Here is a 144,179-nt window from a genome sequence, read left to right on the forward strand (position 1 = left end):
CATATCATCAAGGTCATGGACACGTTTTGAACTAGGTAAGATACTGCAGCAATGAATAACTCCAAACAATAAAAAGTGAACATCGTCATGAACCTTTAAAAGTAATATCCACAAAATACTGCTTTGAGTTTACTTTGGCATCGCTAATATGTTTAACCGACTTCAAAGTAAACACCAACTGTCGAAACTATCAACTGTTAAGTGAACATGTATATTACAGGTCCAAATGGTCAAGAACAGCCTTCCATATCAGTTTATCCACCTGCTGGTGTCGCTTGGTTACAGGTGTTGGCTCCGGTATAAGAGTTAAAACGTTGTCCACCTCGTACCACAGGACATCCTCCAATCCTGGCCAAAAGAACCGGTTATCCCCGATTCGGTGCATGACTTTAACTTCTACCTCTGAATCAGATGAGTCTTGTATAATACCTGGATAAGGCTGGTCATCATATTTCACAATACAGTACTTTCCATGGAGATCAGATGTGATGTCATCAATTAGCACCAAATGTCCTTGTTGTTCATCTCGGACAGGTGTTGTGGAATGATTTGTAATAACTGCAGTTCCTGGGAAATTTACTGTTGTTGAAGGGAAGCAATGTGAACAAAAACAGCCGAGTACTGAGTGTGTTATTTCGTGTGTTTTTTGTAGTTGTCAACTGGTGAATTTTCATTGTCCAAGGAATAGGTGCCAGAGATGTGGATAAATATTGTTCCTCATCTTTTATGTCATCTGCAGTGACAGTACATCTGCACTGAAGTGTGATTCTGCAGACTTTCAAACAAACATTTGGCGTCAGGTATATCATTACCATTTGAAATCAGTCGATCTGCTGTCCTCTTTATAACAGCAACAATGCCATCAGCCGGTCCCTTGCCATGACCAGCAGCAAGGAAATTCCAAGTGGCTCTCACAAAGCCATAGGGGGGCACGGGTAGCTCAGTCGTCTAAGGCGCCGCGATTCACTGTGCAGAGTTGCGTCCCTTGGGCACGCCAGAAACCTATGATTGTGGGTTCGAATCCCGGTTCGCCCCAATTATGTTTCTAGGTTTGTCAGCACCACACCCGTGCTCGTGGGTTTCACCAAATGGAAAACAGATCTGCATCACTTCAGGCTTTCCTCCCACATTAAGCTGACACGCCGTGATATCACTGGAATACTGTAAAAAGCGGTGTTAAACACAACTCACTCACTCACTCTCTCTCCTAAACAAGTATCCCAGGAAATGCACGTGAGCTACAGATCCTTTTAGCTCTTTTGTGTTGCAAGTGAACATGGGACACTAATTCTAATGTTGAAGTCGTTTAGTTCAGAAAAAAAATTGTGAAAGACAAAAAAAAGTAAGTATGTTATCTGAAAGAAAGGAGGACTGTTGATGAACCTGATAGATAAATGGATTGGTAAATGATAAATAAGCAAAACTTTTAATAAGTTTTTGAACATGTTGAAACAGGTGCCACAATAGTAACAAGGATGGGTCCATCATGAACAAGATCTGAGTATCTATTACATAGAATTTCCATCTTGTACACAGCCACATTCAGTTGCAGGATACATTACTTACAGCTCTAATTTCTGAATATACAGATATAGAAATTCCTCTTTTAAGGGGATTTCTCATTTCTTTCAAGAAATTAAGACTTCAAAAAAAGGAATTTTAGGTTTCACATCATTCTTTTGTCCGACTATGTTTGTTCTTCTGCTGCCGAGTTCAGGTGGTGTATTTAGTCCCCATCAAGTGAATGTTCCTCCTGTAGTAATATGCTGTGAAGAGGCAGCGACACAAAAGTCCCCCTTCCCAATTTTATTATATATTTTCAGCCAAGCCTGCTACACCGAGCATGTTTCTAATGGATAAGAAGTTTGAGAGGGTTAGGTTATCCCAAACTGTAGACATTCCAAGATGTAATAGTTCAATCCCTTAGAGATGCCAGGATTCCGATGTGAGAAAAATGAGTATTTCATACAGTGATATAGAATGATTGTATATCTGGATTTTGTGAAGTAATTTTTTTTGTCTACACTTTCCAAGATTATTATTGCCTTCATTTTGGATTCTCTACTATATTGCTAAAATGAAATACAAGTTTGTTGTTTTCGAATACTTTTTGCTTTATTTCCTGTATGTCAATTTGAAAGTTAGGATATATTTATTGCTGTTATGATGTAACAGATGCCATTCCAAATAAATATATTTATATAATCAACGTGTTCTTAACTGTGTCCTGTGTGAGTATTGTTGATGCGGCCATCTTCCCGAGGCAAGGGAAGACTACAAAAGTCCAGTTTCCAACCTTGCTGAACTAGGCTGGAATTTCCAGGCATGATTCATTGAGCCATTTGTTTCAACAAAATGGCGACAACCAGTGAAGACGAATCGAGATCTATATTATAAAAATGGGTCTAACCACACAAAGTGCATCAAATCACTTGAGGACCTTGATTATGAACATGAAAATATTTGTCGAAGCCCAGTTGGCAGTACTCATTCTTTGCAAATCCTGCAGTCTACCAAAATCTGCACGTTAAAATCCATGTTGTCTACAAATGGAGGTCTACTTCATTAGTGTCTTCTGCACAGGATAGTGCTGACTACAACATACATTTACAAACGCTCATCTGTGCAATGGTTGCAAAACAAGATCCAACACAAATATTTCAAATTGTTCACTTTACTGGTCATGGTTGACAAAAAACAAGAGCTTAATTATGCTCAAATCTGAGGATATGATAAATAGTTCATTTCATTGATTACATACACTTTCCTTGCTCAACATGCTCAATGAGTGGGTTCATGTTACACAAGATGACAGAGGAGAACAATTTATTCAGCTGAACAGGTATTGATCAGGGAGTCCAAGGCAAATGATTAATAGAAGCTACAAGACATCACGCAATTATGTAGATGTGCCTGACCCTATCAGTTGTCCACAAGAATGCCACTCATCAGAGTCTCTACAGTCTCACAGAGAGCTTTACCTCATCAGTTGGCCACAAGAGTGAGTGAGTGAGTGAGTGAGTATGGTTTTACGCCGCTTTTAGCAATATTCCAGCAATATCACGGCGGGGGACACCAGAAATGGGCTTCACACATTGTACCCATGTCGGGAATCGAACCCGGGTCTTCGGCGTGACGAGCGAACGCTTTAACCACTAGGCTACCCGACCGCCCCGGCCACAAGAGTGCCCCTCATCAGAGTCGCTACAGTCTCACAGAGAGCTTAACCTCATCAGTTGGCCACAAGAGTGCCCCTCATCAGAGTCGCTACAGTCTCACACAGAGAGCTTAACCTCATCAGTTGGCCACAAGAGTGCCCCTCATCAGAGTCGCTACAGTCTCACAGAGAGCTTAACCTCATCAGTTGGCCACAAGAGTGCCCCTCATCAGAGTCGCTACAGTCTCACAGAGAGCTTAACCTCATCAGTTGGCCACAAGAGTGCCCCTCATCAGAGTCGCTACAGTCTCACAGAGAGCTTAACCTCATCAGTTGGCCACAAGAGTGCCCCTCATCAGAGTCTCTACAGTCTCACAGAAAGCTTAACCTCATCAGTTGGCCACAAGAGTGCCCCTCATCAGAGTCGCTACAGTCTCACAGAGAGCTTAACCTCATCAGTTGGCCACAAGAGTGCCCCTCATCAGAGTCTCTACAGTCTCACAGAAAGCTTAACCTCATCAGTTGGCCACAAGAGTGCCCCTCATCAGAGTCTCTACAGTCTCACAGAGAGCTTAACCTCATCAGTTGGCCACAAGAGTGCCCCTCATCAGAGTCTCTACAGTCTCACAGAGAGCTTAACCTCATCAGTTGGCCACAAGAGTGCCCCTCATCAGAGTCGCAGAGAGGGCTGAACCTCATCAGTTGGCCACAAGAGTGCTGGTGTTTCTACACACTACTGGATAGCCCCACTCATGAGTGCCTCCGTGTCATCGTAGGTTGTGTGCTTCACCTCCATCAGGATCCGTATCATCATCTCCGGCAGCAGCACCTTCAGGAGGTAGTCCATGTACTGCAACAAGAGGGAGGCATGCAGTGTGTGGAGCTCTCTCACCATTACAGCTATGATATCTAATGACGGCACATGGCCAAACATGGTGAGGAGCTCTTACATGCAGTTTCTAATGTATACTACTCAAAAGAAGTTAAGGATCACCTGATTCTTTCATATTACAATAGTTAAACTCTCATGCCATGACAGATTAACATTACCAATATGAAAGAATTGGGTGATCCCTAACTTCTTTTGAGTAGTATATTACAGAAGACACTGTAAACAAAACAATGAAATTGTAGAACAAGAGTTAAATGAGCTCAAAACATCCATCTACAAACTTCCTATTGTTACCACTTAGATCTGAACAGGGTACTGGGACATGTACAAGGACAATAACCTCCTGACAAGAACTGCCACTTTGCAACAATTGATTGGTAATTACAGTGCTAAAAGAGTTCAAATCAGTGTATGGAGAGGAATCTGAAGCCAGGCATTAAAATGAGGTTGTTTACTCCGATACTATACCTCCCTGCATGACAATCTGACAACGCCTCCATAGCACAATGTAAGAGGTCGCGTCGGGTAAAAACATGTACAGTCCAGTCTTGAGCCTCGTTTTGTAAATTTCAGTCCCTACCATCCAAAGCAATATTATAGTATGGCTATATTTGTTTGCATTCAGAAATCCCTGATAATAACCATTTCCATGATGCAGAAATCAGATATGCTTGTCTGAATGCTTTCCTCGCTCATACCAAGAATGTAAAAGCCTTAACGCTGATTAGAAAGTTCATCTGATGTGACCTCTTCATGCAGAAAGTATCGTACTCGAGGAAAGATCTGATTTTATGAGATTGTACCTATATATATTTGTCTGACCTGGGCACTATTAATAAAGGAGTTTTAAGTGGGTTGTTTGCATATGACTATACAAATCATTCTGGCGTATATACCTTATGATGGCGTTTACAAAATATTGCCATTAGAGTTTCCATGACAGCATCCTGCTGAGGCTCAGAGAACATCCCGAGGTTTACCTGATAGTTGAGGTTCACTGGAACAAAACATGACACAATATATGATTACTGGAACATTGCCATGACTATCAGAACAAAGCCACCACAAACAGAACATTGCCACCACTACTGGAGTCAGTGAGTGAGTATGGTTTTAAACCGCTTTTAGCAATATTCCAGCAATATCACAGCGGGGGACACCAGAAACGGGCTTAACACATTGTACCCATGTCGGGAATCGAACTCGGGTCTTCGGCGTGACGAGCGAACGCTTTAACCACTAGGCTACCTGACCGCCCACCACTACTGGAACAATGCAACCACTACCGGAACAATGCCACCACTACCGGAACATTGCCACCACTACCAGAACATTGCCACCACTACCGGAACATTGCCACCACTACCAGAACATTGCCACCACTACCACAACATTGCCACCACTACCACAACATTGCCACCACTACCAGAACAATGCCACCACTACCCGAACAATGCCACCACTACCACAACATTGCCACATACTACCAGAACAATGTCACCACTACCACAACATTGCCACCACTACCACAACATTGCCACCACTACCACAACATTGCCACCACTACCACAACATTGCCACCACTACCAGAACATTGCCACCACTACAAGAACAAAGTCACCACTACCACAACAAACATTGCCACCACTACCGGAACATTGCCACCACTACCGGAACATTGCCACCACTACCACAACATTGCCACCACTACCACAACATTGCCACCACTATTGCCCCTATATTTGACCTGTAATATTGGATCCATGTTCCATCTTGTCAGGAAGTAGCATCAAGCAGCAAGCACTTACTATTGATGGGTTGGTTGAACTTTAAACCCCTTTGAACTGTCATATAACAACATGTCAGTGTGCCAGTGTAGGTTGACAATTTCTTCTTTGATAGGCATTTAGAAGTTGGAGTACTAAGTATAAGAATTTATGGATGAACAACTTCTTTATTACTAAGGTTGACAATGTTTTTCACTTTGGTGAACTTAGGAGAACAGGTTTTTAGCTGACAGATGAAACATAACTAGGGCAAACCTGGGATTTAAACAAACGACCAACAGATCCTGGCACAGCTAAGGGATACAACTCTGCCCAGCAAATTGTCTACCTCAAGGGAATATTTACATCTGGCTACATGTCTCGTGTACTTACACCTGGCTATTCCACCTCTCTTGTAGTCTTCATGTCTTCGGCACTGAATCTGCAAGCAAGAGACATATGTCAATACAAATTCCACCCCAGGGTCTTCAGAGACTGGAATGCATTTTTATCAAGTGCCATGTTGCACTCACAAAGATGTTTACGTGTGAAGTGTGCCACTGGGCACTCACAAAGATGTTTACATGTGAAGTGTGCCACAGGGCACTCACAAGGATGTTTACGTGTAAGTGTGTCACAGGGCACTCACAAAGATGTTTACGTGTGAAGTGTGCCACAGGGCACTCACAAAGATGTTTACATGTGAAGTGTGCCACAGGGCACTCACAAGGTTGTTTACGTGTAAGTGTGCCACAGGGCACTCACAAAGATGTTTACATGTGAAGTGTGCCACAGGGCACTCACAAGGTTGTTTACGTGTAAGTGTGCCACAGGGCACTCACAAAGATATTTACGTGTGAAGTGTACCACAGGGCACTCACACAGATGTCTATATGTGCCCTTTGTACTGAAGTTTGCCAACATGAGGAAATGCTTTTGTACCTCTTCATGTTCATTGAATTTTATTTCAGGATGAGCTAGATAGTTAAGAAAGTGTGCCGCCTCCTTCAACAATAATTATTGATAACACCCATTTCACAGTACCCATGTATTCAGCCTCGACACCTCACAGGAAAATGATCATCACCTGGCCTGTGAAGATGGATCGGAGATAGCCCTCGCTGGCAAACACCATCATCTGAATGTGGGACTCTCTCAGCTCCGACTCGGTCCTGAAACCAACAGGTGCAACATGGAACAGACTGTGAGGAACACATAACTGTTGGTATCTGTGCATTGAACATGGAACAGACTGTGAGGAACACATAACTATTGGTATCTGTGCATTGAACATGGAACAGACTGTGAGGAACACATAACTATAGGTATCTGTACATTGAACATGGAACAGACTGTGAGGAACACATAACTATAGGTATCTGTACATGGAACATGGAACAGACTGTGAGGAACACATTACTGTTGATATCTGTGCATTGAACATGGAACAGACTGTGAGGAACACATTACTGTTGATATCTGTGCATTGAACATGGAACAGACTGCGAGGAACACATAACTATTGGTATCTGTGCATTGAACATGGAACAGACTGTGAGGAACACATAACGGTTGGTATCTGTGCATTGAACATGGAGGAACACATAACTATAGGTATCTGTGCATTGAACATGGAACAGACTGTGAGGAACACATAACTATAGGTATCTGTGCATTGAACATGGAACAGACTGTGAGGAACACATAACTATAGGTATCTGTACATTGAACATGGAACAGACTGTGAGGAACACATTACTGTTGATATCTGTGCATTGAACATGGAACAGACTGTGAGGAACACATTACTGTTGATATCTGTGCATTGAACATGGAACAGACTGCGAGGAACACATAACTATTGGTATCTGTGCATTGAACATGGAACAGACTGTGAGGAACACATAACTATTGGTATCTGTGCATGGAACATGGAACAGACTGCGAGGAACACATAACTATTGGTATCTGTGCATTGAACATGGAACAGACTGCGAGGAACACATAACTATTGGTATCTGTGCATTGAACATGGAACAGACTGGTATATGTATGTGGAGCAAGGAGGGAAGCACGCTTTGTACCTGACTCGAACAGACTGTGAGGAACACATAACGGTTGGTATCTGTGCATTGAACATGGAGGAACACATAACTATAGGTATCTGTGCATTGAACATGGAACAGACTGTGAGGAACACATAACTGTTGGTATCTGTGCATTGAACATGGAACAGACTGTGAGGAACACATAACTATAGGTATCTGTGCATGGAACATCGAACAGACTGTAAGGAACACATAACTATAGGTATCTGTGCATGGAACATGGAACAGACTGCGAGGAACACATAACTATTGGTATCTGTGCATTGAACATGGAACAGACTGCGAGGAACACATAACTATAGGTATCTGAGCACGGAACCTGGAACAGACTGCGAGAAACACATAACTGTTGGTATCTGTGCATTGAACATGGAACAGACTGTGAGGAACACATAACCATTGGTATCTGAGCATGGAACCTGGAACAGACTGGTATATGTATGTGGAGCAAGGAGGGAAGCACGCTTTGTACCTGACTCGACTCAGCTCCTGTCTCAGGTCCTCTGTGAGGATCATGGGATGCCTTGGGAGTTCCTCCAGCACCTCGATCAGATCACAGTCGATGGTATCACAGTCAATCACTTCCTTCTCAACTTCTTGGGGACTGTCCTTCTCTTTCATCAACAGCGCCAAGGATTTTCTCCAGCTTCGGTCTCGCTTCTTCAAAGTTATCTGCGGCAAGACTTCACAATCTATTTTATCGGACACAGTACCCTCCATTTCCACGTTTCTGTTTCTCTTGGTACAGCCTTCATCACCATTTCCTTCTGCCACCACTCTTCCTGACTTCACATCGGGAGTATCGGGGTCAAACTCATGTATAAAACTTGCTGATGGTAAGGTCTCATTCGAGCCTACAGTAAGCCTTCTTTGAATGAAATCCATTCTCAAATGTTTAAACCCTGAACCTTTAAATATAGGTTCAGATCTTGAGTGAGGAATGTGATCTGTAACAGACACTTGAACTTGTTCACTCTGTAAAGAAATCTCTGGCATCATACAACAATCACTACCCTCCGAGTCATATGTTACGTCATATTGTGGACGTGGTGGACTACACACAGGCTTACAGATTGCAGAGTCCATCTTCTCCTTTGCAGTATGATATTCAGATTCAGCTTTCTTCAGTTCAGTGATGTTTACTTCATCCTCTGTTTCTTCATCACAGTGTTCCATAAACATGTCCTCCGAGCCATATGATCGGTTACCATGGTTACTTGAATTGATCTGAACATTGTCGTTGTCACCACACACAGATGTCACTTTGCATTTCTTATGGGAATCTTCTGAAAACAAATCCAGGTTTTTGTAACTTTCTGATCTTGTACACATTTCTATTTCTGAGCAGTCTTTTGGTTCTGTAGCGTTTGCTTTAATTCTGTCAATAATTTCACGTCTTGGATCTGGTTGAGTATTATTATCATCCACAGTTGGACAATCTGCTTCAGGTAAATCTCCGAAGAATGACATTCTGCTGAATTCACTGTCACCTGTAACATTGTCCTCCAGACTACCTCCAGCACACTCTAAAGGGATTCCTGGCTTCAAAATGTCTTTCAGCGTCTTCATTTTCTTAGCTTTCTTCGACAATTTGGGTCCGCTTCGCTTGATTCTGGAAAGAGCAAAAACTATATATATATATATATATATATATATATATATATATATATATATATATATATATATATCACAAAGAAATCAGCCAAGGGACAAAGTATGAAAGGGCCATTATGTGTAAAACAGAATCTGCAGGATTTAAAGAATGAGTAGACTGTAGCAATAGTAATGTTTGTTTGTTGTTTAATGCCTCAATCAGCTAACATTCCAGCTATATGATGGCGACTGTAATTGAGTCTGGACCAGACAATCTAGTGATTGACATCATGAGCACTGATCGACACAATTGGGATTGATGACATGCATCAACCAAATCAGCAAGCCTGACCACCCGATCCCGCAAGTCGGCTTTTACGACAAGCATAGTCGCCTTTTACGGCAAGCATGGGTTGCTGAAAACCTATTCTACCCCGGATCTTCACGGGTCAGCAATAGTAGTGAATGAGAATTTGATGCTGTAATTCCACACATTTTAGTCCCCAAATTTCAACATTGAATAACAATAAGTTAATGCCCGAGAATATTAACTGATCCGGAAGCCTGCACCCATTCCTCAGTTCTCATTGCTCCCCATCAGTCAGCATTCTGGGGAGACTAGGTCTCCAGCAAATTGTCATATGAGTCAGATATTGACATATTGCTTAGGTTCGTTGACCTTGTGTCATTGTATCCCAATGGTGTTGGATGTTGCTAATAGCATTAGTCACTGGATTGTCTGGTCATGACTATTTTTATACCCAAATATTGCTGAGTGTGGCATTACCAACAACCCACGTTTATGACAAGCACGAGATCCTGGGAATCTATATTGACCCTAGAGGGTTTATTCCCTTAATTAAAACGATGAAAATAACACAACCTTTCAACCCAGTTTTCTAAAGATCACCCACTGACTAATCCTCAACCCTGATTCTTCCTAACATGCAGTAGCATACATGCTTTTTAGTTTTCTCTTGCGTGTGTCGGAGGGCAGGGCTGTTGCCACATCATCCTGGCCTGTGGTGCATGCTGGGGGGGACCTAGGGCCACCTGGTGTTGAAGCACTGGACTGTGATGACTTGGCTGGTGTGCCGCCAGGGGGGACAACTCTGTGGAAGTAGCTGCTGATGCTGACTTTCTGTGGCTGTTGACTGCTGCTGCTGCTGCACTCCGTCGACATCGCAGACAGGATCTGAACAAACCACATCTCACTTAAACAAGGGGCTCCAGGTCACAACTGAATATGGATTAATCCACATGGTCAGTTCAAGTGATCCAATGTTAAAGAAAACATTTGAGTAGTCCAAATCAAAGGCATTAATTGTTCCTGATGCACAAAACTCGGTCCTGAGTGAAACATCCCCCCCACCCCCCACCCCCCACCATGCCATGAGCCATGCTGTAACTGACCTGGGCCATGCTGTAACTGACCCTGGGCCATGCTGTGACTGACCTGGGCCATGCTGTGACTGACCTGGGCCATGCTGTAACTGACCTGGGCCATGCTGTAACTGACCTGGGCCATGCTGTAACTGACCTAGGCCATGCTGTGACTGACCCTGGGCCATGCTGTAACTGACCTAGGCCATGCTGTGACTGACCCTGGGCCATGCTGTAACTGACCTGGGCCATGCTGCTCTAACTGACCTGGGCCATGCTGTAACTGACCTGGGCCATGCTGTGACTGACCCTGGGCCATGCTGTAACTGACCTGGGCCATGCTGCTCTAACTGACCTGGGCCATGCTGCTCTAACTGACCTGGGCCATGCTGTAACTGACCTAGGCAATGCTGTGACTGACCCTGGGCCATGCTGTTACTGACCTGGGCCATGCTGCTCTAACTGACCTGGGCCATGCTGCTCTAACTGACCTGGGCCATGCTGTAACTGACCTAGGCCATGCTGCTCTAACTGACCTGGGCCATGCTGTAACTGACCTGGGCCATGCTGTAACTGACCTGGGCCATGCTGTAACTGACCTGGGCCATGCTGCTGTGACTGGACTTCTCCTTCAGTAGACAGCTGTACACAACCAGCTTCTCATGGTGCAGACTGAGGCTGCGGTATCCGGACGTCCAAGCTGCAGTCAAAAGAAACACGGGTGTGTGACAGGGCTATGTCTGTATGACCAGGGTGTGACAGGTATATGTCTGTATGACCGGATGTGACAGGGATATGTCTGTATGACCACAGTGTGACAGGGCTATGTCTGTATGGCCAGGGTGTGACAGGGCTATGTCTGTACGACCAGGGTGTGACAGGGCTATGTCTGTATGACCGGGGTGTGACAGGGATATGTCTGTATGACCAGGTTGTGACAGGGATATGTTTGTATGACCAGGGTGTGAGAGGGCTATGTTTGTATGACCGGGCTATGTCTGTATGACCAGGTTGTGACAGGGATATGTCTGTATGACCGTGGTGTGACAGGGATATGTCTGTATGACCAGGGTGTGACAGGGATATGTTTGTATGACCAGGGTGTGACAGGGCTATGTCTGTATGACCAGGGTGTGACAGGGCTATGTCTGTATGACCAGGGTGTGACAGGGCTATGTCTGTATGACTGGGGTGTGACAGGTATATGTCTGTATGACTGTTGTGACAGGGCTATGTCTGTATGACCAGGGTGTGACAGGGATATGTTTGTATGACCAGGGTGTGACAGGGCTATGTCTGTATGACCAGGGTGTGACAGGGCTATGTCTGTATGACCAGGGTGTGACAGGGCTATGTCTGTATGCCCGGCATGTGACAGGGCTATGTCTGTATGACCACGAGTGACAGGGCTATGTCTGTATGACCACGGTGTGACAGGGCTATGTCTGTATGCCCGGCGTGTGACAGGGCTATGTCTGTATGACCAGGGTGTGACAGGGCTATGTCTGTATGACCACGGTGTGACAGGGCTATGTCTGTATGCCCGGCGTGTGACAGGGCTATGTCTGTATGACCAGGGTGTGACAGGGCTATGTCTGTATGACCAGGGTGTGACAGGGCTATGTCTGTATGACCGGCGTGTGACAGGGCTATGTCTGTATGACCGGGGTGTGACAGGGATATGTCTGTATGACCAGGGTGTGACAGGGCTATGTCTGTATGACAGGGGTGTGACAGGGCTATGTTTGTATGACCAGGGTGTGACAGGGCTATGTCTGTATGACCAGGGTGTGACAGGGCTATGTCTGTATGACCGGCGTGTGACAGGGCTATGTCTGTATGACCGGGGTGTGACAGGGCTATGTCTGTATGACCAGGGTGTGACAGGGCTATGTTTGTATGACCAGGGTGTGACAGGGCTATGTCTGTATGACCAGGGTGTGACAGGGCTATGTCTGTATGACAGGGGTGTGACAGGGCTATGTCTGTATGACCAGGGTGTGACAGGGCTATGTCTGTTTGACCAGGGTGTGACAGGGCTATGTTTGTATGACCAGGGTGTGACAGGGCTATGTCTGTATGACCAGGATGTGACAGGGCTATGTCTGTATGACCAGGGTGTGACAGGGCTATGTTTGTATGACTAGGGTGTGACAGGGATATGTCTGTATGACCGGGGTGTGACAGGGATATAATTGTATGACCAGGGTGTGACAGGGCTATGTCTGTATGACCAGGGTGTGACAGGGCTATTTCTGTATGACCGGGGTGTGACAGGGCTATGTCTGTATGACCGGGGTGTGACAGGGCTATGTCTGTATGACCAGGGTGTGACAGGGATATGTCTGTATGACCGGGGTATGACAGGGCTATGTCTGTATGACAGGGGTGTGACAGGTATATGTCTGTATGACCAGGGTGTGACAGGGCTATGTCTGTGTGACCACGGTGTGACAGGGCTATGTCTGTATGCCCAGGGTGTGACAGGGATATGTTTGTATGCCCAGGGTGTGACAGGGATATGTTTGTATGACCGGGGTGTGACAGGGCTATGTCTGTATGACCAGGGTGTGACAGGGCTATGTCTGTATGACAGGGATGTGACAGGGCTATGTCTGTATGACCAGGGTGTGACAGGGCTATGTCTGTATGACCAGGGTGTGACAGGGATATGTTTGTATGACCGGGGTGTGACAGGGCTATGTCTGTATGACCAGGGTGTGACAGGGCTATGTTTGTATGCCCAGGGTGTGACAGGGATATGTTTGTATGACCGGGGTGTGACAGGGCTATGTTTGTATGCCCAGGGTGTGACAGGGATATGTTTGTATGACCGGGGTGTGACAGGGCTATGTCTGTATGACCAGGGTGTGGGACGGGTGTATAATGGGTGTGTTGTGGGTGTACTACGGGTGTGTCATGGGTGTAAGACATGTGTGTCATGGGTATGACGGGTTTGTGACGGGTGTGTGACGGGTGTGTGACAGGTGTGTGACGGGTGTGTGACAGGTGTGTGACAGTGTATGACAGGTGTGTGACGGATGTATGACAGGTGTGTGACGGGTGTGTGACAGGTGTGACACAGTGTATGACAGGTGTGTGACGGATGTATGACAGGTGTGTGATGGGTGTGTGACAGGTGTGTGACAGTGTATGACAGGTGTGTGACGGGTGTGTGACAGGTGTATGATGGGTGTGTGACAGGTGTATGATGGGTGTGTTGTGGGTGTATGACGGGTGTGTGATGGGTGTATGATTGGTGTGTGATGGTGAACAACAGGTGTATGACGGGTGTGTGACGGGTTATGAGGGGTGTGTGACGTGTGTGTGATTAGTGTACGACAGGTGTATGAAGGGTGTATGACAGGTGTGTGATGGGTGTACGACGGGTACGTGATGGGTGTACGACGGGTGTGTCATGGGTGTACGACAGGTGTATGATGGGTGTGTGACGGGTGTACGACAGATGTGTGATGGGCAGGGGTCCGGAAACCGTCATATGAGCCGGACATGTCCGACTGGGAATCTCAAATGTCCAGTTTAAAATATTGCTTACTGAACAAATTTTGACCGGACATGATCAACAGTTAGGACTGAGCAGTTTCTGTCTGCAGTTGTAACACAATAAAGATTATCTACACTGACAAGCTTTGTTTTTTTTTATTGCTGTAAATACATCGTACCTACATGATAGTCCAATCGGTCAATCACTGTAATAGGCAATAAACTGAGTTGACACTGATTAATCGAGGATTAATTACTGAGAACATCTTGTTAATTTGAGTGAAAGGTGTCTACAACTGTACAAATACCTTGCTTCATCGATGTACCTCATTATCCTCACAATGCTACGATATGTAACCTCAGACAAGAAGCGACAGCGTGACGACAGCCAGTCACCGATGCAGATCAGTCGAGCGGATCTGCCAAACCCTCAAAGTCTGGACGATCATTTTGTAAGTCGTGGCTAACGACTTTCACTTGGTTGACATACAATGAGGATTTGCAGATTTTATTGTTTTCAGTAGCTAGTCGTATATTGAATCTTGATTGACCGCCATTTTGCTTTCTGTGACGATCATATTTTTTTATGGTCAATAATTAAGTACAGATGAAAAACGTATTCAAATAACTATTGCTATCAACGATATTTTAGCATTTGTGATTAAATTTTTACAAACTTGTAGAGGTTATGAATTCTCTGATGATATCCTCCTTGAGGCACTTATTGCATTTTCCAGGCTGCAGAAAATCTACATGACATGTTGTAACTATTTTGTTCCTAATAAAATATTACCACACTAAAAAACAAGTTCGGTAGGCGAATACTGACTCTGTCCTGGTGAAAGATGGTCAGCTCGGGATCGGCGGACATTGCGTGAATGCGTCAAGGAACGCCGCCTTCCAGCTCAACAGACGATAGATCCCGAAAGGAAGGACCGGACAGCCAATCAACGATTGACAAGTCCCAAGGGGGACTGATCCGCCAGACAGTCGGTCGGATCCTGTCCACACCTGCTAGAAAGCGCTGCACTAAAGGGTGCGCACCCAGAAGTGCCCCGTTGATAGGTACGTGAAAGGCTGCAATAGCCGTGGAGTACCCCCTGACTGTCGATGCGGCCAAGCCGTCATCCAGTCGCGACTGGAGGAACTCCAGGACAGCTACTAGATCTGCAGAAAAGGGATCTGCAACCCCCCTATCGACACACCATCGCGCATAGCAGGCCCATCTATCCTCATACTGAACATTTGTCGAATCCTTCCGCGAAGCCAGTATTGTGTCTGGAGGCGATTCCTGACAGTGGCCAAGCCACCCACTGAATCCTGGAATTCGGGTGGAGGGCCCCGTTCTGGGATAGGAGGTCTGGTCGTAAAGGTAATAGAACAGGAGGCTGAGCCAGAAACCTGAGAATTACGGGAAACCAACTCTGCGCCGACCAAAGAGGTGCAAGTAGCACAAGTAGTCACGCAGGCTGAGTGCCTAGCTGAGATGGGACCCTGGAAATCAGAGGAACTGGTGGGAAGGCCCACAGAACTCCGTCCGTCCAATCTAGCTGGAAGGCGTCCGGTGCCACCAACCTCGGGTCGGGGACTCGGAAGCAGAACGTTGGTATCTGGTGGTTCCCCAGACGCAAACAGATCCACCTGGAATGACCTGTACAACCAGGAGATAACCCCGAATATCCCCGGGTCGAGCCTCCACTTGTGAGGAGCGACGATCCGGCGAGACAGAGCGTCCGCGTGGACGTTGTCTACCCCCGGGAGATAAACAGGTATCACCCTGATGTCGTGAGTATCGCACCACAGGAGGAACTGCCACGTCTCTTGGAGGAGTGACGTAGCCACCGTTCCCCCCCTGCTTCTGGATGTAAGTCATCGCCGTTTGGTTGTCCATCTCTAGACGAACCACATGGCTCCGAAGCATATCCTAGAAGCGTTGGAACACCTACCTGACCGCTCTCAGTTCCAGCACATTGATGTGCAGTGAGATCACTTGCTGGGACCATAGTCCCGATGCAGTGTGGTCGTTCAGAACGCCTCCCCAGCCGGAGAGTGACGCATCTGTTTGAACGGTGAGAGACGAAGTGTCGGGGGGGGGGGCCCTGGGACAGATTCCCGTCCTCGGTCCACAACTGAAGGTGTGTAATGAGCCATGTCGGGGTCTCGAGTATCGTCTCGAGGTCCTCCGAGCTTGCCAATATCTGGCGCAACGCTTGTTGAATGGGTCAATTTCTTAAGCGCGCTTGCCAAACCACATCCACTGTCGCCGCCATGTTGCCTAGCAACTGGAGCCAAGTACGAGCAGTGTGCCTGTTGGAGATAAGGAACTGTAAGGTTACGCTCCTGACCTTGGCAATGCGGTCTTGAGTTAGGGAGACAATCCCTCTCTCTGTGTTGAAATTCGCCCCCAAGAAAGTCAGATTCTGAGCTGGGGTCAGATCCGACTTCTTTAAGTTGACTATGCACCCGAGCGTAATCAGAATGTCTAACACCTCTTGTGTAGCAATGTGGCTCATGTGGTGAGATAGTGCACGTAGTAACCAGTCGTCGAGGTACGGGTGACATAATGCCCTTTCGATCTGGCCACTTGGGCAGGAATCAACATCAGCTTGGTGAACACCCTCGGGGCCGTAGAAATCCCGAAGGGTAGAACCCGGAACTGATAACACCTCCCGTCGAAAGAAAACCTTAGGTATTTCTTGAACTCGGGGTGTATGGGTACGTGGAGGTAGGCATCTTTGAGGTCTATTGACGTCAGCCATTACCCTGTCTCTACAGCGGAGATCACTGCGCGCAGTGTCTCCATCTTGAAGGCTGGTACCTCTATTATTTTGTTCAGCCGTCTCAAGTTGAGAATGGGCCTGAACCCTCCGCCTTTTTTGGTGACAAGGAAATACGCCGAGTAAAAACCCTCGTTTTCCTGTCCCAAGGGTACTGGTTCTATAGCTGCCTTCTGTAGAAGCGCTACGACCTCGGCCCTTAGTATTTCTGCCTTCTCTGGGATGACCGTTTGCGGGGCTTACTAGGCACTTCCAACAAGGCTTTTGAATCCTTGATGGAGGCGTAGAGCTCCGCGGCCTCCCGAACTACCTGCTGCGCCCCTGGGAAAAGGGTAGAACCCAAGGGGAGCGCCAGTAGCTCTTTGCGTGTGGATGCTGAATACTTAGATACAGACATCCATAGCCTGCACATGCCCATAATTGCGCACATCATTTGGGAGGCACAACTACATAGAGTGTCCATCGCCAAATGACTGTGGACCTCAGTGAGTTGCCTGGCTAACTCCGATGAGTCGCCCTGGCCCTCCCCCACCAGCTCCCTCTGCACCGCAGAAAGGTACGCTGAGTGGACCGTAATCCGAAGCTGTTGGCCGGCGTTACAGAACTGCTCCTCGAAGCAGACGTAAGCCGCCTTCAGCTCGGTGCCACAGAATGGGAAGAGAGGCAATCGCCGGCCCTGCTTGGCCTTAGCCAAAGTGGGGGTCGAAGACCCCCCCAGGGTCTCTGAGGTCCAGACGCATTCGTCGACCGAAGGCACCTCGAAATCCCAGGCCTCTGCCATAGGGTTACGTTTACTAAGTTCGGGGAAGTCGTACTTTTTTCGGTTACCCGACAACAGAGGATCGATGACCTCATGCGCCAACGATGACAGAATACTGAGTCGCACCTGGGGCAGCTTGCAAGGCGCAACTCGGAAGGCGGAACTCAGACGAGTCCGACTCGGAAGCAGGGGCAGCCTACTGCGGCAGTACCTGGACAATTTTGTCCCGTACGTGTCGCAGAGAGGAAGCGAAGGAAAACCCTGCAGGGGTCTCCGAGCCTTCCTCTCCCTCCTACATCGACTCCTCATCCCTAGTCTCCGAGCCGAAGGTTAACTCCGACTCCTCGACCAGGGAGGAAGTAGACGGTATCGGGAGCGGACGCTCGAAGGCCTGCGACCTCCGTTCCCCTGGCTGTCCCCGGCCTGAAGCCAAATCCCGGTCCCGAGGTGCTGGGGGTTCGAAAGAACCCACCTGACCACTGAGCACGGAACCACAGGTTGAAGCCTCGGCCTCCGAGAAGGCCTCTGGCTCCGCCTGGGAAACAGGCGCGGAGGAAGTGAACGGGCCGGCGCCCGCTACCCCTCCGCTGGAGAGCGATCTCAATCCCGAGCCCAAGCCCGGTCTCGAGTCGTCCCCGAGGCCAAGCGGCCTGCCACGGCCGACGCCGGGCATTCCACAAGGCCCCGAGGCCACGTCCGACACCCGATATTCGGGAAGCCCCACCCTTAACTCCTCGCGGAGCTGGGACTTGACCTCCTCTAACATGGATGTCATCTGCGCCCTCAAGGGGAAAGAAATATCAGCCAGATTGACAGAAGGTGCAGGTGTGGGTGACTGATCTACAGGAACCCTACTAGCCTGATACCCCAACTTTTTAGGCTCCTTATTACTGGAGACCGAAGATGAAGACACGGGACCGTTGCCCTTATTACCCTTACCCTCCTTACCCCCTTTACTTTTGGAAGGGGGGGGGGGACTGACTTATCCCTTATATCTGCCCCCACCTCAAGTAGTGCAACAAGTCCGCATGGCGATTCTTGGACGCCTTGGGGGTGAAGCTTAGGCAGATGGGGCAAGCTTGGTCATCATGACCTAGTTCCGCCAGACAACGAATACACTTGTCGTGATTGTCCTGTGTGGGGATACTGGCTTCACAGCCTGAACACAATTTGAAGGCCTGTAAGAGACCGTAATTTATTTGAGCTGGTGTGCATGTATGTTTCATGTATAAGTGCAAGAGATATAACAGAAACATACATTAAGGTTCTACTACACCAAATCAGTACCAGTTTGGAGAGTGCGGTTTTCGTAGGGAGCCTTCAGTGCAGATCGAGAGATTTCTGCAGGCTGTGATTGGAGGATATTCTGTAAGATTTTTATGTCTTTCAAATGTACATCCATCCAGTTATTAAAACTGACCATGTTTTTCTATATTTAGTACTGTCTTTTTCAACATGATGACTTATGCTGAATGTGACCACAGCTATTTTCAAGTAGGTGACATTTGGTGCGAAACTGGGGGTGGTGTGTTTAGCTTACGGTACTCGGAAAAGGAGCTGGCTAAGCTAGTCATTTTTATTTTTTTTATTGCTGCTCTAAGGCCAAACTGTGCACACACGTACAGGTAATAGCTGTTGAATGCTTAGTTATTTAAAAAAAAATCATAACGTTACTATAGAAGTCTATGGGAAAACATTTGGTTGTGTGTAACCTGTAGGGTGAGTGCACATTTCAGTAATTCATACTTTACATGCTTTTCTGTTTATATTTCACCATGGATACACCATGGAGGCAAATTTAAAAATAATGACAGTAAAGTTGGGGGCATTTTGGGTTGAATGGAGCATTTGGATGGGCTGGAAATGAATGTTGCTTCGTATTGTGGTCGAACTCAGCACGAACCCCCCAGGGTACCTCTGTCCAACAAGCCCTCCTCCTGCCTTCTGAATTTGACAACAAATTAGGATAAAGTCACCACTGCCACAACAATTTCTGCCTTGTGTCAATCGCTTGCCAGTCAAGTTACGCGATGCCGTTATCTTGAGTATGAAGCATGTACACTGCTGACAGCAGAATATGTCAAACATCCCCTTATTTATAGTAAACAATGTAACATACCAATATGTCTTTCTGTTAGGTGCTCTTGTGTGAATGAATGATGCTATTTTTCTATTAAGTTTCTTAAAACAGACTTATTTTTCACTCATATGACTTTCAAATAATTATTTTGTCCCCTCAAGAACTGACTCCTGGCTGTTATATCCAAACTGGTTTGCCATTTGATACTGTCTGAACATTTTTTTTCTGCTTTTCACATGCCTGATGTTGACTGGGGAGGTATATGTGCACTCATGCAGAAGAAGTAGGAGTTTCGACATCAAATTTGGCATTTGGAGAAGCTGATCCGAAGTCCGGTGTTGGCAGTGTGTGATCGACAACCCTTGTTTTGCCTCGCTGCGCTTTATTACCTTGTAGAAGTTGTGGAACTTGGACATGTAGGTACAGTAAGTACATTTAAGAACCCCAGTCCACTTGAGGCCCCTCTGTTGCTCACTATCAAGTGCCATAATAAGATCACCCTCATGCACTAGACATTTCTGACAGTGCTCCCTTAATGCCTCACTGTGCAGTTTTTTAGTTTGCAAACATGAAGTAAGGGCTATACACCAGTCCCAGAACCTGCTTAGATGAAAATAATATCCACTGGCTCTTTTGGAATGTAACATTATGGTTCTGAAATCATCTGTAAAGAATGTGATAGTGTTCGACAAAACTAAATTATCTCCCGTTTAGTAAAATGCATTGTATCTTTCAATCCCCTATAAACCCATAAATTATTGGAGAGAAACACTATTTTAAGCTGGTATTGCATGACACTGTTAATTGTGAATAAAAAGAATTACATTTATGTCAGGATAAGCTGTACATTTTAAAAATTATATGGAATTTTAACTTTGTTTCATTGAAACTGGCAAATAACTGAAATAAGCAAGTTTAGCCACCTTGAAACATTAAACAGTAAGAATGTTTGATGTCCTGTGAGTATTTTAAAGTCTTAACTAAATAAATCAATAGAGTTAAGTGTAATTTCCTTCCATGTTGTGGTTTCAAAAAGCTTTTTTCTACTTGAGGGTCCATTTCAATTTCTCGGCTTTAATAGGCGGTATGGTTCACTGGTCAGTGTTTGAGATTGCTGTTAACAATGCACCCCTTTACTTCCTATTTTCTGGTAAAGTTCATTATCCAGCCTTACATATATGATGACTTTAAAGCTGCTTAATGTGTCCCTTGCTTATTGTTGGCCTGAATTCCATGCTCTCTGTCCAATTTTGAGATTTTGTTCTGATTCCTTTCCATGTGTACTTATGTCACCAGCCTATATCATAGATGATTATACTTTTGATTTTTGGAGTATATGAAAGCACAAACATTTGTGATAGCCCCTCCATAGATGATTTACCAAATGCTGACAGCCATTTGAGTGTTTAATTATATAAACAATGGATGGTGTAAGTTCGAGCAATCTCAAACAATATCAATCGCATCATGTCATGAGTGTCAAAACCATATTCCATGAATGTAGCAGACTCTGCTATGTTCTGATGATGTCAGCAAAGGAAGGCAAACAACAGACCACTACTCAATTTTTAATATATATTGTAACTGGTTTTGAGGTTTAAGGATTTGTTCAATTTTTTTAGTCGAAAAAATATTTTAGGGTGATATGATCTATGCAGCCTCAATCATTTATAGAATTGACCCCTGACCACCATCTTTTATGAAATATAAATGAACTTCCATGGTCAGTGCATGAAGGTAAAAACTTCTTTATTAATACAGAAATACCTTTTGTAAAACATTGATGAAGTGTACATCATTAAACTCTCACAACTCTTTCTGTGCATCAAAACTATGTATTCTGGTGCCATATAGACATGCTGGATAGGAACAAGTAGTGAAGTTTAATCCAATTTCCATTTCTTTTCTGAGAAGCTACATATATATATACAATATATAAATCACAGATTTGACAAGTGCAAATATATTCTGATTTGTCTACAGGTTCTACTACACCAAATCAGTACCAGTTTGGAGAGTGCGGTTTTCGTAGGGAGCCTTCAGTGCAGATCGAGAGATATCTGCAGGCTGTGATTGGAGGATATTCTGTAAGATTTTTATGTCTTTCAAATGTACATCCATCCAGTTATTAAAACTGACCATGTTTTTCTATATTTAGTACTGTCTTTTTCAACATGATGACTTATGCTGAATGTGACCACAGCTATTTTCAAGTAGGTGACATTTGGTGCGAAACTGGGGGTGGTGTGTTTAGCTTCCGGTACTCGGAAAAGGAGCTGGCTAAGCTAGTCATTTTTATTTTTTTTATTGCTGCTCTAAGGCCAAACTGTGCACACTCGTACAGGTAATAGCTGTTGAATGCTTAGTTATTTAAAAAAAAATCATAACGTTACTATAGAAGTCTATGGGAAAACATTTGGTTGTGTGTAACCTTAAGGCGTAATTTAATATACGATATAATATATATACATTATTAAGGAGCTAGTAAGTTCTTTTATAAAATACAAGCCTCGACGGAGAAAGCCTGAGTTAAAAAAAAATTTATTGAGACGTTAAAGGTCTCTTATAATTTAGAACTTCAGGTCATAATAGGAAATATGTAGTTTACAATGTAATGATAATGAACAACCATGTCATTTTTATAAACGATCATGAGTTAAAGTATCAATAACGATGATGACTACCAAGCGGCGGCCATTACGATTGAATGGACGTGCCACGTACGCAGGGACGACGAATTTACTACATCAAACTTAAAGGAAATGCGAGGTGTTACGCCTTTGCAAAAGAAAAGGGAATTTACCACACATACAGTTTGTTCAGCCATGTCTTCAACTCTTGTGATTGTTCAATCGATTGGTTGACAGAAAAAATTATCTGAGCTCTCTCATGTACGTCTTGACTTGACAGATGACATGTGGAAAGTGATTTTGGTGTGAGTTGCTCCCCTTGGCGTGTGGCGCCAAATAGGGTGAGGCCCTGTTTGGGTGGTCGTACATCATACACAAAAAACATTGTTTTTTTAGTGTGGTAATATTTTATTAGGAACAAAATAGTAGATTTTCTGCAGCCTGGAAAATGCAATAAGTGCCCCAAGGAGGATTTAATCAGAAAGAGAATATCTGTCTTGTTTTTAAATAATCTTTAGTTAAAAAAAACACTTATCCCGTGAGGTCACGTGATAACCAAATATGGGATAATAGTCTCGATCCAAATGTTACAACGCGTACACTTGAGCAGATATAATTCATGAATATTAATTAGACCTTTCACTACGTTAACAGATCGTTATTATAACAGAAACAAACGTATGTTTTCCATGTATATCTAAAATGATATTATTTGTTATTAATTGTTCGGTGAATTAAACAATTTAAATTGAAATAATTCATCATATTATGAATATGTAACAACTTGTAATGTGTGTCAAAAGTCATACTAAAATACGCTATTTGAAGGGGGTGTGGCCTAAATGCAAATGTCCAATTGGGATTTTAAATTTTCCGGAACCAGGGTATGACAGGGCTATGTCTGAATGACCAGGGTGTGACAGGGCTATGTCTGTATGACCGGGGTGTGACAGGGCTATGTCTGTATGACCGGGGTGTGACAGGGCTATGTCTGTATGACCAGGGTGTGACAGGGATATGTTTGTATGACCACGGTGTGACAGGGCTATGTCTGTATGACCGGGGTGTGACAGGGCTATGTCTGTATGACCGGGGTGTGACAGGGATATGTTTGTATGACCACAGTGTGACAGGGCTATGTCTGTATGACCGGGCTGTGACAGGGCTATGTCTGTATGACCGGGGTGTGACAGGGCTATGTCTGTATGACCAGGGTGTGACAGGGCTATGTCTGTATGACCACGGTGTGACAGGGCTATGTCTGTATGCCTGGGGTGTGACAGGGATATGTCTGTATGACCACGGTGTGACAGGGCTATGTCTGTATGACCAGGGTGTGACAGGGCTATGTCTGTATGACCAGGGTGTGACTGGGATATGTCTGTATGACCAGGGTGTGACAGGGCTATGTCTGTATGACCGGGTCGTGACAGGGATACGTCTGTATGACCAGGGTGTGACAGGGCTATGTCTGTATGACCAGGGTGTGACAGGGCTATGTCTGTATGACCAGGGTGTGACAGGGCTATGTCTGTATGACCGGGGTGTGACAGGGATACGTCTGTATGACCAGGGTGTGACAGGGCTATGTCTGTATAACCAGGGTGTGACAGGGCTATGTCTGTATGACCAGGGTGTGACAGGGATATGTCTGTATGACCGCGGTGTGACAGGGCTATGTCTGTATGACCAGGGTGTGACAGGGATATGTCTGTATGACCAGGGTGTGACAGGGATATGTCTGTATGACCAGGGTGTGACAGGGCTATGTCTGTATGACCAGGGTGTGACAGGACTATGTCTGTATGACAGGGATGTGACAGGGCCATGTCTGTATGACAGGGGTGTGACAGGGATATGTCTGTATGACCAGGGTGTGACAGGGCTATGTCTGTATGACCAGGGTGTGACAGGGCTATGTCTGTATGACAGGGGTGTGACAGGTATATGTCTGTATGACCAGGGTGTGACAGGGCTATGTCTGTGTGACCACGGTGTGACAGGGCTATGTCTGTATGCCCAGGATGTGACAGGGATATGTTTGTATGCCCAGGGTGTGACAGGGATATGTTTGTATGCCTGGGGTGTGACAGGGCTATGTCTGTATGACAGGGATGTGACAGGGCTATGTCTGTATGACCAGGGTGTGACAGGGCTATGTCTGTATGCCCAGGGTGTGACAGGGATATGTTTGTATGACCGGGGTGTGACAGGGCTATGTCTGTATGACCAGGGTGTGGGACGGGGATATGTCTGTATGCCCAGGGTGTGACAGGGATATGTTTGTATGCCCAGGGTGTGACAGGGATATGTTTGTATGCCTGGGGTGTGACAGGGCTATGTCTGTATGACAGGGATGTGACAGGGCTATGTCTGTATGACCAGGGTGTGACAGGGCTATGTCTGTATGCCCAGGGTGTGACAGGGCTATGTCTGTATGACCGGGGTGTGACAGGGCTATGTCTGTATGACCGGGGTGTGACAGGGCTATGTCTGTATGACCGGGGTGTGACAGGGCTATGTTTGTATGCCCAGGGTGTGACAGGGATATGTTTGTATGACCGGGGTGTGACAGGGCTATGTTTGTATGCCCAGGGTGTGACAGGGATATGTTTGTATGACCGGGGTGTGACAGGGCTATGTCTGTATGACCAGGGTGTGACAGGGCTATGTCTGTATGACCGGGGTGTGACAGGGCTATGTCTGTATGACCGGGGTGTGACAGGGCTATGTCTGTATGACCGGGGTGTGACAGGGCTATGTTTGTATGCCCAGGGTGTGACAGGGATATGTTTGTATGACCGGGGTGTGACAGGGCTATGTTTGTATGCCCAGGGTGTGACAGGGATATGTTTGTATGACCGGGGTGTGACAGGGATATGTCTGTATGACCAGGGTGTGACAGGGATATGTTTGTATGACCAGGGTGTGACAGGGATATGTTTGTATGACCAGGGTGTGACAGGGATATGTTTGTATGACCAGGGTGTGACAGGGCTATGTCTGTATGACCGGGGTGTGACAGGGCTATGTCTGTATGACCAGGGTGTGGGACGGGTGTATAATGGGTGTGTTGTGGGTGTACTACGGGTGTGTCATGGGTGTAAGACATGTGTGTCATGGGTATGACGGGTGTGTGACGGGTGTGTGACGGGTGTGTGACAGGTGTGTGACGGGTGTGTGTCATGGGTATGACGGGTGTGTGACGGGTGTGTGACGGGTGTGTGATATATGTATGACGGGTGTGTGACGGGTGTGTGACAGGTGTATGACAGGTGTGTGACAGTGTATGACAGGTGTGTGACGGATGTATGACGGGTGTGTGACAGTTTATGACGGGTGTGTGACGGATGTACGACGGGTGTTTGACAATGTCATACTGACCCTGCTGCTCTTCCTCACTATCGCTGGTGTAAAGTGGCTGAGATATCGGCAGAAGGCAGGTCTCATATTCCGGCTTAGCTCGAAAATCATATCCAAGGCGGACTGTAGGCCCTAACAGCAGGAACATGGATAAATCATCATCATCATTACAAGGTGGACATTGGTGGAAAACTCAGTTAACTCCCTTTCCCTGGGCTGATGTTTGGTATATAGTCAGCTGTCTACTTTTATACTCAACTATGTTGTTATGATTTGGTTTGGTTTGTTGTTTTATGCCGCACTCAGCAATATTCCAGCTATATGACAGTGGTCTGTAAATAATCAAATCTGGACCAGACAATCCAGTGATCGATATCATGAGCATCGGTCCACGCAATTGGGATTGATGACATGCATCAACCAAGTCAGCAACCCTGACCACCCGATCCCGTTAGTCGCCTTTTACGGCAAGCATGGGTTGCTGAAGACCTATTTTAACCCGGATCTTCACGGGTCATGTTGTTATGAAGCTATGCACAGAGTACCTGCCATGCCCGTCATGTAAAGCACCAGTCAATCACTAACTCATGTACAGTAGTAAAGAGAGGACAGCATATGTTGTGGTGTCACATCATTTGATAAAAATGCAATCTGACAATTATATCCTTAAGACCACCACTTTACCCTTGGGTCAATATCTGGCAGTAATTTCGGAGAAGAAAAGGCCATTTACACTGAAAGCATAGAGTGGGTATAACTTAACCTTTACCAATTCACAAAACTCTCAGCTGTTCCAGTAAACATAACAGTCCCATTTCCTATGAGAAGGGTGAGTGAGTGAGTGAGTGAGTTGGGTTTAACGCCACTTTTAACAGTATTCCAGTTACATTGCGGCGTTAATGAGAAGGGAGTTAGCATTTCATGCAAAGACAGAAGTAGTCCATTTCCCACTATTTCTGAAATCCTTCCACCAGCAATAGGTATCCTGAACCATTTGGACTTCAAATTGTTGCCGTGGCAACTGCATCGGCTTTCACTCTGCCAAATTGTAAGCATGCTGGATGTGACAATGGTATGACAACAGACACCTCAGCCTACCTGTCATGATATTCGACTTGACCATGTCTTTTTTTATTTCATGTTTTTTCAACTTCACTCTTTCAAAAATTGGTCCCCGCAACAACTGCAAAATCTCCTGAAACATGCAATTATGACATTTTGTAAGGGGTATAAAAATTACTTACAATTCAGTGTTTGAAATCAAAGAGGGGCACGGACGCCTGGAGCTTTACTGCTGTTATCATGGTAATATTTGAACCTAGATACATGTACAATATTCATTTGCTATTACTAAAAATTTCATCTTGTACTGACCTTACTAGGTATTTGCTAAACATGCTAAAGCATTGACTGTTTAATACTGTGTGTTTGTGTGCATGTGAGCATGTGTGTGCGTGTTTGCATGCATGTGAAACTGCTTCAAGACACAGAAGAAGAAGATGAACAATTACATTTCTTTTTCACAATTGTTAAGTGGAAGAAAATTTATTATCCCAGTATTATCTCGGAAGGATATATTGTTTTTCAAAATATGCTAGCCTGCCCCACAAAGGGTATCAGCTCTCACATCAACAAATAAGCATGGAATTTCTTAAACATGTTAAACAAATTATGAAATGAAAATCAAACTCCAATGAAAACAATGAAACTGAACTGCCCCACCTGGAAATGTCTGTCTTCAAAGTGCCAGGACAAGTCGGTATTCTCCGAGGACATCGGGTGTACCTCCACCTGTAGAGCTTTCCATTTCTGCACCTGTTTCCAAAACATGCACAGCTCATTTCACAGTGAGTGAATCAAGTTTGAATCAACACATAATGTGCAACTTTCACATGCTTCAGGAGTTTAAAAACAAGATTTTAACAAATGTCGAACAGAATACCATTAATCAACATGGTGAGATGCGATGAAATGGGGTTTGATGTCGCGTTCAAGATTGTTGCACTTATATAGCGACATATATGCATGTGTGTGTGTTTGTGGCTGCTTGTACTAGCCGATTTTATGGTGTTTTATAGTGTAGTTTATCATGCCGCAGTATAACATGAATACCCCACACAGGGTTCAGATGGCCGTTGGTCACCGGTCATAGACCGGTAACATTTCTATTTGACCGATGGCTTGTTTAAGTTTCCGGACTTTTGAGTTTTGACCAATAGATATGCTAAGCAAGGTGTCACATGTGTCATAATTTCATGATTAAAAAATAAATAGTAAGGATTATTCCTACTTACGGTATTGATTTTAATGACCAATGAAAATTGAAATGCTCTCAAAGTTTCGTGTCAATCGAGAGAATGTACAGCACACATATTGTCATGTTTTCAATCAGAGCTTTCAGCATCATATATGCCTTTATTATTCATGACACAATACTATTATCGTCGGATCATAGGTTTTCGAACATCATAGGTTTTTGGACTTAATACGTTTTCTATCCTGAATACTTGCACTATCACGAGGGGTGAGCGTCACACAGAAATTGTAAATAGTAAGATTGCTTGTTTAAGATAAAATTGTCTTTTATAAGTGAATGAGATGTTCATGTGATTGGCGAGAAAACTATGATCGTAAAGAGGTGTTGAATTGCTAAGGATTGTCATGCAGTATTTCTTGCCCATTCCAGTGTGGATATGATATGGATATCTATAGATTAGGCCCTATATTCTGGAAAGGACTAATTTGGGGTATTCTTTACATATTTCTCATCATGAATAGATAATAGATAGTTTGTTTGTTGCTATATATGATGTTTGCCTGTAATTAATCTGGGCCAGAAAACCCAGTGATCGATATTGCAAATAATGTGTACGGTTCACATCGTCCAGATACGATGACACGTAGCCAAGACACTCGATTGGGTCCTAGAGTCAAGGTCCTGTCTCGACTGTAGGACCCCCATCGTGGCTCTCTGCTGGATGACATGGAATCAACCAAGTTGACGAGCCTAAACACCAGGGAGCCATTGTACAACTGGGTGGATTGACGCTCATGATATCAATCACTGGATTGTCTGGACCAGACTCGATTATTTACACAGACCACTGTCATATAGCTGGAATATTGCCGAGTGCGGCGTTAAACAACAAACAAACAAAGCGATCTTAGTGCTAAGATGATCGTAACTCAGATACCTTAACATAGACTTACGACAGTCGTAGCGCTAAGCGGTTTCGTACAACGGCACCCGGAACAACTTCTTACGACTAGGATAGATTGATAGGGACACCCGGAATCCACATGTGGAATAGATAGACAGAGTCCATTTGTTCTTTTCCATGTGACTTTAGAACGGGGGGGGGGGGGGGGGGGGGAATATATGCTGCACATTCTTCAATGTGCACGTGACGGCGCTTGTAGTGTCACCAGCTGGTAATGACGGTGCACAATCAGCTATGGTAAGAACGTTACTGTAGGGGGATTCGTTTTCACAAATGTACAGGAAAAAATCTCCCTTTTCCGTAGAGTAAGCCTACCCTGACATAAGTTGTGAAATATCGCTGTCGTCGCACCGACATTGTTGTCTGTGTGCTTGAGTTTGTAACGTGACTTGTTCCCGCGAGAACGCGATCCGGAAGTAGCCGCCTCGGATGTGATAAACCGGACACAGTCGTAAAATTATTAAACCGGTGCCGATGTTATTTAACTACCTGTGATATTTGTACCTAGTAAGCGTTATCGAATTATTATATTATTTCAGTTATCTGTAAAGCGGCCTAGCAAGTCGCAGAGTCAAAACATTTATTCGCCTCGTGTGACAATCGTAGGTTTCTGGGGCCTATTTACTTTTCAGTTTTCACAAGCCTTGTAATTACTGAAATGTTTTTAAAATCAAGTGTACATGTTTTGCTTTCCTAGGGCGTGGCTAAGAGTAACACAAGTGTAGGCACCAACTTGAATACCGTAAATATATAAGTAACACAACAAAGTACAACTTCTAGTACGTTTCTAGTACAAAGTGAGTCACCTTATCGCCAGCACACAAAGTCTAACACTCAGCCACAGGGGCTTCCACAGAAATGAAAGTCCGACAACTGGTAGTCTAGATCATGTACTTTGAGTACCCCTCTGACAAGTGTAAATTGGCACGGCTCCCAAGGTCGAAAGCTCTGAACACACAATACCTTTTAGAAAGATGTCACAAATGTCATATTTGGGATTACACTTTCTTAGTAAAGTACAAATTATAGTACTTTGCGGGGTTGAGTCCCACCTGGGATTCAAACCCTCAGTCCCAGAGTGAGGCACCTATTCGCCAGCACACAAAGTCAGCAGATGGGTAACAGGAATGCTTCAGTAGTATAGTGACATCCAGCCACAAAACATACATTTAAAAAAAATATGAAGATATATTTTTTTAGAAAATATAAGTGTCGGCACATGCCCATTGTGCAGTCATTCAGACAGATCTGAAACAATCTTGTATTTCATTAAAGAGTGACAAAACTTATATAGATTTATCAACAATTTGAACCTGACACCATGGCACACAGTACATGCAGCGTTTGGAACGGATCCTATCTACTGTAAGCTGTGATTACAAAATACAGGGGGGCACGGGTGGCCCAGTCGTCTAAGGTGCCGCGATTCGCTGTGCAGAGTTGCATCCCTTGGCCACGCCAGAAACCTATGATTGTGGGTTCGAATCCCGGTTCGCCCCGATTATGTTTCTAGGTTTGTCAGCACCATACCCGTGCTCGTGGGTTTCACCGAAGTGGTAAACGTCTTAAACCTGCATCACTTCCGGCTTTCCTCCCACATTAAGCTGACACGCCGCGATATAACTGGAATATTGTTAAAAGCGGCGTTAAACCTCACTCACTCACTTCAAAATACAGACGAGCCCCATTGTCTCGAACTCGGATGTGTCGAAACCCCCGTTTAGTCCAACACACAGTCGCGTCCCGGCAAAGTATCACTATGCATGTGTTTACCATTGCTTCAAACCGATGTGTATTTTTTTGCAGTTGTCTCGAACTCAATTTAGCGTCCCAAGACTTTAAAATAACTATTTCGGTCGTCCCCAGTATTTCGAGACAACGGGATATGAATGTGATATGGCGGAATGTCCCCGTGGTTAGACATATATTCCGACCGAAAGAAATGTATAAAGTAAGTTTAGAGAGCATAAAGTAAGTTGAAACAGGCATAAACTACATAGACAATAGCATAAAAGTTGAAAGGTTATATATTACCCGCACGCACAAGGCTTAAAGCTCCATTCAACAGGGGCTTATGTAGAGGGGAAAATCCTCGCAACTCTCCATTCCCTAAAAATGATGGAGCAGAGGACCCGCAGGGGCCGAGGACCATTATTTTTAAGGAATGGAGAGTTACGAGGATATTCCCCAACTTAAAACTCATCCCTACATTTACACTTTGACAAAATATTCTGTTGTGGCAATTATTTTAAAAATAAACCAGAACTCTTTATGGACTGTATTTACACTGTGTGAGTCGCCCTTTCGTGATGCACGAGGAATGCGTTCTCTGCCGCTGTTGCACTTGCGCCAAGTTCAGTCGCGAGCTGACATTTACAATGCATGGTACACGGCTTTTCACAATATCGTTGGGTTCCAAACTGGTATCTATCAATCGCTTGCACATTGTTAATACATGCTGACGGGAATTATAGAAAATAAAGAGCCCCGAACATGGATATATATATTACCTGATTGTGTTGTAGGTAACCTGCTCCAACGCAAAATATATACGTATTAAGCATGATGCAAAATTATGAAAACATTTAATAGTTAATTTTACACCATTCCTTCATGTGCCGCCGAAGCTGAGGTTGACAATTACACGTTCTCAAATCAAACGATGCGAGTTCGAACACAGCAGTCGACACATGTTTTAGGGAAAAAAATGAAATTATTCACTTGTCAATAAAAAACGTTCTGTCTATTCCAAGTGGAAATAAATTCAAATGTTGGTTCAACATAATGTATAGTTGACAAACAACTCTCAATTCCTGACAATTAATGGAGCATTCAAACAACAGAATGACATCACAAATGTGTTTTTAATAACATGCAATTCCACACCTTACTGCTTCTAAGGAACTTAGGTTTACACCATAGGTAAATATGTCAAATTACAACTGCGAACCCCATTATGAACGTCTGCGCTAAAGAAATCACGTGTCCATTATGTAAGAATGTGTCCAGGTGTCCAGGCATCAACTGAATAAGTCACAACATAACTACCGCATGAGTATCGTCTAGCACCTTTCGCATTGCCAACATTGCTGTTGGAGGCTAATGGAACAAATGTCATAAGGAACATTTATGCGTTGCACCGGCGGAATCGTTTTTGTCCGGATTTTTACCAAGAGGATACGCATTGGAAGGGCAAACTCCATGCCTTAACTTGTATAATACATGGAAATGGTGTTCCCGAGTTAAATATATTTTGTTGCCACATAGCATCGATTTCTTTAGTTGTGGTAAGTTATATAATAGAAATGTTAGAATCAGGTGTCAAGATGAAACGTTTTAGCTTTATGATGATGATGCAACTGGCGTGCACCTACACATTGCAGGACAATTGTATTACATAGTGAAGTGGAAGAATAGGCAACTTGTTTAGTGAGAGTGAATAACGTTTTACACCGCTTTTAACAATGTTCTAGCAATAATTATATCATGGCCAGGAACATCAAATATGGGAGAACCTTTAGAATACAGTGACACAACTTCTCATGAGGACGATTTCTGCCGTAGGTCACACTTCTCAAAGACAAGCAACCAGTTTTTGTGAGAATTCATCAAATGCTGTCCTGCTACCTGCTGATTGTTTGTCTGACACCTAACTGACTGAGCTACATCCACACTGTGAACAGAACAGATACTCATGAGTGAAAGGATAATGTTGATCATTGTAAGGAACTAGTAAGGCATAGGCATAGCTGACATAGGCATAGCTGGCATAGGCATAGCTGGCATAGGCATAGCTGACATAGGCATAGCTGGCATAGGCATAGCTGACATAGGCATAGCTGACATAGGCATAGCTGGCATAGGCATAGCTGGCATAGGCATAGCTGACCCCAAGGGGATGAGTTGGCTTTGGATCATCACTGACGAATTGTAGTGAGTGAAATTGGCTTGAGTGGAAATTCCATGACCGTTTCCTGTAGCCAAAACATTTGACATGACTACTACATCCTGCGGACCCGTATCCCAATTGCGTGGATCGATGCTCATGATGTCAATCACTGGATTGTCTTGTCCAGACTTGATTATTTATAGACCGCCGTCATATTGCTAGAATATTGCTGAGTGCGGTATTAAACAACAAACAAATAAAATGTGTTGGTGCCCATGTTGTCAGTTATTGCTTTGCTTGATCCTGACTTCTTTCCCAATCATTGTTGGTAGGCAGTTTGAAATAATGATATGTACACTAGTAGGTTATTAAACAGGCGAAAGAGAGCTTGAAATTTTGTGCCTTTCTATATTTGACTGTTAAGTTATATCTTTTGCATCACAATGAGCAGTATGACGTCATGATAGTAATAGTGACTTTGCAAGGCTTGCTTAATTATCTTACAGATGCCCACTTCATATTTGTTTACGTAGTAGCTATATTACTCGCTTTCAGTGCCTGTCATATATGAGTAAAGAATGACGGTGTCAATACACAATGTGTGAGCACAGGCAGTGAACTAATAGATCATCGAAAGCACAAAATTTAACATATGAAACCCCAAGCTCCACGTTTGGTCCCAAATTCAATTGTCTGTGGTTAAATCTACATGTAACCATGTAACCTAGCTCTACAGTAAAAACATATTTATCTCCTACATTGTGAAAATTTTTTAAATTTCATACTTTACATATAATTTCTGAAAACATGACACAGCTGATAGTGCTTTTGACAATTGACTGATATATGAAGTATACTCAGGACCAGATACTGTGTATTTTCAGAAATTCGTAACAAAATTGTTACCTGTTGCGTTACTCTTCCATTTGATATGTTTGCATTGAAAAAAACTACCTCCAGCTGTACAGGAATGACGGAATAAGTCTGATCCAAGTACAGGAATTTGTAACGTATGTAAACTCTGTTCTATCGTGTTATTTCAGCTTGGGTGATCATGAACGCCTTCACCGCCTTCTTGCGTCGTAACCGTGTTCTGGTTGTGATGGTGCCTGTTGTTGTCGGAGCTCATCTGGGTTGGTATGCGTTACAGTTCTCCGACATGTATGTTCCAAAAGAAAACAAGGAAATAAAAGTCATGGGACTTGACCTCACAAGAGCAGAAGCGGCAACCAAGAAGTAGTTTGTTGAAATCATGATTACAGTGCTTATTGTGAACTTGAATATGAAACTGTGACAGTGGACCAAATCTGTAGATTTATCATCTGTAGGAAGATTCAGTTCTCCAGGGAACACCGCCACGACTGAATTATATTGTTGAAAAGGTAAGAATGTCAATAAATTTTCATTTCATTTTTACCACTGTTTGTCCAGTTCTTCTAATCAACCTTGCATGATTGCCACAAGTAGGCCGAAATTTAGCAACATGGAGTACATGGATGGGTGACCGTGTCTGACAGTTTGACTCCTGAGATGTTCTAGGTCCGCACTCCAGCAACCACACCGAAGCACCTGTTATATGTGGTGTCTCCTGAGACACCGAAGCACCTGTTATATGTGGTGTCTCCTGAGACACCGAAGCACCTGTTATATGTGGTGTCTCCTGAGACACCGAAGCACCTGTTATATGTGGTGTCTCCTGAGACACCGAAGCACCTGTTATATGTGGTGTCTCCTGAGACACCGAAGCACCTGTTATATGTGGTGTCTCCTGAGACACCGAAGCACCTGTTATATGTGGTGTCTCCTGAGGCAGGACTTTCACCTCTGTACCCGGTAGGATGAAATGTTGCCGGCGATTTGGTGCCTCACTCTAAGAGTGTGGGTTCGAATCGCGAATGGGACTCAACCCAAAAAAGTATAAGAATTTGTACTTTACTTTAGAAGTGTTATCCCATTATACCATAATATTTCAGTGTGCTACTAAATCCACTTGTCTGAAGCCTGAGTCTAGTGAAATTCTATTTGGTTTTGTGAGCTCAACTAATAGCATTTATGTAGGCATGGTAGGATTCAAACTTAATTAGTGCCCTTTACAGGCATATTGGGATTTTTGTCTTTTTTATTCAAAAGTGTAATTTTTTTAAGGTTTCAACAACATAACATATTAGTTACTAATATGATTACATTAATTGGAAAATATTTTGTTTCAATTTGGGAATTCTCGCTGACAATATCTGTAGACTTTGGCCCAATATTGTTCCTGAGCAGGTGTGGCTAAATCACTGAGCTGATTTGTTTAGGATGACAATGTTACCGAGGATATATTTGATCATGAGAGGAGGTAGTTTGAACGGGAAGATGTCATGCCATTAAGCCGTAACTAAAAAAGTAAACTTTATGTGTAGGACAGAGCACGTCCGAGGGTTTTTATGAGATTTAAAATCCAAATCAAAGGGATAAATCTGATGCGCGTTATAAACCGAAAAAAGAAATTTAAAACAACATTTATCAACATTTTTATGTTTCAAACATACTTTCTAAGGCTGGGACGAGTAACTCGGGCACTCGGGTCAGGTGGGTCCTGAGTAGGACCCGGGTACCCACAGGACTACCCGGATCCATGGTGAGTCATGTGATATATTGTTTAGTGATTAGAAATATCTAGAACTCTATGGTTACAGTACAAGTCACAAATGTTTGCATTTCTTTCTGACTAAGCACCATTGTTTCTGACCTTCATGGGTTTGAATAAAAATAACACTTCAGTCTACTTTAGTGTATGCATGACCAGATCGTTTTATAAATATATTTAAATACATTTTACCAGGGCTACGCTCAAACCATTTCCAATCGGACATTATGTACCCAACTCCTGAGACCTACAGTGGGTGCCCGGGTAGGGTCGGGTAATAGCGGGGTGGGTACCCGGGTAGTAAATTTGGACTCGTCCAGGCCTAATACTTTCCATGAACCTTAGGAAACGGGTGTAAAATGTCTGTTGCTGGTGTACGGTACTTAAAGAAAACATTCTTAAAAGCGCCTCTGTAGGCTAGTGGTACACTCACTGGGCTACGAAAGTTGCATGTTCGATCCACGGGAATATAAATAAAACAACTGTCATTTGATTTTACATTTCATTACATTGTGTTCAAATGCGAAATAGATTTCTATACATTCTTATGTTACAGTTTTAATGTAAGTTGTATTTCTAAAAACCTCGGGATATAACATTCTGACTGGGGAACAATAGGATGACATCACAAGAGGTTTATGATGCAGGATAAGGTTCTTTTAGCAAAGAATCTTAGAATATATCACTATTATTGATGCTTAATGCCAAGTTTGAGCTAGTAGACCCAAAAGTTTTATGCACAGACTGAAGCATTGTCTTTCTTATGACATTGCAGAATACAGGCAAAATGAATTCTGAAAAAGTAGCTTGGAGAGGGATGCTGGCCAATGCGTCCATGTGGACTCAACGCAACAAGTTCGTGTCTCTGATTGGTTTGTCCTTCATCATCTACCTGGGGACGTACCCCATCTGGGAAGCCAAGGCCTCCACCTCTGCGGAGAGGGCGTCCTGGAAACATACACCTCAGGAGCCCACAAAATGAACTCCGACAATATTGAAGGTATTTACTGAAGGTCCAAGAAGAGACTTGTATTTCACTGATAACATGACCAGTAAAGAAGAGCTGTTCATGTTTATTTTTACATTATTGATTGAATGTAATGTTAATATAACATCTTAAAGACCTGAATTTAGGGAAATATGAAAGTCCCAGAATTATGTATGAGTGTTTGTTCCCAGGATGGCCCAACCTGCAAGCAGACGTGAAAGGCCCTCCACTGAGACTCACCTTGAAGTGGACTGCCTTGAGGACCCAGCCATTAGGACCAGGATTCAGGTCTTCCGGGACCTCCTGGCCTCATGCCAGGGACCTCATGGCAAGGCCAAGGTCATTCAGAACTCACTTGGAGGTCATGTCACATGGACAAAATTATCCTTTCGTTTGCTGTCAGTCATGTCAATTTCAACACCAGTTTTGAAGCTCATTACCAGTGCTGTTCAAGGCCATGTACAGAGATTTAAAGATGGCGGACTGTTCACAGCTAATTTGTGTCTTTCTCTGTTGGATGGTTCTCTAAAGACAAATGTACACAGGAAACTTTTGATCCAGTTTTATGAAAGGTTTGTGAATGTTATAGATACCTACTTGGGTTCAAGTAAGTGTGCGTGCAAGTTTGAGATAGACGTGTTTAATCTTCAGCAAGTGATGACTCTACTGAGAAGTTTGTGTGGGCCAAAACTTTCGTATATGAGAATTGAAGTGCAAGACAAACTGTTTGCTGTGTTCCTGGATGTGTTCCTGTCTACAATACCATCAGAAAGACAGGACTTCTTTTCGGATCGAGTGCACATACAATGTTTCCCAAACTCTGACATCTTGGAATCCAGATGTTTGAAAGGATTGTTGATTGAATGTCCCGAATTATCGTCTGTGAATGAGAAAACCCTTCATGTAACATCTGTACCCAATCAAAAAGGATTTCTTAAGATTAAAGTGGCAGTAGTGCTAGAATCTATGTCAGGGGATACAGAAGGGCTTGTAGATGCGATGTATGAGACAGAGCATGGTGTTGATGTCGGTGATGTAGTGGTGGAGAGGATGTTGTCGTTGTGCCAGCAGCTCCTGCGTTGCGGTGTCAGACTGCTTCTGTGCCAGAGAGTGATCCATCCAAAGGTCAAGGTGTTTCTCCGACAGGCTGGACTGTTGTTTGTGGACAGGCTAGGATCTTCAACTATCCCGTACCTTCGAGACCTCACAGGTGGGTACAAGGAATGCATGTATTTAGTCTCTACTCTTCTAAGCCCATAGGTTTCAAAGGAAAGATAACATTTTTAAGACCATGGGCTTCACTGAAATAAATCTTGAGTGGATGGACTGGATTTATGGAAAAGTATATAATCATAGTAATACTAACAGCACATCCATGCATGGCAGATTTGAGCCAGTTCCACAGTGTGAGCTGGTGCTTTAAGTGTACAGAACACACGGGTCACCTCTTCCAGCAACCCGCCAAGTTTCGGGTCAGAATAGGTCTTCAGCAACCCATGTTTCCTGTAAAAGGCGACTATGCTTGTCATAAGAGTCGACTAACAGGATCGTGTGGTCAGGCTTGCTGACTTGGTTGATGCATGTCATCATATTCCATATCCCTGTCACTGGATTGTCTGTTCCAGACTCAATTATTTACAGACCGCCATCATATAGCTGGAATAATGCAGAGCAACAAAGAAACAAAACCTCATCAAGCTGATAAAGTGATAACTAGATTACTAGACACCCAAACCAATAGTGTCTCAGTAATGGTAGCCACTGCTGACAGATAACAGACTGAGACCTTGTGCTGCTTTAAAAGTCATGTTAACTGTGATGATATTGACTAGGGCTGCAACGAATACACTATGAGGCGAATACGATTTGTATCATGAATATAGGGTAACGAATACGAATATTAATTCATGAATACAATTACAAGTCAGCAGTTGATGTATTATTTGTTATATTCAGTGAAACAATAACATAAATTATTTGACATGGTTTGTTAATTATTAATATATTAAACATTAATATACTGCACTTATCCAGGTACTAGTATCTGCTCAAATGTGACAATGACCAGTGACCACAATACTGTCAAATTAAATATTATAAGAGTGTTGTTTTTGAAGAAATGTATGCATTTAATATGTTTTAATAAACTTTTATGGATATTTTTAGGTACAGGGTATGTAAACATGGTAAATGCACATGATTGCATATTCATAAATATTGGATTCTAGTGGCTACGAATAACGAATTAAATTCATGAATGAATACGGTTCGATTCACTGAATACACGAGTGAATCGTAACAGCCCTAATCATGCTAATATTGACGCAGCTTGTCTCTTTCCATAATTAAAACGCCGTGATGTAACTGGAATGCTGTTCAAAGTGGCTTTAAACCCAACTTACTCTCACACTCTCCACATTTCAATTTGTTTAAAGTTATCAATTGTCTATTTTGGATAAAATTATGTGATGCCACAAAAGAAATCCAACTGATATGCGTAGCAACTGTTGGTTGTCCTAGGTGCTTCTCCCCTGTCAGTTTTGACTGTCAGCACGGAGGAAGGCTGGAGTGGGTTTGGCTGGCTAGATGGTGTCACCCACCAGATCTGGTGTGACAAGAGTTATCTTCACCTGACTCAGGAGAACTCACCAATCGTGACTCTGATACTGAAGAGTTCCGTTGATGAGATGCTACAGGAAGTGAAGGTATGTAGGGTTATTTCACCCAAGATGAGCTTCAGACCCCAACACTAAACACCCCTTACTGCTTATTTAACACCTTACTGATCAACAAATACAAGGCGTATTAGCCTGATAGCAGGGAAGATGCCTTCAAATTGCTTGCTATAAGAATATTGATCATATAACTTGACTTCCAGTACAAAATCATTCTGGAAATCTCCACTCGCTATTTTTGACTGTTTTAGTCTGGCCACGACAACACTTGATATTTTGTACTGGTACTTCAATCATTTGCTGCCACTGACAATTACTACACATAACCATGATAACACTGACTAGCTGTACTATATAGCTGGAATATTGCTGAGTGCAAAACAACAAACAAACAAACAGCTGCCCATCCCCACTAACACATATTGTTTCACTACAGAGATTCTCCACACTCTACAATGGCACAAGCTTTTGACAAATGAATTAGTTAGACGTTCTGGGCACAACCCTTGATACACAATAATGGCTGGTTAACAAAGAAGCCCTTTGAAGTCTGTCTCTCCTCCCCAGGTCCTGGGCCAGACGTCAGTCCACACCCTGCAGCTGATGCTGGGAGCTCCCCACGTCCTGTCTGGGGGAGGGTGCTGGCTCTCCCATGTCACTGCTTATCTCACGGCGAAGGTAAGCCACACATTATGTCACAATGACTAAGTAAAGACAACAACATTCCCAGGTAATATTGTGCTACCAAAGAGATCTTCTGGTCAGGATTGGTGGCTTCTTTGAATTTGTGGTCTTACCCCGACGGCGTAAATTAATCTCACAATATCAATCGGGGGATTATTTACGAGCCACTGTTATGTTCCTGGAATATTGCTGAATGCGGCATTAAGCAACAAAGAAAAGAAGCAAGGGAATCAGATTACTTAACAGTTTAGAATCCTAAAAAAAAAAGTGCTGTTGTTATTCAATTTTCAATTATGTTTTCTGTATTTTTATGATTTTGATGTTATCTTTTAGATATGTCAAAGACAAACATGTTTTTAACATTTCACTTTTGTCAGTATCCTGTTTATGCTGAATATTGACCCTAAGCATTTTTTCAAAAATTGTCACCAACAAATTGATTACTTTCAAGGCCAAATGAATAATCTTTCTTCCTTACAGGTCCAAGAAGACAAATCAAAGCTTCTAAATGAGTTTGAGTGTACCGAGTCACAGCTGAATGCCAGCCTGGAGACCTTCACCCAGTGTCTTCTGTCTGTGGCCTTGAGGCTGACCTCCGACCTCAGTATTACGACCTCTGGCACAGTTTCCAACTTGACTGATGCTGAATATTGCCATATCTGGAAGTCTCCCAACATCGATGCAAGTAACATACATTCTAAGACTAGTTCCTGTAACTGTGGATTGCTGGACATGGCGAGTGTTGGCAAGTTCGAGTATGTTTCTGGACGTGGTCTATGGAAGAAACAGCAGATTGATTGGCACAAGATGGCCAAGGTCCCTGAGGAAGATGCGTTTCCAAGAGTAGTTGATCCTCTGGTAGTCATGAGGAATGCTCTCAAGATGGCTGTTGCTACTGCAAACACTGTCCTCAGCATTTGTCAATACATACATGATGGCGACTAGCACCACTATTGCTGTGACCATTCACCAAGTATTTGATGCATTGTGAGAATCATCTAGTGAGCTCATGTATTGATACAAAACATGTGGATATAAGACAAGGGAAGACATTACTATTTTTATGAAATGAAATTTAAATACTACTTTATCAGATTTATCAAACTATTGTTATATTTACAGGGACAAGTTTAGTAAATATGCTTTGCCTGGGTCCCTAGTCATCCCTGCTAATGCTGGAACATTTCCCCGGAGCTTGGCAGATGTTGAACCTTCATGTGGTGTATTGTGACCATAGTCGAGATCCGAAGTGTATCACAACAAGTGTCCTGTTACAGCCCGAGGCACCAGGGTTGAGGACTCTTGTTAGGTGTACATGGTTGGATGAAGACCTTCCCTACTTGGTTTATTCAGCTCCAGTAACAAGGGCGAGGTGGGATAGGGCTTGTTTGGGACCTATAGAAATGGCAAATTACAGTTTGAAAAGTACTTTTAATAATATTTTCATATGACTAACAATTTGTCTTTCTTCTTTCTTACATAACTTTTTGAACTTATTGCATGATTAAATACAGAAATTCTGCAAACTACGAGTGAAAAGGGCTGCATCTGTGACCCAATATGATATTTATACTAATTTGTTTGTACTGTTTTAACTGCAACAGAATATCAGCTTAGATCAATGACTTTGTGTTATGATATCAAACAAAGCCCTTCTTGAAACCCCCTAAAAGGCTTTTTTCACTTTTAGCCTAAATTGAGTGCTATCGAGATAAAGCTCTGTTTAGATTGCCTAACTAACTCTGCTGTGTTATCCTTAATGTAGTTGTAATGATTGTGAAGATCCAGTGTAATGGGTACTGAAATATAGTCTGATTAAATTTGGTTCTGCAACACAGTACATTTATGTGACGTGATATACGACTCGTGGTATGCAGCCAAGTCCTATCTTTCTTTGATGTTTAGCAGATAGGTGGGTCATGAAATATGTTTCATGACGTGGCCCTGGATGTGGGGGTAACACAATTTGTTGTGCGGAGTTGTGTTCCATAGTTGTACCAGGATGTGCTGATCATATCCATGCCTGTTGTATTCAACTATGTGATAAATGTCCAGGATCTGTCATGTTGAGTTTTCCTCCCACATTATTCTGATGCTCCTGAATGTGTGTAAGTATGTGATGAGGTTAACTGAAACTTGGTTGGGTTAAGTTCTCTTATAGATCAACTAAAAAGATTGGTATGAAATCGTTTCAAAAATGAGTTAGGTGGTTTAGTTTTTCTGAATATATTTTTCATGTGAAGCTAGTGTATCATAAGAGATGCAATGAATACAACTAGATGTAGAATATTTGTATACAATGAAAATGTTATTCTTCCCAATAGGTTAGTTTTGAAACAGTGTTGATTGTTAAATGAGGGTTTTGATGTGTTAATATTTGCCTAGTACAACATAGCTGCCACCACTTGGTGGAGTGGAATCCCAGTTAACTAAATGAACTCTTGAACACAAGACTGCCTCTGTGGTCTAGTGGTAGTGTCCGCCCGGAGAGTGGAAGGTCTGGGGTTCGATTCCCAGCTGCGTCATACCAAAAGACATAAAAGGATGGTACTTACACTGCTGGACGCAGTATAAGTGTGATAATCTTGGATTCAATGTTAATCCCCATTTCACCTTGCCTCACATCTTGAACACAATGGTAGTTCTTTGATTTCAAGAACAGACTTAAACATATTGCCACTGCATTGTGTACAGCCTGGACATGGTTGTCAGTTATTGTGTGTATTTTATGGGAATTTGTATGAATTGTGGAATTCAAAGAACACTATTTAATCAAGATTGTGTGATATATGATGTGATGATTAAATATATCAGGTTGAAATGGAGTAGGAGTTTGCTTCCCTAAGACGTGCCAGGATCCGCTGATTGTGTTTGTGTTGTGAGTTTCCCTAAAGAAGTGAGGTACACACCTATGCATAGTTGCCAGAAATTGATGAACATGGCTTCAAGACAGATTCACCCTGTTTCTAAAATGAGCTCTTGAGATGCACTGACCCGTGAAGATCCGGGGTAGACTAGGACTTCAGCAACCCATGCTTGCTGTAAAAGGCGACTATGCTTGTCGTAAGAGGCGACTAAAGGGATGGGGTGGTCAGGCTTGTTGACTTGGCGATGCATGTCACCAATACCGCTGGCTGGACGCTGGGGCCAGCTGTTGTGCTCCCCCAAACGGTTGCATGCAGTTCTGCAACTGATTGGTCTCAACCAACAAATTGTCTGAGCTGTTTATGTGGCAGTTTGGTATGGATTCCGTAGATGCACCAACGGAATATGGTTGACTTGTTGACATGTCGTCACACGTGGACAGACGATCCACCCGTGGCAAGTCATGAGTGTTGTCTCCAAAAAGATGATATTGTGTTTCGATGAACATCAAAGTGTCTATCTGGCAACATCGTTTTGCGCCATTGCTGTTTGCGGCATACCCACGGCCCACGTTGATTTTAGCTAAGCCATGGCATTACGTAAGGGTTATTTTCGGTTAAACAAAAGTGTTTTATGAGCAAATAATCATTGGGTACTGTTCACATTAAACAGCTTGTGGTAAGAGGCGACTGACGGGATCGGGTGGTCAAGACAAGGTTGATGCTTGTCATCTTATCCCAACTGCGTGGATCGATGCTCATGATGACAATCACTGGATTGTCTGGTACAGACTCGATTATTTACAGACCGACGTCATGTAGCTGGAATATTGCTGAGTGCGGTGTTAAACAGCAACAACAAAATCACATAAAAATACTTGCATGCGAGTTTCATGCTCCCAACAAACACATTCAAATTATGCGCTGTGCATTAACATGCATGTGTAAATTGTGAATTACCTTAAAGTCGAGATGTCTTCATGAATATTTATTGGAAGTTGCATTTCAGAATAGATTTATTTTATTGAATCCTATATGAAGCGGAGTTACTTTTTCCTGTTAGTATATGTGTTCCATGTATGTATCGTGCAGATTTCAACTCCAGAAAGGCAAAACTAGTTGAGTGACCACCTTTCTGTTGGACCATTTTAAAAATTGTTTTTGAAAAACACTAAGGAACTGACTTTGTTTTACAAATATCCCAGTCTCTCAATAACATTTCAGTTCTATAATGTCAAATTGAAGGGTTTATGCCCTAGTGGCCAGACCACACAAGGGAGACTAAATGTGCCAGGGATAACATGAAACATGACTCTATACTCTGTACTCTAACGTGCACTGACGAGCAAAAGAAATTGTACTAAGATAAAAATTTATTAGAATTTGAATGCAAACACGAAATTATATTTCCAAATCACGGTAAACCAATCTGAGAAATGCAACAGACACGGGTGCAACCGAAGCTTGCTTCAGTTCACTGAGTTCGGTGTTACGTGACTTTATTCGTTAAACATGAAAGTGCCCATGCACTGTGATCACTGGGTGCATATGGGTATAACACCATATATTCAATATTCGTGAATGCACAAGAAGTACTTGACAGTAACATGACACGTTTATCGACAGGACAGAGAGAGATCGGACCATTGATATGCTGCAGTAGGGAACCAGACATGACACTGTCGTGGACACCTTTGTTGCACTCGTTGCAAGCATGATGGTGGCAATGAGGGCAGGCAGTAGACAGACCCAGAACAGATGGACCACGTGTCGCCGAATCCAGCGAAGATCGTTATTTTTGACTGACGGCATCAGCATCAACTGCCTCAGGACGGGTCAGACGTTTCACTCTATCCAGACGACTGCGTCAGCCATCTTCCCTAAGCAAGAGGGTTAACTGACGTTAAAAGTCCAGTTTCCACCCTTGTCGAACTAGGCTTGAATTCCTGGACTCAATCGTAGCGCCACCAGTTGCTATTACCAGTTATGTCACTTCTAAGCCTCTCCTATGGACCAATCAGATTCCACCTCTCGTATCACTTGCAAACAAAATGGCGGCGCCCAGTCAATACGCTCTGATCGATAATCAAGATCTCTATTGTGATAAAACGGGTCTTACATCGCGAAGTGCATCGACTCACGTGAGCACCTTGATCAAAAACATGAAAAGATTTAGAAAATATCTGTTGACAACTAGTTGGCGGTACACATGCTTTGCAAATCCTGCAATCGACCGAAATCTGCACGAAAGTTTATGAACCGGATTTCGATTTCGTTGCGCGATTTTGATTGGACTATGCATAGACTCGTTAGTCCAGCCAAATTGTAACTCCAATAATACCAGCCTAGCTCGACAAGGGTAGAAACTGGACTTTTATAGTCAGTTAACTCTCTTGCCTCGGGAAGATGGCGTCAGCGTGCTATTCGGACACCTTTCTGGATCACGTTGCACACCGTACAACGGCAGACAGGAACTGGCAGAGTGTCACGTTTTCTGACGCAGAGTAGGTCCCAGCTCTTCAGAGCAGATAGTAGAGTACACGTGTATCGTCCTCGGGAAGAATTCACGGCTCGATGAGTCCAGGAGGTAGCGTAATGATTTGGATAGTGATTTGTGGTCAGGAAAAGACGGACATTCTCACAACACAACCTTACATCGACGAAGCATTGCGCCAGGTGTGCTGTGCTCAGCCCACGTATCTTCCGCTTCTCCTCTGGTCAATAACGTCAACCTTTTGCACTGATCAGTTTCATCTCCTGACATGTCGCCAATTGAACAACTCTGGGGCCACCTTGATAGTCAGGCATGACCAAACCCGTCTGCAAACAGACGTGACTTATGGACAAACCGAATATTGGACATTGAGGTTGACTGATCATTTCAATTCCATCCATTCAGTGTGACTAATCCCAACCCTATTTACAGTGGCCGCAAAGTGACATGACCTTTTTGTCCTCGTGAACCTGTATTTTCGCTGCGTTATAACTGTAACATTGCCGTCGATTTGCTTAATTCGTGAGTACAACGCTACATTTGGAATATCTTCTTGTCTTTTCGTCAAGCTGCAGGTATGGTTTGGCATACTTTCTTTCGCAGGGTTAGCAGTCACACATGTGTTTTGACATGACACTCAATGTCAAAACCCAGCACGCAGTCTGCTAGAGAGAGGCCTGGAGTCACTGAAACACACGGTGTCTGTGCCTATGTGATGCCTCCGTCGGGACAACATGAAACGCCTGACATGCTGGTGTAGCGCGGGGTTGACGGGCGTGTTGACAGGGTACTGACACGGCCGTCTGTGGACAAACACTGACCCTCCAGGGATAGGCACGTATTGGGGACGCTGCAATGATAGATTTAAATAAATTAACATTTAACAACATAAACTCAAGACTCTAATCGGTTTTAGTGAGTATAGACCTCATGTTACAGCTTCAAATTATTTCACGAGGTTAACTTTGAATAATATTATCTTAACATTCGGACTCCCGTGGGTTACCTGATGTGACGTTAAATTTGCACTCACTCACTCACTCACTCGTGGGCTACCGGATCCCAGTATTTCAAGATTGTAGGAGCTTACTAACGGGGATTGGTTGGTCAGACGTGTCCGTGTGCCGCGTTCTCATACGTTCAGTCACTTGTTTTCCTGACCCATACCCGACTTGTAACATGCCGACGTTATACATGCTGTCTGTGGCGTTAAAGAACATTTACTCACTCGCTTACAAGATCATAAATAATATTTTACTTAATTGATGTAATTAGGTATTATCGCTCGCTTCTTGTTGCCCGTTTCCCAAAACACAAATGTGTATCATGACACATAATTTAACTAACTTGTAACATAATTCAACCAATTATGATTGTTTACTGAGAAAACATTATGTGAAATGCATCATAGATATTTAAACACTCAGGACATTTTTTTGGCAAGAAGTAGGTATCCCCATGGAAACCAGTTATGCTCCCCTCCTTGTTGGTCCATTTTTGGTATATGAATAATAAATTCTTCTCAGATTGGCAAAATCTAAACACGGGGATGTGTCACCATATAAGTTCGGTTTATATTACCTCAATTTCAAATCTCCTTAATTCTGCAACACGGTTCCTATCTCTTGACAGTGATTGTGTTCCCTGATCACAGAATGTCTTGATCCTGTTCTCGAGGACACACAGGTTAGAGTCACTCGTTTCCCAGTCAAAGTATTCCTCGTCATCACACTCCACCTCAGGCCTCTTGTTCTCCTTCTTCTTCCTCACTCCCGAACAGATGACCCTGGACCTCTCCTCCTTCTTGTCCTTCTGAAACTGTTCCATCTCTTCATAAATCCCGACAACCAGATCACGGTTTGGAGCCTCTTCCTTTCTCGACCCCTGCCCAAATTCATACTCGAAGTCACATCTTGTTACCGTCACAGAACCCGCAGCTGTTGGCGGTCTGACAGACGGTGAACCCTTTCCTCCAGACGGAGTAAGAGCAGACGACAGAGGTCTCAAAACCCCTCCATCACCCACAGCAACGCTTGCTGTTGATAAAGGTCTGTAACCTAACAGTTCATTCTCAGCTTCGATGTTGTTCCTCAACTTATCCAAACTTCTTGGCATCTTAGTCCGTTTCTCGCGTGGATCATTGAATCTCTGAAATCGCGAAGCATTTGCGACAATCTTTTTGGCCTTCTCAGCCGAGCGTTGCTTGTAGTATAAAGCATCAGGTAAAAGTGGTTGGATAAGCGGACTCCTATCCTGCAGGAACATGTCTATGAGGTGTATCAACTCCTTGCTCCTGTGGTAATGTTCACCTCTTCTGAGGTAGAGTTCAGGATGTGGCAGCATGTCCTTGAGGACACCCTGAAGCTTCTTGAGGAGCGGTATTTGTGCCCCCGTAGTGGTACACAGTCGGCCGCACACTTTCCGGTACGCCTCCACCTTTAACATCTCCGCAGTGTGTGGGTTCTTCTTCTGTACCAGACGCTCATAGTTCTTGCTGTTCAGTATGAAGACATCGGTGTTCTCTGTGGAGATGAGAGTCCCAATGTTTGTGTCCAGCTCAAGGCTCATCTCTATATCACCTGGGAGGGAAATGAAAGCGAGTGACACTTTCACAATATCACTTCAAATAGTACACGGTATATCGTAATGGTTTTTAGGTGTTTCCAGATTTGTTGGAGATTTATTATTGAGTGAGTATGTCACGTTTTTGTTTTTTGGTGAAACCCACGTTCATGGACATGGTGTTGAATCTTGTACTCATATGATTTGTTTGTTGTTTAACGCCGCACTCAGCAATATATCCCAGCTATATGACGGCGGTCTGTTAATAATCGAGTCTGGACCAGACAATCCAGTGACTGACATCATGAGCATCGCAATGAGCAATTGGGTGAGCCTGACCACCCGTCAGTCGCCTTTTACGCCTTTTACGACATAGTAGTCATATGACGTTGAGGACATGCGATTGAGTTAACACATCAGGGTGTTGTGCATTGTCTACGAATTGTACGCATTTGCACTGACCACTCCCTCAACGGCCTCAATTCCCGAGATGATTACAATAAATATCAACCTACCAACAATATCTGTATCAATGAGTAAGTGAGTATGGTTTTACGCCGCTTTTAGCAATATTACAGCAATATCACGGCGGAGGACACCAGAAATGGGCTTCACACATTGTACCCATGTCGGGATTCGAACCCGGGTCTTCGTCGTGACGAGCGAACGCTTTAACCACTAGGCTTCCTGGCCGCCCCATATCTATATCACCTGAGAGACAGAGAAACGAGTGAGTGATTGAAATGCCTCCTGGTGTATACTGGAGTATGGAGCTGAAGGACTAATCACCTAATATTACAGGAAAGACGGACCTACCAACAATCTCGTTTTCCTCGACGCAGCACACGTTTACATATCTGGACATGACCCGTCTCTCGGCAGCCGCGTACCCCTCCTTCCGGCGGACTCGGATGTGGTCTGACGTCACACTTTCTTTACTCACTGAACCGTCTGCATTTACACTGCAAAAATCATTAAAATGACGCCACACAACAAGATTGAACTGTACGTATTACTGATGCTACGAATATGAAACCTATGTGATATATCCGTGTAATACCCACGTCTTGTACTGTTTGTATATCGCTGCATTCTGGGGCCTCATGATCTTGGCGTACTGGGTGACGTGCTTTGCCGGCTCCATGACCAGTTTGGCTTGACCGCTGCGGAACAAATGTGTACTTTGGTCGGTGAAAGTTGGAAGTATCTTGAGCAAACTTAACTATCACGTTACCAGTGCTAGGATCACGATGTAACCTTTATAAAAACAAAGGAAGTATTACATTTGATATAATTGGTGAGAGAGCTGAGTTTAGCGCCTTTTTATCAAGGGGTATATCACGATGTGCCAGCTTAATTTGAAGGGATGTAATGCAATTCTTTGACGTTTCCCACTTTGGAGAAACCCAAACATTGTGACGAGTTTGGTGCAGACAAACCATGGATCATATTCATAGGATCCTGGCAGGCCAGAGTGACCCAGAGGACTTGAAACATGATATGTAGGTTACTAAATTAGGATGAATATGTTTTCGGCAGGAAAGCCTTCTAGACCTTCTAGCCACCATCGCTGACGACGCCGATGCGACCCTTACCTGTTGAGGGGTGTCCCTGAGTGACTGTGGCAGAGAGGTAGGCGTGTGTCTCTTACCTCATCATGAAGATCAGCCCCGTGGAGGGGTGTCCCTGAGTGGCTGTGGCAGAGAGGTAGGGGTGTGTCTCTTACCTCATCATGAAGATCAGCCCCGTGGAGGGGTGTCCCTGAGTGGCTGTGGCAGAGAAATAGGGGTGTGTCTCTTACCTCATCATGAAGATCAGCCCCGTGGAGGGGTGTCCCTGAGTGGCTGTGGCAGATAAATAGGGGTGTGTCTCTTTCCTCATCATGAAGATCAGCCCCGTGGACGGGTGTCCCTGAGTGGCTGTGGCAGAGAGGTAGGGGTGTGTCTCTTACCTCATTATGAAGATCAGCCCCGTTGAGGGGTGTCCCTGAGTGGCTATGACGGAGCCGTAGGGGTGTGTCTCCTTCCTGAGACTCATCTCGCAGAGTCTCCTGAGTCTGGGCGACCAGTTGGAGAAGAGGGGGTACGTGTCCACAAACGACCTCCGCTCTCGGTACTCCTCCTCCTGCTTCGCCTGTTGAACAGTGAGTGAGTGAGTGAGTGGGTGGGTGGTAGGGTGGGTGGGATGTGTTTTGAGTGAAACTACTGTGACCTGAACATACTCGAGTCTAGGTCATACGCCCCCGTGTGACTGCACTTGCATCGATCCATGGTTACGATGACACTCAAATCAGCCAGGTCACACATCGACCCACTGTAGACGTTACTTTGGACAAGTACGGGTTAGTATGGATGTATTATACTCCGGAATTCTCCCGCGGGTGACTAACAGAAGTGAATTGTTCGTTGATGACAAAATCATTCACAGAGCGGTTTTCGTAGAGTTACATCGAGCACATATTCAGGGAATATTATAGCGGTAAAGTTATACAGTGAACTATCGATAACTCGAAGCACTTAAGACATTCGAGTTATCCATGCTTTGCAAGGGCTCTCTAGATACTTTTACTGCCTACAGCATACTACACTTAGTTTTCAGAAGGGGGTGGGGTGGGGTCCGGACCTCGTGGACTTCTTGATTCGCCTATGTTTTGAGTGAGTGAGTGAGTGAGTGAGTTGGGTTTAACGCCGCTTTTAACAGTATTCCAGTTATATCACGGCGTGTCAGCTTAATATGGGAGGAAAGTCCGAAGTGATGCAGGTCTCGGACGTTTACCACTTCGGTGAAACCCAGGAGCACGGGTATGGTGCTGACAAACCTAGAAACATACTCGGGGCGAACCGGGATTTGAACCCACAATCATAGGTTTCTGGCGTGCCCAAGGAAGGCAACTCTGCACAGCGAATCGCGGCGTCTTAGACGACTGGGCCACGCGTGGCCCCCTATGCTTTGAGGCAAACGGAGTATCGATATAGGATTCTACCAGAAAGTCATGTCGCCTAAACACTACATCGAGTTAAAAGGACTTAACGAAGTTTCGACGCATATTCTGTTCATTATATAACCTATCTGAACGAAAACCAAAGCCTTGGATTTTGATCGAACTTCACCGCTATGCATACGTTAGATATCAAGTTAATCTTAGCCTCGTTTTAAGAGGATCAGGTAGCAACTAACCTTGACCGATCTGTTGAAGAGGTCCCTGGAGATGACAAGGAGGTCAGTCTCATAGTCGGTGATGATGGTGGCGTTACGGACAGCATCCTCGCTAATCAGGGCAATCTCTCCAAAACTCTTACCTGCATCTGCACCATTGAAAACAATAACTGTAATTTATTTACGGAACCTGCTCTCTTTTCCTGTTTTGTATTCAGAAATATTCCGGCTATATCACAGCGGCCTGTAAATACTAGTAATCGTGACTAGGACAGACAAATTCAAAACAGCTGTTGATATTGCTTGGATACGATGACAAGCAGTCGACCAAGTCTCCAGCCTCTCCACCCGATCTCATTTAGCCGCCACTTAAGACAAGCAGTATAGTGCTGATACATATTCTAACCCGGGTCGCAACGGTATCCAAATTTAGTATCAAATTGAAGAATTACTCCAGATATACAAACTGCTCGGTAAAAGAAAGTATACACCCATGTTTGATGGAAGCAAAATATTATGCAAACAAGAAATGGTATTTCAGTGGTGATGCATTTGATACGGAAATCATCGGGGTTTTGTACCTTTTGTTTGTCGTGTTTTCAGCCAAGTAACGTTTTGATAACGTTTCTACTGTTTTGGTCAAACCCAATTTTCAAGTGTGTACTTTCTGTTGCCCGACATTTACTCCAAATCCCATTAAAGTTACTCCACGCTATCGATGTCTTACTGTAAACACTAAAATAAATTCTTTAACAGGGCCGGTAATCAAATGCCTATTATTAGTACTTCTGTAACTGTTGTAACGTACCAAAGTGCATTATGAACTTCCCATATGTTGTCCGGTCTAAAGGTTTCCTTCGCTTTCCGTGTGTGCCGAGGGTGACATCTAGGCCGACGTCCTCGTCTTTCACTGGGCTAAGATGATAGGGATCATCGTCGTCAGATCGGATCGTGTCGATGTAGACGGAGGTACGACCGGACAACATGATGAAGAAACTGTTGGAGAAAGTCACGTGTTGACACGCAGTGCTGACAGATGTGGCCACGTGTAGCTTTACATTAACCGTATCCTGATTCAACTCCATCTGGTCATGAACCCGATTTAATCTTGCCATATTCGATGTTGTCTAGCAGTGATTGTCTTTCCAGTCTTTCCAGCGACTCTCACAAGCCATATTTTACTCTAAATAGCCATATTTCTACTTTAACTAGCCAAGTTTCTACTCCCACAAGCCATATTATTACTCTAACCAGCCATATGTTTACTCTCACAAGCCATATTTTTACTTTAACCAGCCATATTTCTACTTTAACCAGCCACATGTTTACTCTCACAAGCCATATTTTTACTTTAACTAGCCAAGTTTCTACTTTATCCGTATTCTACTCTAACTGGCCATATGTCCACTCTATTCAGACATATTCCGAACATAGCAAGTGAAGTTTGGACTACATCTAACTGCCATAACGTCATAATGCTTCTATGATGCACATTACTCTGTTCAGATATTGTTCGACTCTAACTGGCCCGTTTAATTATTTTGTTGCTCTGAACGAGTCTGAACAAGTCTGAACGATCCACACGGTCGTCGTAGGCATGCCATCAACTATGTCACTGACCGGCCACCTGATCCACTAAGACGACTCTTGTGGCCAGCAATAGATAGCTGGCACCTGTCGACTCTTTCTAGCCATGTTCCGATCATCTTTAGATATCATATCTAGTCATACTTTATACCCGTCTTCGTGTTCGTGTACACGTCCCCGCTCGATCTGTACGTGTGTAGGGACCACTTCCGTGGTCTAGAGGATAGAGGTCTGCCCGGAGAGCGGAAGGTCGGTGGTTCGATCTCTGGCCGCGTCATACCGAAAAACGTTAACAAATATGGTATTTGTAGTTAGCCTGTCTGGCGTTCGGCATCACGGGAATACAACAAGGACTAGCCAGTATAATGTGTCTGAGTGGGATATCCACGATAAACTGCGGTAAATCAGTGGGATAGCATTATGAAACCAGCATTAGTCTGGACTAGAACACGCAATTCCACCACCCCCACCCACCCCCACATACACGTGAATGAACGCCGCTATATAAAGCAATAATCTTGAACGCGACATTAAGCCCCATTCCACCTCACCCCACTATGTACGTGCTTTACAGGAGCGTTGTCTCACCAGTCGCCCTTGTCGCCCTGTCTGATGAGGACGTCGTCCACGGTGGAGTGGCGGTAGCTGCAGTTCCTGATCACATCCTTCAGCACAACTGGAAACACATGGACCAAGTTGTTCAGAAAGCTCATCAGTAAAATTTAATGAATATTGTTTTACTTCCCAAGTCAGAAGTACCCAGTTATTGAATAGCGGCATGTAAGTAATTGTCTATATGTTATTTAACACCGCACTCAACAATAGTCCAGTTATATGACAGACATAACAGGTGCTTATACTACGAGCAACGTCCATTCGGTCTGGGCGCGATGGAAGTCACCGAGATCAACGTAGTCGCCTCGTACTAGCACTGATGTAGAGGGGAATATCCGAGCTGAAATTTACAATACATGGTACACGGCTCTTCATAATTTCGTTGTATCCTAAACATTGTTGCAGGTAACCTGCTCTAACACAGTATTATATACAAATTATTTTGAGCTTTTAAGCATTATGCAAAATTATGAAAATATTTAATAGCTAATTTCACACGATTCCTTCATGTGCCGCCGTAACTGAGGTTGACAATTCAAACATCTCAAATCAAACGATGAGGGTTCGAAATCCGCAGGCGACACATGTTTTCGGAAAGAAATTGAAATTATTTACTTGTCAATAAATGTAAAAAATAGTTCCGTTCTTAAAAGAAATGGAGCGTTCAAACAATAGAATGACGTCACAGATGTGTTCTAACGCCGGGGACGTTTTCTAACCCGGACTCCCCAAGCGGCTGTACATGATTCAGGGAGTCTCGGCAGCGTAGGCCACAATCCACGCCGACAGGTGAGACGACATATACAACAAACAGGGACACATTGTGAAGCCACCCAATCCTCATTAGTCGACACTTACGTTAAGCACGGGGAACTGGGGACATATTCTGCCCTGGTATTCCCACGTGGAAACACAACCAGAACAAACTGGTGTAAGGAAAGGGATAGAGTGAGTGAATTTGGTTTTACGTCGCTTTTAGCAATATTCCAGCAATATCACGGCGGGGGACACCAGAAATGGGCTTCACACATTGTACGGGAATCGAACCTGGGCCTTCGGCGTGACGAGCGAACGCTTTAACTACTAGGTTACCCGACCGGAAAGAGATAGAAACCTGTTAAATTCTAGAACTTATTCGGGATATATTTTTCACAATTGCTCTGGATTTCATTACAATAATTGATGGGTTTTTTTCGCTTTTGTAAACTGAAACTTATCACTGAAGGGAAAAGAAATCATACCTGTATCAAGTCCTTGAAGAAGCTCGCTTTTTTTACGTAACCATGGCAACACCATATCTATGTCCCTCTCTCCTCTCTGCTGGCATCCCTTGCTGATCAAGGTCACGACACGCTCCTGCAGTTTGACGAATGGCATTTTAGATCTACGTTCACTAAAAAATAATTTCTTGTGACTAGTAAAATAACTGAGTTTTCCCTCTGATACCGTGTTTCTCTGTGTTATTTCCCCGTAAGCATGTTCCAGTGTGAAATCCAAGATGCCTTAACTTCAACGAAACATGTTCATTTCCTTGACGCCCTTACAAGTTGAACATGCACCTTGGTTCCAGCACACCCCTACCATATGTCTAGCGTGTGTAACTGACATTTCCCGATGGGACAGACAGGGGTCTATGACGTCTCCTTGCTTGCGACAATATTGCAAATATTAGCATGCGAAAGGATTGGCGTATTGTGTTGGTGGCAAGGGTGCCAGATTGTTTTTCATCAAATTTCACCTGTGTACAAGGGCGGCAAATTGATCTGCCCCGATGATTAGTTAACCACAACAGTTTCAGGAAAACCCTGTTGTTTGGCTTTACTTGTTTATTGAAGGTACACTAGCTGTCCTTTTATTGTATATTCTCTGCCTTGAGTTTACACTAAACGGGTCTTGATAAGAAGTAATTAACTTTCACAAGGTGTGATCCTTGTAGCACCTCTTTTCATCTGTATAGAAGTCAAAACATGCTGACTCAAGATTCGCTGATCGTTAGTTCGAATCCAAGATTCCCTGAAGGAAGATTATTCCATCAAAGATGAGGGGGAACTGTGCCGTTATAGCTGATAATCTGCTCAAAGCGTACCCTCACTTATCCAGGGTATTATAGCTCAGATTCTATCAGGATAAATCCCCTGGGTCCATTTGCTTCGTTTTGAGTTCGATTCAGTGACACGGCGCTATATACAGAGAGCCGCAAATAAAAATTCAGCGCTGTGCGAGATATTTTGTTAGGGACAAACTATATTTTGTTACTGCTTCAAGACATGAAATTATTCTCTGAAAGGATTATTCCTTGACATCCTGTGAACCATTTAGTTAGCAGTTAAGAAAACAATTCGGATATTTCGGGAACAAATAAAATGTGTGAGTTAAAATGTAACGTCGCATCAGCAATGTTTCAGCTAAATAACCACACAATTGAAAGAACCTTTGAAACCAAAGCTCGCTCAATCTGGAAAATTATAACATAGCCTAAAAAGGGTTAACCGCCCTGACACCATGTCAGTCGAAGAGTCTACCCTTTCGGTGTTAAGTTTAATGTAGCTGCTCTATATAATACACTCGTATTGATGTTGTATTATGAAAGTGTACTCGCCATGACCATGTTTATTCTCATAGGTTACAGCTGGACTTTCTCCAACCTTTAGCCATTGTATCATTCCGCCTGACCTGGGGTCAATGCAAGTGTCCCCAGTAGAGCGAGGCCCTTTCAACGTTGCAATGAGATCGTGATAATGTACTATAGACGTAAGCCGCGTGTGTCGTATTTACAGGTAGCTTCACAATATCGTATTGTGTGAGACATGAGTGCTCTCTGAATGTTCGCTCTTCAAGGTATCACGTTAATGAACTGTACTGTTGTTTGTAATAGGTGTATACATGTAGACATAAATAGGAGATATCTCTCAAATCTGCGATTATAGATGCTGTCGTGGGAAATAGCTGTTATTGGGATATCAGAGAACAACTCGTTTGTGAGACCTCCGTAAGAATGTCAGCGCAGACAAAAGCTTCAGTAGACGGTATTTCTTTTCTAATATCACAGAGAGAAAGAGGGGAGAGAGAGGGGGAGAGTTAGAGAGAGAGAGAGAGGGGGGGGGGGGGGGGGGGGGGAGACACATGCAGGGAAACAGAGAGAAAGACAGACGCAGACAGACAGAGACAGACAGACAGACAAACGGAGACAGAGAGAAAAGAAGAAGCAAAAAACAAAAGAGAAAAAAGAGAAAAACATGTATTCATATCACGTTTAGGTTCGCATCATTCTAGATATATGAATGTGAAAAGAAGAAGCTTTCATGCCTTAAAAAGTTCAACGTTTACCGCACTGTATCAATGATTAACTATTGTACGTCACTTTCTGTTCTGATCGAACTTACATATGAAGTCCAAAGACGACCGTTCACCACAACACAGCTGTTAAACCCCATAACAATGATAATAAATATATTTAAATGTTTTTGCACAAAAGTGCATCTTGGCAATGATGTGTGTGCGTTTAAGACAAAAAATATATCTTCAAGAAAGAGATTTGAAGAATAAATCAACTCACTGAAATAGTTCCATGCAGGAGTTTGGGTAACCCAGGCCTCATGCTCAAAGTGTTCTATACTAAGCATCGGTGAATACTTTAGGACTATATCAATAAGAGAAATATCAATAATGAATTCCTAATGTACTATCATAATGCTCAGCCTCGTGGTGCAATCTGCAACCCACACATTGCCATTGCCCATTGTAGCGCAGAGGGGGGATTGGCCCCGTCAAGGTCTCATTCAAGAATTGCCGATAGTGAAGCCAAGGATAATGTTTGATCGAATACCAGTCATCTAGGCTTAATGTTATGTGTTCAAGAGCATGTAGGTTACTAAATACCATTAGGCCGCTGCTTGACACGGGTAGAAAGAATAGGAGCTTTGTCCAATAGCAAGCTTTGACACCCGGCATTGGCTTAATTGAAAATGGGGATTTCGTTTACAAAATATTACAAAGGTATTTTTACATACATCAGAGAGTGTTTTAACGCCACAAGATTCATGTTATTACATCGAGGGAGACCATTAATGGGCTTCAAGCATGATTCCAACATTGGGAATCGAACAGGGTGTTCGGCGTGAAGAGCAAACACTTTACCCACTAGACTAGCCAACCAATAGTTTTGATGACAGATGAAAATTAAATTGTATAGATATTATTAACATTTATTGCTATTAATTTCATGTTATCCATATAAAGTTGTTATATATGAAAAGGTGAAGTTTCATGAGGGATTTGCAAGATATGTATTTTTGTAATATGATGAGTTGTTATCATAACATGAATCCTTAGCCTGGTACCGCGAGTGGTATCTTGATCGGTGAATAGCGCTTCGTGTTGATTTTCTGGCTGTCGATCAATTTTGTGAGATATGGGGGCACAACTTACCGAGTCGTCAAATGCGCCGCAATTCGCTGTGCAGAGTTGCGTCCCTTTGGCTTGCCAGGGTCCGACATGTATGAGAGTAGGCTAAAATCCCAGATTCGCTGTGACTTTTTTGCTTGGTTTGTCAGCACCATGCCTATGCTCGTGCTAAACTTCTAAGACCTGCATATATATACTAATGGAAATGAATAAGGGAAGACTAAGTTTTAGACACAGCAAAATGACCCGTTGGAAACAATACACATACACACATCTCAGCATTAGATTCTGACATGTGTTGAATTTTGTATTCGCGCTATTTCAAACGTACCGGCAGTAAAGCTAATTTCCCTATACTTTTCATTGTTTCCTTATTCCTTTCAATCAGCATGTATAACCGTATAGTACTCTCAGAGGTCGTTTTTATTTTTATTTAAAAACGCGCTAGCAAGTCTAGGACGATCGATGACAGTGTAATGACTGGCAAGAGTTTAATGCACAGGTGCCAAGCAGACTTTGATGTCTGTAGGCAAAACAATCGATATATGTCTCAGATCTACAGCGGATGCTTGCACAAAAAATAATATTTCTCATAAATATTCATATAGCTTACTACAGCACAAGCCACTCAGCTAACAATACAATGGATTTAGCGACATTCATAACCAACCCGCATGCAAGGGGCGACGATACGCTCAGCTGGCAGGCAAGGATTATGGGGTGAATGAGTGAGTGGGTGGGTGAGTGTTCTTTAACAAAGCTGCTTTTAATCATATTCTGTACCAGACAAACCAGTGGTCGACAGTATGCGCAAATATCCATGATGTGCAAAGACACACCATCAGGCAGGTGACACGTGTTGACCAACCTCCCGCTCTTCAGTTGAATCTTACGACAAGCATAGGGTACAAGGGCACTGGGGATCGATTCTGTCTCGCGCTGGAAGCATGACGTAGGACCAAATATACTCTGACTAATTACAGCTACCAAGCAGCTAAATAATGACACGTCATCACCACATGCATTTATGCATTGGAAGTATGATGGATTGATAAACTGTAAGCTCACATTGTCCCCTCCACCAAAACGAGCAGCTTCCTACACTGCTGGGACTATCAACATCGTCACTGAATACGTAATGAAGCATGGCCTGTGAAAGATTAAAAATCCTTATTTTTAAGAGGACCAAACGTATTATACACACCCTCTTTCATTTGCCTATTGATACTTTTACATTTAAATCTCTCCCAGGGTAAAATTTAAATGAGAATTGTGGGTTATTCATTGATTTTATAAAATACAATTCAATAAGTCTCTCGTCTGTCCTATGGGACCAAAATTCAAATGCAAGCTTTTGATATTCCAGACATTGTCAACCCTTCCATCAGGAAGCTCGCGCCCTGTCACAGCCAGAGGCAGAATTACGCTGAAACTGTAGGAAGGCCAAGCTGTTGGTTTTACCACTGCTGAGGGAGCCTTGTTTTCAATCTGTTGACCCTTGGAAGCACAATTCAACAATACAATAGCTTTCTACAGAATGGATCTCTCATCAGTTAGCGAATCGTTTGCCTTTAAAACCACCACTTGGGAACATCCATTCCATCTGATTCTAGATAACCTGGACTCCTCCGTGGGCGAGTGTGGGAGCGTCTGCCCAGAGTGCAGGTCGTTGCATGTTTCTCTCCCCAGCCGCGTCATACTAAAGGATGTTAAAAGATGGAACTTGTTGTTACCCTGCCTGGCGTTCTTCCTTAAGTGGATACAACAAGGACTGGTTGGCTCTGAATCAGTATATACTGTAGCTGAGTTGCGTATCCACGTGAAAACTGAGGTATAGAAGCACTTATGCCTGCGTGGTCCAGAGGATAGAGTGTCTGCTTGGAGAGCAAAATGTCGGTGGTTCGATCCTAAGCCGCGTCATACCAAAACACGTTTGAAGATGGTACTTGTTGTTACACTGCCTGGTGCTTGGCATTAAGTGAGTGAGTATGGCTGTATGCCGCTTTTGACAATATCACGGCGGGGGACACCAGAAACGAGCTTCACACATTGCACACATGTGGGCAACCCGGGTCTTCGCTTTAACCACTAGGCTACCCCACCGCCCCTCTCGGCATTAAGGAGATAAAATATGGACTGGCCAGCATCAGGATTTCACATGAGGCAGAAATCATGCATATCAGCCTAAGTTTCATCCTAAATTCTCACGATACTCCTGATTATATTTGTTTTCATATTTGACACAACATATTATTGTCAGTACCGTTTCCTGCAATAACATTACAGGGGCTGTAACAGAAATTGTTCCTATCTTCATTATGACGTATCCTAAGTAATAGAAAGCTCGTTGACTAGGACCATGACTATTACTTCTGAACTCTTCAAGGCTGAAGTAAAGGGTGCCGTTGTACAGAACAACCCTAGCAACTACGACTGTCGGAAGTCTATGTTTATGGGAGTTACGATCACTTTAGCCCTACGATCGCTTTGTACAACAGCAACCAGCTTTTTATTGCTCAAATGCTGAGAGGCCACAGCATTTAATACCACTTTTATAGAAATCTCGCTGACTTGGTTGATGCATGTCGTCTTCCAAATGCGTAGATCGATGCTCATGAATGCCAGTCACCAGACTCGATTATTTACAGACCGACGTAGTTGTAATATTGCTGAGTGCTGCGTTAAACAAACAACAAATCATTCTGAAGAAGGAAATTATGGAGACCCTCTAAACATCTGGGAACAATATGTATCATGGATGCTCATGAGAACAGTTTGCTGCGAGAAATATACTCTTCAAAAAAAGAAACTTGACATAGATGTAAAACCACTTTTTGCCAAATATCTAAAATAATTACATTAATTGAGAACCAAATAAGTCAAACAGAACGATGATGTGTCTATAATTCGCGAAAACACATGCAAAGCACATAAACGTAGCGTTTCGGGATCAATTTTACAGCTTCATCCAAACGCAACCGCCTGTAAAAAACGTGCAGCACAGGATCCTGCATTTAGGCATGCAGGCCCCCCTGCTGAATGGGTATAAAAATCCACATCAACGGCTGTTCATACAGTCCTTATAACGGCAGTAGAGGCGGTGACAGAATGCCAAGACTGAATGCAGCTCAACGGAACAACGCCATTCGGAGATTACAAGTTGGAGCAACTCAGCAAGAAGTGGCCAGGCACTTTGGCGTATCCAGGCAGACAATCTCCGCACTGTGGACCCGATACAATAACACCAACAGAGTTGACGACAGACCAAGGTCAGGAAGATCAAGGGTGACAATCCAAGCACAAGATCGATACATCCGGCTGCGACACCTCCGACACCTCCGAGACCGCACCACCACAGCCACGTCTACAACCACACAGATCCCTGGGGTACGCAGAATATCAGATCAAACGGTACGCAACAGACTGAGGGAGGCTGGACTTTTTGCACGAAGACCTGTTCGACGTGATGTATTGACCCCACGTCATCTGGCGGACCGTCTGCTTTGGTGCCAACAGAAGGTTAGATCGGCACGTGCAAGGTGGAGAAATGTACTGTTTACTGACGAGTCTCGTTTCCTACTCACACGTCCTGATGGGCGCGCACGTGTCTACGGGGTGAACGTTACGCCCCCAACTGTGTGCAGCAGGCTGTCCCATTTGGCGGCGGGAGTGTCATGGTATGGGCCGGAATTCATCACGGTGGTAGGACGCCTCTCGTGCATGTGGAAGGTGCATTGACAGGTGTGCGTTACAGACTTGATCCTACAGCCTTGCGTTCTTCCTCACGTCAACGTTCATGGCGGACAGTTCCAGCAGGAAAACGCACGTGTTTGTCAGGACTTCTTACACCACCACAACATCCAGACATTACCTTGGCCAGCCCGGTCACCAGATTTGTCCCCGATTGAGCATCTGTGGGACGAGTTGGATCGATGCGTTCGCAGAAGGAATCCACCGCCCCAAACACTTCCGGCGCTTCTTGATGCACTACAGCATGAATGGCAGCACATCCAACAGCGTGTTATTGACAACTTGATTGCATCTATGGGTCGTCGGTGTCAAGCGGTGATTGATGCACATGTGGTGGGCACAACCGATACTGACATTTCTGTACCCCTGTGACATTAACTGTATCGTGTACGTGTGTCTGTCTAGGTGAACTTCAAACAGTGTTTCAATTATGGTTTCTGTGTCCTATTTTGAAACAATCGCATTATATTACATTTTGAAAGTCAGTGTCAAGTTTCTTTTTTTGAAGAGTATATGTTGAGGCAGCTACTTCAGTTTCTTGAAATTGAAAGTCTATTAAGTTGTAGCCAGAGACATGTCATAGAAATATGCTCTTGATACGAGAGGTGGCTGAGCCTAACTACGAAGAATGTACAAAAGTAAATCCTTAACAGTTGGCATGTATCAAGTACAGTACATTCCAAATACACACCTAGCAGCATGTGTCTGCAGGCATTAAAGGAATGATACATTGTGTTTTTTTTCACGTAAACCAATTCAAAACAAATAACAGCATCTGTATAGTATCTTTTTTATTATTTTTATGGAGAAAGATATGTAACATTTTCTGTTGCTATGCACATATTACATATGAGAACAATAAACACTCCCTGCACAGCAGTTCAGGTGGTGATGAAACTAGCATACTGAGTAGTGTTTCAGCTGAGGTAGCCAGCATCTCAAGTACACATTAACAAGTGTGTCACAATTCACCGATGTATGTCAATTTACACCTAATCGTAAGACACATGACATGCCTACCAATGTATCAATTCATAGTCTACCATCACATTGTAGAATCCTGTATTCTGATTGGTCTGCCAGAAATATCGAATTTAGCATGATTCTGCTGCATTACTGCAAAAGAAAATATTTATTCAGAAGCACTTCTTTCACAAACCTGCCCGATTAACAGCTTCAAATACTGATCTTACTTCTTAAACGAAGCAAAATATGTTGCAGTTTCTACATTATTTACAGCCTGTGTGGCAATATCACAGGGACAACTTGATGGATTTTAAACTTTGATTCAATGGTTGAAAATTTTGAAACCGCATAGATATGAAATTTACAGATATTGAATCTACATTCAAAACATATAAATTGAAAACACATGAGGTTTATCTTCTAATTTTTCAATTCTGTATCAATTTTCAAAAGGTTCTATTAACCAGGTTTTGCAGGAATCCTGACAGATAGTGTTTGCTTACCTATCACATACCTAACACCAAAGGTGCTTGCATTATACCCGGTACTATAAGAACAAGCATAAAGTAATCAGTAATGCAACTTAAACACTAATGACCTCATGTCAGCCTGGTCAAATGTAACATTTAAAAATCTCTTTAAAAATAACAATCTGATCTAAGCATTGCAATATGTAGCAAAACATGACATAGGCATATCATGACCTCTACAATATTCAACACAATAAATGACCATACATACATGACATAAGCACTACAGCACTACCCCACAAAAAAGAAAGTTCTATTTGATCTGACATGTATAAGGTTAAATACGGTAACACCCTCAACATGACACCAACATGACAAGCTAGCCTCTGGAGCAAAAGCACTGGGGAAAATAATCTTTTTTGAGGGGTATTTTAACTACATTGGCAATAATGTAGGACAGTATTAACAGGCTCAAACTGTATTTGAGGGGCCTTGAAACCATAGACATACCTGAAATAGTCGTCTGTTCCACTCAGGATGGTTTTCATGTTCTTTATAACAGCTACAAATTGCAAATGTAACCACTTTGGCTTCTTCTTAAGAGGTGACTTACCTATGAGGTACGACAAGTCATGGATCGTTTCTTCAGAGTGAATGAATGGTGTATCCGCGACCCATTGGCAACTGTCTAATAGCTTTCATTCAAGACAATGGATAATTCCTAGTTCAGAGTTGGTTATTCCATATGTTACTGATTGCAATTTTAAGAATGAAATTATGAAGAAAGTATATGGAAAATTAACCCTACAGAAAACTTTGTGACAGTCATGGAATTTGTGAGCTCACCAACAATGGATGTATATACATTATGGTTCTCACCAATGAAGCAGTGTGATGTCACATTGCTTCAACTGATCAATATGTTCAGAAGTATTAGTGTGAGTGAGTGAGTGAGTTTGGTTTTACACCGCTTTTAGCAATATTCCAGCAATATCACGGCGGGGAACACCGGAATTGGGTTTCACACATTGTACCCATGTTGGGAATCGATCCCGGGCCCTCGACGTGACGAGCGAAGCTTTAACCACTAGGCTACCCAACCGGCCCTGAGAAGCATTAAAATGGATGTGCTAATATTGGAAAGTATTTTCATTTGATCTTCCTGCCCTTATGCTTATGGGTGTATTTGGCAACATACTTTCTGTACATTGCAATGATTATGTCTCATAGAGCTTGTGTTTTTCTTACATTTTAATGATGTTCTTACAGCATTGAAACTAAGCCACTAGAAACGTAGATGTCACTTTTTGGTTTACAAGTTATTTCTAAACTACAGAAGTGGTTTTCATCCCGAAACTCAACATAATAAATAATCAAACAACAAATGAAATACACAACACAACAATATGATGTTTGGCTGAAAAACATAGCAAAGATACCACTGCATGAAATCAAAATGAGCTGGACAAGATGTTTGTAATTGCAGATCTAAAAACTAAAATGTACAAACAAATGAAGACAAGACACATGAGATATTTCATCACTGGATTTTCTACAAAATATGTTAAGACTTGGAACCCAGCTCAACTTGGATCATAATAATAAGAAGAAACGTCATATACACTACTATTGCTCACTCCCATGTTGATAATCTAGAAAATAACATTACAACCACATATACTACTCAAAACAAGTTAAGGAACACCCACAAGTGGAAGGCTGTGTGTTGCAATACCCACCAGCCATGAGAGTTCACTCCAGTCATAGGATAAAATCATGTTCTTTAACTTCTTTTTAGTAGTATATATCCTTGGGCCCTGTTAATTCCTTAAAAACCAACCAAGTCACAGAATCTGAACATTTTATCCAATTTAGTCTCCGCCTGGGGCCCTCTTCTAACCTGGCTCCCCTAATGGATGTGTCTGTTGGAAATAGTGGCCCCTATGCTCAAGCCTGGATTAATAATGGCAGTATTTGTCCAGCAAGGTTTATGACGCTAGTGAGGCCAGGGGTGCCATGGCCGATTTATCAAGTGCCTAAAGGAAACAAACCTATTTCAGTCTTGGTTAACCCCAGCAATGCTAACATTGTTCGTGTTTTCTGTCCAGTAAAAACTGTGTACTGACTGCACAGGAGGAGGGCTAGCGCCAGGTTTCAGACACTCCTCAACGTGTTTATCATGAAATAAATATATTCAAACATTTTATGAAATGATATGGTCACGACAAATCCTGATACCATGAATCCACGGGAAAACTGGTGTGTTCTTGCTTATCTTATCGTGCTCCATGTTGATACACAAATGCACTTGATACCCATCTTCCCAACTCTTATGAACTCTCCACAATGCACAGTGCATGTCCTTCATGGTCCATACGATCCAAGTCTTGTCCTTCATGGTCCATACGATCCAAGTCTTGTCCTTCATGGTCCATACGATCCAAGTCTTGTCCTTCATGGTCCATACGATCCAAGTCTTGTCCTGCATGGTCCATACGATCCAAGTCTCGTCCTGCATGGTCCATATGGCCCACGTCCATCTCACATGTCCGAGGCACACAGTGGCAGCGTGAAACACCCTGCTAGCTCCCGTTCTGCTGCTGCTGCTCCTGCTGACTGCCGGCCTTCCTCTGTGCGGCATAGTCCACTGTGGTCTGCAGAATCTTCTTCTCACAAGTCCTGAGTTGGAGAGCGAGAAGCAGTGCCGGGGACAAGTCCGATTTCTTCAACTGCTCCTCATCAGCCTGAGGGATATCAACATGCATGTGACATATTAACAGTGTGCATAACTGTGTCTTAACTCAGGGATTTCTCCAGAATTCCCAACTAAGTGACCAATGCAGGCAATTAGGGAAAGAAATGATTAATTTGCTCAAATTGGTCAGTAGAATACAAGTCAACTGTACAAAGCCACACCATCCACTAATACTATAAAATATGAATTGGGAAAATACCATCTATGAGTGGCCAATCAGATCACTCATATTTACAACCAGTAATGATAAGTTGCCCAGACAGCTGGTAGCTCTCACCTCAAGTGTGGTTGGGTAGGCTTTGAGCAAGAGGGCCGCCCTGGTCTGCAGGAAGGTCCACACCTTCTGTTCATTCTCCTCTGTCACGGGCGCCTCGAGGTCCTTCAGCTGTTCCAATCCCTCCTGACTCGTGTCACTGCTGAACTTGGACTTCAGAGGACCTGCCACCCAACACAGTGTTATTCTAGTTGTGACTAGGTGTTTAACCCAACAGGACCAAAAGAAATTTGAAAGTTATCAAAGTCATTTTTTTAAAAAGGCTAGTCAGATTAGAAGATAGACACAATTTTATGGATAAAAACTTCTTTAATACTGTGAAAAGTGACGTTTTGGTATAGATCCTTATACCGTTGTCAAGCAAGTCTTTGTTGAAAGAAGTTGTTATCCATAAAATTGTGTCTATCTTGTCATCCGTCAACTTCTCAGTAATGCCTATCAAACAATTTAGTCAGATTATATGATGTACTTGTCAGAATCTCAAATGCCTCTAGCTACCTTGTAAAACATGTGTCTGATGAGAATGACTTAAACACAGCAAAACCCAGGCTACTAGGTATGTTAACAACACAGTCATACACACATCTGGGATATGACCTTGACCCTCAGTCATAAACAGTCTGAGTGAAACTGTTTGCAAGTCATTTGGTAAGTGAAAGACTCACCTTCTTCCATGTTGAAGACTCTAAGGAATGCCAGCAGATCTCCATCAACAGGGTTATCACCCACATGTAGGAAGAACGCTCTGGACCTGAAGTCACAACAGCAGCATCATCACCATTCTTATCATCACAGCCAGCATCATCAACATAACCATCTTCATCCTGACCACCAACATCATCACCAACATCATCACCATCCTATCATCACAATCCTATCATCACCATCCTTATCATCACCCTCCTTGTCTTCACCATCCTTGTCATCACCATCCTATCAGCACCATCCTTATCATCACCTTCCTTATCACCCTCCTTGTCTTCACCATCCTTGTCATCACCATCCTTATCACCACCATCCTTATCAACACCCTCCTTTTCACCACCCTCCTTATCACCATCCTTATCAACACCCTCCTTATCACCACCCTCCTTATCAGCACCCTCCTTATCAGCACCCTCCTTATCCTCACCCTCCGCATCACCACCCTCCTTATCAACACCCTCCTTATCACCACCATCCTTATCACCACCCTCCTTATCACCATCCTTATCAACACCATCCTTATCAACACCCTCCTTATCACCACCCTCCTTATCACCACCCTCCTTATCACCATCCTCCTTATCACCACCATCCTTATCATCACCATCATCCTTATCACCATCCTTATCATCACTAGCCTAGTCACCACCATCCTTATCACCACCACCCTTATCACATCCCATCATCACCATCCTTATCATCACCCTCCTTATCATGACCATCGTCATCACCATCTTTATCACCACCATCATCCTTATCATCACCACCATCATATTGCAAACATATTGCAGTTAACATCATCATTGTGATCCTAAACTCATGCACAAAGCAACCACAATAAGATTACAGTCCCCATTATATGATCTTATGATAGTATTGACTGACGAACTGCCACTTATGTTTCTCTATAACTTTAAACTTTCAGAGTCTGAACAACAATGGTCGTGTATGAACCAGCCTTGACCCTGACAATGCAATGATCACAAGTTGCCATATTCACTGTAGTGAATACTCCAGAAATTCAGTTTATTCATGAAAAGCTTTGAAGTCAAATATCACAAAAACTGTATGAGTATGGTGTTTTATAAAATGTCAACTTACGGCTGCAGCCCAATCCGGCTGAGGACTTCAGCCTTGGCTGCGAAAAGAGGGTCCCCCTTGCTGATACCTAAACAATGAACCAAATCTATATTTCTTGATCCAAACATTGTATTTCTAAACATGAGATATGACAGCAGATATGTTGCAGATATTACCCAGCTGAGAAGTTTTATTTCAAGTTAAGGAAGATTCACATTACAGATGGCAAATATTCAAGAAGGTTTCACATCAATATGATCAATATGAGCTAAAAAGAGACTATTTTCACAGTAGCAAGGGACTCACCTAATTTCAGACACAGGCGATCATGTTCATTCTCTGGGTACACAAATCCATTGTGAACAAGGAACTCTGCATTGGATCGAGCACCATAGAAAATGAAGATCTGGGAAACAAATGATTGCAGCCCATAAACAATCATGTGGACGAGGGGATGATGGTTACAGTGCAAGGTAACGATTTTGAGAGAATTTAAGCGCATGTTGAAAGTGTAAAGGTCAGAATAAGGTCAAAATCTAAAATATCACGAAAAATGGAACATGTGTAATGAGCTCCACAACTAACCCCACTTTCATACTAGGTTTCATTACATTTTGAATAAAACTGACTAATGGTAAGTAATAAGCTTTTCAATATGGTGGCTCGATTATGAACCTCTTGGAGAAATTAAGAATATGAAGATTCAGCTTTTTTTGGTCTGTGATTTCTGAGTTGATGCTTACAGTGGGAGGAAATGCATTATAAGAGAATATAAGAGCATCCTCGAGGTGATAAAAATACTGCAATAAGAGGATCATATATATTGAGTCCCACTACTAACAACAAAGATACTAAATTTCACACATTGTAAAAAAGAAATGGCATGGCAATAAACAGGTTTTTCAATAGGGCTGCCATAGCAGCCGTATTGAAATAATCTTTTTACATCACATTATATCACCAAACTACTCCCTGTAAACCTACCCATCACAAGCTAAAACTAATAAAATCCGTGACATTTTTAATATTTGTATACATATCCTGCTTTACTTCTTAATGCATATACTGCCTGTCCTTGACAGAGAGAAAGAGCTTGTGTGAGGTCTTGCTGAAATCTGAACTTGGCCTTCTGGTCTTCTAGAAGAAAGCGGCATAACAACGCTCAGAGTGCTTAGGGCTCTTTGTAGATGGAGCAGTTGTGAAAATGTAACCTGTCTGGAGTCGGGTGGCGACGTTTGCTGTGAGGGTGGATCAGCAGGTTTGGCCAACCTGGGAGTTTGAGTCGGTTGATGGCAGACATCCATTTGAAATCCACAAACCCGCCCCTCACAGGCCACCAAGGTGCCATCAACTTCTGGCTGATGGCAAACAGGTCGAGGTTGGGGTAGCCGATGTGTCGACACACAAGATCAAAGGTATGCGGACAGAGTTTCCACTCTGTCTGCGAGAACATTCCAACATCCAGGACTGTGCTGGACCAGAACATGTAGGCCTGTTTGCAAGAACCAGAACATCTGTTGAAGGAGGGAGTGAGTTTTCCCCTGATGGCGCAGGCACCAGACCGCCGTGAGGTTGTCGTTTGAGATGACGAGTGGAGTGTACCAAATTGTTGATGTGCCTAGTGCGCTGTAAAGTTGGAGAGTCCGCATTTCTAGGGTCTCTGATCGTGTCATGTCTCCATGATACGTGGAAAATTGTGTTTGCTAGCGAACCAAAGCCAAATCCCATTGAGACAAAATAAACCTGCTCCGCTCCGATGTAACAGTTCGTGGGAAGTTGAAACTGTTTCCTGTAGATAAAGCTGACTTCCTGGAAAACTTTGGCCTGAAAGATCATACCTTAAGAGGTAAGGTGATCATTTCCACTTCCTGGATGTTGCACAAGCACTCCCATTCTTATAGCGAGGTGACAATGAGGCGTGGTGTTGGTATCGGCATAGGTCTACCACAGTTGGTGACTCGGTCACATTGATGTACATCGACAGGCGTCTGGTCGAGTGGTTGCAGCATTATGTACAAGTAAGCATGCAAACCAATCTGTACAATTACACAGCACGGTTGCCATTAGGACAGTTGACCTAATTGTAGTCAGAGATGTTTACAGTCAGAGCGTTCTTGATAAGTGACATGTATATCACCAGGCGCAGTAATCTGGAATCTTGCATATTGTTCAAGCTCCACACATCCCCTGTGAACTGTGTGGTTGACAGGCAAGGGTATTTCCAAGTTCTGTGTAGAATGTGTGATGTGGCCAGCGTGAAGGGGCACGTTGATCACCATGTTAAGTGTGACATCTGGTGCTGTGTTGTGAACGATGATCCCGAGGTGGTAGCATATGACGATTCTGTCCAAGGTCGAAGAGGGTGTGAACTGGTGATCTTCAACTTTTGGTGCAGATCATGTCTTCCAGAAGCCACAGGAAGGAAATTCATCGAGAAAACTATCGCCCTCTCCGTGGAATCGTTCAGCCAATGTTGATTAGACAGGGAGAATTGGCGGGAACTTTCACAGAATCCACACCATGAGGCCAGGTGCTGTAAAGGGCTTGTGGAAAATGTTTGAACTCCGATGTATGAAAGCCAATCACATGTCCCGCGACCCCTCTGATCTCGTGGGGGTTGTTGGCCCTGCGGGGGGATCCAATCCGGCGGTCTCATAAGCCTGTAGAATCAGAGTATGTAAGCATAAGGAGATCGTGTTATGGCTTCTGTCTATGAGGTCATCCCGGTCGTGTGCTATGTCCTTGACTTCCAAATCGAAAATGGAGACATCATCCTTCTTCAACCGAGGAATCTTGAACACCGACGATGGAGACAATATCACAAATTCTACGTCTTCGTTCTTTAGCATGGGGCCTGGCAGAATTGGGGTAGGCTTGGACCAATAGTGTCTCCTTTATCCATGCCAAAGCCAGATGAGCTGTTTAGGCGCCAGCTGGAAGGACGTGGTCCGAATCGCGGAGGCGCCGTGTAGCTGCTCAAAAGTGCTGGCGCCGACACTGATGACAAGTGGTTTGCTTGTGGGAAGGCTGATCTTTGGGTCGTTGGCGCCATGGGTTGTCATAGAATACCGGAGGCATCGAGAGCGCCGCCTAACTGCTAAGGAGCAAAGATCAGAATTCCGGAGGTGCCGGTGATGCCGTGTAGCTGCTCAGGAGTGCTGGCGTCAATGCTAATGACAAGGCGTGAAGGCCGATCTCTGGGTCGTAGGCACCAAGGGTGACGCGAGCGCCAGGGTGGTCATCAACGTGTAGATAGGCATAGTCGTCAGTGTGGTGATTGGCAATTGGAGTACTATCATCTCAGGAGTAGATATCAATGTAGATAGTAAAGATGCAGGGGAGGCCGATCTAAGGGGTAGACGCTGGTAGAGGCTTCCAGCCCGAAGAAGATGGAGTAGCCGTGGCAAATGGAGATGAAGCAGTCTCAGAGGACTAAGACATCTTCCAAGCTGCTCGTCTACAAGCTTGCGCTGAACAGCACTTCCGAGGAACACTCAGGTACTTGGAGAAGGCTGTGGGAGAGAGGGGTATGCAAAAGCTTCATTTGTAGCTGTCGAACATATATCAGAGCAGTCCAGACACAAGGGGTGGGGGTCCCAGCCAGACATGTTAGTGCAACACATAATGGGACATAAATCTGCAATGAAGCAGGTGGTGTAATCACAATGCATTCCCACCATGATTGTGTGTGTGTGTAAATTGTCAAAATACATCCAGCTAATAATCAAATAAAAATTTTACAAACCTGTAGAGGTTATGAATTCTCTGATGAAATCCTCCTTGGGGCACTTATTGCATTTTCCTTGCTCAAGAAAATCTATATGACATAGTTGTAACCATTTTCCTTAATAAAAAATGTTACCACACAAAAAACTTCGTTTTTGTATGATATACGACCACCCTTACGGGGCCTCACCCCCAACGGCGCCTCACGCCAGGGGGAGCAACTCTCACCCAAATCACTTTCCATATGTCAAATGCTGACGGAATGTGGGGAGGTGGGTGGCCGTGCCCCAAGGAGGATTTCATCAGAGAATTCATAACCTCTACAGGTTTGTAAAATTCTCTTTCTGATTAAATCCTCCTTTGGGCACTTATTGCATAAGACAGACTCCCAAAGATAATCTAGGAAGTGGCATCCGTCAGCAACAGGCGTAAATAAATACATCGTATTTGATTATTCAACAGAATAAAATATTGAGTTCAATAAATGGAACCAACCTTATCGTGAGGCACCACCGTCGAAAGGCGGGGGCTAGAGACAGGGCGTGGTCGACCATATATTATGATAAAACCTGTTTTTGCGGCTTGTCATAAGTTGAGAACTCGAAACACCTCCCACCCCCCACACTTTTTTTGAACAAGTGATATAAGGGCGTAGATCACGAGAGACCATAACCAGCGCTGAGCTAGGCCAGAGGGTCCAGGCACTCGGCCAGAAGGAGTGCGTGCGCAAAATACGAGTATTATCGAGTAGTAAGGACTGATATTTATCGACCGCAGAAGATAAAATCCGGACCATTACTGAGCAGTATAACCGGAAGACTGTCTAAAATCTCGATTGCTCAATCAGCTAGAGATTAGAACTTTGCCCAGTTCGGAGAACTGACTGACCAAACCGAGTACGCTCGCTTGAGTGTTTGTCGAGTTGGTAAGGTTTGATGAATCGTGCTCGGCTGGCTCCAAATAGCCGCGGAGCAGATCTGCTCAATGGGCAGAGCCGCGGCGTACGCTTTTGACGCAGCCACTGCTCTAACCTAATGAGCCTTCAACCTGGTAGGGGGGTCCCTGCCTGTAAGCGTATACGCTGTACAAATAATTGAAACTATCCACCTCGAGATAGATTATTTACTCGCAGGTGAGCCAACCTTCCTACCGCAGTAACAGCAAAATAGTTGGTTATCCTTACGGACACCCATATTTCTGCTGATATAGGCCTTGAGAGTCGTGCGGACATCCAAGACATGAGCATGTCTTGCAGTGGTCCCCGACGAGGAAGGCTGTGAAAGAGCAGGTAGCTCAATAGGAGCCGTTCACGTGGAATCGTGTGCGACCCTAGGACGGTAATAGTCCGGTAGACGAAAACTGACTGTCCCGGTGATATTTATCGACCCCATGGAAGACAGTTATTTTGGGATCGGCTGACATAACACGAATGTCGCCTTCCCGTCTGCCGGACGTTACCACCACAAGGAACGCCGTCTCCCAGCTCAACAGCTGAAGAGAGAGAGACGACAGATCCCGAAAGGAAGGACCGGACAGCCAATCGAGAATGATTGACAAGTCCCAAGGGGGACTGATCCGCCGGACAGGCGGTCGGATCCTGTCCACACCTGCTAAAAAGCGCTGCACTAATGGGTGTGCACCCAGAAGTGCCCCGTCGACAGGGACGTGAAAAGCTGCGATAGCTGTAGAGTACCCTCGGACTGTTGATGCGGCCAGGCCGTCATCTAGTCGCGACTGGAGAAACTCAAGCACGGATACGAGATCTGCAGAAAAAAGATCTGCAATCCCTCTATCGACACACCAGGGCGCATAGCAGGCCTATCTATCGTACTGAACGTTTGTCGAATCCCTCCGCGAAGCCAGTATTGTGTCTGCAACTCGTGCAGGAATACCGCTCTTCTGGAGGCGATTCCTGACAGTGGCCAAGCCACCCATTGAATCCTGAGATTCGGGTGGAGGGCCCCGTTCTGGGATAGGAGGTCCGGTCGTAAAGGTAATATAACAGGAGGCTGAGCCAGAAACCTGAGTATTACTGGAAACCCACACTGCGCCGACTAAAGAGGTGCCAGGAGCACAATAAGTCGCGCAGGCTGTGTGCCTGGCTGAGTGCCTAGCTGAGACAGGACCTTGGAAATCAGAGGTACTGGGGAGAATGCCCACAGAACTGTCCGTCCTATCTAGCTGAAAGGCGTCCGGTGCCACCGACCTCGGGTCGTGGACTCGGGAGCAGAACGTTGGTGTCTGGTTATTTAACCCAGACGCAAACAGATCCACCTGTAACGACCTGTATAACAGGGAGAAAATCCCGAATATCCCCGGGTCGAGCCTCCACTCGTGAGGAGCGAGGATCCGGCAAGACAGAGCGTCCGCACGGAGGTTGTCCACCCCCGGGAGATAAACAGGTAGCACCCTGATATCGTGAGAGTCGCACTATAGTAGGAACTGCCACGTCTTTCGTCGAAGCGACGGAGACGCCGTTCCCCCCTGCTTCCGGATGTAAGTCATCGCCGTTTGGTTGTCCATCTCTAGACGAACCACTTGGCCACGAAGCAGATCCGGGAAGCGTTGGAACACCAACCTGACCGCTCTCAGTTCTAGCACATTGATATGCAGTTTGATCTCCTGCTGGGACCATAGTCCCGAGGCAGTGTGATCACTCAGAACGCCTCCCCAGCCGGAGAGTGACGCGTCTGTTTGAACTGTGAGAGACGGAACGGGAGTGATTCCCGACCTCGGTCCACCACTGGAGGTGTGTAATGAGCCACTACGGAGTCTCGAGCACAGTCTCGAGATCTTCCGAGTTCGCCCAAAGTCGACGGAGTGCTTGTTGAATGGGACTCATTCTCAAGCGCGCCCGCCAGACCAAATCCACTGTCGCCGCCATGTTGTCCAGTAACTGGAGCCATGTACGAGCAGTGTGACTTGCGCTTAAGGGACTTGATATCTTGTGACAGAGATACAAGTCCTCTCACCGTGTTGAAATTAGGCACTAGGAAGACTAGATTCTGAGTGGGGCTCAGATCTGACTTCTTGAGATTGACCATCCACCCTAGAGTGATCAGAATATCTATCACTTGTTGTGTAGCTATCTGACTCAGGGATTGCAATAGAGCTCTTAGTAACCAGTCGTCGAGGTACGGATGGCAGAACCGACCTTTTGACCTGGCCACTTGGGCGGGAATCAACATCAGCTTGGTGAACACCCTCGGGGCCGTGGAGATCCCGAATGGTAGAACCCTGAACTGATAACACCTCCCGTCGAAAGAAAACCTCAGGTATTTCTTGAACTCGGGGTGTATTGGTATGTGGAGATAGGCGTATTTTAAGTCTATTGACGTTAGCCATTCTCCTGTCTCGACAGTTGAGATCACTGTTTGGTGACTAGGAAACAATTCGAGTAGAAGCCCTCGCTTTCCTGTCCCTCGGGACCCGGTTCGATCGCAGCTTTCATAAGAAGTGCGTCGACCTCGGCACGGAGGAATTCCGCCTTCTCTCGGGTAGCAGGCACCGGAGTGTGCTTTATCCCGGAAAAGTGGAGGAGCGGATGAGTTTTCCCGATAACTTGCGACTGTGGGTTCACCCGGGCCTCTTCGGGCGCTAATGGGAACCCAACGTTCACAGCCCCGCGAAAAAGCTGTTGGCCTCGACCAGCTGCCTTGCCCCGGCCCGTGCCTCTCTTGCTCCTCCCGGCGCCCTTATACCTGAAGGAAGCTGCGGCTTCCAAGCAGGTGTGGACGTCTGACCCGTGCGTTAGCGTAGGAGGGGACAATTGGAGAGGCCCGCTTACGCGGTTTTAACGCTTGGTACCTCCAACAACGCCTTATGAGTCTTTGATGGAAGTACACAATTGAGCAGCCTCTCGGACCACCTGCTGAGCCCCAGGGAAGAGGGTGGCACCCTCTTATACGGCAAAGCAAGTAGGTCTTGGCGTGTGTAAGTCGAGTATTTAGATACCGACATCCACCGCCTGCGCATGCACATAACAGCGCACATCATCTGCGAGGCACAGCTACGAATAGCATCCCGCGCAAGATAATGTTAGTTGCGCGGCCAACTCCGAAGAGTCGGCCGGCCCCTCTCCCGCTAACTCCCTCTGTACAGCCGACAGATACGCGGAGTGTACGGACACACGGAGCTGTTGGCATGCATTATGATATTGCTCCTCGAAGCATATGTAAGCAGCCTTCAACTCCGCACCACACACGGGAAAGGGGGGGCAACCGACGGCCCTGCTTGACCTTAGTCAAGTTGGGTGTCTCCGACTCTGGCATGGGCGCAGCCACCTAAGGCATTACCTGGACAATCCTGTCCCTCACGTGTCTCTGCACCCGGCCCGAGGCCCAGTCCCGGTGCCCAGGTGCCGGAGGTTCAAGGGAACCCACCTGGCACTGGGCTAGGTATCCACTAGTGAAAGCCTTGGCCTCGGAAGAGGCGTCTGGCTCCGCTAGGGAAAATTGTGCGTCAGTAGTGCACGGGCCGGTGCCCACCACCACTACGCTGGGGAGCGACCTCGAGCCGGAGCCGAAGCTCGGTCTCGGATCGTCCCCGAGACCAAGGGAACCCCCCCTGGCTCCGGGCTACGCATCCACTAGTGAAAGCCTCGGCCTGGGAAGAGGCGTCTGGCTCCGCTAGGGAAAAATTGTGCGTCGGTAGTGCACGGGCCGGCGCCCGCCACCCCTCCGCTGGGGAGCGACCTCGAGCCGGCGCCGAAGCCCGGTCTGAGATCGTCCCCGAGACCAAGTGGCCTGCCTCGGCCGACGCCGGGCATATCACAAGGTCTCGAAGCCGCGTCTGGCGCCGACAACGGGGAAGGCTCGGTCCGCATCTCCTCTCGGAGCTGAGACTTTACCTCCTCCATCATCGACGCCATCTGCGACTTAAGTAACGCAGAAAAGTCTGCCAAAGACAGTGCAGGAGAGGGTGCAGTGCTTACTACGGGGACCCTCGAGCCTTCTCCCCCGGCCCCCGGAGAGGGAGTGGGGGAGACAATCTCGGCAGCTTTTTTACCCTTTTTAGATGGGGAGGGGGGGGGGGGGGGGGGATGTCTTAGTAGATCTGATATCTACCCCCCGCCTTTAATAGACCTCTTTAAAGTGGAACAAGTCAACTTGTCTCTTTTTGGGGGCCCCGGGGGGTAAAGGCAATGTCCTCCGCCAGACATATTAGGCAGCGTTCGTGCCTGTCTTAGAACAACCCGTACACAGTTTGAAGGTCTTGTAAACAAGACCGTAATTTCTGAGGTGGGCGGGAAGGGTATCAACGTGTATCAGTGCGATATAAAGATCGGAAAGATACGTGCATAAATTGTGAAACTAGAAGCAAAGGCGTAATGTAGAATGCGATTTGTAACGCGATACTAATAGCCAATGTCGTAGTATAATTATAACACCAAAGGGGCGTGTTACGCGCTAAGGTGTAAAAACCCGTAAAAAAGGTAAGTGTAGTTTATGAATTAACACACCACCTTGGGTTTTGTAAAGGAAAAAAATTGTAGACCAATGCTGTATGATATAACAAAACCCCAAGCCGTTTCTTATTGGCCTTGGTGTTACATGTATCAGCCCGTGGAACTACAATATGGACGCCATTACGGCAGTTTGAATTCAAAGGTACCGTGCACGTGGCATATTATTACAACTCTATAACTTCACAATGTGAGGTATTATGCCTTTGCAATGAAAGAAATGTACCATACATACAGTTTGGTCAGCCATGGTTCTTGTCGAACGATAGATTTCTCTTATTTTTGTCTTGTGTGAAAAATCAACACGTCTGTCTCTTACAGATGACATAAGAAAAGTGATTTGGGTGAGAGTTGCTCCCCCTGGCGTGAGGCGCCGTTGGGGGTGAGGCCCCGTAAGGGTGGTCGTATATCATACAAAAACGAAGTTTTTTGTGTGGTAACATTTTTTATTAAGGAAAATGGTTACAACTATGTCATATAGATTTTCTTGAGCAAGGAAAATGCAATAAGTGCCCCAAGGAGGATTTAATCAGAAAGAGAATCACTTGTTTTTTACCTTATCCTGCATTACTTCTTAATGGCATTTACTGCTTATTCTTGATAGAAAGAAGAGCTGTGTGAGGTCTTGCTGAAGAAGAAGTTGTTCCAACTAGTTGTGTGGCTAATCCCATCATACAGCTCCCATTAAAGTTTTTTATTCACCTCTCTTTGTGTAATCCTATCCTGTAACCACTGTGCTCTGGGATTTAGAATAGATTGTTGAGGGGGACATATCTAGTGTTCTTTTGGATAAAATTTGTAATATATTTTACATAAAAATATTTGTAAGAATTCTGGTCAGACTATGTTAATAGTTCCACCAAAATCGAAACAGTGGCAGTTACATGTGTGTCCACAAACACCTCTCACCTGTTCTTCGGCTTTGAACTCCCTCAGAGTGTAGCATTCACTACAGTCCTTCTCCACACTGTAGTCGGCTGTGAACTGAAACAACAAACACCACTACAGCTGTCTACTGGTGCTACAAGCCCACCTATCATATTTACCCTTAGCATATTAGAAGATATAAAATGAGTGAGTGAGTTGGGTTTGATGCCACTTTGAACAGTATTTCAGTTTTATCACAGCATCCCAAAGTGATGCAGGTCTTTGACGTAAACCATTTTTGTCCTGACAAACCTAGAAATATTAACAAAGATGGGATCCCGGACTACCTTGGTATGGGTCTCCCCTTCCATAACCAGTTTTTTTGCATAACTAAACAGTTTTACAAAAAAAACCAACCCAAAAAACGTTATCAGAGCTAATCTTGGATTCAAACCCATGATCATAAGTTCAGACAAGTCTAAGTGACCCAACGCTCCATAGTGACTTGCATCATCTCAGACACATGGAACACCCATACCCCTAACAGTAACAGAAGCAGGAAGATAAGATCTGTACTCACGTAGCCATTAGAGTGATTGCACATGTCCCAGTAGGGGATGAGACCAAACGTTGCCTGAGATCCATCCTTCGTAGGTATCTGGTTCTGCCTTGTCATCACAGTAGATACTGCCCACCTGAAGCCAGGAACCACCAAACTCTATCACCAGAGTCTAAGCTGCACTGCTGCACCACTGCTACACACTTCAGTTCAATGACTGATTGACAATGGATACTTTCATTGTTTAACGCTGCATTCAGCAATATTCCAGCTGTATGCCGGTGGCGTGTAAACATGGTAAACAATCAAGTCTGCACCAGACAATCCAGTGACTGATATCATGAGTATCGATCACTGCAATTGGGATATGACGACATGCATCAACCGAATCACTGAGTTGTGACACTCCTTACAACAAGCATGGTTTGGTGAGGATCTACATTTTACCTGGAATCCCATGGGTTGATTGGCCATGGTTGCCAATAGAAAGCTTTAAATCATGCACTGTATATATTGTTTACTGGGGTAGATTTATCATCGATGGCCTTTATTTACCATGGTCTCTGGTAATAAGGAAAGAACAAAAAGAGACACTTGTTGAGCTTTAATCATAAATTAAAAAGAATGGTACTGAATTTCTAGTACAATGAACTAAAAGAATGATTGCACATTCAGGCCATTCAAATAGGTATATACATTGAGGAATTGTACTCCCCAGCAAGTCTACTGGGTGGGAGTAATTTTGCTTACAGCAGTTGGCAGTGGCCATAGCACAGAGTACATTGATAAAGGGAGAAAACTCCCGTGAGTTATGTCATGGAACCATATTCTACAATACATACTTTCTAGGGTAGAATAATTCATCACTGATTATCCATCAGAAACTGGAAATGGTCCACAGTTTTCCAGCCAGGTGGTCAATGTTGCACATATCAACCACTTATGTTAATTCTAGTTGCTGAAATTGAATTGGCCTTTTGGACACTAAATTGGGGTCATTTTAAAAAAAAGTTGAGGTACCAAAGCAACTTTCTCAGTTACTGCTGATGCTAGGCTTGTAGCAGAGCTATAACTGTAAGTCAGTGAGTGAGTGAGTTTGGTTTAACGCCGCTTTTAACAGTATTCCACTTATATCGCGACGTGTCAGCTTCATGTGGGAGGAAAGCCCGAAGTGATGCAGGTCTCAGACGTTTACCACTTCGGTGAAACCCATGAGCACGTGTATGGTGCTGACAAAACTAGAAACATAATCGGGGCAAACCGGGAAAGTAAAGGAGAGAAAGATAGGTGCTTACCTATATTCATCAAATGTGAAGCAGTCTTTTATAGGTAGATTACTAGCTTTTGGGTTTTTCTGAAATCAAAGAAGAATCTGTGTAGAAAAACCTGCAGGGAATAAGGCAAGAAAGCCATACTGGATCCACAGACAAGTGTCTTTATAGTTTGATTACTAGCATTTGGTTTTTGACAAGTGTAGGTCAAATCTTAGACATGTTAGAAGTAACAAGAAGATTAATATTTGTTAAGATTTGTTTGTTGTTTGTTTGTTGATTAAAGACTCACTCTGCATTATTTCAGCAGTGTTTTTTAAAAAATCGAGTCTGGACCAGACAATCCAATGAGCAACAATCCATGATGCTGACGACAAAATGTACCAGATCACAGAGCCTGACTACTTGATCCATTAAAATAAATATATAAGAAAAACAATATTTAAAGAAAAAACAAAATTGACACTTTAACCTGAGGTTGATGTTGTATGTGCCCTGAAACTACTGACTGATAGATGTTTGGTTTTGAATGACAGCACTGAAAGGCAACTACCGTATTCAACGTAATAAGTGCCCAGGGCGCTCTCAAAATTAGAAATAAGGGGCTCTTATTAGAATATTATTTTGGTGAAAATAACAGTTGAAAGATCGTAAATTTCGTGGTTAATGCTGACACCTGAAATGTTTATATACGACAGATATATTTTTCCAGAATTTAATTGCCCATAATTAAGGGTGATATAACACACGAGTGCGTACTATACACGAATAAATAAGTCTTGGTACATTGATCAAATGGAAGGGATGCTAATTGGGATTGTTCACTAGCCAATATTGCTGTGGGCGCTTATTAGAATGGGTCGCTTATTAAGTCAAATACGGTATGTTCCATGGTCTGGACACAGTAATTAGTGCTATGTGTGAAACAGCAAAATTGTCTCCACATGATTGGGGTAATCATGAACAACTAAATTGATACACATCTGAAAGTTCGATTTCACACGCAAAATGAGCTTTGAATGAACTTGAAATTATATCAACTGTAACCATGGTATCCTACCTGTAGCAGCCGATAGAAGTATGCGTATTGTCGGGAAATGTTGCGGTACTGGTTGAGGGAATCCCCTGAAATACACAGCCATACATTTCAAGGTATCAGGTCATTGTCATTGTCATTATCAGAATCAGAAACTACTCAGTACCTTACAGAATATTTAATTCACACTTCTCGAAAATGATGATAATCCAGACACACGGCATCACATACATAGAGTATATTATAGGAGTGTTTATGTCATACTATGTTTACGACACAAGTGTGTAAATACTGGAAATTAGGTACGAGTGTTGTTTATTTCCGAAGAAGGTGTCTACACACAGAGACAAATTTTAGTGTTTACCCATGAGGATAGCAAGTCGCAACAGCAGCGGAACCACAATTTGTCGAATTACGTCAACAATCTTCAGCTATGACGTAGATTCTAGTGTTACGTCATTCCGACCTCACATCCAAATAAGATTTGGATGACGTCAACAATGCCATCCGGATGACGGAAACAATACACTGTTGATTCGCGACGTGATATGACCCTAGGGCACATAAGATTTTTCAGAACACTGATATATTTGCCCTTGTAGGCGATAAAATGACTAATGTCTCTTCATGTCACAGTCAGCAATATTTCTGGAAAATAATCAAGTCTAGTCAGTCAAACCTAGAAACATAAGCAGGGTGAATCAGGATTCGAACCCACAATTATAGGTGTCTGGCATGTCTAAGGGACGACGCAACTCCACACAGCACTCGTGCCCCCAAGAGGAGAAAAGCGACCTACCCAATGCTGGGGAGCCCTTGAAATGCTGGATTTCATCCTGGCTGAAGTACAGTGGAGTCGTGTAACTTGTCGGCATGATGTCTGAAATGCAGAATACCACAGTAACCTCATATGTCAAGTAGAATACTACAGCAGCTACACTAGTGTCTTTGTGTCATATAAGGAGAATGTTAACAATGGTACAAGGTATAATATCCTTTTTCTTTATTATGAAAAATATCTTAATGTCAAACAGATACCTACATTGTGAACAAATGAGTTGGGTTTCATGCCCCTCTGACCTACATTTCACGTACATCAGGACTTATTAGCTGACATGGTAGAACAGCAAAAAGTGGAACAGGTCATATAAGTTTCCATTTAGGTAAAACCCATAATCCTGGCTATGGTGCTCACCAAACAGTGATCAAAATCAAAGTGAATTTGGGTTTCAAAATCCAATCAGCAGATCCTGGATATGCTAAGGAAGACAACTCTGCACAATTAACTACCTACACTTGGCTACCTCCTGGTACAACAACTGACCTATGTACGGCTTCCACAGTGAGTCTGGCGTCCACTTCTCACACAGCAGGTGCAGAGCTAGAGTGATGTTGGGCATAGCCTGGAGAATCTTGTCCTCGCTGATCAGGTTTCCTACACAATGATGCAGCCATGTTAAAATATATAATATTTAATTGCAAACATTGAGGATGATATCTACATACTTGGCTCTCTCATTCAAGGGACTTACACAAAGACATTTTCTTATCCAGCATTCTGCATATGAAATACGATTGAAACCTTTTCATCACAAAACAACAGATCATCTTGTATCTAGGTCTACAGTTTATTTTGTCAGATGGATTCTACTCAACAAGAGTACAGTAAGCAATGGTAAGTGCTTCGTACCAAGGGCAGATTTCTTGGCTGAATCCACCGTCAACATCAGCTTCCTCGGGATAGACAGGAACAGCTCCGACTCCTGCAAATGAACAGATATTGTAATATAGAAGACAGAAAATACCAGATGCAACTCAAGAGATGATAAACAGAGAGACACTCACCAATGCCTGGAACAGATAGACAACCTGCTCAAAAATAATTTGGTCAGTTGTGACGGTGACTTTGGTGATACTTACCATGTTATAGATAGTACACAGTGTTCCAAATACACAGGGAATCGAACCAGGGCCTTCGGCATGATGAGCGAACGCTTTAACCACCAGGCTACTCTACCACTAGAAATTCAGAATGAAGGAATAGGGGTCTTTATCACATGTGTAATGTCTACCCTAATGATGGGGGGTTCCTAGATTCAACCACTCCAGCACACACCAAACAAATCTAAAACTGAATAATATTTCTTTGTCCTAACTAATATCACATTTCTTATCAGCACTATGCTAAAATGTAATAAGCAGTGAGCTGTAAGTGAGGTGAGGTGAAATGGGGTTCAATGTTGTGTTAAAGATTATTGCACTCATATAGCGATGTCGTTTGTGTGGCTACTTGTACTAGTCTAATGATGGTTTTACAGTGCCAGTCCACCAAGATATCATTCTGCAATTTAGGATAGCCACCAAGCGGATCAGTCCTTGTTTTATCCCCTTAATGCAGAGTGCCAGGCAGGGTTACAAGTACCATCTTTTAACAGTGTTTCTTGTATGACATGGCCAGGGATCAAAGCACCGACCTCTATACACTGGAACAGGGAGGCAGTCCAGCACAGTAAATAAAAAGCACACCTTGAGATCTCTCTTTGCTTTCAGTCCATGTCCCAAATCTCGATATTGCACAATCTCTGCCGACGTTGTGTCCACGCCATTGTTGGTTAACCATTCCAGGAATGCTGGGAAACACTGGTCTCGGTTCTTTTCTGTTGGGGCTATGGCTGCAACGGTTGGAGACATGTAGCACTTGGTCAGGATAACTTGTGCAGTGTAGATGTTGAAAACAAGTTGGGCATACTACATGACAACATTCAAGAAACCTGACACTTGTTTCTTTGATAGGCATTTAGAAGTTGGAGTACTAAGTAAGGATAAGAATTTATGGATGAACAACTTCTTTATTACAATTAAGAGCGACATTTCAGTGCAGGTTCTAACACCGTTATCAAAGTGATATACAGAGTGTGGTTGACATGTATATATACAAGTAGGAGGCAATGTTTATACAGTAGAGTAGATATTGTTATACTGGAGTAGAGAAGCCTGTTATGTATACACAAGGGTAGTGATGTTACCAATTGGGGACACAAACTACCATGCACTAACACCGATGGCAGAGAGAAAAGGGGTGCACATATTTCATCTGCATAGAATCATATCAGCACTGATGTGGAGTACCTGATTGTATTTTTCTGATTTTCTCGACAAGTCCATGTATTTCTGGGTAGTCGTCCCACTCCTTCGACCCCGTGGCTGGTGGCTTGGAGCAGACTGCAAAGAAACATTACAACAGGCCATGAACCATCTCGTTCTTTGTGTCTGTGCATGCCCGGAATGAGTTTACAGTCAAGTCTCGTTAATCTGAAACTCAGCTTTATCGGACACAAATGATGGGAACCGATTGATTCAGTGCTATTTAGTCCCGTTAATCCGACATTCTCGCACTCCGACACGCCCCATCCCATGCTACTGTCGACACAACTAATGTGAAATGTCACTTTTTGCCACCAAACACCACATTGCACATTCAGCCACTAGATTCCGGGATCATAAAGAATTTCAAGCTTTATTATAAGAAACAGCAAATGAAATTACACCTCGGCAATGTTGATGCTGAAGAACCACAAGCCCTAGACGTCAAGCGAGCAGGGGACTTTGAGAAATGTTCCTTCAAAATGTGATAAACAGAAAACACTGACAGACTATTTTAAGTAGATGAAGCAAGTTGTTAAGACAGTAGCACTTGCATTTACATGAGGAAACATGTGTCGATAAATTTTTACAAACCTGTAGAGGTTATGAATTCTCTCCTTGGGGCACTTATTGCATTTTCCTGGCTCAAGAAAATCTACATGACATAGTTGTAACCATTTTCCTTAATAAAAATTGTTACCACACAAAAAACTTTGTTTTTGTATGATATACGTCCACCCTTATGGTGCCTCACCCTCCACGGCGCGTCACGCCAAGGGAAGCAACTCTCACCCAAATCACTTTCCATATGTCTAATGCTGACGGAATGTGGGGAGGCGGGTGGCCGTGCCCCAAGGAGGATTTCATCAGAGAATTCATAACCTCTACAGGTTTGTCAAATTCTCTTTCAGATTAAATCCTCCTTGGGGCACTTATTGCATCAAGATAGACTCCTAAAGATAATCTAGGAAGTGGCATCCGTCAGCAACAAGCGTGCATAAATACATCGTATTTTGATTATTTCAATGAATAAACAAGAGTTCAATAAATGGAACCAACCTTATCGTGAGGCACCACCGTCGAAAGGCGGGGGCTGGAGACAGGGCGTTATCGACCATACACAATGAAAAGAGCCATTCTTTGTGGCTTATCATATCGAGAACTCGAGACACACACACCCCCCACCCCCCCCCACTTTTTTGAACAAGTGATATTGGGGGCACAGATCACGAGAGACTATAAACCCGCACAAAGCTAGGCCAGAGGGTCCCCGTAAATCGAAGGAGTGCATGTGCAAATACGATGATTATCGAGTAGTAATGGCTGGTATTGTATCGACCGTAGAAGATAAAATCCGGACCGTTACTGAGCAGAGTTATAACCGGTCCGGGCGGTCTAAAATCTCGAAGGCTCAATCGGCTAGAGATGTAGAATTTTGCCCAGTTCGGAGAACTGACTGACCAAACCGAGCACGCTCGCTTGAGTGTTTGTCGAGTTGGTAATGTTTGATGAACGTGCTCGGCTGGCTCCAAATAGCCGCGGAGCAGATCTCCTCAATGGGCAGCCGCGGCATACGCTTGTGTCGTAGCCACTGCTCTAACCGAATGAGCCTTCAACTTGGTAGGGGGGTCCCTGCCTTGAAGTGTGTACGCCGTACATATAGTAGAGACTATCCACCTCGAGATAGTTTGTTTGCTCGCAGGTGAGCCAGCCTTCCTACCGCCATAACAGCAAAATAGTTGATTATCCTTACGGATACCCTTAGTTCTGCTGATATAGGACTTAAGGGTCCTGCGGACATCCAAGACATGAGCATGTCTTGTAGTGGTCCCCGACGAGGAAGGCTGTGAAAGAGCAGGTAGCTCAATAGGAGCCGTCATGTGGAAGGCGTGTGCGACCTTAGGACGGTAAGAGTCCGGCAGGCGAATACTGACCCTGTCCCGGTGAAAGACAGTTAGTTCGGGATCGGCTGACATTGCGTGAATGTCGCCTACCCGTCTGCCGGACGTTACCGCCACAAGGAACGCCGTCTTCCAGCTAAACAGCTGAAGAGAGAGACGACAGATCCCGAAAGGAAGGACCGGACAGCCAATCAAGAACGATTGACAATTCCCAAGGGGGACTGATCCGCCGGACAGGCGGTCGGATCCTGTCCACACCTGCTAAAAAACGCTGCACTAATGGGTGCGCACCCAAAAGTGCCCCGTCGACGGGGACGTGAAAGGCAGCGATAGCTGTAGAGTACCCCCGGACTGTCGATGCGGCCAGGCCGACATCTAGTCGCGACTGGAGGAACTCAAGTACGGCTACGAGATCTGCAGAAAAGGGATCTGCAATCCTTCTATCGACACACCAGCGCGCATAGCAGGCCCATCTATCCTCGTACTGAACGTTTGTCGAATCCCTCCGCGAAGCCAGTATTGTGTCTGCAACTCGTGCAGGAATACCGCTCTCCTGGAGGCGATTCCGGACAGTGGCCAAGCCACCCACTGAATCCTGGGATTCGGGTGGAGGGCCTTGTTCTGGGATAGGAGGTCCGGTCGTAAAGGTAATAGAACAGGAGGCTGAGCCAGAAACCTGAGTATGACTGGAAACCAACTCTGCGCTGACCAAAGGGGTGCCAGGAGCACAAGTAGTCGCGCAGGCTGAGTGGCTAGCTGAGAAAGGACCTTGGAAATCAGAGGTACTGGGGGGAATGCCCACAGAATTCTGTCCGTCCAATCTAGCTGGAAGGCGCGCTTGTTGAATGGGTCTCATTCTCAAGCGCGCCCGCCAAAGCACATCCACTGTCGCCGCCATGTTGCCCAGTAACTGGAGCCATGTACGAGCAGTGTGACTGGCGGACAGAAGGAACTGGGAAGTAACACTTCTGACCTTGGTAATGCGATCTTGTGACAGAGATACAAGTCCGCTCACCGTGTTGAAATTCGCCCCTAGGAAGACTAGATTCTGAGTAGGGCTCAGATCTGACTTCTTGAGATTGACTATCCACCCTAGAGTGATCAGAATATCTATCACTTGTTGTGTAGCTATCTGACTCAGGGATTGCGATAGAGCTCTTAGTAACCAGTCGTCGAGGTACGGATGGCAGAACCGACCTTTTGACCTGGCCACTTGGGCGGGAATCAACATCAGCTTGGTGAACACCCTCGGGGCCGTAGCGATCCCGAATGGTAGAACCCTGAACTGATAACACCTCCCGTCGAAAGAAAACCTGAGGTATTTCTTGAACTCGGGGTGTATGGATACGTCGAGATAGGCGTCTTTTAGGTCTATTGACGTTAGCCATTCTCCGGTCTCAACAGCTGAGATCACCGAGCGCAGTGTCTCCATCCTGAAGGACGGTACCTCTATAAGTTTGTTCAGCCTTCTCAGATTGAGAATAGGCCTGAACCCTCCGTCTTTTTTGGTGACTAGGAAATATGTCGAGTAGAAGCCCTCGCTTTCCTGTCCCACGGGAACCGGTTCAATCGCAGCCTTCATAAGAAGTGCGTCGACCTCGGCACGGAGGAATTCCGCCCTCTCTAGGGTAGCAGGCACCGGAGTGTGCTTTATCCCGGAGAAGGGGGGCGGATGATGTTTCCACCGAGGCAAATGGCCATCCCTTAGAGTGGACAGGGTCCAGGGATTGGATGTGACTGTCTCCCATTCCTGCAGGAATAGAGCCAGTCGGCCGCCTACGGGGACATCCGGCTTGAGGCAGTGGACCCCGGCTGTCGGCAGTTCGATAACATGCGACCGTGGGTCCGCCCGGGGCACTTCGGGCGCTAATGGGAACCCGATGGGTTCCCGGCCCCGCGAAAAGGCTGCTGGCCTCGACCAGCTGCCCTGCCCCGGCCCCTGCCTCTCTTGCTCCTCCCGGCGCCCTTACCTGAAGGAAGCGGCTGCTTCCAAGCAGGTGCAGACTTCTGACCCGGCGCATCAGCGTAGGAGGAAGCAAGTGGAGAGGTCCGCTTACGCGGTTTAACGCATGGTACCTCCAACAAGGCCTTAGAATCCTTGATGGAGGCATACAACTGCGCGGCCTCTCGGACCACCTGCTGAGCCCCAGGGAAGAGGGTGGCACCCATCTTATAAGGCAAAGCAAGTAGATCCTGGCGTGTGGAAGACGAGTATTTGGATACCGACATCCACAGCCTGCGCATGCCCATGACTGCGCACATCATCTGCGAGGCACAGCTACGAATAGCCTCCCTCTCAAGATGACTATGTACCTCCGTAAGTTGCGTGACCAACTCCGAAGAGTCGGCCGGCCCTTCTCCCGCTAACTCCCTCTGTACGGCCGACAGATAAGCGGAGTGTACGGACACCCGGAGCTGCTGACATGCGTTACGATATTGCTCCTCGAAGCAAACGTAAGCAGCCTTCAGCTCCGTATCGCACGCGGGAAAGGGTGGCAACCGCCGGCCCTGCTTGACCTTAGCCAAGTTGGGGGTCGAAGACCCCCCCAGGGTAACGGAGGTCCAGACGCATTCGTCCACCACCGGTACCTCAAAATCACCATCCTCTGCTAACGGGTACCGCTTAATAAGTTCGGGCAGGTCGAACTTCCTGCGGGCACCCGACAACAGAGGGTTGATGACTTCATGCACCAATGAGGACAGAATACGGAGCCGCACCTGGGGCGCCTTGCTCGGAGCAAAAGCGTCCCCCGGAAGGCGGAACTCAGTCGGATCCGACTGGGGCATGGGCGCAGCCACCTGAGGCAGTACCTGGACAATCTTGTCCCGTACATGCCTCAACGAGGAAACGAAGGAAAATATTCCCGAGGTCTCCGAGTCGTCTACCCCCTCCTCCATCCACTCCTCCTCTCTCGATTCCGAGCCGAAATTAATTGACTCTTCCCCGAGAGAAGAGGCAGACGAAGTCGGAAGGGGGGACGCCCGAAGGCCTGGGCCTTCGCATCCCCGGGCTGCACCCGGCCCGAAGCCGAGTCCCGGTCCCGAGGTGCCGGGGGTTCAAGGGAACCCACCTGGCTCTGGGCTAGAAATCCGCTAGAGGAAGCCTCGGCCTCGGAAGAGGCGTCTGGCCCCGCTAGGGAGAACTGTGCGTTGGTAGTGAACGGGCCAGTGCCCGCCACCCCTCCGCTGGGGAGCGACCTCGAGCCGGCGCCGAAGCCCGGTCTGAGATCGTCCCCGAGACCAAGTGGCCTGCCTCGGCCGACGCCGGGCATATCACAAGGTCTTGAAGCCGCGTCCCGCGCCGACAACGGGGAAGGCTCGGTCCGCATCTCCTCTCGGAGCTGAGACTTTACCTCCTCCATCATCGACGCCATCTGCGACCTCAACAAGGCAGAGATGTCTGCCAAAGACGGTGCAGGAGAGGGTGCAGTGATTGTGACGGGGACCCTAGAGCCTTCTCCCCCGGCCCCCGGGGAGGGAGCAGAGGAGACAGTCTCAGCTGCTTTTTTTACCCTTTCTTACTTTTTTAGAGGGGGGGGGGGGGGGGGCGGTCTTTGCCGATTTAATGTCCACCCCCGCCTTCAATAGACCCTTAAAGTGTAAGAGGTCCACATTTCTCTTTTTCTGCGCCCGTGGTGTGAATGCAACACAGATCGGGCATGACCCATCGTCATGCCCGTCTTCGGCCAAACACTTTATGCAAGTATCATGCCTGTCTTGGGGGGGAATCGAAGCCGAGCACCCCGTACACAGTTTGAAGGTCTGTAAAAAAGACCGTAATTTTTTAGTTTGGCGGGAAGGGTAATAAAGTGTATCAGTGCGATTGAAAGATCGGAAAGATACGTGCATAAGTTGTGTAACTAGAAGCAAAGGCGTAATTTAGAATGCGATTGGTAACGCGATACTAATAGCCAATGTCGTAGTATAATTAAAACATCAAAGTGGGCGTGTAACGCGCGAAGGTGTAAAAAAAACCGTAAAAAAGGTAAGTGTAATTTAAAAATAATTAACACACCACCTTGGGTTTATTTAAAGGAAAAGATTGTAGCCTAAAGCCCGATGATATAACATTAAAAAACCCAAGCCGTTTTTGATGGCCCTGGTATTACATGTATCATACGTGGCACTACAAAATGGACGCTACGACGGCCTTTGTTTCAAAGGTATCGTACACGTGTCACATAATTACAACTTTATAACTTCACAATGCGAGGTATTACGCCTTTGCATGAAAGAAATGTATCATACATACAGTTTGGTCTGCCATGGTTCTTGTACGAACGATTATCTTGTACTTTGTTTTGTCTTGAAAAAAACAGCACGTCTGTCTTTGTCAGATGACATAAGGAAAGTGATTTGGGTGAGAGTTGCTTCCCTTGGCGTGACGCGCCGTGGAGGGTGAGGCACCATAAGGGTGGACGTATATCATACAAAAACAAAGTTTTTTGTGTGGTAACAATTTTTATTAAGGAAAATGGTTACAACTATGTCATGTAGATTTTCTTGAGCCAGGAAAATGCAATAAGTGCCCCAAGGAGGATTTAATCTGAAAGAGAATCAGTGAGTAATGTCTCTATTGTTATGTAAAAATGGGAAAATTATTATTATTTTTGCAATGTCATCAATTATAAATTAAGGAATGAATGAATAAACAACATAACAATATAAATATTTCTTTTTTAATGATTTTATTACAAGGTACACACGGTTATTATCTATCGTGAAGACGTCCGATTTTCGATCACAAATCACTTAATTTCGTTAATCCGACATACTCGTTAATCCGACACAATCATGTGCAACCAACGATGTCGGATTAACAAGACTTGACTGTAGTTAGTCAAGTTTATCTTCTGGCGTCCTTGTCAACTTTATCAACAGTCCATTTGTCAATGCATACAATCTGTATCAACTGTGTCACTTCCAGGGCCTACTTGCACAAAGCCATCTTAGTGCTAAGATGATCATAACTCCCATACTTTAACATACACAAGCTTACAATAGTCGTAGCGCTATGATCGCTTGGTGCAAGTGGACCCAGCGAAAGCTTGTTAGTCCAGGCCCTATCAGACTGGAGACTTCACTTTCTTGATGATTCCTGCTGGGAATATCTATATTCATGATATGAAATATACACGCTAAACAGAGGTTATTATCAGTGATTATAGGGCAGTTTTCATATCATACCCCATATCAACCTGAGACCCCCATATCAACCTGAGACCCCCATATCAACCTGAGACCCCCATATCAGCCTGAGACCCCCATATCAACCTGAGACCCCCATATCAGCCTGAGACCCCCATATCAGCCTGAGACCCCCATATCAACCTGAGACCCCCATATCAGCCAGAGGGCAGAAGACCAGAGGGCTCATATGGGAGTCGAGGGTTGATATTGGATTTGATATGAAAACTGCCAAATAAAAAATCTTTATCATATACCTTAACATCAACTTGTTACAACTATCTATTTGACAGTGAATGCAGTACATTTTCCCCATGTTTGGAAGATATTGTCATGGGAAGCCCAGCTAAGCAGATGATGCACCAAAGGATGTAACTCAAATTTCTTAGCATCAGGGCTGATATCGATCACCCATTCAAAATCACTGACAAGCCAGGCAGGGGGTGTAATATTGGTCTGGTTATTAAACTCCCTGTGACATGACTGTCTCTATGGTGGTTCTACCACACATACAAAGTGCCTCATATCACTGATAGGTATATGATAATACATGCTAATACCTGACCTCTTATCAAATGGAAAAGCTGTATATTGTGTAAACATGGTACACTTAAGCTTAAAAACTTTATATAAATATATAACATGATACACATGATATATCATCAAAGTAATATTACTATGTACTTTTGGTATACGATGTACCATGATTCGTCATTTGCAAAGTTTATATTTCCATACGTTTTCCCATGGAACAATACCATCCAGAATAAAAGGGTTTCATTGTACATGATATAATTTATGCAAATAGATGAAATCCTGTAGATGCTGAATGATGTGTTTGAAGTAATGATTTTGTTGGGTCTTTTAGCTTGCTTATTGCTAAGTGTACTGAAGAATATATAATTTTTATTAAAAGAGAAAAAGACTTAACCATGTTTAAAATTATACAAAGTCTGTTTGTTCATTTGCGACTTACTATCAAGAAGCTGGTTCACAAGCTCTGTGACATCTCTCTTGGCTGCTTTGGGCAGGGCTTGGGTTTGACTGGCTCCCTCTGTGCTGGCTGCATTCTCTTTGGCTGTCTGCTTTCCACCACCCCCTTTTCTGCTTTTCTTCCCCATTTTGTTGTTTACTACTTCTGCAGAAATCATAATTTGAGGAATACTATTTGTTGAATTTGTCACACATTAACATCAACATGATAACAATAAATGTAAATTTGTTTGCTTGTTTCTTAACACCACACTCATTGATGTTAGAGCCATGTGTTGGTAGACGTCTGCAAATAATAGAATCTATCAAGACAATCCAGGAATTTATCCAGAATTCCAAACAAAGTGCCCTTGCCACTTGGTTTGTCTGGCCCAGACTTGATTATTTACAGGCCGCCGTCAAATAGCTGGGATCCTGCTGAGTGCGGCGTTAAACAACAAACAAACAAACAAAACTATCCATAAATTGGGGAAATTTGTAATGCCAATTTGGGAAATTGTACAGATATTTGTTGCAGACTTAAGGACGAATTTCAGATTTTGAGAGGGTTTAGATAAATCTCTACAATCCAGTGGATGACACCATGAGCATTGAATAACACAGTTTTGATATGATTACATGCAATCATCGAAGTAATTGAGACTGACCACCCGATCCAATTACAATTAACATACACAGATCTGTTGTTATTCTCAGCCTTGGGTTGGTTGTTGGTTTGTTGTTTAACGCTGCACTCAGCAATATTAAAGCTGTATGACGGCGGTCTGTAAATAATCGAGTCTGGACCAGCCAATCCAGTGATTGATATCATGAGAATCGATCCACGCAAATGGGATACAATGACATGCATCAACTAAGTTTGCAAGCCTGACCACCAGATCCCGGGAGTCGCCTCTTACGACAAGCATAGTCGCCATTTACGGCAAGCATGGGTTGACGACCTATTCTACCCCGGATCTTCATGGGTCTCAGCCTTGGATGATAAGTCTATAATACGGTAACAACAATCCTGGGATAGACATTGCCACATGTCTGTTAGTCCAATACTGGTGGAAGTCTTCCAGGACTAGTTGATTTTCCCTAAAATCTATCTATTTTACTAGAACTACTAGTCTGTGATGAGTTGCGGACCAGTTGGATTTGACCGATGGGGTCGACTACCTAAAATCAGTGAAGTCATATCATGTCAACTGACTCGCCATAAATCAGAAAAATTCAATAGGCCTAGTGTTCAACATTATCAACTAAGTTTGTAACATTTTGTTCCACGATGTGTTAAATATTGTGAACATGACAAAGTAACAGACTTAGGATTTCTAGGCAAGAGCAAAGGCTAGAATGACATTACAGCAGATACAAGTGTATTTCAAAAACATACGACCACCAATTTAACTGTTTTTCCTATTCTTCATCATTCACCATGTTCACGCTCTGCATGTTCTGAAGGGTTCCAATATTTGGTGCTTCACGTAAGAAATGTGTTGCAAAACATCAGCTTAGCCGACAAAATTCTCCACAGAAACACTAGCACAATAAAAAATACGGTTTCTCACAGTACAGAAACGCAGGAAAATACCTGTCAATGAATACCTGACTGCAGACAACCCTTCTGAAGTTTACAAGCCGATTTCCTCAGAAGGACTTGACATGTGAACACCACAACACGTCATCAGTTTGTGTGCACAACGGTAGCTATCAAATTTCTTGAATGATATTTCTCTGAACGTTTTCAGGTTAAAAATTAAGAAGTCACTATGTCGTTGTACTATATCATGTCCAACAAATAAACTACCTTAAAAAGATGTATGTATTTGAAAGTGTTGTAGATACATCAAAATTATGATCGATGTTTTTTTTAAACTTTAGGATTTGTGAAAAGAAAATTCTCCCAAGACTCAGTTACCTCCCCTAGAAATGATATAAAATAAAAAATATAAATTATCCGAGATCAGCTGTGGACATTCCGCCCCAACTATATAGTTGTAGCAATTAAATAAACTTCTTTTATAACGAATCAAATAAGGCTTGGCACAAATATTGCCATGTTCGTGTTTTGAATGGTGATTAGCATTGGGATACATATACACATCACATGGTCCGGTTTCCACTTCAACTTTTAAGAAAATTAGCGAAGGCGTACTTGATTCGCTAAACTGGTTCCACTCTTGTACGCGACGCAAGCTCAGTCCTTTTAGACTGTTTTTTTTATTTATTTATTTCTTATCAAAGTTAAAGAATTCACTCATGTACTTCTTATAACGTCGATGCGAACAAGCCACTCCATCTAATCTATAACAACATATTTCAACATCCTTTTGATCTTATATGTTGTTTTCTATGCATGATATTCGGCCTTATTTTGGATATTATTAAATTCATTTTTTTTCATTCACTATGTGAACGCCTTATAGCCATGTAAGTTTTATCTCTAATCTTTTCAAATAAGTTTCCTCAATGCAGTATTACAGAATGTATCGATTTCCCCTACCATCTGTTCTATGGTGCCCCTGTGGTTATTGTCCACCATATATATAGGCCCCTGTCAGTCGGCCTGTAAGTTTACAAATGTCCCCTGTAGGGAAATACGGTAACACAGCCAATGCCGCAGTTGGGTCTGCCCACATTACGTAAGATTAGCTCCTGTATCACTCGGATCCACTCGGCCTTTTTCGCTACCTACGTTATGTTGGGAGTCCCAGTCGTGTGGCTCGATCCTGTGTGCAAGGCCAATCATCTGATCATCTTAGCCATCTCGAGTGTGAAAACGGTTCTACAGGAAGCGCACTTTGAATCATCATCATCATCATCATCATCATCATCGTGGTCGTCGTCATTTCTGCAGAATGTCACAGACACTCGTCACTTACTTTAATAAACTCAAGGAATCCGCAGCTCTCTAATCTCTTATTTCACGACTTGCCCCAAGTAGATACTTCCTTCCTCTTATGGTCGTACTGAACCTAAGCTCAACTTTGTCTTGTTATAATCGATAATCATCAGAAGAAGCTTAAGACAAAACACGGACGGAAATAGATGTGAAAACGACACTACCATTCCCTATGGTGAATACAGGTTTAGTGAAGAGTTTGATGTTCCCTGAGCTTCTTTAGGTTATGAAGTCAGATGGGTCGGAAACAGGACACAAACGGCGTCCTTCAGGCCTTGATACAAGTTAGGGTGCCAATCTTCTGAACCAATATTTCAGCTATCAAAACTATAACACACATTCATCACCAACGATTATATTGTGTTATCTTTAACGTTTGTGTTCATTCCTTTGCTGCTGAATATGATATGAGGTAACTGGTTTATATCGCTTTGTGCAAATTGACCCACCCAAGTCTCATCGTTGAAATGAGTGACATGGATTAAGCGCCGTTTTCTACAGTATATCAGATAACAGGTCAACGATATAACGGCAGAGTAGCAATGTCTTGGAGGCACTAGTTTCCTTATAGGGATGTACTTCTTCAGTTGATACATAATGAACGGTACATATTGTTAGTGATATGTATTATCAATCCACTTGGGTCTGTAATATACCAACAAAATCTGTGTTAATTCTTCTATTAATAAATTAAATACGCTTATGTCCAGTAAAATGAAACAGTTTGAAAGATACTTGCAATGTATATAAGTCAACAGAACTGAAGAGCTGTAATAGAACCAAATAACACTGTCTCTCTATTGTAACACCATGTTATGGGGGCCGCTGGCCTAAACTCCTTTGTGAACAAAGACATCTGTAAACATAAATGAGTAGGTACGACGAAATCAATATTTGATTGGTTTATGCTGACCAGGGTCCTGGTCCAAAAATCAACCTTAGGTCCAGGACTTCCGTATTCTAACTAACTGACTTGAAACTACCTTAAATTATTACTAGTGCTATCGCTTGGGTGATCTCAGGGATTTTAAGACCACTTCCCTCATATCTTTTCTAGGCAATGGATACGGTTGCCCAGTCAGTTCCTCGCTCAGACAATCAAGTGCGCCCGACCAGTAAATGGAAGTAAAGATGGTTCAGGAGGCTGAGAAGGAAATACTGTCATGTATTTCACCGCGGATCAGGCATATGATAGAAGCTCTGATGCTTGAAGGAAAAGTTGGTGTGTGTTTCGGCAAAGTTCGAGTGATTGACACACTGACAAGGTAACTAGTTAAGATTTCAGCCAACGTCAAACAAGATTTTTATTTTAAATTTAATATTCATGTCGCACGAATCTGACATTTCGTTGAGACAGTTCAGCAGTTGCTATAATATTCATAAGACAGAGTTTTACCCCCGTATAACACGTACAGTGCTTGCTGAACTATTTCACCATCACCTTTGGTCATATTACCGTATCAACACGATCACTTGTCAAAAGACCCGTGAAGATTCCGGGGTAGAATAGGTCTTCAGCAACCCATACTTGCCGTAAAAGGCAACTGCGCTTGTCGTAAAAGGCGACTAACAGGATCGGGTGGTCAGGCTCGCTGACTTCGTTTATACATGTCATCGATCCCAATTGCGTGGATCGATGCTCATGCTGTCAATCACTTGATTGTCTGTTTCAGACTCGATTATTTTACAGACCGGGGTCATAGCTGGAATATTGCTGAAAGTGGCGTTAAACAACAAACAAACTTGTCAAAAAATTTATTTACTATTTAGAAGAACTGTCTTGAGCAAATGACTTTATCATGTTTATTGTAACAAGATAATTTTCTGACAACAGTTGAAAAATTCATATATAATGACAGTCTCTTTCTTTCAGTTGCGCCTCGGTTCACACGTACCCCAACTGCGACAGGTTCAAGCTTATCATACCATATGCTGGCCAGTCCATCACCTGCAAGTGTCTAGTTTGAATTAATTATAATGATTGAAGCAACTTTTTTACATTTTCGCTTGCAAGAGATGGTGGGGAAATGAAATGAAAGCAAACAGTTTGCACTGAAAGGGAAACAACATTCTTCTCAGTATTCCCGTTTACTGGTAATTACCATTTTTTTACCGGTAAAATTAGGCTTGGACCGGTAATTCATGTGACTGCCAGTCCCTGTGGACCTGCAAATAGAGAACCTTATAAATCTTTGTTGTTGAGCAAAACATCAGCGATATTCATATAAGTATAATTTTTGACCAAAGTTAGCTTGTTTGTCACGATGAGGGTTTCCCTTTGTCATTTTTAGTGCAAGGAAATATCATTTTGCCTTGCTTCAAGGTTAAATATTTATTTTTAGCTACTTAGTCTCGAAATATTCAAAAAAGGAGAAATTTGAGATTGGACTTTGTGTGAATGACGTGTAGATCTAACTAAGTTACTTCAGAGATAACGTCATTGTATTAAACATGATGTTGAAAGAATTAAAAACAAATAATTTTCATATGTTTTTTTTATTTGTTGAAAGCTGGGACTGACAAAAATTAGTGGGGACTGGTAATTTTTAGAGTTTCCAGTCCACCAGGACTGGCAGTTTCAAAAGCCAGCGAGAACACTGCTTCTACAGGCTGTCTGGGGCTCATTATCTGTAGTGAGTGTGTTTGCTGGCTAACACATCTGAGCGTGACAAGAAACTGGGCTACCATCTGTAAGGGCGGTGGAAATAAACTTTGAGGCAACATCTAAACTCATTTCTGAATACTGATTGATACTGATTGAATACTGAAGATTTTGATATCACAAAGAGCATGTGTTAATTAATGTCTTCAACCTAAACAAACAGACAAAGAGAACAGAAACACCCCTAATGGTATAGTTTGATAAAAAAAAGTATCCTCGTGTAGCAGGGCGTGGAGTCATCCCACAGATGATATCCTTACTTTGTCAGCTTGCTGACGGGGTTAACCTCTTTGGTCATGTGGACAAGGCGTCCGACCTCTGGTCAGAAGGTCCGTGGTTCGAATCCCATCACGGGACTCAGAAATTTTATGGCCGCTACACTCGCAGTGAAAGCATGTTCGGGTTTCTGTGTGCGTGGATGATAAGATGACTGAGATTGATGCGGATCCCCTTTCTGTGTTTCATAAGTTGATATTTAATCATGTTATGTAAATAATAGTAAAAATAGTCATTTGATCTATTTGAGGCCGTAAATAAAACCTAATGTTCTCTTGTCATGGTTAATGTATACTATCAACTATCAGATGTGGAAAGAACAAGATGATAAAGTCATAAATATGATTAGTGATAGAACCACTCAGATTACCTTACAAAGAGTATGCGAAATCACTCAATAATGTTCATCCAATTGGATATTATTTCTTTATGTGCATATTGATGGATACATTCCTCGAACAAGGTAACAGCCGAATATTATACATATAATTTTTGTCAGTTGTATTTATGATATTTGCATTTTGTTTTGATTCATTTGCTGTTGCAAGACCCACGGAATGTCTCAACAGTGACTGGTCAAATTGTTCCATACAAAAACATCTGGCAATAGGATTCAGTTGTAACAAAGTGCTACGCTTCTGGATATTATTATTTTGAATATATATAGTAGAAGCTGCAACTAAAATGACGCAATATTGGAATATATTATTTCTGATAAAATTATAGTTTCAGATACTATTCTTCCAATCACTGCATAAGAAATCTTCGAAGTTATATTTTTGGGTATTTATGAACTGAATCATTAGTAGCAAATGTGCGTACATCTGTTTTCTATTTCCGGCTTAGTTTATGGGAAAATACACACGGCAATCTTAATATCTGCATAAAAACAATGTCTATCAGAACCAAAAATACAATTTAAATAATCAATCATCATGCCTAATGGTAATTTATCTAAAATTTGACATTTTTATAGACCAAATTTGTTATGACCTGTTCATTTACATGAATTCACTGAAGGGAGATGATGTATTTTTTTACTGTGCATAATACAATTCTTCGATCCTGTGATATCTGTCGTTTAGCACATCACATCGCGAAGAGCTTTGGACAAAAGTATTGAAAACCAGTCAAAATTATATTTTGAATCCGTGAAGAAAAGCTCATTCATATTTCAATACGTTGTGTTGTTTCCCTTTCACAATAATGTGTTGTCTTGTAGTTGGCAGTGAGTTGAGATAATTGTGTGTATCAAATGTGTTACAGGACACCCTGTCCCACGTATCTCTCCGACTTTCTAAGACTGAACCTGTAGAGTTAACGATGGTGATATGGGTGAGAGACTCGTAATCATGCAGGTGTATATAATGAGAGCAGTGTTGTTGTTTTAGGGGAGGTACTGTTTGACTGCAACCACCCGAAGGATCCTCCAGATTTCATATTTGGACCCGATGATGATGAGTTTTGTCCAAGTTTAGAAGATCTACACGTATGTTTACAACATTCCTACGTTGTTTATGTTAACATGACCAATGCAGCTTTGAACAGTTGTCATGTCAGTTTAGTGTAGGAGGAAAGCCCCAAGTAATGCAGCTCACAGATGTTAGCACTTTGTGCAACACTCTAGAAAGGGTACCATGCCAACAAACCAAGGACCATATTTCGGGCAAATCTGAGGTTCAAACCCTTGGCCAGCAGAGCTTAGCACAAGCTCCTCACAGCAATATCCTGTTCGCGGAGCTCTCTATACTATCGCTGGCACCAGTCAAAACTCCCCACAGTGATAGATGATCACAACCATGCTTGGAGTTAAACTCACAACCGAATGACCATTATGTTTACAAACAAGTGACAACTGTTGTGTCACCGAATACACTTATTATTTTCTTTGCTTGTCAATTTGAATTTCTATTTCATTCAATCTATCATGTAATTGATATAGTAAGAATGTAAGGGAGAAGTTAGTTGATTTTCCGACAGTCTGCAATCTCGAACCAATCTGATTATACAAACAACAAATTAAATTCATCTGGATACATGGTCAGTCGTAAACCTTTTCAAAATAAACTAAGATGGCATTCCCAAAGATAAACAAAAGTATGAACGTTACTACATTTTGGGTTAGATGGCAAATTTCAAGATTCTTGTAATGGCCGCGCCCACACTGGTGGCAGCGATGCTACTGGGAGCGTAACGAAGGAGTCACGCGCTGGGAAGGAGCTTGAGCTTGGCATGGCTAAGGGACACAACTCTGAACAGCGAGTTGCTGAGACACTGACCACTTGGCCACTTGTGCTCGGGATGTTCCTTATGATTTTCCAGTAATGGCATTCTTCCTAGATTGCAGCACTGACATGGTCAAGCCTGAACAAAGCAGCAGTGTAGCCTGGTTTTGATGGCTGGTTGAGCGTTTACACATATCAGCACAATTCAAGCCAATCATGTCATGTTTATCAGTGATAGGAGCAAATTGAATTGGCCAGTTCTATGTGTCATTAAGGTGATTGAATGGAACAGATGGTCGGGTACAGTGACTTGATTGATTATGTGTCATCGTATTCTGATGGAGTGGTTCGTTCCTTATGATATCAATCACTGATTGTCTGGCCCAGCCTCGATTATTTGCACGCTGCCATAATGTTGTAGACTATTGCTGAGTGCAGTGTTTAACAAACAGACAAACATGAGCAATCTATGCTCCACTTCAAAGCTTTGTAAGAAAACTGGCAGCCATGCCTCCTTTGCTGAAATATTGGCGGGCAGTGAAGGTGTCATGGGAGGAAAATGAAGGTGCTTCCTTTGTAATGTCATGTGCATGCATATGTTATCGCGTAAAATACGCTTGTTCTATTACCACATCATATTTAGTTTGTCAAAACATGTCGAAACAGAATGTGAAATCATCTCTATGCAAAGTCACTCTATCTGTAGAGAAACATGGGGACAACTGGTTCTACTTTCGTTTCATTACTGTAATACTTGTTTTGCAAATACCAAACACTGACTGTTTTTTGTGGTGTATATGACTTTTACATGCCAACAGTAGGGTTTTAATTTACGCTAATCAGTTGTTTTATTGACATTTTACGTTAATCTTTTACGATACAAATTTGATGTTTATGACATTTTTTGTGGTTGTATTAGTATCCTCTCAAAGGTATTGCATCCTGATATTTTGCCAGTGTTTGCGTGACTGGGACTATGATGACTCGCGGTCGCTGGTGGAGGTGGTGGCGGAACTGCTGGAGAAGTATCGCCACCATCAGCAAACACTTGTAGAGAGGAACTCAAGACTCAGCTTTGACTTCAACTCGCTCGTACTGCAGGAAGAAATCACACCAGCAGATGTAGAGATCATGTTTTCTAAGAACGAGGTAAAGTATTTGTAAATAATTGGTGTGTTTTTTTTGGGACCGACTATTTGATATTTAAGAGGGAAGGGTAGGAGGCCAGGGATTTTTTTGAAAAAAATAAATTGTCCCAGAAAATTCTCTGCCACAAAAATGACATTGTTGCAAGGTGTGTTCCTTAAAAGAATATTCATGCTCATAATTTTATTTAAAGAAATACCGTATTTTCTTGAGTATAGTGCACACTTTTTTTCGAAAAAACACAGCTGTGTAGAAGGGGGTGCGCATTATACACGAATTATGAGTTTGGATGTTTTTTTTCCCCATGGAAAAACATTACCGTGAGCACGAAACACCGGAAATACCATGTCAACGAATCCATACTGAAGTACGCAAAATAATCATGTAATTACACTGTCTGGCTATAAAAAGTGTTCTTTGTATATCTGGACTTATGTTTGTAACTTATTTCATTGATTTTATTCAAAATTCCTTATAATCTGATAATATTCTTTTTATTAATTTCGGCAAAATCGTGTGTGAAGCGATCGGAAGATCGCACAACTCACCGTTATTAACAGCAACCACGGTCAGAATACCGCTATTGACGCCTTGAAACAAACTTTAGTTGACAGAGAATGGATACAAATATCATAAATGACATACTTTGACTCGTTAAAAGTCATATTTGTTTTTGTTTGACGATTCTATGTCAACATGAAATTCTCGCGATCACGTGATCATGTGCGCGTGAGCCTTGACGGTGACTGGTCAGACATGTTCCATGTAAAAAATAATACCCGGGAATAGCGATCAGCTGCTTCGCTTAGGGTTATTATTATTTTAAATATGTTTATTAAAGGTTGCATATAATTAAGAAAATAATGGAATATATTATTCCTGATAAATAAAATAGTTTCAGATACAATTGTTGCCGATCCTTGCATTAAAAATCTTATAAAGTTATATCATTGGGTGTGTCTTGACCGAATCACCGGTCGATTCCAAGAAAACGTGTGTACAGCTGATTGCTGTTTCCAGCTTAGTTTACGAGAAAATACGCAAGGTAATCTTAATCCCTAAATATAAAACAATGCCTAGCAGAACGATAAATACTATTTAAACGGTAAATAAACATGTCTGGTGATTTGTAAAATGGTTGGTCACTTATCCTAAAGAGTGATTTTGGATTGGCTTCCCCTTCACCTGGAATCACTTTCATGGGTTTTGTGAACACTTCATTCCTCAAATGCCCCCTACTCCCTGCACAACCCCATAGGGTACAGGTGACAGTGTTTTGCTATGGCACATGTTGCATGAGAAGGATTGCCGATGTAATCTGAGTGCCTATAGATTGTTGATTGCTGGTTACCCTCTCTCTGAAGGACCCGTGAAGATTGCGGGGTAGAATAGGTCTTCAGCAACCCATGCTTGCCGTAAAAGGTGACTATGCCTGTCGTAAGAGGCGACTAACAGGATCGGGTTGTCAGGCTTGCTGACTTGGTTGATGCATGTCATCGATCCCAATTGCGTGGATCGATGCTCATGATATTAACCACTGGATTGTCTGGTCCAGATTTGATTATTTACAGACTGCTGTCATGTAGCTGGAATATTGCTGAGTGCGATGTTAAACAACAAACCAACCAACCAACCAAGCTCTCACTGAAACCAGGCCATGGCTTAATTTGTTGATGAAAGATTGTGATTACTCTGCAAAAGTGGAGGTATAAAATCAATAATGTGTTGCTGATGGAGGTACGTAGTATACAGTATGACAGTATAGTATGACAATGTCCTTCGATAAGTGTAAGAAAATGGGAAAACAATCCTTAAATTATTGTACTGAGCAGATGAGAATTGTTTGCTCTCCGGCAGGCCTTAACTTTTCCAACATTTTGTATGGGATTGTGTTATTGTGTCTTAGTGTGTATTATGGTATACCTTCTATGTGCCAGAAGTTACATTTGAATGCAGAGGTAAAATATTGAAAGTTCCCGAACGTCGGATATCTCTGTTCATCAACTTTTGGATTTTCTTATCCGGATTGTTATCAGTCCAATAGCTTGTGGAACTTCTTATCCAGGTTATCATCATGACTTTGAGTTAACAGTCTATCCCGATCAGTGTCAGTGGGATAACTTGATGGAACAGTCTATCCCGATCAGTGTCAGTGGGATAACTTGATGGAACAGTCTATCCCCATCATTGTCAGTAGGATGACTTAATGGAACAGTCTATCCCCATCAGTGTCAGTGGGATAACTTGATGGAACAGTTTATCCCCATCAGTGTCAGTGGGATGACTTAATGGAACAGTCTATCCCCATCAGTGTCAGTGGGATGACTTAATGGAACAGTCTATCCCCATCAGTGTCAGTGGGATAACTTAATGGAACAGTTTATCCCCATCAGTGTCAGTGGGATGACTTAATGGAACAGTTTATCCCCATCAGTGTCAGTGGGATGACTTAATGGAACAGTCTATCCCCATCAGTGTCAGTGGGATGACTTAATGGATATCCTCTTCAGTGTCAGTGGGGTGACTTAATGGAACAGTCTATCCCCATCAGTGTCAGTGGGATGACTTAATGGAACAGTCTATCCCCATCAGTGTCAGTGGGATGACTTTATGGAACAGTTTATCCCCATCAGTGTCAGTGGGATAACTTAATGGAACAGTCTATCCTGATCAGTGTCAGTCGGATGACTTAATGGAATAGTCTATCCTGATCAGTGTCAGTGGGATGACTTGATGGAACAGTCTATCCCCATCAGTGTCAGTGGGATAACTTAATGGAACAGTCTATCCTGATCAGTGTCAGTCGGATAACTTAATGGATCAGTCTATCCCGATCATTGTCAGTCTGATGACTTGATGGAACAGTCTATCCCCATCAGTGTCAGTGGGATAACTTAATGAATGGAACAGTATATCCTGATCAGTGTCAGTCGGATGACTTAATGGAACAGTCTATTCCGATCAGTGTCAGTCGGATGACTTAATGGAACAGTCTATCCCGATCAGTGTCAGTAGGATGACTTAATGGAACAGTCTATCCCCATCAGTGTCAGTGGGATGACTTAATGGAACAGTCTATCCTGATCAGTGTCAGTCGGATGACTTAATGGAACAGTCTATCCTGATCAGTGTCAGTCGGATGACTTAATGGAACAGTCTATCCTGATCAGTGTCAGTCGGATGACTTAATGGGACAGTCTATCCCAATCAGTGTCAGTCGGATAACTTGATGGAACAGTCTATCCTGATCAGTGTCAGTCGGATGACTTAATGGAACAGTCTATCCCGATCAGTGGCTGTCGGATAACTTAATGGAATAGTCTATCCTGATCAGTGTCAGTCGGATGACTTGATGGAACAGTTTATCCTGATCAGTGTCAGTTGGATGACTTGATGGAACAGTCTATCCCGATCAGTGTCAGTCGGATAACTTAATGGAATAGTCTATCCTGATCAGTGTCAGTCGGATGACTTAATGGAACAGTCTATCCCGATCAGTGTCAGTCGGATGACTTGATGGAACAGTTTATCCCCATCAGTGTCAGTGGGATAACTTAATGAACAGCCTATCCTGATCAGTGTCAGTCGGATAACTTAATGGAATAGTCTATCCTGATCAGTGTCAGTCGGATGACTTGATGGAACAGTCCATTTTGATCAGTGTCAGTCGGATGACTTAATGGAACACCCGATTTTGATCAGTGTCAGTCGGATGACTTAATGGAACAGTCCATTTTGATCAGTGTCAGTCGGATGACTTGATGGAACAGTCTATCCCGATCAGTGTCAGTCGGATGACTTAATGGAACAGCCTATTTTGATCAGTTGGCTGTCTTTATCCGTGTCATCTGGATAACTTGAAAGAACAGCCTATTTTGATCAGTGTCAGTCGGATGACTTGATGGAACAATCTGTCTATATCAGTGTCATCCGGATAACTTGATGGAACAGCCTATCCCGATCAATGTCAGTCGGATGACTTGATGGAACAGCCTATCCCGATCAGTGCAGTCAGATGACTTGATGGAACAATGTATTTATCCGTGTCATCTGGATAACTTGAAAGAACAGCCTATTTTGATCAGTGTCAGTCGGATGACTTAATGGAACAGTCTATTCTGATCAGTGTCAGTCGGATGACTTAATGGAACAGCTTATTTTGATCAGTGTCAGTCGGATGACTTGACACTGGAACAGTCTATTCTGATCAGTGTCAGTCGGATGACTTAATGGAACAGCCTATTTTGATCAGTGTCAGTCGGATGACATGATGGAACAGTCTATCCCGATCAGTGTCAGTCGGATGCCTTGATGGAACAATCTGTCTTTATCAGTGTCAGTCGGATGACTTAATGGAACAGCCTATTTTGATCAGTGTCAGTCAGATGCCTTGATGGAACAGCCTATCCCGATCAGTGTCAGTCGGATGACTTGATGGAACAATCTGTCTTTATCAGTGTCAGTCGGATAACTTGAAGGAACAGTCTGTCTATATCAGTGTCAGTCGGATGACTTGATGAAACAGCCTATACCGATCAGTGTCAGTCGCATGACTTAATGGAACAGCCTATCCCGATCAGTGTCAGTCGGATGCCTTGATGGAACAATCTGTCTTTATCAGTGTCAGTCGGATAACTTGAAGGAACAGTCTGTCTATATCAGTGTCAGTCGGATGACTTGATGAAACAGCCTATACCGATCAGTGTCAGTCGGATGACTTAATGGAACAGCCTATCCCGATCAGTGTCAGTCGGATGCCTTGATGGAACAATCTGTCTTTATCAGTGTCAGTCGGATAACTTGAAGGAACAGTCTGTCTATATCAGTGTCAGTCGGATGACTTAATGGAACAGCCTATCCCGATCAGTGTCAGTCGGATGCCTTGATGGAACAATCTGTCTTTATCAGTGTCAGTCGGATGCCTTGATGGAACAATCTGTCTTTATCAGTGTCAGTCGGATAACTTGAAGGAACAGTCTGTCTATATCAGTGTCAGTCGGATGCCTTGATGGAACAATCTGTCTTTATCAGTGTCAGTCGGATGCCTTGATGGAACAATCTGTCTTTATCAGTGTCAGTCGGATGCCTTGATGGAACAATCTGTCTTTATCAGTGTCAGTCGGATAACTTGAAGGAACAGTCTGTCTTTATCAGTGTCAGTCGGATGACTTGATGAAACAGCCTATACCGATCAGTGTCAGTCGGATGACTTAATGGAACAGCCTATCCCGATCAGTGTCAGTCGGATGCCTTGATGGAACAATCTGTCTTTATCAGTGTCAGTCGGATAACTTGAAGGAACAGTCTGTCTATATCAGTGTCAGTCGGATGACTTAATGGAACAGCCTATCCCGATCAGTGTCAGTCGGATGCCTTGATGGAACAATCTGTCTTTATCAGTGTCAGTCGGATGCCTTGATGGAACAATCTGTCTTTATCAGTGTCAGTCGGATAACTTGAAGGAACAGTCTGTCTATATCAGTGTCAGTCGGATGACTTGATGAAACAGCCTATACCGATCAGTGTCAGTCGGATGACTTAATGGAACAGCCTATCCCGATCAGTGTCAGTCGGATGCCTTGATGGAACAATCTGTCTTTATCAGTGTCAGTCGGATAACTTGAAGGAACAGTCTGTCTATATCAGTGTCAGTCGGATGACTTAATGGAACAGCCTATCCCGATCAGTGTCAGTCGGATGCCTTGATGGAACAATCTGTCTTTATCAGTGTCAGTCGGATGCCTTGATGGAACAATCTGTCTTTATCAGTGTCAGTCGGATAACTTGAAGGAACAGTCTGTCTATATCAGTGTCAGTCGGATGCCTTGATGGAACAATCTGTCTTTATCAGTGTCAGTCGGATGCCTTGATGGAACAATCTGTCTATATCAGTGTCAGTCGGATGCCTTGATGGAACAATCTGTCTTTATCAGTGTCAGTCGGATAACTTGAAGGAACAGTCTGTCTATATCAGTGTCAGTCGGATGACTTAATGGAACAGCCTATCCCGATCAGTGTCAGTCGGATGCCTTGATGGAACAATCTGTCTTTATCAGTGTCAGTCGGATGCCTTGATGGAACAATCTGTCTTTATCAGTGTCAGTCGGATAACTTGAGGAACAGTCTGTCTATATCAGTGTCAGTCGGATGCCTTGATGGAACAATCTGTCTTTATCAGTGTCAGTCGGATGCCTTGATGGAACAATCTGTCTTTATCAGTGTCAGTCGGATGCCTTGATGGAACAATCTGTCTTTATCAGTGTCAGTCGGATAACTTGAAGGAACAGTCTGTCTATATCAGTGTCAGTCGGATAACTTGAAGGAACAGTCTGTCTATATCAGTGTCAGTTTGATAACTTGAAGGAACAGTCTGTCTATATCAGTGTCAGTCGGATAACTTGAAGGAACAGTCTGTCTATATCAGTGTCAGTCGGATAACTTGAAGGAACAAGTCGGATAACTTGAAGGAACAGTCTGTCTATATCAGTGTCAGTCGGATAACTTGAAGGAACAGTCTGTCTTTATCAGTGTCAGTCGGATAACTTGATGGAACAATCTGTCTTTATCAGTGTCAGTCGGATAACTTGAAGGAACAGTCTGTCTATATCAGTGTCAGTCGGATAACTTGAAGGAACACTCTGTCTTTATCAGTGTCAGTCGGATAACTTGAAGGAACAGTCTGTCTATATCAGTGTCAGTCGGATAACTTGAAGGAACAGTCTGTCTATATCAGTGTCAGTCGGATAACTTGAAGGAACAGTCTGTCTATATCAGTGTCAGTTTGATAACTTGAAGGAACAGTCTGTCTATATCAGTGTCAGTCGGATAACTTGAAGGAACAGTCTGTCTATATCAGTGTCAGTCGGATAACTTGAAGGAACAGTCTGTCTATATCAGTGTCAGTTTGATAACTTGATGGAACAATCTGTCTTTATCAGTGTCAGTCGGATGCCTTGATGGAACAATCTGTCTTTATCAGTGTCAGTCGGATAACTTGAAGGAACAGTCTGTCTATATCAGTGTCAGTCGGATGCCTTGATGGAACAATCTGTCTTTATCAGTGTCAGTCGGATGCCTTGATGGAACAATCTGTCTATATCAGTGTCAGTCGGATGCCTTGATGGAACAATCTGTCTTTATCAGTGTCAGTCGGATAACTTGAAGGAACAGTCTGTCTATATCAGTGTCAGTCGGATGACTTAATGGAACAGCCTATCCCGATCAGTGTCAGTCGGATAACTTGAGGAACAGTCTGTCTATATCAGTGTCAGTCGGATGCCTTGATGGAACAATCTGTCTTTATCAGTGTCAGTCGGATGCCTTGATGGAACAATCTGTCTTTATCAGTGTCAGTCGGATGCCTTGATGGAACAATCTGTCTTTATCAGTGTCAGTCGGATAACTTGAAGGAACAGTCTGTCTATATCAGTGTCAGTCGGATAACTTGAAGGAACAGTCTGTCTATATCAGTGTCAGTTTGATAACTTGAAGGAACAGTCTGTCTATATCAGTGTCAGTCGGATAACTTGAAGGAACAGTCTGTCTATATCAGTGTCAGTCGGATAACTTGAAGGAACAAGTCGGATAACTTGAAGGAACAGTCTGTCTATATCAGTGTCAGTCGGATAACTTGAAGGAACAGTCTGTCTTTATCAGTGTCAGTCGGATAACTTGATGGAACAATCTGTCTTTATCAGTGTCAGTCGGATAACTTGAAGGAACAGTCTGTCTATATCAGTGTCAGTCGGATAACTTGAAGGAACACTCTGTCTTTATCAGTGTCAGTCGGATAACTTGAAGGAACAGTCTGTCTATATCAGTGTCAGTCGGATAACTTGAAGGAACAGTCTGTCTATATCAGTGTCAGTCGGATAACTTGAAGGAACAGTCTGTCTATATCAGTGTCAGTTTGATAACTTGAAGGAACAGTCTGTCTATATCAGTGTCAGTCGGATAACTTGAAGGAACAGTCTGTCTATATCAGTGTCAGTCGGATAACTTGAAGGAACAGTCTGTCTATATCAGTGTCAGTTTGATAACTTGATGGAACAATCTGTCTTTATCAGTGTCAGTCGGATAACTTGAAGGAACAGTCTGTCTATATCAGTGTCAGTTTGATAACTTGAAGGAACAGTCTGTCTATATCAGTGTCAGTCGGATAACTTGAAGGAACAGTCTGTCTTTATCAGTGTCAGTCGGATAACATGAAGGAACAGTCTGTCTATATCAGTGTCAGTCGGATAACTTGAAGGAACAGTCTGTCTATATCAGTGTCAGTCGGATAACTTGAAGGAACAGTCTGTCTTTATCAGTGTCAGTCGGATAACTTGAAGGAACAATCTGTCTTTATCAGTGTCAGTCGGATAACTTGAAGGAACAGTCTGTCTATATCAGTGTCAGTCGGATAACTTGAAGGAACAATCTGTCTTTATCAGTGTCAGTCGGATAACTTGAAGGAACAGTCTGTCTATATCAGTGTCAGTCGGATAACTTGAAGGAACAGTCTGTCTTTATCAGTGTCAGTTTGATAACTTGAAGGAACAGTCTGTCTATATCAGTGTCAGTCGGATGCCTTGATGGAACAATCTTTCTTTATCAGTGTCAGTCGGATGCCTTGATGGAACAATCTGTCTTTATCAGTGTCAGTCGGATGCCTTGATGGAACAATCTGTCTTTATCAGTGTCAGTCAGATAACTTGAAGGACAGTCTGTCTATATCAGTGTCAGTCGGATAACTTGAAGGAACAGTCTGTCTATATCAGTGTCAGTCGGATAACTTGAAGGAACAGTCTGTCTTTATCAGTGTCAGTCGGATAACTTGAAGGAACAGTCTGTCTTTATCAGTGTCAGTCGGATAACTTGAAGGAACAGTCTGTCTTTATCAGTGTCAGTCGGATAACTTGAAGGAACAATCTGTCTTTATCAGTGTCAGTTTGATAACTTGAAGGAACAGTCTGTCTATATCAGTGTCAGTCGGATAACTTGAAGGAACAGTCTGTCTATATCAGTGTCAGTCGGATAACTTGAAGGAACAGTCTGTCTATATCAGTGTCAGTCGGATAACTTGAAGGAACAGTCTGTCTTTATCAGTGTCAGTCGGATAACTTGAAGGAACAGTCTGTCTATATCAGTGTCAGTCGGATAACTTGAAGGAACAGTCTGTCTTTATCAGTGTCAGTCGGATAACTTGATGGAACAATCTGTCTTTATCAGTGTCAGTCGGATAACTTGAAGGAACAGTCTGTCTATATCAGTGTCAGTCGGATAACTTGAAGGAACAGTCTGTCTATATCAGTGTCAGTCGGATGACTTAATGGAACAGTCTGTCTATATCAGTGTCAGTCGGATAACTTGAAGGAACAGTCTGTCTATATCAGTGTCAGTCGGATAACTTGAAGGAACAGTCTGTCTTTATCAGTGTCAGTCGGATAACTTGAAGGAACAGTCTGTCTATATCAGTGTCAGTCGGATAACTTGAAGGAACAGTCTGTCTATATCAGTGTCAGTCGGATAACTTGAAGGAACAGTCTGTCTTTATCAGTGTCAGTCGGATAACTTGAAGGAACAGTCTGTCTATATCAGTGTCAGTCGGATTACTTGAAGGAACAGTCTGTCTTTATCAGTGTCAGTCGGATAACTTGATGGAACAATCTGTCTTTATCAGTGTCAGTCGGATAACTTGAAGGAACAGTCTGTCTATATCAGTGTCAGTCGGATAACTTGAAGGAACAGTCTGTCTATATCAGTGTCAGGTGGATGACTTAATGGAACAGTCTGTCTATATCAGTGTCAGTCGGATAACTTGAAGGAACAGTCTGTCTATATCAGTGTCAGTCGGATAACTTGAAGGAACAGTCTGTCTATATCAGTGTCAGTCGGATAACTTGAAGGAACAGTCTGTCTATATCAGTGTCAGTCGGATAACTTGAAGGAACAGTCTGTCTATATCAGTGTCAGTCGGATAACTTGAAGGAACAGTCTGTCTATATCAGTGTCAGTCGGATAACTTGAAGGAACAGTCTGTCTATATCAGTGTCAGTCGGATAACTTGAAGGAACAGTCTATTTCAATCATTGTCAGTCGGATAGCTGGATGGAAGAGAATTATCCCATGTGTGATTATTGTTTGCAAAATAGAGTGAAACCCTTCCTTGTCTTGGTAACTATACCATTGTGTCAGCTTTCCCATTGCTGCACATATTTGCTTTAGAGGCAATTAGAACGCTTAAGAGCTCTTGTATTATGGATTTGTAGTTACCAAATTAATTCCCTGTTCTTATTTTTTTTCCTTTCTAGCATGGCAAGATGGGGTCTGTGAAGTTCCTTGTGAAAATGTCCATAGATTTCTCAAAGATTCCAGCATATCTAACTAAGGTAGCTATCAGATAAATAATATGTAATAATAATTTGTTTGAATTTTACACTGATATTTTTTTTTTTTTTACATAAATGTTTGTCCATATATTTGAGTTTCTGTCATTTGGCATATAGCTTTTGTCAGTGACCACCCCTCTCAGTGAGTGAGTGAGTGAGTTCTATTTTACACCGCTTTTAGCAATATTCCAGCAATATCACGGCGGGGGACACCAGAAATGGGCTTCACCCAATGTACCCATGTCGGGAATCGAACCCGGATCTTCGGCGTGATGAGCCAACGCTTTAACCACTAGGCTACCCGACCGCCCCCCACCCCTCTGTAGTGACAATTGAATTTGAGTATGTTTATATTTATTTGTATATATTTGTTTATATATAGGTATGTTTGTGTTTTCAGGACAACCCGGGAGAAGATTCAGCAATGTTGTTGTTAAGTCTTCCATCTCCAGAGAGTTCGAGAGTCACACCCCAACTTTTCTTGTCACCCAAAGTAGAACAGTAGGTGTCCTATAAGTATATTAACTGTATTAGGAAATGTGTAACATCATTTGAGAGTATGGTGAACGGCAAACAGTAGACAGTGCTGTCAGTTTCTTTTTTTTAGGAAAAGAGTACTCTATTTGATAAGATGCAAATGAAACTGAATGGCAAAATTTAGTAGTGTCCATTATTGTCTGGTATATAAGACCCACCAGAGACACTGAACTACAAGTACTTACTACACACAGTCATCGTTAATCACAAATAATGGTTACCTAAAGGAAATAAACTCCTGAAATCTTTATCACAGGAGAAAGAAAGATTAAGATAAGATTGTAATTGAATAAACCCACTGCACGAGGGGCTCTCATTCTGCTATCAGTCGATTCGCTGTGCTGAGTTGCGTCCCTTGGACACGCCAGAAACCTATGATTGTGGGTTCGATTCCCCGTTCACCCCGATTATATTTCTAGGTTTGTCAGCATCATACCCATGCTGGTGGCTTTCACCAAGTGATAAACATCAGACCCGCATCACTTCGGGCTTTCCACCCACATTAAGCTGACAAGCCATGATATAACTGGAATACTGTTAAAAGCTGTGTTAAACCCAACTCAGTCACTCACTATTATTCCTACTCTTTTGACATGATTGCAGTGCCCTTGGTGGATCATCCAGCCTTCGAATACCCAATTTTGTGGCAGGAACGCCTTTAGGGGACTATGTGCATAAAGTATGTCAGCTATTGAAAAATAAGGTGAGCAATGTACAGGTATCCTTAAGCTTAATGTACATAAACAATACAAAAGTCTCCTCATGAGGCATTGGATCCACTGACTAAAAATCAGAAATATGGAAGACCAATAAATTTACATATTGTTTTGCATAATTATATAAATATGCTACTACAACTGCGTCAGTGAGTAGCATGATAATACATATTTACACATCAAAGTGACCGTATTGCTAGCTCACCGCAGGGCTTCGATGACAGCACGTGGAACCCTACAACCAATGTAAACATAGAATAAGTAATGGAAATAGTTTTGCATGATTTAGGACACACACACAAACACACACACACACACACACACACACACACACACACACACACACACACACACACACACAGACACACACACACAGACACACACACACAGACACAGAGCTATTTCAGTGCAGAACATTCTCCACACCTCACCACTTTAGAAAATACTCAAACCTGATTGTTTAATCAGGGGTTTGAATTTGGGTGTAATTCTTCCTCATTGGATGGTTTACAGGTGGATATTGTAATACAAGGTCATGACAAGAAGAAGGAATACCTGGCTTCATTCTTAAGTCTCTACGGCAGGTAAGACTGAATGTGGTCAAAGTCTCTTGTACAGTTATTACAGGTACGACCATACAATAATAAACAACAACACAGGGAAAATACTTCTAGCTGACTTCAATAGTTTTGAGATGATGGAGGTATAAGCACAGCAGATTTAGCAAAGAGTTTGTTTAGGTTATTTATTTTATACTCCATAAACAATGACATATTGAAGTCAATTCTTATAAGTAAATACGTCAACAATTATAGCTTCACAGATAGCTTTTTAGATTATTAGCGCACAAAAACTGTAGACAACAGTTCGAAATCAGTGACATTATTCAGTGCAATAATGCAACACAAGCCCCACCCATTCTGTTTTCAGCCAATCAGGAAACAGTAGTTTGTTAGTGGGCGTGGCCTAATTCTTATTTGTTTATGGAAACTTACAATGCAAAAAGGTTGCTTGGTTAGCCAGTCAAGTTCACAATAACAAGTTCCTACTTCACCGATTCTAGTTGTGAGATATGTAACAAGTGCAGTCATTAGCTGTTGATTTGTAGAATAATATATAAGATATTTAGAAAGTAGATACTTGTACATTGACAGCATTATGTTTTACAAGTAATCTACAGTAATACCTACACACTGCAACATGCCTTATGTGTGTTATTTAGTTATACTCCTATTGGACCATGCTTGTATTTGAAAATATGAAATATATGTTGGTTTGGTCTAGGGCTGGGACGGGTAACTCGGGTACTCGGGTCAGGTGGGTACTGAGTAGGATGTGGGTACCCATAGGACTACCTTGGCCAGCTGGTTAGTCACATGATATATTGTTTAATGACAACAATTGTCTGGAACTCCATGGTTACACTACAAGTCACAAATGTTTGCATTTCTTTCTGACTATACACCCATTCCTTCTGACTTATATATGTTGGAATAAAGATAAAACTTCAGTAAACTTCAGTGTATGCTTGACCAGATCGTTTTCTATGTGTATCTTAATATATTTTCCCAGGGCTATGGTCAAACTATTCCTATTTGGACATTGTGTACCTATCTCTTGATACCTACAGCGGGTACCCGGGTAGTAAATTTGGACTCGTCCCAGCGATAATTTGGGCTGAAGTTCAATTGTAATGGCAAATTAGATACATTGTCCCTGACCTAAGCCTTTTCTCCTTGTTCCTGTGTTTCAGATCGGTTCTTGAATATGACATGGAGAACTTTAATAAGATGTCATACCTGTTTGAGTGGAATGATTTCTTCTTTGTCATCATTAGTAAGTAGTAGTACTTGTTCAGGAATATGTAGTCATACATTAGTAATAAGAGATATCCGTTGTCTGTATAGGCAGTATTGGAATTTCAGCATGAAAATCAACCATGATGTTTAGTATTGAGGAATGAGGGGTCCCAAGATTCCCAATCTGTAGAAGTAAGTCTCAAGGATGCCAGGAGCCCTCTCTCATAAAGTGTATGAAGGACTCCCTGTGCATTCTGTTGCATAGCAGCATTTGGGCGGTCAGATAGCCTAGTGGTTAAAGCGTTCGCTCGTCACACCAAAGATCCTGGTTCGATTCCCGACATGGGTACAATGTGTGAAGCCCATTTCTGGTGTCCCTCACCCTGATATTGCTGGCATATTGCTTAAAGCGGCGTAAAACAATACTCAGTCACTCACTCATAGCAGCATTTGAAATTAAGCACTAAATTCAAGGAGTCCTTGTTAAATCAAACTTTTAGTGATTATAATGTAGCGAGTGGTATTTCTCTTAGTTATTATCTAATTTCTGCAACATTCCATTGATAAAGTCATGATTTACCATGGCAATGATCTACATGTATATACCCTATTTGACGTAATAAGAACCCCACTCTAAAAAACACCTACAGCGATATTTGCTAATATATTGGCTAGTAAACAATCCCAGTAAGCACCCCTTCCGATTGATAAGTGTACACAAGTTATTTATTCGTACATAATACGCACTCATGTGTTAAATGCACCATTAAGTATGGGCATTTATATTCTGGAAAATATATCTGTCGTGTATAATACACACAGACGTTTCTTTTGTATCATATGAGGCTGTCAGCATGAACCGCAACATTAATGATCTTTCAACTTTTTCCATTTTTGAGAGCGGCCTTGGCGCTTATTACGTTGGATACGGTACGTATTATGTATGAAACAAGGAAGATATGAGAATATCCATGTGCAGCATGGTAACAAGCTGCTTGTTTGTATTTCAGTCGAGATGCCACTTTTCTTCCCCAAAGAGCAGCCAGTGTTCACATTTCAGTCTATATACCATGAACACAAGGGCAAGCCGTACACGGAGTCCTATAACGACTACCCTTACAGCCCCCGCTGGAGCGGAACGGAGATGGCCGAGCGGGCAAGGTGAGGTGCTGGTAGTCACGAGTTCAACTGAGCCATCCTAGCTTCGACTTTCTACTTTCTTGCTTTACTGAGGCAGAAAAAAAGTTAAATGAAAAGACTTTCAGATTATTTTTGCAATTTAAAGGACATTATATGCTGAAGACCCTGCATCTGGAAAATATTTTAGAAAATGCTGTGAAAGTTTTCAGATATTTTCACATGAATGAAAACTAGCATTTGTTAATATCTATACAAGCATGTTGTGGACCAAGACGAGCCTAAATGTATACCTGAGCATTGTTTTTTTTCAGATCTTTTGTTCTTGACACAGTTGGAATCTTCCAGAGAACATCAGTGCAAAATGGACAGTTCTGAGATTGCCATAATTAAAAAAAAAACCAGAGGAACTGGGCCCTGTGACATCCCAAAGTTGTCTACCCTCCGTGGCTCCAACACACAAGACTGGAAGATTCTATCTTATGTATCATTGGCTGCTTGAGCTGAGTTGAGATGCCTGGTTGTATGGGGGTCAGGTAGGGGTGTGTGGGGGCGTGTGGGAAAGAGATGTGTCAACTGGATGTTGACATATTCAATTATTCACTTATCCACTGATGAACAAAATGATTCTTGCAGTGTCAACAGCAACCCCTCAGTTTTTATTTAAGGGGAAGCGCATTGAGAGAATGTGTCTCTTTCTTGTAACAAGTTCTCACTCATTGCAGTCCGTGAATGAGATATACGTATATCATATGAGCTATCAGATACACTTGTTCGCAAATGATCAAATTTGGATCAGTTGTGAATTTTTTGTACTTTTGTATTTTAGTTCTACCTAATAGCAAAAACACCAGGAAGGACTCCTTGTTGTGACAGGTCTGTTCGTGCCAGTAAAACTCTAAGTAACATCAGGGGCCGTGGGGTAGCCTATTGGTTAAAGCATTTGCTCTTCACGCCATGAGCCTTGGTTTGTTGCCCACATGGGTTCAATGTGTGAAGCCCATTTCTGGTGTGCCCTGTCATGATAGAGCTGGAATATTGCTACACTTGGCTTAAAACCATACTCACACACCAAGTAACATTGGTGTGACAATCCCAACCATTTGTTCCAGAATGATCTATTACAATAAATGATTCCCCTGTGCCAAGTCCCACAAAGTGGTTGTAGGTGAGGCTTTCTGAATCTTTAGGTGTACAGAACTGACTACCACAGCTAAAAACAGTTATTTGAAAATATAGATGATGTTTGACACAGAGATACTGTCACTCTGGACTCCAATGAAGTCATATATGTCAATGAAAAATTTACTTTTTATGTCAAGTATGTATGGACCTTAATAAAAAGTGAAGACGCAGTATTAAGTGCATTTTGTCATGTTGAAATGAATGTTTTATTGTGAGGAGATAGTTTGATATGCCCAGAAAAGTCCAGAGCCTGAACAGCCCATCCATTTTGTCACCTCTTTGGGAACTTTTTTAACCACAGAGAAAAGTGTCTCACAAGGGATTTGAAAGAGGCATACTTTCAATCAAAAACAGCATTTGTTTCATTTTCTGTTGAATTTGAAAGTGATGTTTTACAGCAATGATGAAACATATCAATTAAGGTCTGAGCAAATATAAAACATCATCGTCAGAGAATAATCATTCTCAATGATCTGCCGAAACAAATTCCATTGTGGGTAAAATCAAAGTAGTGGTGAAAATTGTATAAAATTGGAACACCGAAAATCAGTAATCACTGAATTGTCATGCCAGCTTCCAACTCTAAACAGGCAGTTGGGTAGCCTAGTGGTCAATCCGAGACCGTGAAGATCCGGGGTAGAAAAGACCTTCAGCAACCCATGCTTGCCATAACAGGCGACTTTGCTTGTCGTAAGAGGTAACTAAGGGATGGGGTGATAAGGCTGATCAGGCTCGCTTACTTGTTTGATGCGTGTCATCGATCCCAATTGCGTGGGTCGATGCTCATGATATTAACTACTGGATTGTCTGGTCCAGACTCGATTATTTACAGACCGCCGTCAAAAAGCTGCAATATTGCCGAGTGCGGTGTTAAAAAACAAATATACGCGACAAACAAATAAAAGAAGACGTGGAAGACTCGCGTTTGATTCCCGACATGGGTACAATGTGTGAAGGCCATTTCTGCTATCCCCCGCCGTGATATTGCTGGAATATTGCTAAAAGCAGAGTAAAACCATACTCACTCACTCCAGCACTAAACATTCTGGATTTAAGAACGGAGAAGAGCCTATTTCAAGACATTGGACATACACATTTCGGGATATTCGTAAATGCACTTACGTAAATTATTGGGCCTGCCGCTTTTTGCTGCTGCCGGCATGCCATTTATTTGGCCCATATTTTTTTTTATTGTAATCCCATATCTGTGTATTTCGAAGTATTTATTGATCATTCTTTGGTTGTGGTCATTTACAGATTTTGCATGTAGTTCTGTACCTATCGATTCCTTTGTTAACCATTGTGTGTCAATTTGGAAATCGCTTTGTAACAATCATCTTCCCCAGGCAAGAGCGTCTTTTAGCCTATTTATCAAAGTTTAGTATATATACTTGTATTTGAGCTATCCTTGCAGAGGCAATGACGTAACTTTAGACTGCCAGACGTCTTCACATTGGATGACGTCACGTGTTGACGTGATCATAGAGTAATATATATTAGGTTAGCGTAAATATTACGGATTTAGAGCAAGTGTATGATAAATGGAATGTTAATGCTGGCTTGACCCCAGTAGGGATTTCGGGGAAGAATAGGTCTCCGTATTCCAGTGAAATTCGGGTGTTCAGGCTGGTTGAGTTGGCTGATAATACATGTACGTGTTGCTGCTGCTATAGTCGCCAAGTGTGAACATGACTGGCTGTGGGGTTGTGATCGGTTTTATTCAGATTTATGCAGTGATGTGAGGTAGAAATGAAGAAATGTGGAAATGACACTGGTTACCATTTACATGCTGATCCAAGATAACATTGCATGGCAGGAGAGCCTGTGAAGTGACATGGCAGCCACACGAGATGGTATATCATTTCTGGATCCAGGTGTTATATTTGTAGTTCTGAACTGTGGACAAGTATCGATGGCTGAGGCATATATTCACTTAAAGATAGAAAGTGATTTTTGTGTGTACACTTCCCCTTTAAAGGGGAAGTGTACACGCAAAAATCACTTTCTTTCTTTTTCTAAACAAAACGCAATTTTAGAATTAATCAGTATCTGTGTTTGAAAATATACGCTCATTTTTTTCACAGTGAAAGTAGGAAGCTCACAATAGTGTGAAAATGATATGCCGTTATGAGGCCTTCGTTTTTCGAGCTAAACAGGCCTGAGTTATCCCCCTTAGATTATGACGTAATTTGTGCCAATTCAACTGGGTCCCTGTCTATGCTCAACGCAAAAGATATCAAGTACCAGTTTGCGGTAAAACAACATGGCCTACGACACACTCCGGCGCAGTGGTGACTCAGCACAACACTATGCTGGCTGGCATCTGAGACGCTAGAATCACACACCTAGACCTACACCACGTGAAGCGGCTCTAACAAAGCATGATGACGTCATAATGTTTATCAATTGGCACCAATGACGTCATATTGTAAGGGGCATAAGCCATGGTGTTTTTGTTATGGAAATAGAACACTTGGTAAATGTGAAAAATATAAATCATTTTAATGCAAAAAATATGTCAATTATTAGTGATATTTTTATATTTTTGTCTATGACACTTCTAGGTTAACACTTTTAATGTGGAAAAAGTACAAGAAAAATAGGTTCATTTCCGTGTGAACTTGCCCTTTAAGGGGAAGTGTACACGCAAAAATCACTTTCTCATTTTAAACAAAACGCAATTTTAGATTAGTTAGTATCAGTGTTTTAAAACATACTGTCATTTTTCTCACAGTGAAAGTTGGAAGCTCACGGTAAGTGTGAAAATGTCATATATAAATGTCCGATATATTGCCTGGTCCGAAGAAGATCCCTTGACCCATCAAGAAATCGCAAAACCATACGATTCTGAACCAACAGAAATAGAGAAGATCCACATCACCTGATGTGTCACCCGACCCCGACTCAATTTGGCCTACCAGTGGCATCGTGGCAAGAATAACACTTTGATGTGTGTATACCTAAGTTACCTATATGCTCATTATTACATTTTCAGAAGCGGAAACGTAATATTCTAAGAGATTTTTGTCACGCCTGGTGACCCGCATGCTTCGTCAGTTAGCCCATTCGTCCTGTCCCACCCTGTTACGACCCTATCGCCGGTATCGGCATTGTCGTCAATCTGAGTTTGTCTGTATTAGGTATAACTATTCTCACCACCTATACGCTACATCAGTGCTACTTGGCAATATCAAGAAACAATTACGATCTGTCGCCAAACGTTGTCTCAACAAGATTACACATTACCAGCTGATTACGAGAGCATATGCTTTGAGTAACACGAACGTTTCTAAAGTCGGTTGCTGAGTGGAAACGTGCTGGGAAAAAAGATTCTCTTTGATTTTTTCCCCATTCGAATTCGCAATAACTGCTATATTTTATGGATAAGTAACTAAATTCTGTATGTCACATCAGCACCAGCCGAGCAAAACCGTCCCCATTTGAAAGTGAATAGATAGATCACTTTCATTGATGTGTTTAAGTGTTTGAAACCAGTTACTGCAGTAGGCATAGATCTATATATATTTAATAGATAATTGGTTTTTGGATTGTTCTGATAACCATTCATAGAAAATGCATTGCAACTTTGCAGGGAAACTATTTATCATCCATTATGAGGCAAGATTTAAAAAAAATACAAACTAAAAGAAATATGAAAGGTTTTATACATAATTAATTATTTAAAATAGTGGGTTATTTAATTGAGTGGACCAGATATATGTAATATGTTTACAAAAAGCTCATTTACTGTCACTTTCAATATAACTATATTTAAAACTTGTTGAAAATTAATAATAAATGTTTGAAATTGTTAAATGTTTGTTTGGAAATTTAGACCTCCTGACCTGATGTTTTAGGCAAATCATCTGTAACAGCCACCCCCTAAAACTTTGTCCTTACTGACTGGAAATAATCCCATGCAGATCAACCCCATAACTTGGGTTCGATGTGTTCTAAATGTTAACATACCTTATATCATGTGGTAAAAATCCAATTTCATAACAAAATACAGTATATAGGCCTAATGCAATGAGTTGTTCAGGCCAGTGGACCAGTAAGAGATGAGCTCCAGAGCTCAAATTTCATATGAAACTATGCCCTGAAATCTTTGATTAAATTCTTTATGAAAGTAATGCTGAAAAAGCTAGATGTATATGTCCCAAAGGAATTACCTTAAAACCCCACAATCAAGGAATGGGTGAATCATAATATTAATTATTCAGTGTTGTTCCCTTCAGCAATCATCTGAAATAGTTTCAGAAGAATTTAAGAATGTTTTGCATCTTCAATAAGTTCAGATTTATGAAATGTGCAATATTCTTTTTATATGAGTGAGTGAGTAGGGTTTTACGCCGCTTTTAACAATATTCCAGCGATATAACAGCGGAGGACACCACAGATGGGCTTCACACATTGTACCCATGTGGGGAATCGAACTTGGGTCTTCAGCCGTTGAAGTTCAGCGTGACGATCAAGGTTACCCCACCACCCTATTTTATATGAACACTTGAAATAAAGTTTAGAAAAAATATAATATGATTTGCTTTCATCAATTTATTTTATTATGCATTTGAAGATCTATGATGCAAAACAAACAAATCTGACGTGTAAAATAAATCTCAAGTACCATAAATGTTTATTTGCGAGACAGTAATGAAAACAGATGTAACTTGTAAGGTTATTAAATTACATCAGTAATATTGAAACATGTCCACAATATTTCAAGAAGTATTCAAACCAATAGTAATAAACACATCATGTCATGAGGTAGTTTTAGGGCAAGGGCGAATGCCGGGGGAAGAGACTGAATAAACTAGCACAAGCACTGGCTAAATGCTTAGTGGCAACTTGTTAGTGCACTGGTTGACTGTTTCAAAAGTATAGTTCTCTTGTTGTCTGAGGTGAGATGAAATGGTGGTTATCGTCGCGTCCAAGATTATTGCACTTATATAGCGACGTGTATGTACACGTGTGTGTTTGTGTGGCTGCTTGTACTAGTCTGGAATGATGCCAATTTATAGTGCTAGCACATTGAGATACCATGTCGCAGTTTAACATGAATAGCCCACTTAGACACAGTATACTGACTTCGAGCCGACCAGCCCTTGTTTTAGCACCTTCTTGCCGAGCGCCAGACAGGGTAACAACAAGTACCATGTTTTAACGTCTTTTGGTATGACGCGGCCGGGGATGGAACCCCGGACCTTCCGCTCTCCGGCGGACGCTCTACCACTAGACCACGGAGGCGGTCTCTTGTTGTCTGAAGCACTGTACCCCACAAGACACACTAATATTTTATGACTTGTAGCTCTGCATGAGAATAAACACAATTTGCACATAATGAAAATGGATCTCAACACCAGGAATTTCTTCTGACACCGATGAGGCAGGATACTCTAACCTTTTGCAAACACCTGGTATCATCACTATTTGATAGCGATTCATTAACACATGCTCATAATTTAGTCAGAATCATACAATCGACTCTGTTCTTGCCAGAGATTTCTTATGAATATGGAAAGGGTTTTGTCGCTTTTATTTTCTTCCATATTATCATTAAGGGACCTGAAAATAAAACAATTTTTTAAGATAAATTTGTCAAAATAATATGTACATTGACGAAGTGATTGTAAAGGTAGGTGGTGATAGTCATCAGCTGTGCAAGGCATGTCATGCTTACCCTCGGCCTCACTGGGTGCCTGAATACAAATGTCATCAGTTAACTGTGTACAAACTGTATCAGATCTATTCTTTTTCATGTCATTCACACTATACTTTCATATGTCATCCACACTACACTTTTACATCAAAATACAATCTTGCTACAATATAGAATATAACAGATATACAAAACAGTTCAATACAGAAATTATTTGCATAAAGTATTTACATTGTGTGATTATTTATTGTCAAAATATTATTTTGTACCTCATACTGTGAAGCACCTTGTGCCATGCTTCTGGTGTACACTGGACAGCGACTGTACACCATGATGGACTTAGGCTCTTCTGGGGACCTGTACTTTCTGGGCATCAGTGTATGGTGTGACTTGGCTCAAAACTACACATTTGAAAGAAACAACATAGAAACATTAACACTTTTTTCATCTATATCTCACTATCACAAAATAAACAAAATGGTAACTTGATTCATTTCATGTATCAGTGTACTGTAAAAATTGTACATGTGTGTAAATTGCATAAAACATGAAATATGACGCCCATGATTTTGTATAGAGACTGGATATTTTGTCAGCTACAAACCAGCAAAACCTGATATCTTTTTGAATAAAAGGTATGAGGCCTAAATAATAAACAATAAACAACATGTTGCAACTATGTCTTTTCGTGTCTTTTTACTTCAACAGTCTGATTCATAATGATTATACATGATCATTTAAAGATCACGACCTCCTCCCCATTGTTCTCGGTGCCTTAGGTTTGGTACCTCCCAATCTGTTGACTGACATTCGGTGAGTACCCGGGTTTGCTTCCAGGAATACAGCCCTTCTGACAATCTTGGTAATGCAGAAGGCTGCAGTGTTAGGGAGTCTTCACATTCTCCGAAAAGCTCTGGGTGGGTTTGACTAAGCAGCGCTTCCTGGGAGAAGTCACATTCGCTGTTGAGCTGCGTGTAGGGGTCAAGGGTACTGAGCAGATGATGAGCCTAACCAGCCTGACTGTGCCAGGATCACCCAAACCCTCTTTGCTGCATTTTGTATTTTAATCTGTAAATAATAATAATAATAGCCCATTCATATGGCGATGTACTCCATGCATAAACATGTTCTAAGTGCTTAGACATTTATTACCCCGGTCAATGGATCAGTGGAGACACCACATATGCTGCATGGGCTTCAGGACCGAAGCCTTAGAAACTCTCAGGAACGCGGCTCCCCACCCAAGGACTCTCCGCGACCGACGTTGCTTAAAGGGCAAGTTCACACGAAAATAAACCTTTTTTTTTTACTAGGAAAGTGTTATTCCAAATATTATATTTGTTACATCTGACCACTTTCTAAATGACATTGTGTATTCATAGCTTTCGGCCATTGCCAATTTACACTTGTCAGAGGGGTACACAAAGAACCTGATCTAGATTACCAGTTGTCGGACTTTCATTTTGTGAAAACCTCGGTGGCTGAGTGTGTTAGATTTGTATGCTGGCGATTAGGTACCTCACTCTTGTTATTAAACAGATATAATATAACCATAGTAGTATTTAAGAAATGTGGTTTAGCAAGAGTGCGGTGATATTTGTTCATAGTTTCACTTGATAATCGTTCGCTCGTCACGCCGAAGACACGGGTTCGATTCCGGACATGGGTACATTGTGTGAAGCCATTTTCTGGTGTCCCCCGCCGTGATATTGCTGGAATATTGCTAAAAGCGGCGTAAACCCATACTCACTAACTCACTTGATAATTATGAATATCCGCGATGTTTTCTCGTTCACATGTTCACTTCCTGCATGGTTATGTCGCTACTCCGTCATCAGCTGATCATTGCAGTATGCAGCTAATTCATGTTGGTGGAGTAAGTTGTGTTACGTAATTTCCATGTATTTTTAGTTTTACAGCCATTTATGCCTGGAATTGACACAAATCATCTCATTTCAGTAATTAATAAACTTCATAATAGCACAGTAAAACAAATCATATAAACTAATTAATATTCTGATCTATAAGTACGGAGTTTGCCACTATCGTTTCTCACATTTTCTTCCCATGTTCTAGTGAACTGTTCTAGTTGCAGACTCAGCAACTGATCAATGACATAATTTGACATAAATGCAGCTGGGCATCCACTGACAATGTGTTGGACAGTCTCATTAAATTCATTACATATAATCTACATTTCATATTTACACTTTGATGCAAAATCACACATTGACGGTTTCGAGTGGGAAGTGACTGGTCCTGAGCAGCAAACATAAACTCTGTTTTATCCAAGCAAATGACTCTGCAGGATTGCTGACCTTCTCAACACACTGCACATAAACGTTATGGTCGTTATTATTATTATTATTATTAAGTTGTCGAATGAAAAATGTGCCACGCATGTGCAGTTCGTTGTTTATGGTCGAAACGAGAGGTTTTGTAGGACACCATTTTTTATACCGAACACTGTCTGCAGAGCAGTATATTCTTACAATACAGGAGGGTTCAAGGGGGGTAAACCCTCATTTTCAAATATAATTGCAAGTTCATTCTGATTCTAGAAAATGTGTGTGTAAATCATACATTCATAATTGTACACCTTTTAACTCCTAAGAATCGTATTCTTTGTTTGTTTGTTAATGCAAAAATCAGTAATATTCAAAATAAGTTTAATTGCTCCCACATACACATTGTACAAATCATGTCATGATTTTATACTCCCATGTATTTTACTCCTGAATATCAGAATTTTTCACTGTAATGTATAAACATGCATACGACATATATCTCGTTGCAGGACTCAAACGTTTACCACTTTGGTGAAACCCACGAGTATGGAGCTGACAAACCAACAAACATAATCGGGGTGAACCGAGATTTGAACCCACGATCATAGGTTTCTGGCGTGCCCAATGGACGCAACTCTGCACAGCCAATTGTGGCGCCTAGGATTTGTTTGTTTGTCTTTTGTATAACTCCGCACTCAGCAATATTCCAGCTATATGACCGCGGCATGTAAGTAATCCAGTCTGGACCAGACAATCCAATGATTGACATCATGAGCATCGATCCACGCAATTGGGATCGATGACATGCTTCAACCAAGTCAGCGAGCCTAACTACCCGATCCCGTTAGTCGCCTCTTACGACAAGCATAGTCGCCTTTTACGGCAATTCACAGGTTGTACCCATGTGGGGAATCGAACCCGGGCATTCTGCGTGTCGACCAAACGCTTTAACCTCAACAAGGCTACCCCACCCCTCCCCCTTCCCCCCTCCCATCATTATCATCTGAACCATTGGATACTTGAAACCGAATTGTGAATTGGCTCACAATTATATACATTCTAAGGGACCGACCATATGAATTTCGTTGATAGGTATCTTTGATATCTTATCTTGAAAATCAATAAATTTGCTCTTTTCGGCATGAATTAATAACATTTCAAACATGTTTGGGGTCATGTGGTTGCAAGTTCATTTCCTACCCTAGTCTTCATCGAACCAATATATCTTTACACAAAATTACTTTTCACAAACTGTTGCAGGAATGAGTGATGGTTAAATAGACACAATCAAATTTAACACCAGTGCTTTCAATAATTTTCCATCACATAATAAAAACACACTCGGTATACTCTCCTTTGACCCTAAAACGTTTTTGCTCGTGTGGTACTTTATACATATTGTTCATAATTCTTTGATATTTTTTTTATATAATGATCATTATGATTAAAATGTTAAGGCGCTTGTCAACTCTAGATCGACCATCCACTGTATTACATTTCCATTCTATTATGATGAATACCGCAAAAAATTACCATTTATTATAACAAAATCATTGGGAAATTTGGAACAAAATCCAAGCCATATCACAGAGAGAGCTCTTTTTGGTGTACCCATGTGGTGAATTGGTGTGACGAGTCAACTCTTTAACTTCGCTAGACAAACCCCATTGCCAATGGCTTTGCCGGTTAAGATTATCTGTATAAACAAATGTCAAATCAGGTTAGAAGTGTTGTATATTTCATGCAGGTGTTCACCAGAATAGTCAGGTGATGTCATGGTTCCGAGTTTAGCCATTCGTGAAACACTTCCGTTGCACGAGTTTTTCCTGCGCGCAATCCAGACTCCATTGATCGAAGCAGAAGACGCTTACTTTATCAAATGCACCGGTGCATGTTAAATTAATTTCGACAATTAAGCTGTTAAGAATTCACTTAAAAACGAGATTAGAATGGGCTTAGACCCCTATTTCTCATGTTTATATTATTCACGCGTTACTTTGAACGCTGCGTTTAAAACTTTGGTATGTCATGTGCATTATGAAGACTTTTCACGAAGAAACATGTTTCAGCTTGATTTCCTGTCCTGCCATATGTTTTCACTCTGGCGAGGACGTTGAACTTAAACGACATGGTAAGTGCAGCATTATGTAATTAAACAATCTGTTGGTGAACATATAATTATGTTAACGAATAATCACTGTGGCTGTAACGATTCGCAGATGATGTGATGTTATATTCGATACAAAACAGTACCAGGGCACCAGGCCGGTAAGAGCGTTTCTTTGTGTGTGTGTGTGTGTGTGTGCGGGCGCGTGCGTGCGTGCGTGTGAAGGGCGGTAGGGGAGATTGTCCCATGTCGTCAATGAATGATGCATATTATTTAATGTAATAATACAGCATGTACATAAAACATATTGATTCTAAATTCTGTTTATGTTCTTACACCTAGGTCGTTGGTGTTTTCAACTTGACCAATTACACAATTAAAATTAAAATATTGCATTTTACCCAATTTGGGTACAAAACCCGGATTTTCATCGGATGAGCGAACGTTTTAAAATTATTTCTCCAAACAACACCGGTGATGTAAACAAGAGAAAACAGTTTCGTTGCCGTCATAACGGCTTCCTCAACACAATTGTACAGTGTTAATATATATGTTTTTTTAGATAATGAATGAATGAATGAGTATGATTTTTACGTCAATATTAGCAATATTTCAGCAATATCACGGCGGGGGACACCAGAAATGGGCTTCACACATTGTACCCATGTCGGGATTCGAACCCGCGCGTGCACACTATACACACACCGAACTATTTCTTTCAATACATTTTCACAAGGAGAATTTTGTCCAACGCTTCCACACATTGGCCAACAACATGTGCACACATACAGAGTTATTGCTGCGAAATGACCGTTTTAATCATTCATTGCAACTATATCTTGTCCAGCTCCGCTATGAAAGGTGTAGTAACATCATCACATACTGTTTTCTTTGTGAAACCTGCAAACTGTTGGTTTCATATGAATAAAACTTAGTATTAATTGCAATAAAAACGAGTTTATCTCCGTCGATTCAGCAGTCTTACTCCGACGAGGGTAGTTGTTTGGTCCGCTGTAAGCAACGGCAAACTTAGTACCAGTGTCTAAATAGGGAGGGGTGAGGTTAGGTGTCACTTTTTCCTTCGGAATTTTTATCAACAGATCTTCACAGTGTGAGACTTTGCTAAACCCCTGCACCCACTGACAGACATCTACATGCATGCAAAGATTCTAAAAAACCCAACGAATTTAGATTCAGTTTATGTATGGTTTGTTTAGTTTGTTTCGAATTTTGTTTTGTCAAAGATTAATCTAAAATATTTGCTAGATATTATAATGAAATTTGAAATTGCCGAGAATACAGTCGATGCATTAAATGGCCTGAAGAGAAAAAGCTAGATTGTTTTTATATTTTGATGTATAGAGCTCGAACAGAAGTTTGTTACCGGTCGTGATATAAAGATCAGTTGTCAAGGTCATCGGTTGTTTTGTAGTTTAACATTGATCACTGTGGTGTTTAGTTGCAGAGTTTAGATCTGTAATGGATCTGTGAATTCTTATTCTTATTTTGTCTAAATGGGTCGAGTAAGAAAAAAATGTGCCATTTAGTAATACTTTCAGTGTGAAGGGATTTATGTCCAAATAGATTTACAATTTGGAATATCAATTTTGAAATTAGATGCTATTTTACATTAATGTTTTGATCCTCTTGCTAAGTTTAAGAGTTTTAGAGTTGGCGGGGGTAGATAATATGTCAGATAGTAATGTGTTGAGGGAGGTTCCAGTTCTTATTCTCATTATTTAATAATGGACTTTCACTTTGTGTGAGTTCATTGAAGAATGAATATTCATTGAGTGTGGTTCAAACTGAATGAACGTCGGGGCTCGACTGGCGCCAGCAATGGCGTCGGGTATGGTGGCTGCATGGGGTATGTTCCCTTGTTTCAGGTGAACAATTAACTTGCCTCTACATGTGTTTGTGACGGGTGCCACAGGTGGGGCAGGATACGCTCACCTTTTCGCGAACACCTGGTATCATCACTATTCTCGAGTGCTTCATAAACACATACTCATGACATAGTCGGAATCGTACAATCGACTCTGCCTTAAGCAGAGATGTTTTTGAATGTGGTAAGGATATTGTCGCTTTTACTTATTTGAAGAAGAATAGGGGTGGGACTTTGTTGGATTCTGGTAGGGTCGGAGATGGAGACTTTAGTGGTGGAGGTTGAAAGTAGTTGGCGAGTCGGACGTTGTGCTGATGTTGATGACGGGATGGTGCTGTCACTGTCGCTGATAGTACTTGCTACGGCCGATTATACCATGAAATAATGTGAATGAATGAATTATAATGAGTGCGTCTTTTAATGTTTTGGCTCCAGCTCAGATGCGTGAAACCCTGTCATGATCAGTTCGTCTCGTATGTTTTAGCTTCAGTTGTGACATCCCACTTCCTACAACAACGAGTTAGTCTTTTAATGTATTAGTTCCATTTAAGACGCGCCACCTCCTATTACAATGAGTTATACTTTTAATGTTTTAGCTCAAGTTGAGATACATCTAGATCTCTTCGACGATGCAGATATAGACATTATCGTTTCCAATTTTATGGTTATTAAAATGAATTGGTCTTTTAATGTGTCAGTATCAGTTGAGGCGGCCCATTTTTTAGCCCCAGCTAGGACGCATTACTTCTATAAACATTTTTTATTAATGAGCTAGATTTTTTACGAAACGTTCGTAGCCCTAAAATTATGGTAAAGTTATCGTAAGGAAATCGTAGGCTATCGTAGCCTATTTTCGAAACTATCGTAGCCCTAAGATATCGTAAGATTGTCATAAATCTAAGATAGTCCCATACCTGTCTTAAGGTTATGTTATCTTCATCCAAGATGGCGGCATACTTTGCCATAGATATTTTTCTAACAAATAATCTGCTTCACGTTCAAGATTGACCTTTCATTTTGTTAAACTGTGTGATTCAAATTGACACTTCGAAAAAACACGGAGAACGCATCGAAGATATGATGTTAGAAATGTTCCTCATCGCGACAGCGTTCCACATAACTATGGAGTCGATAGCTCACAATATGATGTATTACTATCCGAGTCCATGCTGAAGAAGTTTGAAACAACATACCTTTTCGATAATTTGGGAAGGATTAAAACAGAAGGTGTCGGCAGGCTCTATAGTAATGACCGTGACCTGATTGATAACTCAGGGGCAGCTAATCTTATTGATTTAACAAGGAAATAAGGAAATACATGTGATCAAATATGCGTATAGTATATTTGTATAAAGAATATATTTAATGTTTTTTTCTAGCAAAAGTAATTGTGTTTGGTTTCGTTTTCAGAACAACCCCTAGGTTATCTATATTTCTGCAAGACAAATATTTGATAAGTGATTAAATATTGTGTATTGAATAATTGCATTCTTTAAAAACAGGTGATTAACGGCATAGATGTATTCCATTAACTATAGCAATTTATTCATATTTTGAGAGCAAAAGTTAAGCTCATATTTTCGTATCGTATTTTCGAGAATGGCGATTTGAAATACAAAGTAAAAAGTGGGTCCCCATGCTCATTTGGGTTTAGAATGTCGTAAAGCAGTAACATATTTTGAACATTGTCCAAAATTCACTTGCCACTATATTTTCTCAGAAAATGTTTATTGAATGAAATTTACTGATCAATATATTTTCACCACAATAATCTTTCAATTTTGCATTCAATGGACCAAATTTAAAATAATAATTGATGTTGGTCTTTTTAAAATTTAAGTGTACATTTACCCGTTTTATATTCAAATATACATGTAGATACTTGAGACCATTCAAACAATAATATCATTGTAAAGGATATGGTCACCGGACAAATACTATTAATTGGCCATCAGCAATGCTGTCAGACAAGCCAAGCGTCATCGAACTACGTTCTGGAATAGATTTTACACATTGACAATGTAGATATTTCGCTTCTCGGCCAGATTTAAATCAAATCAGACAAATCAGTTTATTATTAGCTCTACTTAATTTAAAAGGATAGAAAAGGCCTACATGATATAATGTTTACGTTAACTTGTGGCGTGTTCCATGAGACAACATAACTTGACAATTCCTAAATTATCTCCCTTTGTGTACGAAACTTGGTGTCACTTTCAAACTTCGATAAGAATTATGGATCTAGACAGGTTTAAAAAAATAACATAATCTAAATACAAATAGCTTGATATTGTATTTGAGTCCTTTGTTTAATTGTGAAATATATTGGATATGTAAATAACAAAAAAAACTTACATTGTTATTGTAACTCGCCCGTGGGTGCGCTGCTTCCTGAACAATTTTTGTTTTGTCTCCAGGTATAATGTTTCTCTATAAACTTGACTTTTGACATAAACACAAAAACTATCAGTAATGTGAAAATGACCCAGCATACATCACGTAACATCAGACCTGAACACGCATCTTAAATGTTGAACGCCTGCTATTCGATCATAGGTCTCATCATTGTCATTAAGAATAACGTCCCTAATTACTTTCGTCCTTGACTTTGTACGCGATGTGTTTACATAAAGCTCTGCTCTCTCGCGAGAGAATCATTAGAAGGGAAAAAAGTGAAGTATCTTGTTTGCATATTATTTCAATTCTAATAACTATTATGTGGTAACATTACACTTATCTATTATAACATTTATTGGCTTTGAAAAATGCCTTTGCACAGCACAGCGTTCGCTCGTCACGCCGAAGATCCGGGTTCGTTCATATTTCTGGTGTCCCCCGCCGTGATATTGCTGGAATATCGTAAAAGCGGCGTAAACCATACTCACTCATGTAAATGTATCTGATCTTAAACTTGAGATATCTTATCTTTGAACATAAGTTGTTAGATTAATCGTATCTAAGATCGCTTCGAAAATCTATACCGTGGTCTCAGCCCCAGTTGTGACGCGCCACTTCATTTAATGCAATTCAGCAATATTTAGCTAAATGGTGTTATTGGCCCGCCTGATAAATCTACCTTAACTTATAATCTTAATTTTAATTCCAAGCATATTAAAGTATCCTATGTACATCATGTGTTCACTTTCATCCATTCATACACACACCCGCATTCAACTTTACAGATACAATCATAATATAATTATACTCTGTGACTCTGTAATAATTTAACACCCTTCACTTTATGATACGCAACAAACACAACGATAACACGTCATACAGTATATTACATCATTTCAAAAACACTCCCTTTGCCATCTTGTAACTGCTACGGTACGCGATTATACTTTCACAACAATTAGTCCTCGTAGTTAGTAGTAGATCAGTACTAGATCTAGCAATGCCACAAGGAAAGCATCGTTAGCTCACAAGCTAGTTAAGACAGCAGCCTGCAGCCAAGAAAACCACACCGGGGGGAAGTGCAGCAGTAGCTTCAACAAGTGACAATTCGTAGCTCTCAGTACGGGTATTTTGTAGCTAGGAGCAGGTGTAGATGCAACAGTAAATATTAATCCAGACTTACATGTATCAAACCTACCACCGGTTCAATCAACTGGTACGCACCCTACTTCAAATAATGAGGTACAGCGCGCGTCAGCTGTTTTATCACAGTTCGCGGCTCGCATTCGGGGAGCAATCAACACCAAAAACCCTTAGCGCCTTGTTCCTTGCTTACTCACAGCACTTCTGCTCAGTTTGACAATAGCCCACTGCATTCAGCACATAATGCAATTTGGCGCAGATACCGCGCGACTCGCTCGGTCTCACAACGCTGTAGAGCCTCATGGTGCCTGGTAAGATATCAGTAATTCCGTAATAAATGTGAAAACGGCTTGCCATACGGCCAGGCACCATCCTCGTCTCAGCATGTACTTCGAACTTGGCTGCCTCACTAAGACCTTTGCTCAAAATATACTTGTATGGTCAGTCCTTGAAATACAACTTTTTCTTTCATATTGTTTTATAAATACGACTTTAGAAGTGTATTTTACACCCAGGTATGTACATGCACATTCAAAGACATTCGTGATAGTTTATTTCCAGTACAGTTTTCCATTTCATCCCATTCTACAAAAGGAAAAGTTTGAAATAGATAATGATCGTTGGTGAATAAAAGTAATGGAATTATTTGTCATGTATTCTTGGTATTGAACTTCGAAAATATAACACGATATTTAGTATTAATGGTTTTCAGTTATTATGTCTTTCCTTTTGGCTAAACTACAGCTAAACTACAGCTTGGAGGGAACATACACAATTTAAAATTGTGAAAAAAGAACCACAAGAACGCATTCATTTCGCTCTTAGACAACATTTTTCTTTTACAAATTCTCTTTCTTACTAAGGATGCAAAACAAAGTAATTATACCTAAATATCTATGTCACTGATCGAAGTATTTGATAATTTATATAATGCACAGTGAAAACAAAACAAAATGATAACTATTTAAAACATCAAAACGAAATCACAGTTAGTCTACATTGAAATAGTTTTGTCATTTAGAAATCTATTATGAATTTACCTATATATTGCGTGTGAATCTAATGTTATATTTACTGTTTATGATTCTAATATATGGGGCTAAAAATTAAAAAGGTTGTTTAATATTGGGTCCATTTTGACAGCTTTCTCGCTGTAAAACATTCCATTCCCTTACTCAACTAAATGCACATTATTTTCTTGGAATATCAAACCTTTAAACAGCTATGAAAAGCACATTCGTCAAAATACCAAAAAAAGAAAACGGCCCCCAAAATTCTAACAGTGTTAGTCTAGTGATAAAACGGTCTCATTCACTCGTCGGTCGCCGTGATAATCTTCCACATCGTGATGTACTAGTCTACTTTCTAGTTATGTCAAAAAGAATATATTATTATTTTGAAACTGAAACCGCGTGTATCCATTATACGACCACAACATTAGATCAGCTGTCACAACACGCGAAGTCAAATCACGCGCACCTGCCCGGACGACAAAATCACAGCGGCGGGAATTCACCGACCGTCTATTTAGCCTACACAAATACAGCTGAAGATTGTAACGTCATTGAACGGAAAAAAATAAAGCGTTTACTCACTGCTGACATTTCAGATAACATATCAAATAAGAGTTGAAGACTTGCAAAAGATTATCATACGTTAATCGAGAGTAGAGTCTAAATCAATAATTTGTAAATTTAATATTACTTGGACCGCTTATCCATCGCAGAATGTTGGAAATACGAGCAACCGTCCTATGAGAATATATTCCATTTTCTGAGGAGATTTATAATGTGTATTAGATGATGTATATACAAACATTATTGATTATCAATTATCTTGTACAATCACAGCATGCACCATGTCTCGCGGAAAATACTACTTCAGCAAACCAATTATAGCACCATTATCACAGTTTAAATGAAAGAAAAAAACAAATCGAAATCGAACCCTACAGCACATCGTATCCATAAGGGGTTAACCCAAATGCAAAAAAGGGTAATTGCTGTAATAATTTTAGAACCCGTGAAGATCCGGGGTAGAGTAGGCAACCCATGCTTGCTGTAAAAGGTGACTATGCTTGTCGTAAGAGGTGACTAACGGGATCGGGTTGTCAGGCTCGCTGACTTGGTTCATGCATGTCATCGTATCCCAATTGCATGGATCGATGCTCATGATGTCAATCACTGGATTGTCTGGTCCAGGCTTGATTATTTACAGACCACCGTCATCTAGCTGGAATATTGCTGAGTACGGCGTTAAACAACAAACAAACAAAAACATTTATATTGATGTATTCAATAGTTGTTTTATGTTTGTGTGGCGTGTAACGTCGAGAGAAACGAGAGCCGAGCTACAATATGTCAAACCGACCTTGACACAATTTGTTTACAATATAGTGTCGACTAACGTTAGATGTCGTGGCTACACTTTTGAAACCTCCTCTTGCGACAAAATGTGAAACGGTTAGGGCAATTCATTCACATGGTCAGGTAGTTAGAGCAATAACACATGACTATTAGTCGTTTTATATGAAAAAAGCAGCAGTTATTTGTCGAAACGGGCGAGCATGTGGGATAACTGGTAGACAAGAATTCGCGGCACTGCTATATGATGCGAACGTGCCCTGTCGATCACTTCGGGCTTGTCCATTCAATGTGTACGTTTTGATCATGGACTTGCTGCCAGTAAATATACACTATACGACCGTAATATTAACGATCATAGCTATCATTCCACATCTTAGGTTTGAATATTTTCTGTAAATCAGCATCATAAACAGAAAGACAATGTGCACTGTCGCTTCGTCTCTGGCCCCTGCTAAATCGACCTGTGAAGATCCGGGTTCTTCAGCAACCCATACTTGCGCTAAAAGGCGACTATGCTTGCCGTAAGAGGCGACTAACGGGATCGGGTGGTCAGGCTCGTTGACTTGGTTCATGCTTGTCATCGATCCCAAATGCGTGGATCGATGCTCATGTCAATCACTGGATTGTCTGGTCCAGGCTCGATTATTTACAGACCGCCATCATACAGCTGGAATATTGCTGAGTGCGGTAACGCCGCAACAAACAAACAAACAAACACTTCATACAATGAGTTGGTCTCTAAAGTTTCAGCTCCAGTTGTGACGCACCACTTCATATAATGAGTTGGTCTCTAAAGTTTCAGCTCCAGTTGTGACGCACCACTTCATATAATGAGTTGGTCTCAAATGTTTCAGCTGCAGTTGTGACGCACCTTTACATATGAAAAAAATGAGATGGTCTCTAGTGATGATTCAGCTCCAGTTGTGAGCACCCCTTCATATCAGTTGGTCTCTAATGTTTCAGGTCCAGTTGTGAGCACGACTTCACATAATGGGTTGGTCTCTAATGTTTCAGCTCCAGTTGTGATGTGTCACTTCATATCAATTGGTTTCAGCTCCAGTTCAAACTCGGTGCTACTTTAACTCCCAATAGTTTCTACACACTGAATTTGACTGAATGTAATCATTTCCTACAATTGTAGGGCATACCTTGACGGCCAAGGTGCCTGGACATGGTTAAAACATTGCAACTGTCCGTGGTCACGTGGGCTCCATTCTAAGAAAGCCATGTTATGCTGGACTTTCTCTGTGAAGAATGTGGTCAGTAGATATAGGGGTGTATTTTGCTGGTCCGAATGTTCCGAGTAGTGGAGAAAGTATAACCTTCCGCATACATGGTGAAGTGTAAGAATGAGTTGCGGGTGCTGTCCACACCCAATGATACCCCAGTTACCGTAGAAAGGCAGTTGTAGTGTCAGCTGAGGTCATCTGGAAGTCTGATCTCTAGAGCACATATACTGGTAGATATTAAAAAGCTCTCAGCTTCAGGTTAAAATGAACTGATACATTGACTCCGTTTGGCCATTATTTAGCACAATAGTCAATGCAAAGATTTCGTGTTATGGACCTTTTTTAATGAGTTGGTTTCTTATGTTTCAGCTCTGTTTGTGACGTGCCACTTCATATGATGAGTCGGTCTCTTGTGTTGTAGCTCCAACTGTGAGGCGCCACTTCATGAATGAGTTGTTCTCATATGTTTCATTTCTAGTTGCGATGCACCACTTCATGTAATGAGTTGGTCTCTTTTGTTTCAGCTCCAGTTGTGGCGCACCACTTCATAACACCCGTGAAGATCCGGGGAAGAAAAGGTCTTCAGCAACCCATCCTTGCGCTAGAAGGTGACTGTGCTTGTCGTAAGAGGCGACTAACGGGATCGGGTGGTCAGGCTCGCTGACTTGGTTGATGCATGTCATTGATACCAATTGTGTGGATCGATGGTCATGATATCAATCACTGGATTGTCTGGTCCACACTCGATTATTTACAGACTGCCGTCATATAGCTGGAGTATTACTGAGCTAGTGCGGCGTTAAACAAAAAACAAACAAACACTTCATATAATGTGTTTGTTTCAAATGTTAAAGCTCCGATTGTGAAAAGCCACTTCATATATTTAGTTGGTCTCTAATGTTTCAGCTCCAGTTGTGATGCTCCTCTTTATATGAGTTGGTCTCTCATGTTTCAGGTCCAGTTGTGAGCACCACTTCATATGAGTTAGCCTCTCATGTTTCAGCTTCAGTTGTGATGCTCTACTTTATATAATGAGTTGGTCTCTCATGTTTCAGCTCCAGTTGTGATGCTTCTCTTTATATGAGTTGGTCTCTAATGTTTCAGCTCCAGTTGTGATGCTCCTCTTTATATGGGTTGGTCTTTAATGTTTCAGCTCCAGTTGTGATGCTCCTCTTTATATGAGTTGGTCTCTAATGTTTCAGCTCCAATTGTGATGCTCCTCTTTATATTAGTTGGTCTCTTATGTTTCAGGTCCAGTTGTAAGCACCACTTCATATAATGAGTTGGTCTCTAATTTTTCAGGTCCAATTTTGATGTGTCACTTCATATCAGTTGGTCTTTAGTTTTTCAGCTGCAGTTGTGATGCACCACTTCATTTAATTAGTTGCTCTCTTATGTTTCAGCTCCAATTGTTTTGATGAACCACTTCATGTTATGAGTTGGTGTCTATCCTTTGAGCTCCAGTTGTGACGCGCAACTTCCTACTAGTGTGAGCTGATTTTTTTATGATTAGATATCCAGTTGAGACGCATCACATAGACGAAGCAGGGTTTTTTCCCAGACAGAATCATTTTTTCAATATTATGGTTCAAACTCGACGCTACTTTAACTCCCAATAGTTTCTTTAGTCACACTGAATTTGACTGAATGTAATCATGTCCTACAATTGTAGGGCATACCTTGACGGCCAAGGTGCCTGGACATGGGTTACACATTGCAACTGTCCGTGGTCACGTGGGCTCCATTCTAAGAAAGCCATGTTATGCTGGACTTTCTCTGTGAAGAATGTGGTCAGTAGATATAGGGGTGTATTTTGCTTGTCCGAATGTTCTGAGTAGTGGAGAAAGTATAACCTTCCGCATACATGGTGAAGTGTAAGAATGAGTTGCGGGTGCTGTCCACACCCAATGATACCCCAGTTACCGTAGAAAGGCAGTTGTAGTGTCAGCTGAGGTCATCTGGAAGTCTGATCTCTAGAGCACATATACTGGTAGATATTAAAAAGCTCTCAGCTTCAGGTTAAAATGAACTGATACATTGACTCCGTTTGGCCATTATTTAGCACAATAGTCAATGCAAAGATTTCGTGTTATGGACCTCTTTTAATGAGTTGGTTTCTTATGTTTCAGCTCCGTTTGTGACGTGCCACTTCATATGATGAGTCGGTCTCTTGTGTTGTAGCTCCAACTGTGAGGCGCCACTTCATGAATGAGTTGTTCTCATATGTTTCATTTCCAGTTGCGATGCACCTCTTCATATAATGAGTTGGTCTCTTTTGTTTCAGCTGCAGTTGTGGTACACCATTTCATTTAATAAGTGACGCACCACTTCATAACACCCGTGAAGATCCGGGGAAGAATAGGTCTTCAGCAACCCATCCTTGCCCTAAAAGGTGACTGTGCTTGTCGTAAGAGGCGACTAACGGGATCGGGTGGTCAGGCTCGCTGACTTGGTTGATGCATGTCATTGATCCCAATTATGTGGATCGATGGTCATGATATCAATCACTGGATTGTCTGGTCGACACTCGATTATTTACAGACTGCCGTCATACAGCTGGAATATTGCTGAGTGCGCCGTTAAACAACAAACCAATGATCTCACACTCGGGTCACATTTTCTATATCAACAAACTCCTGTCATCAACTAGGCTGTGTCCACTCCACAAGTGTGTTTGACAAGTCCTCCTAAAATCCCACATGGACATGTTCCCCATCAGTCACCCTTGTCTCAAATTACACACTATGTTCATTAAACTTGTCCGGATCAAACTGTAACGCCGGTTCTCTTGTCATTCCTGGTTTCGACTGTCTCATATCTGGGACATTCATTCCGACACTGTGACAGCAATCGCACTTTTCTAAAGTTTACCTACTTTTCGTTTACCTACTTTTCCTCTAACAAACATGACTTCTGTACATTCCGTCTATGTCATTCTTATAGGTTTTGGCATTTTTGTCGAATGACATGAACAAATTGACAGGTTTTCCTTATTTCTTCTTCTCAATGTGGAATGCATGCCTATGCTGATGCACGACGGCGGCTTGTCAGAACAATGTGAGTGAGTATGGTTTTACGCCGCTTTTAGCAATATTCCAGCAATACCACGGCGGGGGACACCACAAATGGGCTTCACACATTGTACCCATGTCGGGAATCGAACCCGGGTCTTCGGTGTGACGAGCGAACGCTTTAACCACTAGGCTACCCGACCGCCCCTTGTCAGAACAAGCCTTAAATACCCGATGAACCTTTTTTGAAACTTGTCTTCTATTATTAATGCTAGATTCACGCTGTGTAAATCAGACAGCAATATAACTGGAATAATGTGATCTTAAAAGTTTTTGTTCAAGCGTAACAACACGTTAAAATTGGAGTGAGTGGACAGTGTTGACACAAAACAGCTGATTCTTGATCGGCGACAGGTTTTCCCCCTTGAAACACGTCTTTAATATGGTTGTGGGTAATAAATAGAATAACCCACTCTGTACGAGTGACTTCGGAAAATATGTCACTGGTGATATTAATGTTTTAAGTTCCTCGTTAAAGCAACATTAATTTCACCGCTTGGGTAATTCTATAAGTATTTCATTTCTCCATAGGGTCGGTGGGGTAGCCCAGTGGTTAAAACGTTTGCTCGTCACGCTGAAGACCCGGGTTCGATTCCCCACACGGACACAATGTGTGAAGCCCATTTCTGTTGTCCCCTGACGCGATATATTCCTGGATGTAGGATGTTGTTCACTGGATTGTATGTAGACTAGCATTTGGCCCTAGAAATAATGCTATCTTATTTAATATCTACATTCAATAAATGAATATAAAAAAATATGAAATAAAATATAAATGGAGCCCAGAGGAATGCCTATTTTCAGGCTGAGGCAATCTAGACTTGAGTTGGGTTCATTTCTTGATTTATTCTCTCGGGTTTGGGAGACAAACTAGATTGTCACGGTCATATGTTGGAATATTGATGAGAGTCGCGTTAAACAACAAACAAACGGAACAACATTGCAGATTCGCAGGGTTGTGCTTTTATTAAGTTAGATTTGAATTGTTTTGGTCATTTCCCTCTGACATTTATACGCTGACTATTAATGTCATGTTGAATGTATTCTTGCATGGTAAATGAGATTACTCTCATGTTTGAAATGTAAAACGTTAGGCTTCATGGTTTTATACAGGTGTAAAAGGACCAGGGATCACGGCATATATGTATTTATTACTTGACAAGGTGTGCTGCTAGATGTGTCAAGATAGGACAAGATAGACTATCAAAGGCGTTGAGTGGCGAGGTCAGTTCACCAACATAAAGAGATAACGTGAAAAGCGGAAAGCGTTCAGATGTTCATAAATGCATCATGAATGTTGCAACTAGCGAAAAGTTCCCAGCGAAACAAATACTTTTCCACACACTGAATACCCCATTTCCTCTGTTAAGGGGGCGGTGGAGAAACCTGATGGTTCAAGCGTTCGCTCGACGCGCAGAAGGCCCCAGTACAATTTCTGGTGTTCCCTGACTTGATGTTCCTGGAATATTGCTGAATGTGGCGTAACAATACTCACTCCACTCCTCTATTAAAGAGGGGCTATTCTGAACAGTCTGGTACCGCCTTCCACTCAAGGTCTAGGGATTTTGTGGTTTGTTTTATTTATAATGTTTAGGCATTAACCCTGTGTAATTAATATTAAACTGCTTACTTGTGCAACCTATGCTTGTCATAGGAGACGTCTTAATGGATCGGAAGGTCAGACTCGAGGGCTTGGTTGATTGCGTGTCTTGATGTCAATCACTTGATTGTCTGGTCGAGACTCGATTATACGCAGACCGAAGCAATATAGATGGATTAGTAAGACAAACACACACACACACACGAAAAAACAACATAAAAACAACCACCAAACTACCTAAATCATAATTTTTTTATTTAATTATCAAAGACAAAGACATTTTTTATGACGCAATTCAAACTTGCTAAAACTGATATTGTGAATGGAAAGGAAGAGCCGTGTCTTTATAAAGATTGACGGTGGGGGTAGCCAGTGGTTTAAGCGTTCACTCGTCACGCCGAAGACCCGGATTCGATTCCCCGCATGGGTACAATGTGTGAATAAATACAAGAAAACATTGATGCAGAGCATCAAAGTTCCCCGCCATATGTGATGCCTCACAAACGCATAATTATGATGTTACTGAAAGGCATGATGGAGCATAATTATATTAACCACAAATAACACAACGCTGTTGTGGAAAAAAATATTATTTATTTTGAGTATTGGGCAATACAGTTGATACATTTGCATAGGGTAGGTCTATTTAAAAATAGTTTCTTGTTTAACGCCGGACTCAGCATTATTCCAGCCATATGACGGAGGTCTGTAAATAATCCAGTCTGGACCAGATCATCCAGTGATTGACACCAAAAGCATCGAACTACGCAATTGGAATATGATGTTATGCATCGACCAAATCTGCGAGCCTGACTACCCAATCCTGTTCGTCGCCTCTTACGGCAAGCATAGGTTGCTGAAGACCTATTCTTACCTGGGTCTTTATTTAAAAAGTAGATCGAAGGAAATGGAAGCAATTTCTGGCACAAATGTAAACATGTGGAAAAAGTATCAAAACTGCCAACAACATTGGCAGATGCACATACTCAAAAAATAGATCACATTCTTTTTACACTTAGCATTTGGTTATAATAATGTAAATGAAAATACTAAGGGCTCCATATGGCACAAAAAGTCATACTAGATAAGGTCTTTTTGTCACAACCACAGATGCACATACTCAAAATATTATCACGTAGTTGGAGAACATTTCAATACCGGGACTAATCAATAACGGAGATTCCTCGTCTCTTGTTTTACGTTTTTTGGTCAGTTTTTTTTGTATTTCTTTCTTTCAGAGAATAGTAATTGTGATCATGATGAGTTGAGTTACTTGGTTTTTTTCTATATACTGTTTTTTTATCCAGTGTCAGTAACTGTTGTGGAATGTGGTTTACTTGTAACAATGACTGGTTTGAGTTCATATGATGATGATTGATTGGTTTGTCGTTTAACGCCGCACTCAGCAATATCCGAGCTATATGACGGCGGTCTGTAAATAATCGAGTCTGGACCAGACAATCCAGTGCCTAATATCATGAGCATCGATCCACGCAATTGGGATCGACGCCTCTTACGACAAGCATAGTAGCCTGATATATATATACTGTTAAGATGTAACATGACAATTCATCCATACTACTAAACAGAAGTAAAACCGCTTGTCCATTCGGATCAATCTGACCAAGACCATTCCGCTGATGACAGTCAAATAATGCATACGAATCGAAATCCGTAAAAATTGCAATGGAGACATCATTAAAAGTTACCAAAAGTGACGGGGATATCAATATTGCTTTTTGAAATGATTCTATGAAATTTGTTTTCCCTGCTTCAATATTTGGAGCACCTGTGACGGAGCCATAAAACTGATCTGTTATGTAGACAATATCGCTTGAGGCAGTGGCTGCTGGGGACTGATTTTGACCTAAATACTCCTCATAGCCTTCGGTGTTAACTTTGTGGCTGTAGAGAGCTGTGCCTTCATCCAACAGATTATCGAGGTCAGTGGAACACGGTACAGACGCAAATATATTTGAGCTATGGGACACAAATTATATGAATGACCAGAGCTACGGCTGTACATTGAATTCCATTAAACGGTTGAAAAATACTACAGCTTTGATTCAAATTCGCTGACACACTACTCCGATTTTGCTTTGATCATGACTTTGCTACCAAACGTTTCACATGTGGTTATGTGCGGTGCACTGATTAAAAAACACACACGGGGGACTGGGTTAATTCAAAATACGGAATATAACTATTCCAAATATTTCCAGTGAACATGAGCATCCAAACAATCAAAAGTGTGGTATGTAGAATATGGAATTCAGCCATATTACATTTAAATTGAGATGTCGTCGTTGTTCATGAATAAGCATATTCAGAACATAATTTTTATTATGCTGTTATTTACGATCTCCGGAGCACAGTTCTTCTTTTGAATACACCGTGAAAATCAGAAAATTAGTCATTGAGGAAAAAAGGACATCGGATTACACATGAATGGTTTAATAATGTCAACTAATGACCAGAAACGGTCAGATGCATCAATTAACTACATAAAGACGATTTTGAAGTATCTCTTATTGCTGGAAAAGAATAGCATCAACATTCGACGCACATGATTTGTATGTTTTGTTTCCGTAAATGCGTGGCTTGAAATTTCAAATAAACCAACATGTCGACATACATGCCACAAAATTAACGTTTCCCGTATACTTCCCCGCCTTAAGGGCGGGGAAGAGTAAACCCTTTCCATATCCTTAAGAAATCTCTGCCAATGGCAAAGGCGATTGTACGATTCCGACTATATCATGAACATGTGTATATGAATCACTATCAAATAGTGATGATACAAGGTGTTCGCGAAAAGGTGAGCGTAACCTACCCCGCCAGTGGCGCCTGTTAGAAAGTCCATTTCTGGTTTCCCCTGTCGTGATATTGCTGGAATATTGCTACAAGCGGCGAAAAGCACACTACCTCACTCTCTGACTCACTCTTATAAACACTCACTCTTGTAAACAGATAAATAAGAATAAAGGACCATGCTTTAAAACGAACAAGTCTATAATATGGACCGAGCCTAAAAGTAGGCTAAAACTGATGAGGATATACAGTATTCGATTTTTCACTATGGCCTTTTAATTTGGTCAGTCAGCTGTTACAAATTACAATGACATGTCTCTGATGAAACAGCCGACCGGGAATTAATACATTTTTGTACATATTCTAGTAATCTATCCTGCTGCAGGTAAGGAAAGTGACGGGCGATAATACCAAACACCAAATTTCCCTTTAATAAAGGAAATAAGAAACGCCCGTTGCGCAAAAGGATTGAAATGAATGGTATTGACAGACAAGGTTCAACCGTCAGTTAACGCCCTTGCTTAGGTAAGATGAGTCACTACATCCATTGAATGGAGGTGAGAGTTAAACACAGCAGAATATATTATATTTTCTTTTGGAGGCCAACATAGTATCTCGCTTCTCGAATAATGAAGTGAGTGAATGTGTTTAACACCGCTGCTGTAACCCAACTATTGTGAACAGAAACGTAAGGCGTTGTATACAGGCGAGTACCCTCATACACAAGCTATTCACTTCACTTGGCGTG

The 144,179-nt window shown here is 42.5% G+C and overlaps 6 protein-coding genes across 12 annotated transcripts in view; 2 read left to right on the plus strand and 4 right to left on the minus strand.

Annotated features, from left to right (window-relative positions):
• Nucleotides 1-3,179: 3,179 nt before the first annotated feature.
• LOC124141964 lies at nucleotides 3,180-29,661 on the minus strand. 4 transcript variants are annotated; one of them, XM_048403053.1, is made up of 11 exons: nucleotides 29,550-29,661; nucleotides 27,736-27,828; nucleotides 27,112-27,208; nucleotides 26,035-26,136; nucleotides 11,499-11,599; nucleotides 10,476-10,711; nucleotides 8,396-9,535; nucleotides 6,903-6,987; nucleotides 6,209-6,257; nucleotides 4,946-5,046; nucleotides 3,180-4,007 (listed from the first exon to the last, which is right to left on the minus strand). In XM_048403053.1, the coding sequence occupies exons 1-11, from the start codon at nucleotides 29,589-29,591 to the stop codon at nucleotides 3,891-3,893; spliced, it is 2,163 nt and encodes a 720-aa protein (XP_048259010.1). In that variant the 5' UTR covers nucleotides 29,592-29,661; the 3' UTR covers nucleotides 3,180-3,890. The 4 variants fall into 4 exon arrangements, 3 of the variants coding, with proteins under 3 accessions (XP_048259010.1, XP_046366127.1, XP_046366126.1); XM_046510171.2 differs by having other exon boundaries at nucleotides 5,030-5,046; nucleotides 26,035-26,145; XM_046510170.2 differs by having other exon boundaries at nucleotides 26,035-26,145.
• Nucleotides 29,662-32,392: 2,731 nt separating this feature from the next.
• On the plus strand, nucleotides 32,393-42,927 carry LOC124141963 (McKusick-Kaufman/Bardet-Biedl syndromes putative chaperonin-like). Its single transcript, XM_046510169.2, has 7 exons — nucleotides 32,393-32,521; nucleotides 34,167-34,505; nucleotides 36,531-36,755; nucleotides 36,935-37,953; nucleotides 39,264-39,448; nucleotides 39,986-40,096; nucleotides 40,583-42,927. Exons 4-7 carry the CDS (start codon nucleotides 36,936-36,938, stop codon nucleotides 41,045-41,047), a joined length of 1,779 nt encoding a protein of 592 aa, XP_046366125.2. The 5' UTR covers nucleotides 32,393-32,521; nucleotides 34,167-34,505; nucleotides 36,531-36,755; nucleotide 36,935; the 3' UTR covers nucleotides 41,048-42,927.
• Nucleotides 42,928-45,960: 3,033 nt separating this feature from the next.
• On the minus strand, nucleotides 45,961-54,994 carry LOC124141996. Its single transcript, XM_046510219.2, has 9 exons — nucleotides 54,622-54,994; nucleotides 53,354-53,441; nucleotides 51,987-52,174; nucleotides 51,200-51,327; nucleotides 49,974-50,155; nucleotides 49,087-49,185; nucleotides 48,839-48,984; nucleotides 47,042-48,039; nucleotides 45,961-46,310 (listed from the first exon to the last, which is right to left on the minus strand). The coding sequence occupies exons 1-9, from the start codon at nucleotides 54,755-54,757 to the stop codon at nucleotides 46,104-46,106; spliced, it is 2,172 nt and encodes a 723-aa protein (XP_046366175.2). The 5' UTR covers nucleotides 54,758-54,994; the 3' UTR covers nucleotides 45,961-46,103.
• Nucleotides 54,995-62,308: 7,314 nt separating this feature from the next.
• LOC124141962 (actin-histidine N-methyltransferase-like) lies at nucleotides 62,309-94,708 on the minus strand. 4 transcript variants are annotated; one of them, XM_046510166.2, is made up of 16 exons: nucleotides 94,613-94,708; nucleotides 91,916-92,077; nucleotides 83,837-83,929; nucleotides 83,234-83,379; nucleotides 82,398-82,470; nucleotides 82,032-82,142; nucleotides 81,507-81,587; nucleotides 80,732-80,796; nucleotides 79,696-79,754; nucleotides 78,422-78,536; nucleotides 77,884-77,958; nucleotides 68,091-68,190; nucleotides 67,806-67,872; nucleotides 66,665-66,750; nucleotides 66,003-66,163; nucleotides 62,309-65,714 (listed from the first exon to the last, which is right to left on the minus strand). In XM_046510166.2, exons 2-16 carry the CDS (start codon nucleotides 92,058-92,060, stop codon nucleotides 65,553-65,555), a joined length of 1,539 nt encoding a protein of 512 aa, XP_046366122.1. In that variant the 5' UTR covers nucleotides 92,061-92,077; nucleotides 94,613-94,708; the 3' UTR covers nucleotides 62,309-65,552. The 4 variants fall into 4 exon arrangements, with proteins under 4 accessions (XP_046366122.1, XP_046366120.2, XP_046366121.1 ...); XM_046510164.2 differs by lacking the exon at nucleotides 94,613-94,708 and adding an exon at nucleotides 93,509-93,653; XM_046510165.2 differs by lacking the exon at nucleotides 94,613-94,708 and adding an exon at nucleotides 93,523-93,626.
• Nucleotides 94,709-95,881: 1,173 nt separating this feature from the next.
• LOC124141960 (BRISC and BRCA1-A complex member 2-like) lies at nucleotides 95,882-117,045 on the plus strand. Its single transcript, XM_046510163.2, has 11 exons — nucleotides 95,882-96,084; nucleotides 96,693-96,769; nucleotides 99,149-99,246; nucleotides 100,940-101,131; nucleotides 111,424-111,501; nucleotides 111,902-112,002; nucleotides 112,642-112,741; nucleotides 113,268-113,338; nucleotides 114,508-114,590; nucleotides 115,564-115,714; nucleotides 116,005-117,045. The coding sequence occupies exons 1-11, from the start codon at nucleotides 95,939-95,941 to the stop codon at nucleotides 116,066-116,068; spliced, it is 1,161 nt and encodes a 386-aa protein (XP_046366119.1). The 5' UTR covers nucleotides 95,882-95,938; the 3' UTR covers nucleotides 116,069-117,045.
• A 26,326-nt stretch (nucleotides 117,046-143,371) lies between these two features.
• LOC124141959 overlaps nucleotides 143,372-144,179 on the minus strand; it is a 3,374-nt gene continuing 2,566 nt past the window's right edge. The window contains exon 2 of the mRNA XM_048403054.1: nucleotides 143,372-144,179. This exon is cut by the window's right edge and continues 1,471 nt beyond it. The gene's annotated coding sequence lies outside the window, so the exon portion shown is untranslated.

Source organism: Haliotis rufescens, unplaced genomic scaffold (assembly GCF_023055435.1).
Source record: "Haliotis rufescens isolate VD_foot unplaced genomic scaffold, xgHalRufe1.0.p SCAF_3, whole genome shotgun sequence".
Classification (NCBI taxonomy): Eukaryota; Metazoa; Mollusca; class Gastropoda; order Lepetellida; family Haliotidae; genus Haliotis; species Haliotis rufescens.

Bases quoted from the DNA above. Each gene is read 5' to 3' on its own strand.
- LOC124141964 (XM_046510170.2), bottom strand. From the start codon at position 29,591: ATGTCGGTGCGACGACAGCGATATTTCACAACTTATGTCAGG. The intron at 26,146-27,111 runs GTAGGCTGAGGT...TCCTGCTGTTAG, and splicing joins CAAGTCGAATATCATGACAG to GGCCTACAGTCCGCCTTGGA. The intron at 6,988-8,395 runs GTACAAAGCGTG...TGTTGGTTTCAG, and splicing joins CAGGAGCTGAGTCGAGTCAG to GACCGAGTCGGAGCTGAGAG.
- LOC124141963 (XM_046510169.2), top strand. From the start codon at position 36,936: ATGGCCCAACCTGCAAGCAGACGTGAAAGGCCCTCCACTGAGACTCAC. The intron at 37,954-39,263 runs GTGGGTACAAGG...TGGTTGTCCTAG, and splicing joins GTACCTTCGAGACCTCACAG to GTGCTTCTCCCCTGTCAGTT. The intron at 39,449-39,985 runs GTATGTAGGGTT...TCTCCTCCCCAG, and splicing joins AGATGCTACAGGAAGTGAAG to GTCCTGGGCCAGACGTCAGT.
- LOC124141996 (XM_046510219.2), bottom strand. From the start codon at position 54,757: ATGCCATTCGTCAAACTGCAGGAGCGTGTCGTGACCTTGATCAGCAAG. The intron at 53,442-54,621 runs GTATGATTTCTT...ATGTGTTTCCAG, and splicing joins TCTTCAAGGACTTGATACAG to TTGTGCTGAAGGATGTGATC. The intron at 52,175-53,353 runs GTGAGACAACGC...TTTCTCCAACAG, and splicing joins CAGGGCGACAAGGGCGACTG to TTTCTTCATCATGTTGTCCG.
- LOC124141962 (XM_046510166.2), bottom strand. From the start codon at position 92,060: ATGGGGAAGAAAAGCAGAAAAGGGGGTGGTGGAAAGCAGACAGCCAAA. The intron at 81,588-82,031 runs GTCAGTTGTTGT...TCTGCATTTCAG, and splicing joins ACTGTGGAAGCCGTACATAG to ACATCATGCCGACAAGTTAC. The intron at 67,873-68,090 runs GTGAGTCCCTTG...TTCATTGTTTAG, and splicing joins TCGCCTGTGTCTGAAATTAG to GTATCAGCAAGGGGGACCCT.
- LOC124141960 (XM_046510163.2), top strand. From the start codon at position 95,939: ATGGAAGTAAAGATGGTTCAGGAGGCTGAGAAGGAAATACTGTCATGT. The intron at 96,770-99,148 runs GCAAGTGTCTAG...TTGTTGTTTTAG, and splicing joins TGCTGGCCAGTCCATCACCT to GGGAGGTACTGTTTGACTGC. The intron at 111,502-111,901 runs GTAGCTATCAGA...TTGTGTTTTCAG, and splicing joins TTCCAGCATATCTAACTAAG to GACAACCCGGGAGAAGATTC.